General features: G+C 39.8%; 11 protein-coding genes and 1 long non-coding RNA gene across 20 annotated transcripts; 4 read left to right on the top strand and 8 right to left on the bottom strand.

Annotated features, from left to right (window-relative positions):
* Nucleotides 1-4633: 4633 nt before the first annotated feature.
* LOC148425036 (high choriolytic enzyme 1-like) lies at nt 4634-12643 on the bottom strand. The gene is made up of 10 exons (XM_088412514.1): nt 12635-12643; nt 12463-12545; nt 12349-12382; nt 12180-12233; nt 11734-11871; nt 9560-9680; nt 6310-6488; nt 5240-5321; nt 4813-4937; nt 4634-4687 (listed from the first exon to the last, which is right to left on the bottom strand). Coding segments are annotated over exons 2-10 (789 nt in total). The 5' UTR covers nt 12517-12545; nt 12635-12643; the 3' UTR covers nt 4634-4685.
* A 5736-nt stretch (nt 12644-18379) lies between these two features.
* On the top strand, nt 18380-41122 carry c1qtnf4 (C1q and TNF related 4). Its single transcript, XM_088412512.1, has 3 exons — nt 18380-18599; nt 34873-35236; nt 36842-41122. The coding sequence occupies exons 2-3, from the start codon at nt 34880-34882 to the stop codon at nt 37637-37639; spliced, it is 1155 nt and encodes a 384-aa protein (XP_088268638.1). The 5' UTR covers nt 18380-18599; nt 34873-34879; the 3' UTR covers nt 37640-41122.
* A 2831-nt stretch (nt 41123-43953) lies between these two features.
* On the bottom strand, nt 43954-48221 carry hp (haptoglobin). Its single transcript, XM_088412513.1, has 4 exons — nt 48120-48221; nt 47832-47920; nt 47125-47408; nt 43954-44784 (listed from the first exon to the last, which is right to left on the bottom strand). Exons 1-4 carry the CDS (start codon nt 48122-48124, stop codon nt 44233-44235), a joined length of 930 nt encoding a protein of 309 aa, XP_088268639.1. The 5' UTR covers nt 48125-48221; the 3' UTR covers nt 43954-44232.
* Nucleotides 48222-49523: 1302 nt separating this feature from the next.
* Nucleotides 49524-61728, top strand: pkd1l3 (polycystic kidney disease 1-like 3). Its single transcript, XM_088413203.1, has 22 exons — nt 49524-49533; nt 49731-49889; nt 50098-50211; nt 50504-50565; nt 50681-50743; nt 50975-51133; nt 51231-51343; nt 51442-51565; nt 51647-51769; nt 52552-52771; nt 54498-54679; nt 54959-55189; nt 55312-55413; nt 56324-56502; nt 58027-58173; nt 58244-58446; nt 59242-59429; nt 59566-59698; nt 59781-59976; nt 60069-60285; nt 60563-60647; nt 61663-61728. The coding sequence occupies exons 1-22, from the start codon at nt 49524-49526 to the stop codon at nt 61704-61706; spliced, it is 3054 nt and encodes a 1017-aa protein (XP_088269329.1). The 3' UTR covers nt 61707-61728.
* A 463-nt stretch (nt 61729-62191) lies between these two features.
* Nucleotides 62192-71907, bottom strand: ist1 (IST1 factor associated with ESCRT-III). Of its 2 annotated transcripts, XM_088412538.1 has the most exons (11): nt 71695-71907; nt 66232-66335; nt 65953-66133; nt 65764-65851; nt 65589-65672; nt 65380-65490; nt 65115-65303; nt 64872-64973; nt 64384-64423; nt 63423-63586; nt 62192-63057 (listed from the first exon to the last, which is right to left on the bottom strand). In XM_088412538.1, the coding sequence occupies exons 1-10, from the start codon at nt 71727-71729 to the stop codon at nt 63423-63425; spliced, it is 1098 nt and encodes a 365-aa protein (XP_088268664.1). In that variant the 5' UTR covers nt 71730-71907; the 3' UTR covers nt 62192-63057. The 2 variants fall into 2 exon arrangements, with proteins under 2 accessions (XP_088268664.1, XP_088268666.1); XM_088412540.1 differs by lacking the exon at nt 71695-71907 and adding an exon at nt 67574-67689 and having other exon boundaries at nt 62192-63586.
* Nucleotides 67719-70910, top strand: LOC148425032 (uncharacterized). The gene is made up of 3 exons (XR_015865316.1): nt 67719-67813; nt 69618-69712; nt 70780-70910. It is a non-coding gene; the product is annotated as an uncharacterized LOC148425032 (long non-coding RNA).
* A 975-nt stretch (nt 71908-72882) lies between the features above and the next one.
* mphosph10 (M-phase phosphoprotein 10 (U3 small nucleolar ribonucleoprotein)) lies at nt 72883-79034 on the bottom strand. Its single transcript, XM_088412537.1, has 11 exons — nt 78915-79034; nt 77631-78294; nt 77396-77553; nt 77135-77300; nt 76162-76303; nt 75269-75336; nt 75028-75165; nt 74829-74939; nt 73689-73796; nt 73336-73566; nt 72883-73111 (listed from the first exon to the last, which is right to left on the bottom strand). Exons 1-11 carry the CDS (start codon nt 78998-79000, stop codon nt 72965-72967), a joined length of 2019 nt encoding a protein of 672 aa, XP_088268663.1. The 5' UTR covers nt 79001-79034; the 3' UTR covers nt 72883-72964.
* Nucleotide 79035: 1 nt separating this feature from the next.
* mcee (methylmalonyl CoA epimerase) lies at nt 79036-80719 on the top strand. Its single transcript, XM_088412541.1, has 3 exons — nt 79036-79122; nt 79660-80003; nt 80110-80719. Exons 1-3 carry the CDS (start codon nt 79095-79097, stop codon nt 80260-80262), a joined length of 525 nt encoding a protein of 174 aa, XP_088268667.1. The 5' UTR covers nt 79036-79094; the 3' UTR covers nt 80263-80719.
* A 1544-nt stretch (nt 80720-82263) lies between these two features.
* Nucleotides 82264-84842, bottom strand: fth1a (ferritin, heavy polypeptide 1a). 3 transcript variants are annotated; one of them, XM_088413659.1, is made up of 6 exons: nt 84676-84837; nt 84557-84601; nt 83974-84079; nt 83301-83447; nt 82850-82975; nt 82264-82666 (listed from the first exon to the last, which is right to left on the bottom strand). In XM_088413659.1, exons 3-6 carry the CDS (start codon nt 84073-84075, stop codon nt 82508-82510), a joined length of 534 nt encoding a protein of 177 aa, XP_088269785.1. In that variant the 5' UTR covers nt 84076-84079; nt 84557-84601; nt 84676-84837; the 3' UTR covers nt 82264-82507. The 3 variants fall into 3 exon arrangements, with proteins under 3 accessions (XP_088269785.1, XP_088269786.1, XP_088269784.1); XM_088413660.1 differs by lacking the exon at nt 84557-84601 and having other exon boundaries at nt 84676-84842; XM_088413658.1 differs by having other exon boundaries at nt 84557-84838.
* A 4480-nt stretch (nt 84843-89322) lies between these two features.
* On the bottom strand, nt 89323-93286 carry LOC148425027 (large ribosomal subunit protein P2-like). The gene is made up of 5 exons (XM_088413869.1): nt 93202-93286; nt 91972-92095; nt 91832-91880; nt 89634-89729; nt 89323-89459 (listed from the first exon to the last, which is right to left on the bottom strand). The coding sequence occupies exons 2-5, from the start codon at nt 92092-92094 to the stop codon at nt 89383-89385; spliced, it is 345 nt and encodes a 114-aa protein (XP_088269995.1). The 5' UTR covers nt 92095; nt 93202-93286; the 3' UTR covers nt 89323-89382.
* Nucleotides 93287-93450: 164 nt separating this feature from the next.
* Nucleotides 93451-98920, bottom strand: lin7c (lin-7 homolog C (C. elegans)). The gene is made up of 5 exons (XM_088413874.1): nt 98710-98920; nt 97142-97260; nt 96662-96733; nt 96380-96589; nt 93451-95848 (listed from the first exon to the last, which is right to left on the bottom strand). The coding sequence occupies exons 1-5, from the start codon at nt 98744-98746 to the stop codon at nt 95681-95683; spliced, it is 606 nt and encodes a 201-aa protein (XP_088270000.1). The 5' UTR covers nt 98747-98920; the 3' UTR covers nt 93451-95680.
* Nucleotides 98921-102480: 3560 nt separating this feature from the next.
* Nucleotides 102481-116832, bottom strand: bdnf (brain derived neurotrophic factor). 6 transcript variants are annotated; one of them, XM_088414029.1, is made up of 2 exons: nt 116696-116832; nt 102481-104057 (listed from the first exon to the last, which is right to left on the bottom strand). In XM_088414029.1, exon 2 carries the CDS (start codon nt 104034-104036, stop codon nt 103224-103226), a length of 813 nt encoding a protein of 270 aa, XP_088270155.1. In that variant the 5' UTR covers nt 104037-104057; nt 116696-116832; the 3' UTR covers nt 102481-103223. The 6 variants fall into 6 exon arrangements, with proteins under 6 accessions (XP_088270155.1, XP_088270150.1, XP_088270152.1 ...); XM_088414024.1 differs by lacking the exon at nt 116696-116832 and adding an exon at nt 115908-116037; XM_088414026.1 differs by lacking the exon at nt 116696-116832 and adding an exon at nt 116118-116585 and having other exon boundaries at nt 102482-104057.
* Between the last annotated feature and the right edge of the window lie 18168 nt (nt 116833-135000).

Below are 135000 nucleotides of genomic sequence, written 5' to 3'. Positions count from 1 at the left end.
CCAATCATAATTTTTGAAGAAAAATATTTTCAATTTGAGCATCTAGCATACCGCTAGCCTCACACACACATTGAATGGGTTGATCAATGGTGCCCTAAAATTGTCACGTTTGAGCATGGCGACTTGAGGCAGTGTGGGATGTGGCAAAGGTGGAACCAAAAGGACGCAGGACAGACTGGGATGGGGCTCAAAGGAGGATATTTAATAACAAACAAAAGCAGGGTTACAATGGATCAAAAATACAAAGTACAACCAAAAACCCAAAACTCAACTTACTGGGGCAACAAGGAACAGGAGGCAGCACAGGAAAGATATACAACAAGGACCAGGCAGCGCAGAAAATAAACAATGACCCGACAAGAAGCAAATGCAAACTGGGAACTTAAATAGGCTACATACTTAACGAGAAGACACGACACAGCTGGGGGAGAGACAAAAGGCAGGGGAAGCTGATTGGATGAGAAGGAGGGCAGGTAAACAGGCAGGTGGACAAGATCAAACTAATGAGGCAGGGAGGCGAGGCAGACGCGGGGAAGAACTATAGAAACTAAATGGCTAAACAAACAACACAAAATCTACAACAAAAACCCATGGCAGAACATAACCCAGGCAGAACGTGACAAAAATGTGCAGGCTGGCTTAAGGCCATTCTGTTATAAAGCAAAGTACAGTATATTTTTGTTTACGTCATACATAGTTTTGTCAAAACGTATTTAATTCTTGGGTTTGCTTTGTTGAATTTTTTGCTTTTGATCGAAGCATATTACGTTTCCTCTTCCAGCAATAATTGACATGTGTTTGTGTGTGTGTGCGTGTGTGTGTATGTGTATTTTTAATTAAATGAAAACGCCTCTTCTAATGTGCCACCACCCAATCGGAAATTAGGACTGCACCATCTCAGCATCTTACATGGCAAGATTTTCAACTTGTCGGCGAAGTCCCAATGTTGAGAACCGTTGTGTTGGGAGTGGAACCCTTGGGAGTGGCGGTCCAGATCCAAAACTCAGTACCCACCACTGTTGTAAGCCCAAAACAGCATTGTTTTGCCATAATGATACAGGGTAAAGTCATCAACACACTCTGGCATAATGGGGGAAAATACGTGTTTCTAGCATTTAGACTACAAATGATCACAATGAAGCACGCACAGAGAAGTAAGAGGTGTAACTGCCTTTTTATGTATGCACAAGTCAGAACTGCGTGGGGTGCAGAAGGCAGGCAGGCTGAATTGAGCCGGAGCCGGTTGGCTGTCAGGGAAGAATGGCATGTGGGACATGTCTTCACTCTGTGAAGCTCGCGTTAGAGAGGTCGGGGACTAGCTGTGATGAGACACGGGCAGAAACGAATAGGCGGCAGTCAGCCGAGTGGTCAGAGACAAGCCAGATCGAGGCTGGAGCAGGCAAGAAGGCTCGGCATGCAGGCGAGTGGTCAGAGATAGGTTGCGTCGAGGCATGAGCAGGCCGACGAGGGCAGTTGCTGGAAGGCTTGGCTTGGGAAATCAAGACAATCTGGCAACTAACCTGTCAGAGAGAGACAGGGTTTTATGTAGTCCAAGGAATTGGTAGCAGCTGGTTGTAATAAGGGACGATTGTTTGGAATGTGGTTGAGCTGGTTTGTGTCATGTTTCTGTTGTGGGTTCGGGTCAGTTTTTCTGTTTTGGGGAATTTTTGTATATTTCAAGTTGTGGGTTTGTTAGTTCTTGTTAGGTCTTGTTCCTCTTTAGTTTCCCTCTCTTCTGTCCTTGATAGCGTAATTTGTTTCCACCTGTCTGTGTACATGCCCTCCTTGTGCCATCCAATCAGCTTCTTCTGCCTTTTGTCTCTCTCCGGCTGTTTTGTGTTTCCTCGTTAAGTGTGAAGTTTATTTCAGTCCCCAGTTTGCGTTTAGTTAGTTGTCGGGTCATTGTCAATGTCTGGGTCAAGTGTAGTTGCGTGTTTTTGCCTCGAGTCCTTTGTCTCCCTGTTGTTGTCTTGTCCTTGAGCTTTACCGCACCCCAGCACTACCACGCCTAGCGGGCGTGACAGTTTGTGAGCGAAAATGAGGAGACTGGACTGGCAGGCTGTGTCAGAAAAACTGTATGTTTGGACGTATTTACAAGTATGTTTCAACTTAATTTAAAATATGTTTAAATACATACGTTCAAACATACTACTAAAAATGTGTGAATGAAGTTTGCCAGCCACAACTATCCAGTTCACATTAGCAGCTCCAAAAAAACTTTATTTGAGCCTGAAAGGGTTAACCGGGCTTAAACTTTTAAGCTTCTGTGTTCAACTGGTGATTGCCTGGTGACAGACAGTCCAGCTGTCGACTAATGGTGGCAGCTTGGAGGGTTACGGTTTTTCTGACTAAACTCTATACAACAACTGCAGTCATTATAATGGTGGCAATGGTGTATTACATTTTGAAACATTTGTTTTTATTACTTCTATGCCTGCACGTAATAACGCACCAGTACGTGCTGAGGAGAAGTACAGTATTGAAATGCTTCAACAACTTACTATTTTTTACTGATGGAACAGTTTCAAAATTGCATTCACTCAAGGAGCAATTAAATTGTGATGTTATAATTAAATTGCTTTAATTGTATTCATTAAATACACAATTGAAATACTTGTAGATGTGCTCATTAGACTGTCAGATGAGCCATGCATCTATATATCTTCAGGAACTCTTTTGCAAGTTAGTTTCACATTCAAGGCATGACATACCGTATCTCTCGTAGAGTTTTTTTTTTTTCGTTTTCCCCTGCCCCGTGCGTCGGCCTCGCATTCTCCTCCAGCTGTTCCCCCTTGTTGTCATTAGTGTCTTGTCTATATAAGCCATAGGATTGTTCGGCTCGTTGTCGGGTCATTGTGCGTCTTCCCCCCGCTGTCTTGCCGTCGCTCTGCTCTGACACTCATCCTTCTCGTGTAGCCTCCTGTTCCTTGTAGCCCCTAGTCAGTTTGAGTTTGTGTTTAGCGTTTTGGTTGTACTTTGTATTTTCTGGTTCCTTCTCTCCCAGCCTCTGTTTGATATTAAACCAGCATCATTTGAGCCTCATCCCTCTCAGCCCTGCATTTTTCGGTTCCACCTTTCTCACGACCCACACCTCCTCACGCATCCATGCCGAATTGAGACACAACTTTAGTTTCTACAAAATTCTACGCACACATGTGCATTGCCTTATATTGCCGTACATTGTTTATTGTATTGTTTGTTTTAATATTTATCTATTTATTTATTTTTTCCCCTGACATGGAGTGTAGTCTGCTACTCAGGGAGTGAACGGAGTAAGAATTTCATTGTGCGGTATATTACTACTAGACATATGACGATAAAAACTCTTGAATCTGCAGTCTTGTCTCGCTCCTGCCACACCCCCTCCCCCCAAAACTGCAACAGTATATTATTTGATATACGATGTAGAAATGCCTTTTAAAGTACCATAATTTTGTCACTTTAATAGCACATCATGTGTTTTAATTATACAGCCATGATCTATGTACTGTAAAGTCAGCAGTAGACATATATTCGCGTTTTTGTAAAATCCACCCAAACGGAAGTAAAAAAGAGGGGGTCGGTTTATACTTGAAGAAATATAGTGCTTAATTTGCCACGAGTACCTAATGATTGTGTCCACCTGTGATTGTCAACCCTGTCTCTTGTGTCAACCAATCAGCGCTCTCATCTTGTCCGGGCTTTCATCGTTGTCCTGTCATTTTGGCTTGTATTTGGTTCCATATTTCTTTTCAGTGTTTGTCGGATCATTGTCGTGTGTGTGCTTGCGTGCGTGCGTGTGTGTGTGTGTGTGTGTGTGTCCTGAGCCTTGTGCCTGTGTCTTTTTGTTGGAAGTTTATTCAGTTTTTTTTTTTTTTTTTGCTGATACTTTATGTTCTTCAACTTTGCCTGAATAAGTTAATATTTTCGAGCACACCCTATCTCCCTGTTTCCCTACATTTAAATTCACAACTCCCACATCCATACAAATCCCTGACAACTTCATTATTTTATGTTTAATTTTGCATTGACTGTGTTGGTACCGTCCCTCACTTTTTGTTAAACTAGTACAATGGGATTTTATTCTTGTGATGAGATTTCAGCTAACTTATTTGTTACATTTTATTTATGGCACCTATGATTGGCTGGCAACCAATACAGGGTGTCCCCTACCTCCTGCCGGAAGACTGCTGGGATAGACACCAGCTAGCCAGCAACCATTGTGAGGACAAGCGGCAACAGATGATGGATGGATAGATGGATGGATGGATATTTGTTGCACTTTGGTGGAAAACATCCTGTGCTACTGTTTCCCAAATTTTACACCTGCACGGTGTTTAATTTTGGGTTTTTGAAGTCCACCTTGTCCTAGGTGGCCACAAAACATAAAGATGCTGAGCTCCAGCCTGACATGTTTTACTCGTAATAAAAATGTAATATTTTTTTCTTTAAGTAACAAATTTACAGGTCGCACAAAAGCAAGTTGTTGAAAATTTTACATGCACTGTCTCAAATTTTAGAGGCAAAATGTGACCTTTTTAGAGCAATCGGGAACCCTACCTAGCACAAAGGCTTTTGAAGAACTAAGTGTTGAGAAAGAACAACAAATGAATACGTTAAAAAGTACTTAATGTTTATTATATTGTAGTGTGACAAATATGCCAAGGGATCCTCAAGACCTGGACGCCCACTGTTTGTCTTGAAGTTTCTGATTCATGAAAAATGGAGAGAACAATATATCAACATTTTCAATTGAGCCACACAGCAGTATATTTTCTTTGTTTTGTAGAGCAAATGCTGGTTAAGAAGGTATCAAACAAATAGTTTACTCACAGCAATTGTAAAGTTTGTTGACACGCTCAAAGTCATTGGCACTCATTTGTGTCGCAGTTCCAAAAGTTGTGATACTGCTATCTATAGGAGTGATGGTAGGTAGGCCATTTTTGGAGAAGTCAAATCTACAAAAAAAAAAAGATCACCTAAACAAAACCTCAATTTACATCACCTGATATAATCCTGAAATAAAGTAAATTTGAATATCTCATTGATATGACCATTTTTTTTGGGGTGGTCTAGTTCAAAATATATTTTACAGAAAACAGGAAGTGGTATAAAAAGCACTGAAAACACTGAGCATGTGGACATGTACATTTGCAGTCTGCAGAAGACTAAATCAAGTTCACCTGTTGAGGTGAAGAAATGGATGATTTTAAGTTAGAAATGGGATCACATGGGTTCAAGGCTTCACAGATGTACTCACTTGCCGTAATGCATCACAGATTGAAAATCATAGGGGGTACCCAAGTTATTTGTTTGTGAAATCTGAAAGTTACGTTCCACTCCTGCATACAAGAAGAAAGCATAACAAAATTTAGCCAAACTTATGAGGCTTATCTTCCATCTTGTCAAGTCTCAGTGAGATATTGATATGTAAGAAGGAAAAATCCACAATTCTCACTGAAATGACTTGAAACTTACAAAAGTAACAATAAATAAAAAAATGATTGAAAATTAAATAATCAAAATCAGCCATCACTTTTGAATTGCTGATTAACATAATTATTTGTTTGTAAGGTTTCACCATAGGGATGGAGGAGGCTCAGTAATGTTTTGGGGCTGCTTTACTGCATCTGGCACAGGGTGTCTTGAATGTGTGCAAGGTCAAATCAAATCTGTAGACTATCAAGGCATTCTGGAGAGAAATGTGCTGCCTAGTGTCAGAAAGCTTGGTCTCAGTCGCAGGTCATGGGTCTTCCAACAGGACAACGATCCAAAACACGCAGCCAAAAACACCAAGAATGGCTGAGAGAAAAGCGTTGGACTATTCTAAAGTGGCCTTCCATGAGCCCGGATCTGAATCCCATTGAACATCTGTGGAAGGAGCTGAAACACGCCATTTGGAGAAGACACCCATCAAACCTGAGACAACTGGAGCAGTTTGCTCATGAGGAGTGGGCAAAAAATACCTAAAAAAACGCTCATTGACAAATATAGAAATCGCTTAATTGCAGTGATTGCCTCAAAAGGTTGTGCAACAAAATATTAAGTTATGGGTACCATCATTTTTGGCCAGGCCTGTTTCATTAGTTTGTTTTTTTCAAATATTTATGTTAATCAGCAATTCAAAAGTGATGGCTGATTTTGATTATTTAATTTTCAAAAATGTTTTATTTATTGTTACTTTTGTAAGTTTCAAGTGATTTCAGTGAGAATTGTGGGTTTTTCCTTCTTTGACTGAGGGGTACCAACAATTGTGTCCGCGTGTGTATATGTATATACTGTATATGTCCTTTGGAGCTTGTTTGGTTAAAAGTCTGTCGGTAGGCTGACCTGATTGGATGTTCTCAAAATTAATTATGACGTGGTCGTCTCTGTCAGAGCGGACATGTTCATGGTGGAATCCAAGTGCGTGGAGAAACTCGTGTTGCACAATATCTTTGAACACGCAACCGTTTCTCTGCAAAGAGATTTGCTGTCCATTTTCCTGTCGGCCAAGGTACGACCAACACCTGTCACGAAAACATAAAGAAACAAATAATGACACAAGCTCAATGATTAATACGAATTTGTAACATTCAGCAAAAGGATGCAAAAAAAGATGTAAAGAATGTTTCTAATTGTTGAAACAGGCACCTAAAATAACCTGAAAATCTGTGCTTACCCCAGCTCGTCATTTGTATGGAAAAAATAAATAAATAAATAAATACATCTCGTTCAGCAAGGAACAAGAGCAGGTTGAATGAGACGGAAAAGTGGCAAATGCAGCAATGACATCATTCCAGATGTATCAGGTTTACAATATCTGAAAAATTCAGAGGCAGTTTGATCTAAAACAGCATTCAGCTACACTACAACCTTGATCATATTCTCCGACAAATACAATGATTGGACACTCCCATGAGGTTGATGTTTGCTAGTGCAGTGAAGACTTCAAGTTAACTCTGCATGCAGCCTATTTTTGGCTTAACGCAGGGTGACCTAATATCTTGATTTAAACGGGACAGTCCTGCTTTTAAACCTTGCGTCCTTTCCCCATGTTTTTCTGTCCATTTGTAAGTCAATCACGCGTTTGTCACAACGACTTGTATGATAAAGTAATAAAAGAAGTTTAACTTTTAAATTAAATTTACATTCGCATTACTTGTATGAATTTGTTTGTTGTGTCGCATTTTAAGAGAGAGAGAGAGAGAGAGAGAGAGAACTGAATTGTATTCTGGGATTTGTGCATCTGGATATGCATCCAACAGAAGAGGTGGTACAGGAATCTGTTGAGGACACCTCCTGGATGCATTAGGATACTCCAAGACTTTGGCTCGTGTTTTCATAGACACACATCCATTTGCTTGTTTGAGCAAGCCTACTGTCCTATGTTTAGAACCGATTCGTGTCTCACAGGGCGCTCCAGTGTACCAAGTCGCCACACTCCCAGACGCAACAGTAAATTCATTACAAGTTGAAAAAAAATAAACAGGCACAGCATCAGTTTTGTTGCGATCCTGCCTCGAGCCCTGCTCGGAAAGACTTAGGTAAAAACGTTATATATCGGAAAGACATGAGAAACATTGTTATTATTTGTTATTATTATTTGTATATGAGAGATCATGTGTCATGACAGAAAATTTATATAATATCGGAGCATAACACAGGTGACCAGATTTTTAATTGGTTGTTTTAACATCCTCATGTGTGAGGTCTGCGTCAAATAAATGATCTCATGTTACGTTCAGGTCAAAGTCGTGGAAAGTTTTTGAAATAGTGTCAATGTAGTTGGCGGCAACATGGCGTGAAAGCATGTTGGATAAGAATGGAGCGACGCGACTTGGAAAGAGACGCAAAATTGCCCTTGTTTTTGCCTGGTCGCAAGAAGTTAAAAAATTGGAACATTTTTCACGACGGTTAATCATCTTAGGGAACATCCAACGCCTCTCATGGGCCACGAATGAAATATGGTGGCCAGTTTGGGCTATCTGTTATGTACAGTATTTACATCCATTTTTTTAACAGCTGTTGATTGGTAAACGGACTTTTCTACCTTGGGCACTCAAAGCGCTTGACACTAACTGGTCATTTAACTATTGATGACGCAGCATCAGGAGCAAGCGGGTGTTCAGTGTCCTGCTCAAGGACACTTAGACATGGTCTTGTTGATCTGGAGATCGAACCCACGGCCTTTCGGCTCGGAGATGACCACTCTACCACCGAGCCGTGCCCTCCCCAACTGAAGTTACTGTGCTAAAACAATGATAGTGTTGCATTAAAATCACAGTATTTAGCACAATACTGGCCACTTGTTTGCGACTTTGAAACATTTTTTTCTGTCGGATGAGTTATGGCGCAAAGCAAAGGACTCGCGATACCAAAAAAAAAAAAAATGGAAGAAGCAAGGTGTTGTAAGAGAAAAGATTGGCTCCGCTACTTCCCACAAAAAAAGTGAAAGTTCTCGACGGTGCTCTTCTTTCCATATCCACTGTAAACTGCACCACAACCCCATCTTCCACCTCACGCGCGAATATGTGAACAAGCCAAATACCGGCGGTTAACACCCAGTGACCGAAAGCCTGGCAAAAGAGCACAGGAAAATGTTTTTTTGCGTTCGATCCAAACGTAGCATCAGATGTAATGCGTAGTTCAAAACAAATTGAGAGCAATAATCCAGACTTTGGGAGACAACTGAATTCCGCAGGAGTACAATTCTTATTTTAAAAAGACATTATACACCTTGTCAGGAAAACAAAAAGACCTCAATAAATTAGTTTGAGCTGAGCGGCTCAAGATGTCACAAAAACAAAAACTGACTCTGTGCTTAAATGGCCCATATTGTGGAAATTTAACTTTTTCAAAGAATTCCTTTCCTATTCTGCGTTCTCAGCCCATCTGAGCATAGCTTGCAAGAGGCATTATGATGACAGCAAGACCTTGTACCACCACTACTTCGCCCTATACCGCCTGAGCCAGAGTAAATTCCTTATCCGAGGAGACGTTCCTGTTTCTACTTTCATTATCATTCCGGGGTTAGGGAGAGGACATTTTGCACCGAGTAGACCCCGTACAAAGAGCAAGGTTTCATTTATCAATTACAGAGTTTTACTGTTGAAAATGTCCAAGCGAAAAAACTGTGTGTTTGGGAACACAAAGTCGTACAATTCACGTTGTAGTACAAAATCAACCCACAGGCAAAACTGTTGCTGGAGGTCGTGGTTTCCCGAGGGGACTGATTTAATTGCGGGAGCTACTATTACTGGTCGCTGCAAGTTTAGGTTTTGTCATTGTTTCTTTGTGGTCAGCTTAGAAGGACATGAAGGAGATGCGGCAGCCACACGCAGGCCTGATTGATACATGTTCTATATAATTTCCCACTAAGGTTGCAAATAAACTGAAGCCAATCCCAACTGACTTTGGGCAAGGAATTGATGCCACAGCCAGCCAAAATTTAACAACCGGCAAACATCTAGAGTCGGCCCAAGAATGGTGGACTGTTTGCGCACTTTAGTTGAATAGAAGCAACTTAGGAATTGGCAATGATAGAATTGAACACAACAAATATTTACTCACTCATTGTCCATGTTAATGCATTACTTACCCACTTGAAGATATAACATCTATATAGGAAGTGTCAGATCTACTTTTCCTAACAAAGCGAACGCAGGTTCCTGATGATAATTCACTCAGAGCATTTTCTATGACTCTCTTCTGACGGCGACCTGCAGAAAAATACACAAGACATGACCTTAGGTTGGATCAGCCATTACAATTTATAAATTGGATAAGTCACCACCATTACACTCCACTACAGCCGAAATATGAGCTAAAGATCATCAACAATGGCCCATTTGATGATTTCAAAAGATATATCGCAGCAACATTTCCTCCGTATTTTGGTTATGTTGTGGACAGTAGTCGTTGGTCGACAACTACCTACCTCTCAGCTGAGTCACTAATTGATTAACATAAAACAACAAAAATCTAACATTTTAATAATAAAATTATCTACCACTTTGGAACACTTGACTTTTGGGGTTTAAGCCCATTGAAATTTAAATCTGCTTAAAATGACTCTAACCTGGTAGTAATGTTTTTTTGTTGTTGTTGTTGTCGTTATTTTTCAAGGCCTGATGTGTGTCAAGATACATGAGTTTTCATATATATATATATATATATATATATATATATATATATATATATATATATATATATATATATATATATATATATATATATATATTAGACAAACATCTGTGGGCTCTTCTCAAGGTTTCTTATTTAAACCTTAAAAGAGATTTAGAGTTTTTACTTGCTTAGTTTGCAGTTTAAATCAATCAATTTGGGGCCTACATGCTCTTATTCATGAAATTAAAGCAGTACTTGGGTATTTTCTTAAGGGTACAATGTGTAAGATTTAGTAACATCTAGTGGTGAACTAAGAAAATGGAATGATTTTGAATCACAGTGTCTCAGAGAGAGCACATTTCACAAGGCTACATTTTTGATTTCACAAGGGTATCCGTTGTAGAAATGTGGTGGCAAAACATGTCAGCGTCCAGTAGGCACGGTGCGATCTATGTAGTGTAATTACGGATTACGACACCCACGATTATATGAAAAGAAATGTCAGTTGATTCGATAGAATCAGTATACATCGTGCGGTGGTTGAATTTATAGTGTTTTTTAAAACGTTTTTTGTTCACCACTAGATGTCACACATTGTACTTTGGATTTTCAGTTCTCATTTTCACATATGAGCTACATGTTTTTGTCACTCGGTAGCTTGCTTGCATGTTTGTGTAATACTTCTCAATATTTTGGAAAACTCCAAGTAACCCTTGTCCCTCAATGAATTCCCATCGCTTCACTCCTTTGACCTTTTACACTCTCCCTCCTCATCCTTCCATCCATTTTCTATAGCCGCTTATTCTCACTCGGCTCACTGGCTTGCTGATGTCTATCCCAGTTGTCTATGGGCAGTAGGCAGGGGACATCCTGAACTGGTTGCCAGCCACTTGCACAGGATACGGAGACAAATAACTATTCACACTCACAGCCACACCTACGGGCAATTTGGAATGTCCGATACACTCCTCGTGCATGTTTTTGGAAGGTAAAGGGAAGCCCACACGTGCACGGGGAGAGCATGCAAACTCTAGGATACTACGGAAATGAAGAGAATTCCATTCGTGTGTACATTTGGTTCATGCTTTGTCACAGACTTTCACTCTGCATGAAAAAAGGCTACTGTACTAGGCTTTTTAAAAAATGACTGTAGTTTTTGTACATTGTGTTTACTGGGTAAAAAGTATGTGTATGTTTTTTTTTTTCTTTTCAGAGGCCAGTCTTTCATTATTCACACATACTGTATACAAGGTCTGAGGCTGTTCGAATTTTGTATGCGGTAAACACAAAAATCAAAGTACTAAGATATTGATTAATCACATATTTGAAATTGACGTCTTACTTTCGGCTTACTTTTGAATCTTTAACCAAATTGAAATGCCTTTACAGAATCTTTAGTTAAAACTCAACTTTGTTAGCAGTGCACAACAATCGGACAACCTGTATTGCAAAAAGAAAGTGATGTACTGTATTGTGTATAAAACACACAGGACAATAATAAAATTAATTATACATTCATAAGCAACTACATTCAATGTTTTTTTTCACATTAAATATTCAAGAAATCCCTCGATGTTTTTTCCCCCTTCATATCCTGTGCAAGCTTTATATGATTCACAAGTCAAAGGTTGAATTATGATGACTTACTAAAACGGCCGACGATTTTATAGGGAACAATGACGTCATTGCCAACTTTAGGCCATGTACAGCCAGTGCTTGTGCAGGGGACAGCATTCCTCAAAATACCGTCAGCATCACCCATAATGTCACCGTGCGTTAGGGAGCCTGTTGAATGACAGAAAGAGAACATTTAATCAACGGAGTATGTCATGTTCGATAAATCGGTTCTATCAAGCGATTGATTGCTCAAAATGTTCATAACATATATGGACTATTCAATTCTCTAGAGAGGAACAAAATACTACTTACAAAATCTTACTGGATGCATGAACTATCCTTTTTTTAACTTTCAATTGACTGAACTATAAGCTCTCTTAGGTTGTTGGAATTGTGTCATTCAGTTTAATGCAGGATAGAATAACAGTTCATACGAGTTGAGTTCATGAAATGAAAAAATAAATAAAAGCACTTACTTGTAGAAATATTTGCATTTACTTTTGCAATTTTCTCAAAAAGGGAAGAAGAATCTTTTAGGAAGAGAACAAAGACAAGCACCATGATTTATTTCATTATGTCCACTTTGAATGTTTTAAATGATATATTTTCGATTTTGTTCCAATTGTACTATTCAAGTTCACTCACTCGTTTCTTCTCCACGTTTTCGATTTACTGCTTTCTGAAAGAAAACTCAACGTCACATTTTTCATCCACATGCATGCAAAAACAGACACATATACACACGCGTCGAGATCTTACTGGAGAAACAGCTGCAATACACAGATGGAGAACCACGAGAAAAACTGGCGTCATGGTGATGCTCTTGCCCCCCAAAAAATGCACTAATGATAAAAATAAAACAAAAACAAAAAAATCAGATGAAAGAAAGAAAAAACAACAAACAGGTGAGAGTAAGGTAAATTGGTTTTACCGGCGTCAGGTCAATGTGCCGAACAGTGATGGTGATGGTGCACCACCAGTGACTTTTTAAAAGATGCACAAAGGGTGTGTCCCAGGTGTGACTACAGCATTCTACACATTTTTTAATGCCGTGTCATTCAAATTCAAAAGTCAAACGCAACCAAACAGATGTTACAATGTTTTGTACATATTAAGGCGTGTGCATTTGAGGCCGTTGTAGATGGGTTGCATAACCTTTAGTTCATGGAATAGTTCCATCATCTGACTGGTAGTATGGGGTTAGTCCCGTTTCATGGGTGCATACTAATAACATTTTTCTTTGTGATGCAACTGTGTACACTCTACATCGAAGAATACAACTGAAATTATTAATGATTCATGAATCGTGGTTGATCGTAAACCGTAAATTGTTTCATCATTAGTTTGAGTGTGATCTCTTTCTCTTAATTCATCCAATGCCAGAGATGTATTTCCACGTTGTTTTAAGAGTCTAGACAATCAATCCCAGATGCCCTTAAAGTACGACTTAATACTTAAATTATCCGGGATTTAATGTCCGAAGTAAAAAAAAAAACAACTGAATTGAATGAGTTCAATTGAATGGTTCAATTGAATGGTGTTATAGCAATTAGATTTGTAGGTTTGATTGTAAACGTAGCCCGAGTTATCAGACACTGGCATTTTAAACCCCCTCTCTCTCTCTCTTTCTCTCTCTCTCTCTCTCTCTCTCTCCCCCCCACACACACACATTACACACACATTTTATTTATTTATTTTATAAGTATGACAAATCAGTTCGAATCAAATATCGCTTTGATCTAAGATTGTAGAGCATCAAATTGAACCAAATCGTTCCACCAGAGTGATATGGACAAGTTCCATCAAATGTATGCAAAATTACTGAGAAGGGTGTGAAAAGGACCCATAATCACAAGTTTTTTTTTTTTTTTTTAAATGCCATTTGTTGGGTTATTAACAGACTCCTTTTCCCTTCCACATTCCAATTAATGCTGTCCACTAAGCCAGTCTGCGTCGGCTATGCAATATCAATTCTCAACTGGAACAGACACTAATGATTATAACAAATCACCAATAGCATTTAATCAATAAGATCATATAGTATGTAAATTGCAACATTTTGCATCAGCTAACAGTTGCACTTATTGTATCATACCATACATTCAGCCTGATTTCTTAATTGTATGTACAAAACATAAAAAAGACAATCAAGATTTTTTTTTTTTCCTAACAGTCAAATTTGTAGAAGTATATCAAATGGTTGGTTGTCAATTCTGGTCTGGAGTTGGAATTTTCTAAAGTAGTGCAATACAGTTAAAAAAAAAACAAAAAGGGAAAGATATATCAAATACAAAAGCAAAAATAAATTAAACAATTCAAACATTAGTAATCCAATAGTAAAAGCATTAAGCAAGAGCAAAAGCATTAAAGTAAAATATACCACATATGTAATTTTAAAAGAATTTAAAAACCAAAGTAAAACATACCCCATGCTTCAGTATTGCCATAGTATTTCGAGATGAGGCCAGTTTTGTTTTGTTTTGTTTTTCTTCAGCCAAATTCCAGTTTTGGAATTGAACCTCATGGTTTCAGCTTACCTGTGAGGGATGGATTGGAATTTTGTCACATGTTTTGCAGAGTTTCTTTCACCAACTGGAAGGCATAGAAACATTTTCATCAGCTATACTTTTCATGCTATTATTATGTGACCACTCCCCTGTGAAAAGCAGCACAAGGCAGGCTGACAAGGTGTTCCTTGGGGAAATATCAGGATCCAACCTGAAAGAAAATGTGAGAGATTATTACACACCGATGGGGGAGCGTGTGATGGAACGGGGTGTATCTGAAACCAAGGTAGACAGAAAAGGAGAGAAGGCTGAGGGAATGGTGTGAAACAGGATGGAAATGAAGTCGGGGGGTTGACAGGAAGAAATTGAGCTTTGATTAAAAAAAAGCAAAATACGGCCACTCTGCAATGGTGCAGTGGGCATAGATGATCCGGTGATGCCTGCTTCCTCCTATGCACACTATTCGCATAAGGATATTTTTACTCTCAGCAATAATTACACCACCAAACCTTTTTTTTAAGGTGCATTAACGGGAAGCTGCACACCGGATTAAGAAAAAGTAGGACAGCCGGATACCATGACAGTGAACAAAACTATGCAATAGAAACTTCATCATCTGGCACTAACAGGCTTATGGCCTCTTCAGGAAAGTCACATTGAAACGATGTGGAAACTGCACATGCTGAGCTGTGTCTCACATTTTAATTACTCTAATCACAAAGGGGCTATGTGCCTGGCAACATAAGGCACATGAACTAAATCCTTCCACTAATTGTAAAAAAAATAGCTAAAAAAAAATAAGCCAACACATGGAGGTAGGTTTTGTCATTGGCAACAAATTGATTTTGGTACAGAATCTTACTCATGCATGAATTGCTCTTTGCCATCTCTTTTGTCAGCCTGACCTTTTACAGGGTGTGTATCAGTCCGTGGTTGTTGTGCCTAATACGATAATAGTACTGTAATTAAAAAAAGAAAAAACTTGAATTGGCACTCCGAGCGTAACAATTAATGACAAACTTTAAACATGTTTTGGTTATTTCATGGGAAAGTACGGTGACACTCGAATGAAAAATGAAAATATGGGACATCCTGCATCCAGTAGAACCAGGAATGTTACTCAATGCACTGTGATCAAAAATAGATGATCATTCTTTCTATTTTAAAACCTCTTCTTAAGCAATCAGGCAACACCACTCTCACTCACAGTAAGCTCTGTCCATACACTACAAAAGCACCACCAGTGTCCGCTTCCCCAACAACGCTGAGCAACAGCATTTGGTCCGATGCGGAGTTCCGCTTTCTGCGGTGTCACAGGAACGTGCTAGATCAAAGTACAGTTGGACTGCCACTTGATTTGACATGTTGCCATTTTTTTTACTGTTGTAGGATTTACTATATCTATAAGGCTTGACAGTCAATTACGGGACATTTAAGGATACGCTAATTCAGCACAATATAGGCAAATTCGGCTAATAAAGCATAAAGTAAGTGACACCGTTTTTTGTTTTTTTTTGGCGTGACTAGGCGTGTGGAGGTCTTTACCAACAGCAGAGGTGTGATAATTACTGATTTACTGTACTTAGGTAACCACACCACAGCATTATAAGCAATTATAGCGTTGTAGCAGCAGCAGCAGCAGCACTGCGGGATGTTTTCATTTGTCTGCTGTGCCGTTTTACTTCGGCCAATGTACAGCTAGCTATTCTGTATAAAATGTAACCCTTCTGTTATGGGTTTTCTTGTTTGGGGTTTCTTTGTATTTTGTAGTTACGGGTTTATTTTTATGAAGTTTCAATTCAATTCGGTTGTAGTTTCAAATTGTGTTTCCTCCAAGTCTGTCATTAGCGCGATTTGATCTTCCAGTCATCCGCGTGTTCCAGCCCCCGCCTGTCGTCCAATCAGCTTCCCCACGTCTCGTTCCGTCCGGCTGTTTCGTATTTGCCTAATCATTGTCCTGTCTATTTAAGTTCCAGTTTAATTGCAGCTAGCTATCGGGTCATTGTCTAATGTCTATGTCATGCGGCGGTCTTTTTTGGCGGCCACCGTAGTTACACGTTCCTGTGCCCAGAGCCCCTTCGTCTCCCTGTCGCCCTTACCAGTTAGTCTCGAGTTGTGTTGGTTAGGTTACCCTTGGGTTTGCCCTTGTTGGACTTTGCTTCGGAGTGTAATTAAACCATTAATTTTACAGCACATCTCCTCCCAGCTTCCCTGCCTTCTTTTTGGAGCCACCTTTCCTACACACCTCTACAATATGCTGCACCGTCGCGACATAAATTGTGTCTGTTCCAACAGACATGACCACGATAGAAGAGTAACCCTCTATGCCCTTTGTAATGTGAAAATCTTCAATTTAGTTTGAACAATGGATTGAGCTATTGCATTCTGTTTGTTCTGATATATGGGCAGTAGGGTAAGTGTTGGATTAGTAACAAGTTGGCACCTTCATTCTGTGCTTTCGTGTTTGATTTTTACAAGTACTCCAGCTTCTTTCCAGGTTCCACAAACTTGCATGGTGGGTTAATGCAACACTTTAAATTGTTTATAGGTGTGTTCGTGAGTATGAATGATTATCTATATGTGTCCTGCAATTTGCTGCCAACCGGTTTAGGGTGAGAAAGCTTGAATGGGTTCCAGCCCGCCTTTAACCTTTGTGAGGATAAGAGGTTAAAATGATGGATGTATGGATGGATCAAGTATTGAAAAACTGTTAAAAAAAAGTTTTATTCAACAGAAATTCCTTTGTGCAGTATTTTGATCATTTTTGGAATGGATTAAGTAGACCAATGGATTACGTAGACCAATAATATTGTTTTCTGTGCCATTTTTCAGTGACAGCAAGTGACAAGTTTCAATTATACTATTCAGCCAATCATATGCATTGAAAGAGCTTCCATACGTTCCTTGCATATACATTTGATGGAACATTGGTCGTCACCATCTGGGTGAAGTCTCAGCTCCCTAATGCCTTCTTTCAGTGCCTTCCCTTTGATGTGAAATACCTTTGCTGTAAAAATCAGAGGATTGAACAAAACAAGGAAGGGTTAAACTTTGCGCTGTACCCTTTCATGTCACAAGTCAACGCAATACTGCACAAGGTATTTTGTATTTGTGTGTGTGTGTATATATATATATATATATATATATATATATATATATATATATATATATATATATATATACTGTATATGAACTACAAATACGCTTGCCAAGTATTGAAAAAAAGACACATCTGCAGGCATTCCTTTATCAAGATGAATAAAAAAGCAAATGTTCTTTTTCTATGTAACCCAGACACTGCAGCAAGCATCTAAGCCGAGGTCCTTTCCTTTCCTGGCACATTTACAGAAGATGCAGGTTAATTTGCTTATCCTGTGAGGATGTACGACAGGAGGCAGGAGTTGTAAAGTCAAGGTGGTGCTCGGAGAAAAGCCGGGGGAGGGAGGGAATGCATACTGTATTACCAGTTCAAGAGGTTTCATAAACCTCATTTTAATTGAGGGGATTTTATAGTTAATGTTATTTGTATGTACTGCAGAAGACACTCTATGTACATATGTGTATTTTTTTTCAAATGATTTTGCCGTCCCTTATAAAACAGACCAAAAATATTTGTAAATACAGCACAGTGCCAGTGTTTGTGTTGGTTCGCACTTCACTATCTTCCACTGTCAGAGCAGACGCATGTTGGACTTGGTTGGCCTCATTGTGAAGCTTTGCTGCCCACTCTTAAATCTATTTCTGCCCGTTGGCCGAAACATAACAGCACAGCAGTTTGCTGCAAAGGATAAGACGATCAGATGCAATAGAGCCTGCCAAATCCCTTCAAAAAAAAAAAAAAAGAGAGAAAGAAAAAAAGCAAAGCACACATTTTTGTGTGTGGAGAAACAGACTCAAATTTAGATGTAAGGTGTGGTGAATTTTGATTTAAAAAGCATTTATTTATTCAGAGAGCGGTGAGATGTACACTTCGTTCAATGAGCTGGGGGCACACACACAGATTGGGAGTATCTGACTATATCTCAACTGCATCTCTGCAGTATACGCATTGCACCTCTGAAACCAATCAGATTACAAGGCACCATAGCACACGATGAGCATATGAGGGAGGGGGATGGGGGTGTATTGGAGGTGTGTTAACAGAAGATACAAGAGGAGAGATAGAGCAGATGGAACAATGAGGGGTGGATAAAGGAGGAGTAAGAAGATTGAAGGAAAAAAAGAACGGTGAGCAGAGGGCGAGAGAGAGAGAGAGAGAGAGAGAGAGAGAGAGAGAGAGAGGAAAGGAAAAAGGAGGTTTGTCCAAACCAGGGGAGTGGGAAGTTTTGATGCTACTCTCTGCTTCACGCTTACAACCAAGAGTAAAGATTAGCCAAAACATACGTCAAGGTGAGAAGACATCAAACATCATCATCACTGTCATCACCATCCTCATCATTATGTGATGTTTGTGCATGTACGTGTGATATGGAAAGCTGACATGCTGCATGCAACCAGTGAACTTAGCCACAGCCCAAGTTGAGATGTGCAGGCATGCAACGTAAACAGTGACGCACTGCCAGGGGCATAGCAATCGTTCTTGCATCCTTCAAGCTCACAGCAGTGTGCGTTTTCTCGTCTGGAAATGAATAACAAAAGTGAATGCTTTATTAAATGTGGTTTGCGGAACAAGCGATAGTACATCATATGGCAGTAAAGTCTGGTATTGTCTGTTTGTATTCAGCACTTGTGCCATATTTCAGCAGTATGCATTATTTATCTGCTGGAAAATAGCGATATCTCAACTGGGAAAGCAATCTATATGCTTCAATGCAGTCATACCAACCCTGATGTACTATGGAAGAAGAGCCATGGCAGAGCCATGAGACTATTATTTTGGAAAAATCTGCATGGAGGTCTGAGGATTCACTTTTATGTCATTATTTGTGGTGATGGAGGAAATTCCTGAGGCAAACGGAAACTGATGTGAATAAGGCTTCGGTGATGAGCTCTTATCTTAAATGGGCTTCCACAAAAAGGGGGCACCGTTCGTCTGCTGCTCTACTATCCTATCAGTGTGAGACGTGGTTGGTACAAGAAACACAGCGTGGGTATCAAATTTGTAAGCGGACAAAGTTATGTTTGTCACAGGCAATTTGTGTGTATGTGCGTGCATGCATGTGTTACAGTACTATTAGAGCAAAGTGTATCGTGTATTGTGTGTGCGTGTGTGAGTGAATGTGTGCCTTTTCAATGTAACCTATACGGGGGCAAAGCGGTTTTGCTTATATTGAAGCACAGAATATGTCAATTACCTGTGGAGTGGGTACAAAATCCTAATACAAGCATACATTCATACTTTAGAATAGTAAAAGCAGAATAGGAACATTTGCCTTTTAGTTTTCGGGACTAAAACTTTGCATAAATATTATCTAACAAGTGTGGTTATCCTTTGTAATTTTGTAATGACAGCCATTACATAAAAAACAGCAAGCGACAACATTGAAAATTCTCACGAAACCACAGCATGAAGAAACCTGCCAAAAGGAAGCACAAAGCTGATAATTAGTGCTTCTCAGTTTCCTTGTCAAAGGTTAAAAGTGATTGCACAGAAACTGTGCGAGGTTTTTAACCACAGACAACTGCAAAATTGTACCATTAAAAAATGTTCATCCAAGATCAGACAATCAACTCCAAGTGCAGGTATAGAGTGGGCAATCCATTTAACTGCAAATTAAACAATAAATGTATATATTAATATCATTAGTAGTGGGCGGTTGTTTGTCACCTCTGTGGCCTGCGATTGGCTGGCAACCAGTTCAGGGTGTCCTTCGTCTGCTGCTCGACGTCAGAGGGGGATAGGCACCAGCAAGCCCGCGACCCATGTGAGGAGAAGCGGCTATTAAAAAAAAAAAACAACAAATGGATGGATATTACTAGTTTTACAGTTCAAAATTGCAGGTCTACGTTTGTTTTATCAGTTTGGACGGGTCATCTTGCTTAAAGGGCAGATGCCTAGTGGAGCGGTGTCATTTGGGACTGATACATTGAAGTTTAGTTATTATTTAACGCCAATTTTCCCTTAGCAACCAACCATAACTTTTACACAATAGAGCAAATAATAAAGTAGGTAATAAAAACATAGTTACAAGGCAATAAGGGCAGTGATAATGAAGCACTAATAAAGGAATAGACTCACATTCTGAAAGAATTATGGATTAGATGGAGAGGAAGAAATTATATTCTGTACATATGGGGATGATAGTGCAAAACATGATGTAGTGAGCAGCTTTACTGCACTGTGCAGGATTTGTAAAGTGCATGTGTGTATGCGGTAGAGTGACTGGTGATGAGGCAGATTCGTGTGTGAGGGATACATTAATAACTCCTTCTGCTTTTCCCGTGTATGATTTTCTTGAGTTGTACTGTATGAGGGAAAAAAGTTGCATTTGTTGCCATTATTTTCATTGCTGTCAGGTAGTGGCAGTTAGAAGACAAAACAGATTAAAGCTCTAAGAAATACATTTTCTCTTTTGTCCAAGCTTCAGTTAGCAAACCTGGCGTGCAGGTTGAAATGATACTTTCAGTCTTTCGCTCTTCCTATCTCTGACATTCAATCCATCCCAAGGCTACTTCGGTGTCTGTAGCCAAGCAGGCAACTGACAGTTCGCTGACAAGTGTTGAAGATGAGAGGCACAGAGGAGAGAGAGGAAGAGAGTCTAATGAGAGGATTGCTGCAGCAGCAGTCTGTCAGCATACCTCCAGATAACAGCCCCCTGACTCCTTGATATGTCTCATGTGACCGGGTTACTCCATGCATGTGCAGGTTTATTAGACTCCCCTCTTTTCTTCGTGCACTAAAGGAAAGGAGTCATTGAAGAAAGAACACGCTTAATTATGGTTAAAGGGTGACTAATTTAGCAAAGGAGGTGTTATGTGCATCTTTAAATGGCATCCAGTTCAAAAAAATATGTACAGTAATTTTCACAAGAGCATGCTTCTCTGGAAGGCTAAATCTGCCAATAATTTATATTGCTTAAAGTATCATAAAGGCATGCTTGCATTTAGCTTGCACAGGAGTTATTTTATAGAGTGGCTAGACTTGACTACACTTTGATGTCAATGAACATTTGAAGTACCCCCCCGCCTTCACTCAGAGTGCCAATACTTTGATATCGACCCATCTCACCAGGTTAAGGGCAGCATCAAAACATTGCACACCAAACTGCAACAACTACCTCTCCTTCAAAGTGCAAAATGTATTGTCCATTGTGTTCAGTGTTAGATACTGCAGATGCCCCTCAAAAGACTAAGGTCTGGGACAGGATGAGTACAAGTAAAGGTGCATTTATTTCTACCTCATATCATATCACATATCAATGATAATAACCAAACTCACGCAACATCAATAAATAACTATATTTAGGCATTTTGTAAATACAGTCAAACTCCTTTACAATAAAACCTGCATGTGCAAAAAAATCCCCATTGCGAAAGCAAATCCATGCATTGAAGCCTTTCCCTCTTTCTTATGACCTCGTACAAGGAAAAATCCCCGTTACATATATGAAGTGTTTTTGTTTTTTTTTCTGCATTTGCGTTGCGGTGAAATTCATTATGGTGAAAACTAGCCCGCAGCAAAAGTCTAGCTTGGTTTATACTTGATGCACCCGCGCACGTTTTGCAGCACTGTATGCTCAGAGCGACTTTCTCCTGCAGTCAGGCAATATTCTCCCATACTATAGGTGGCAGTAAATTGACTCTACAGCATACAAACAAGACTACTCTATAAAAGAAGTAGAGAATCCTAGTCGATTCAAATGATCTGCAGACAAAAAGGTGTTTTTTAGCAGCAAACTTACAGTACATAAGTAATAGTTTGTCTGCCATGTTGTCAAATCGTAAAAAAATTCCGGAAGATGCGCATCGGGCAAAATCTGTTCCGCATGGACGTCAGTCATTTTGACGCATGCACCCACGTGCAGGTTAAACCAAGTTTTTAACTTCAGTCAGATTGTAGAGTGACACAACAGGTTTTTTATGTTTATGTCCGAGACATAGATCTGCTTCATTGTGGAGTTCTACTGAGAAATGCGATTCTCATTGACTACAAATTACATCGATACAAAAGGTCATTAAATCGATATTCAAATAAAACAGAAATCGATATGCTTCCAGTCTGCCTTTCAGTTGATTTGTTGTAGACAACTCTTGCTATGTTTTTATTTTGCGCAAACCAAAAACTTGGTGAGCTTTCGAGCGTGGCAGTGACATAGTTGGGGACAAGAACGTGATCGAATCTGCGCCGATCGATTCGCGTATTAGAACTCCTACAAAGGCAAAGTCTGTATGCATAATGTTGTTTGTTAAATTGTTAAGGTCATATTTAAAAGCTAAAATGTCATTTAAGGTAATTGCTTTCAAACTGTCAACAAATTTCAGTTTCTCTTTTACACCTGCTGTGATCGTGTGCTCTCGAAAAACAAGTTACAAAGTACCATGAGGATGTCTTGCATCATCACTTCAGAGTTTAGCTTGCTGTCTAGTTCGGACTCAGTTTATACTCATCTCTAGTGACGACAGTTTATTTCACTTTGCTGTTTATTTCACTTTGCTGTTAAGTAATGAACCATTGAAATAAATGAGCTGACCAAGAAAAAATATTGAAAAATATTGATTTGAATGTGAAATATTCCAAAATATTCCTCGTCCGCGAAAAGGTTTCATAAGTCCATCAGTTATGTTTTGCGCGGTTTGCTAATTAGTCCAAGGAAGTCAACAGTAAATTTTCCACAACTTCTCAGTAGAGTGACAACATAAATGATCTCATTCACACCCTTACGAGAATGATACACAGACATGCCCAAGCCGCTTTAGTAAACAGACAAACATCCTCAGAATAGGAAGACACGGGATGTGCATGCTGGCTTTATGAAAGGTGGGGAGAAAACGATTCCCCTGCATTCACCATACTGCGATGCATCTCTGCTCCGCTGCTCTGTGCAGCACTACGCAGCCATGTTAATAAATAAGAGCAGTTCCACATATCCCCAGCACTGCGATGCATCATGGCTGCACCATTGCCCCACGGTTCACCACCTTTACACAGGACTTGAAAGACCTGCTCTGCCACCATGCTTGGCTGTCTTGTTTGTATTCACTAATTGTACATAATGCACACACACACGCACACACTCACGCACACCTACACACACACAGGTAAGCAACAGTAAATCAAGCAAAATTTGGCAGTTTCTTTCCGCAGGAAAGGTAATCTCGCAATGTAATGGTAAAATTGTTTTAGTTGAGGCCAAATCAATATTTCTGACCAACTTCATCCTTTTTTACCTTCAGGTCTAAAGTATCTTTTTCTTAATGTATTGTTTGCTATGACATTTGAAAGATGAACGTGCCAAATCTTTAAACGTGTTTCTCAAGATTTGACATTTCGATCTTGGCACCATTCTAATTGCTGTACCTGTCAATTTTTGGGGACATCTCCTTTTGTTATATCATATTTTGAAAGGGAATTAAGTGCAGAAATAGAATTGATCAAAATTCTCAATTTGCATTTTGGGAGTCATAAACCTGATTTTGTGAAAAAACATCTCATAAAGTACATACAGCACATATATTACATAATGTCCATACATACACACCCTATTGGTTGGCCACAACATTTCAGTAACTGTAGATACAAATGTAAAAATGCAATCTATTTGTTAATATGCTGCATTACATGGCTATTCAGGGTCTATTCATACAACTAGAGCAAAGATTCCACTTTCAAGGTTTTCTAGTTTCTAAGCAACATCTGTCCTCCTGTCAGAAGTGCAGTCCGTATTGACCTTCGAGCATTTTACACTGCAGTGCTTCCAAGGTTATTCAGTGCATGACAAACCTGAAAGTGGCTGTTAGCATACAACGTGTTTGACAATGAAATACTGCTATACCTATCTAACCTAACTAATCAACAATTTATGAATCATAACTTTAAGTTAATTCTTCTCAAAGACAGCTGTAATAGGCTCCAGCGCAGCGTATCATGAGGACATGAGATTGGGAGAATGTGTTAAGTTTGGTCATGGAGTTGATGACCCAAATGTTTGGCAGCAAAAAGGTGAAACAGACGGGATTACAAAACACGATCAATTTAAAGACAAAATGTAAACAACGTACTGAGATTAACCAAAGCAAAAAGAAATTAACAGGGTCCAAAAATGAGATAAAAGTGAACAAACCAAAAGTGTAGTGATGGGTCACGCAAACAGATGCATTGAGCACATATATCATTCCCCGTGTCAGTGTGCAACGCTAAGACACTCAAACGGAAATGAAAGTTGTTTGCAGGGTGGGTGTCAAGGTCTGGGATTGGACTGTTTATTTTTAATGGGGTTTTTTTTTTTTGCCCTGTGTGTCACGTTTTGTCTACATATTCATGTCAACCTGCTCGCTTGTGTTTGTCACGTTTGGGCATGGCGGCTTGAGGAGGTGCGGGACGTGGGAAAGGTGGAACCAATAAGATTCAGGACAGACTGGAATGAGGCTCAAATGAGGTTGATTTAATAAAAAACGAAGGCAGGGTTGGAAAGAACCAAAAAATACAAAGAACAACAAAAAAGCTAAACTTAAACTTACTGGGGCAACGAGGAACGGGAGGCAACACGGGAAGGATGGGTTCAGGGCAGCGCGAGGCAAGACAGCGGAGGGAAGACGTACAATGACCCCGTACAATGACCCGACAAGGGACGGGGCAATATACTGGGGCTTAAATACTAACAGAACTAATTAAGACGCAAGACACCTGGGAACAACAAGGGGCAGAGGAAAACTGACTGGTGGAAACAATAGGCTGTAACACACGGGTGACAGGCGAGGCTAATTACAGTGACGACAGACGCGCCAGAAACACAGAGGACCTATAACTGATACTACACAAACTAAATCCCACAACAAAGACTGACAGAACGTGACAGCGTTAACCGATCAGCTCTATGTTCTGATTGTCTCGTCCAGGTGTTCCTTGTTGCCTCATCAGTTTGGCTTGTATTTAGTACCCTGCTTTCATTCAGTCTATGTTGGATCAGTGTTGTGTTTACCAGCCAGCCTATATTTTGCATTTTCTTGGTGTCCTGTTTTTTATGTGTCCTGATTCCGGTTACTTTTTGGTTAAATTCAATATGGCCTTTTTCATGCACTCCCTGCCTCTGAGCTTGGGTCCACAATCCCCACATCCGGGAAAAAAATGGAATGTTTAAAAGAGTAAATAAATCTAATAATACACTGTTAAAAGAAATAGTTATAATGTAAAATGGTAATAACATTCATTCAGCAATTATATTATGAGAAAGTCTTTGCGTTCTAAGCTTGGTGCCAATTATAATGTGTTATCAAAGATTTATATGATTTTGTTCCATCCATCTTATGGATGGATATGACTTTGTTGGTGGAGTTACTGTAAATATAACAAGATTGACCAGCTGCTCCTCAGCGTTGAGAGAGGAGGCAGTTGAGGCTGCTCGGGCATCTGGTTAGGATGCCTTCCAACTGAGTTGGTCCAGGCATGTCCCACTGAGACCCAGGACACATTGGCAAGACTATGAATGGCCAGGGAACGCCTGTGGATCACCCCGGAGGAGTTGGACATAGTGGCTGGGGAAAGGAAACTCTGAGCTTACTGCGCTGACCTGACCCTGATGGATGAATGGATGGATGGATGGATGGATGGATGGATGGATGGATGGATGGATGGATGGGTGGATGGATGGATGGATGGATGGGTGGATGGATGGATGGATGGATGGATGGATGGATGGATGGATGGATGGATGGATGGATGGACAGAAATTCCTCATGGATGGATATAACTAAGAGATTTGGATGGATAGAGGGACACAAGGATGGATGGATGGATAAGAATATAGAAAAGTCATACTGCGTAAACTGCGTTCCTCTAAATACACCCTACTAACATATATGCTGCTACACCAACACATCTTCTACTGCATGTGTCAACCTCACATGTTGTGGCTTTCAGACATGTGGTATTTATCATTTGCATTTGATTGCAGTTTGCTATTTTATTGCAGTTCTGATGTATCAACCATCTGTAAATTGGTATTTCTAATCAGAAAAGGTTGTTTTGGTAGTCATTTTATTCTTCAGCCCTCTTGATGCGTCCAAACTGTAATTTTGCACCTTTCAGTTTTTTTCTGTTGCTTGCTGGCCTGGGACAGAGCTTAGTCAATAAAACATGCTCCAAATACTACCCGCCACACTCACCCCAGCAAAAAAAAAAATATATAAATAATAATATTTATGACAAAACAGTGACGGTTAGAGTAAAAGCTTCCACAACTGTGCCAAAGTTCTCTGTAATAATTAGTCCGCGATTATTCTGGTCTGGTTCATATACTGCACCTTGCTTTAATGTTTGGAGCTGATACATGTAAACTAAACTAGGCTATTTGCATGCTGTTGCATGTAAGCAATTGGGTCGCACAAGTATTCAGGAAAAACATACGCATAAAAGGTCAAATTAAAAGTATACGAGCATTCAACATAACTCCACTTACTAGTTTTTATTACTTATGGAGACACGCAGCTCACAATAACGACCTGTATTGCTCATCGCCCACCAATCAGAGCACAGAGCGTAAACATAGTGAAGTTGACATGGGTGATCAAAATGATGGGCTCTTTTGCCCTCTTAGGAAATGTTAGGACTTGATTAGGAAGTGTTAGGTCTTTTTTTTTAGGGAGCGTTAGGACTTTGTTAGGACTCGGTTAGGAATGCTCATGCCAAAGGAAAAAAAGATCATGAGAATAATAATAATTACTTAAATCTTCCATGCACTCCAATAATCAAGATAAACATATTTACAATGTAAATTTACACAAAGAAGATTACAATTATTTACACTCACCAGCCATTACATTATTGCCATTTTCACTGTCCAACTTGTATGGGTTTACATTGAAGAAATTACACTTTGCTACAATTTCAAGCTTGTCAGTGAACAGTTTTGTTTGAAATTTTAAAAGCCTGCAAAATAACTCAACATATTACCATTCATGTCCAAACCACACTCAACTAAGGTGGGTACAGGAAAATGTCCAAATTGAGCACAATTGGACATGTGTCATGTGGGCTCGGGCAGTTGTGTTATGAATTGGTTTTGTAGCTCTTTTCATTGGAAGTTCAATATGGCAACACATAACTAAGTGCTCACTGACTATTTGACAAACATATTTTTTATGTTAAACATAAAGATGGCGAGGTTCATACACACCCTGAAACAGTAGCTCAGAACATACGTCACGGTCCAGTAGTTGTCTTTGGATAACAGTTGAAGCTTGTCAGTGCTCAGACCAAAGGAAGCTCTGTTTTGTCGTTGTCTCAGACGATGATGCGCAAAAGGGCCCAGAAACAAGACGAGCAGACGAAGGACATAGGTTACTCCACCCTGCCCTGTGGTCTGATGAGACCATGATAAACTTCCGGCAAGTGTGTGTACTGAAAACCAAGAAGCAGAAGCGCAATGTTGTCTCGCCATGTTCCTAAACAGGTGCTGATGATTTGCAGGGCCATTGATCAACATCTTTGTTTTATCGGTGTTAAGAAGCAGAAAATTGGAATTTAGTCTTTGATCTTGGTAAGGCAGGCTTCCACGATACAACAATTGTGCAGATTTGTTATCTCTAAGGCATATGTATTTGTGTATCATTAGCAAAGCACTGGAAACTAATGTTCTACTTACCTGTGATATCACCTAATGGGTAACCTGACTGAATACACTTGCTTTAATACAACGAGCAAAACCAAATACACGTTTGGATGCAGTTTGTCTTGATAAAATATATATACTGTATGTGTATGTGTAATGGTTATATACTGTATATATAGCCAGCCTTCCTGTACAACTACACTTACCAGATTTCCACCCTCCTCCCACTTGATTTCTTCTACCTCCCCCTGTCTACTTTTCATCCTTGTTTCTACCATCTATTGATCTGTCTCCAGAGCTCTATTTTTAGACGCTTGGTGCATCTCAGGGAGCTACTGAGAGATGGAAGACAGATGCCACTGGCATTGTGAAGTGGGGTTTTATTTGACAGAATCCCATACACACTCGCAATGCCGTGCGTTGCTGTGCTCTCGTGTGTTTCTTTCAGTTTGTATAAAGAGCAGACACAGTTGATAAAGATACTGTGACAATAAATGAACTCACTAAACAAGATATGTTCCGCAGTCGATTGAAGGATTGGCCCAAATCCATAAGGGCAATCAAAATACCAATCTGTTATCACCTGACTATTATCTTGAAAACATATAAGCAGCAATATGAGAGAGAGAGAGAGAGAGAGAGAGAGAGAGAGAGAGAGAGAGAGAGAGCTTGTTGGTAACTTCTCGCTCTTTTCAAGGAACGAGTCTATATTTAAATGATTATCGAGCATAATACTGAAAATGGAAAGGGAAAAAAAATATTATATAATGTGAAAATGAGTTTGTAGATTCAAAATCATATAATCAAATGAGCATTTTTAGGCTTAAACCTGTCTTTGAAATGAAAAAGAATATAGGAACAGGCCCACTTGCAGAATTACATACATAACGAAATCATCAAGTCAAATTGCACTTCACTCACAGCTTTCTTCTGTCATGGCAGCTTGGAGATTTCCCCATTCTAAAAATAGTTGAATAAAATATAACCCAATGATGGGTCGAAAAAAGGACGGTCCCAATATTTGTCATACTTATTATTATTTCGGTTTCTTTGTTGTTTTATGCAAAACATCGCGATCTTTACGTCAATAAAAGCAATTTAGACCTCCTTCATGCCATGACAAAAGTACTGTTCACTAGCTGCAAGTCAAAGATTCATCAGAAGAGTGCCAGGTGATGCCGGGGGGTGTGTGGATGACCCCAGGGAAAAGGCTTTGTTTTGGTCATGTGAAGTGTAATGGCAATAAAATAAGAATTGTCATCTTTTTTTTTCAGGCACTTTGATGCACTTGGTTATTTTTTCTGTTTTAGACTAAGCTGTAACCTGTATAAACCCAATAATAGATAAGTTTTGTTTTTGTCATGTCAAGCATAATTGCAACATAATGAGGATTTTCATCTTTTTCTCTAACACTTTGATGCACTTGGTTATTTTTTCTATTTTAGACTAAGCTGTAACCAGTGTAAACGCTGTAAAAAATAATTAAAAATTGTTGAAAGTTAATTTATGTTGTGTTTTTCTTTTTGTTTATTGTTCATTTTTTAGGTTTTGGTAAGAAACATGCCTTTTTCTACAAAACCAGCTACTCTTTGAAGTTAGATATAAATTGTATAGCTTTTACTATATAAAACTGATTTTTTTTAATGCATTTGTATCATAAATAAAGGTGGGAGAAAATACTTTGACATTTCACAGGAAATTGCAGTACCAAAATATTCTGTGAAAACTTGCCCAAATGAAAACTAGTAATAATTTTCAGTACATTTAGGATGAACAAGATATGAAAATAAACTATTTCTAGGGAGCAGCTAAATTGAGAGTACGAGCGTGGAACGAGTGCCAGGTTGTTAATGGGCACCTTTGAGCATATCTGGTGCTCAGAAAACACAACAAAAATGTTGTTGACAAATCAGGAAATTGTTAAGTAATGAAAGGAAACAAGTAATTAGAGGCTGTGTCCAAACGTTTGACTGTATGTTCAGAATTGGATGGAAGAAATGTGGCCTTTCCAGCCTGAGCAATTAAAGTGAAGTCTTGCAGTGTGGAAAAAAAAATGACATTACTCACTCTGTACATTGTGGCAGTGTACAATCAGCTTGTTCACACATGCTGAAGAACACCCAATGATTACATAAAATTCCCATATTTCTCAGAGTATAAGTCAAGTTTTATTTCCTCATTTTCAACCCGACCCAGGGGGTCGACTTATAAACACATAACTCAAAACAGACCAAGTTTTTTCACATATTTGTGTTTGAATAACATTGATTTGAATGTGAAGTAAGTAATATGTCATTTACCAGGCTGTTTTGGAGCGTTTGCACAGAACATTGTAAAAATGCTTTTTCGTCTAGTGCCGCGTGGCTCATTTTTTTCGACGGACCATGATGCATTATGAAAAGGAAAAGAAAAGTTGATTCGTCTCCTTCAGCCCATGAATGTGTGCATGTCGGCAGATGGGGCGAGAATTGTTTAAGGTCTTGTAAATGGCATGATATTCCTTATATCACATTCAAATTAATGTACCAGAGAAAATTGGTCTGGACAAATACGGTATAAAACAACTAAAGTCAGGGCTAGACTTATAATGGTGTCGTTGTAAAATTCACCCAAATTGAAGTAAAAAAGGAGGGTCGACTTAAAAGTGAAGTACCCAGAGAAATATGGTAACTGTAACTTGTTTACCTTAATGTGCCCTTAATTGACCAAAAAATGTATTCTCTGGAGTGAGCAAAAGTCAATCTAGTAGAAGTTGGCATTTTTTCTATGCATTTGTGTACCACCATTATCACCACCCAGGCCACATTAAATTTGTACAAAAATCTAAATGGCGGAAGCGGGGTGAGAGCTGTGGAAAACACTGACAGTGGGGAAAGAACAGTTTAGCATGTCATTTATGTTTTGAGAAAAACATATACGGTGCCTTGAAGTGTTGCTGACTTGCGTGTGAGAAAATTGAACCCCTGCGGTAAATACTACTGTAAGTCAGTCTGTAGTGAGAGAATGTGGTTTGATAGGTTCAAATACTGAGAGATGTTCGGGGACAAAATGTTCTAATGGGCCTCTAAAAGCCAACACCTTACAAATGCTAATCTGTCTACATATGTTGACAACATTGTTGACGTCTTAATTTCAGTTTTTTTCCGTAACAATGTTGTCACATTTGTTTATCGTGAGATCTTTTCAGTTTTGAGCGTTGCATCTGTCCTAGCTTGTTTTGAAGATGTTTAAGCAGTGTTGGGCAAGTTACTTCAAAACTCAAATACAGTACATTATTATTACTTATAACTGTCATTTTAAAGTAATTAATTACATTACAATATTACTGTATTTGAAATGTAAGGCATTACACTACATTACTGCATTACTTTTATACCAAGATAACCGGAAATATGGATTTGCCATTTAACTCTTGCTAATTACGCTCTTTACACATCCAGTGGAGGTTGACTTGAGCCTAAAAACAGTACAAATCATTGAATCTTTATTGTATTGTAAACCTTTAAAGACAAGACACAAAACCCTTTTTTTGTATTTTAATCTTTGTATTACTTAGCTTGACAGCATAGTGGTCCATAGCCACAATTTCAATGTTATTCTAATTCAAGTTCAGTTGGCTAGGTCAGAAATAGACGTTTCAAAAACAGACGTTTTTTTTTTTTCTTGCGTGACTAACGTTAGCAGCTGGCCTACATCATCGTTATTGTTTTTAACATACTGTTTAACATGAGTTTTTGTATGCTTCATCTTGAAAGCCATTGACCACAACTCTGTATAGACTATTACTAATAGCAATTGTCCAGTGAAACTTAGCTCGATTGCTAGTTGTGACAGGGAGCTCGCTGACAAGATTAAGAAATGCTGGTGAATCCGCAGTGGAAAAGCGCCAGTATACCTTCTATGTACAACATACTCCGCCGCGAGCCTCCTAACCTCATGAGGTCAAACAGGCATCCCTGAGCGAGAGAATGATCATTTTGCCTGCTTTGCTATATCCCTACTCTCAATCTTCCGGTATCAAATTTTCAATGAGAGAATAGTTGTACAGAAGGTCATTATTTTGAACACTCAATATATTACCTTTATAAATATGTATTCAACATACTATAGAATGAAAAGGATTTGCAAGACCTCTTCTGTTGGATTTGTTTTATACTAAGGATGTTCAACTCTGGTCATTGAGGACCACTATGTTTTAGTTGGTGGTATCTGCTCATCAAAAAGCTTTGCAAGAATCGGATTTCGTTCCTGACGAACATCCTGATCGACATCCAGAAAATACAATGTGCCGTAACAGTTACCGTGACAATTGTTAAATTAGAGACTTGCCTCGGTTTCAAATATACAAATGTCATCCTTTCGAGATTCAAACTGTTTATAGACCTGTGCGGTGTGGAAGCAAGATTCTCCATACAATGAAATTCTTACTTTGCTGTCCATACGAATGTCGAACAAAAAAAAGAATACAAATAGAGTAAAAACAACACATAAGTAGCGCTGATATAATCAGGACAATCGATTTAAATAAATGAATCGTGTCTGTTTGGAAGAATGTAAATCTCAATAATACACTCACAATGCAACCCCCAAAATTTACAGCTTCAATTTGTTTTTCTACAGAAATAATAATAATTATTTATATAATAATTATAATAATAAATGCTACACTGTGATTTGTCGAACTATATCATAGCCTGTCTAGTTTTAAACACAAACTAACACCTGCAGCCGTAACTAACTGCATTATGTAATATTAATCTACACTGGGTGCTTTGAATCGCTCCTTTCTGATTTTTTTTTTAAACCAGGTTTTGGTTGCCTGGCAACACATATATCGCAGTCTGTATTTCACAGCTTTCACACATCTTGCATTGTAAACAGCTGCAACCAAGCTATTTTAAGGGTGATATAGCACCAGGATGATGTTCTTTTAACAGATTTTGAAGGTCATTCGGGGTGTAAATGCCTACAGTGCCGTTTCCCAAGCTATTTCAAATGGTTGTAAATGTCTGGCATGTCCGACAGTTGAAATCGTCATTAATATTCAATAGTATGTAAATAAGCTTTGCTCCGGTTTGATGGCTGCTCTCCTTAATTAGGCATGGAAAAAAAATGTTCCTCTGACTGGTAGTTGCCGATACTGTGTCTCTTCGTTGCGTCGATGCCATTAAAATTCAGTAGTAGAAAAAAACTAAAAGTGGTGAATATGAAGTGCACATGAAATATGAACTCACCATTAACGCCAAACTAACGGGCTCCCTCAGCTTGTTCCTCTCTTCACACAGATGGGATGCGGGTGACTCGGAAATAGTTTTGATGTCGCTGCCATTCACAATCTCTTTCTTGGATAAAGTCGCATCCTTCCCACGAGAAATCATTATTTCAAGTAGGACTCCTGGTATTGCCTATTTACAGCGGGGGTTTTTTTCTACACACTTGGAGGCTCGTCACCTGTCTCTTGACTGGGCCTTTGCCCCTTCCCGAAGACGTCTCTTACTCATTTAACTTATTTGTGAGTGAAAATTTGGCGTGACCGAAACGAATCCAAGAGAATCTAGCCAGTTTTCAAAGAGCAAGGTTTTTCCAAACAAAATAGCTTTCAGACTCGGATAATACATAAAACGAAAATAGTTGATTATTTCGGGTTCGGACCACGCAGCCCGGTACCGACCAAATGATCCACGGACTGGTAGAAGGCCGAGGACCGGCAGTTTGGGACCAACGGTCTTGAGGTTGTGTTATTTGGTTGAATTTTGGTAATGTTACTGGGCTACATTTGGTTATACAAGTTTCACTTTTCAAACAAATGTAGGCTTTGAAGGGAATTCTTTTGAATGAATTTTTAACTTTCACTTCTCAACCACATTTACACGTTTTTTTTGGACGGACACAAATGATGTCTTTTCAACATAAAGTATAGTATTTTTCACCAATTTTTGCCAGGAGAGGACTGTTTGGGACCAGAAGCCGTCAGCACACGGAATTGGAAAAGTGGAAATTCTATTCAGAGAAATCTGATATACCCACAACAAGCATTGAAAACGAGAACTGGATACAAAACTCGTAAAACTGTATACTCGGAATGCTACCTCGAATGAGGAAGACTGGCATGAAAGCTTGAGGGCTTTACCTGACATTCTGAGAACTTGTCACTGAAAACCGAAATCTTAAGCGCTGTCAGACATCAATCCTAAATAACCACACAAAGAAAACTAAACAACTACAGCAACTGAATGGTAACTGACGCATCAAGGAGCAAACCAGTCACAGCAGAAAGACAAAGTATGACAAAGGTTATTTAAAAAAAAAAAGGTGACAAGTACATGGCCAGAACTACTGATATCGCAACAACCAGGTCATCATTATTATACTTGGCTTATAAAATAACCTAAACCAGCATTAGGAAAAAGCTGAGAAAAAAACACATTTAGAGAATTGAAAAATTTCTACCTAAAGAAACCCCCACGAAACAATATTAACGTTCCCAGCTCACGTCCTGGGAGCCAAAACTTGGGTTGCTGCCAAACTTAAACCATGTTTCGCAATCGTTTAGACTCACTTGTGTTATGAAGTAGAAAAATTGGATTTTGATGGCAAGAGACCATAAAACCACTTGACCTTTCAAGGGTCTTGGCTTGCTTGTGCCTATACTAGCTGTTTTTGGGCAGTAGCGGGCACCTTGAAACAGCGCTCGTTCAAACATGCGTGGTAGGTATATTGGACACTCCAAATTTCCCTTAGGTATGTTTGTCTGGTTCAAAGTTCTGAGAGAAAATTTCCAATTCAAATAATAATCGTAGTATTCATAATATCAAGCGTTGGTATTCAAATAGATCTTGGTTTTCTTGTCTGTTTTGTTTTGCTGGAACAGTCATTATTATTATAATTACAATCATATTGTCAGTTGACTGTTTTTTTTTGTTGTTGTTTTTTCTTACACGTTTCCATCCGTCTAGAGTAAGGATGCTGCTCCCGGCGAGCATGCTGATTGGCCTGATGTGCCTGAGTCAAGCAGGAGCGGCGATGGGTTTCGCTCGACTGTCGGACAACGCTGAACTACGGTCAGCATTCTCAGTGGCGCGGACCAGCAGCATGGAAGGTGGACCCAAGATGACGGTGACCTTCGACACAGCCTATGTCAACATTGGTGGGGATTTTGACCTAAAGACTGGCCTGTTTCGCTGCCGCATCCCTGGAGCCTACTACTTCTCCTTTACAGTAGGAAAGTTCCCTCATAAAGACTTGTCTGTGATGCTGATGAAGAATAGAAATGAGGTGCAAGCCATTGTGTATGAAGAGAATGCCGGTGAGGAGAGGAAGGTAGGTCGGCGCTCTGTAGATTACAATGTGCCCTATAAAGAACAATGCTGCATTGGGGAGAAATGGCAACTCCTGCCACATGTTGAGATGAAAAGCATAATGGCGTAGGCCTCATTCGACTGGGTGGCTAGCAAACATTTTCCACTGTTGGCAAAGGCAGCAAAATGCGTAAATATGTCCCCGGCAGTTGAGAATACTCTTTTAGATGGCACTGATGTGGCAGCAATACAGAGGTAAAACGTTGCCACGCGTGTCTCTTACTGCGCACCACTTCTTACTCTTCTTTTTCTGTCATTTTTGGTCTTCAAACGAAACAGATCTGTAACATCACTCGCGTTGGTGAGAAAAATTTGACAAAACCCAAAGAGAAATCTACTGTTATTATTTATCAAATGCAGTGAAACCTCATGATACAGTCGCTTCTGTACAAGTTTTTTTTTCTTCATTTTATGAAAATCACTTAGCATATAAAAGAAACTACACAAAAGAAAACAAAACAAAAATTGAAATCTCAAAATTCCTATTTCAATTAAACGCAACATGACATTCTACTGCTCGTTAATATGGCTGCTCGAATATTATTGTATTTCTCGGGAACACATACAGGAGTTTACTACGGATGACTTGAACGCAGTGCAAATGCCCAAGAAATGACTACGGCAGAAATGAAGCAAGTCAAGGGGTTTTGCTCTGTTTTTTCGTTTTTTAGCATAAATGGTTGATGAACACACTTTAAAGGAAAAGGACCATTTTAATTAAACACAACATATTACAAATGTAATTACTTATTTCCAAAGTTCAATACACCATCAAAAGTAAAGTAAGCCTAGAAAGAAATTGCATAGTCCATCTAACCTTGAACATTATCGTTAAAAAGCATCATGATTGATCGATCTATTTATTTTTAACTGGTTTTCAAATTTCTGTTATTTAGGCCCGTGCAACGGCATCGTGTGACCGCACCTCTACTTCAATAGGCCTTCAGTCCTCTCCACTCCAACCAGTTTTAGTCTGGAAACAGTAGATGCATCAGTTGTCACATTTCCGGGGTACCGAAGATTTTAGCAACCTTTCTGCAGCTGTGTAATGCAGTGAAAGGAACTCTACATTTCTCTGTTCAAATTGACAACAAATTGATTGAAACATAAATCAACTTTTTGGTAAATGGTGTTAAAGTGACTCATTTAGAAAATCTAATTTTGTTACGTTTTCTATAGATGCTTGTCATTGCAGACACATTTTCCAGCAGATGAGCGAGAGACACAAATGCATATCCTACTTTTTGGATTTGCTGAATGCAATACACCGAGAGATACTACTACAAATGTAGTTTTGCAGGCACAACTCTGTGTTCTAAGTCTTTGTTTTTTTAAACATGCAAAAATGCTTAGCGCAGGTTAGAGGGTACCTGCCTGAAGAACATTTCACAATGGCACGTCAGTGAAAAAAAAGTCGGGAACTGCCGCGCTCGAGGGCGAAGTTGCTATATGAATAACTTTTAGTATTACTAAACTCTGGTTCTAGAGCCGCCATACAAATGTTAGAACGGTGTAGATTTGTTGATGGGAAGGAGAACTTCCAACAAAATTTGCTTGCGTCCTTTAGGTACAGAGCCAGAGCGTCATGTTGCAGTTGGAGTTTGGCGACACCATCTGGCTGCGCCTCCATGGCGATCCTCGCTATGCACTCTATAGCAACACTGGACACTACACCACTTTCAGCGGTTACCTCATCTATCCAGACACCTACGACTACCAGACAAAGAGCCCGCAGCAGCGTCCTGCCCACAACTCCCAGCAGCTTCAACAGGACAGTGTGCAAACGAGGAGTCGAAATCAGGCAACGGTGGATGTCGGGTCTGATTTGAAGAGCACGGCGGATGAAAAAGAGCTGCAGCAGGATGATGACGAGGAGGAAGAGGAGGATCCGCGTTCCGCTTTTTCAGTAGGTCGCACTCAGAGCATAATTGGAGCGAATCAGGCAGGTATGCCACAGCACCAGCCGGTCAGCTTTGACACAGCATTCGTCAACATAGGGGAGGACTTCAACGTGACAGAGGGGATTTTCATGTGCCGTGTTCCCGGCGCCTACTATTTCTCCTTCAACGTGGGCAAGCTTCCTCAGAAGACTCTCTCTGTCAAGCTGATGAAGAACCACCTGGAAGTGCAGGCCATGATCTATGACGACAGCCAAGGAGAGAAAGCTCTGCAGAGTCAGAGTTTGATGCTCTCGCTGAAAGCAGGCGACACCGTGTGGCTCTACTCCCACCAGAGAGATGGCTTTGGAGCGTACAGCAACCATGCCAAATACATCACCTTCACGGGCTTCCTGGTGTACCCCGACTTGCCCGCCACAACTGTCGCTAATGCCACAAGTCAGCCACACGCCGAAAAGAAGCCCTAGTCTCTGCGTCGTGACCACAAACTCAATTTGGAGGATGGAATTCATGCAAATTAGTGGGCATGGATGATTCTTCGTGGCTCTTCCATACTTCATCTTCCTGTGAATTCCCTTGTTATGCTACAGAGAACTTTGATCGACAGAAGAACTTCAATCATTGAATTTTCCAGGAACCTCCAGCGAAAGGCCTCCCACAATGAGAGTTCGTGTCCCCCCCGTAGTTCAGACCTTCATCGATGGTGGCAGGTTGAATAAAAGTGTCATGAAAATGATCGCTGTCTGTTGACATCATGAACAGAACAAAGCACAGCTAAATACTTCTTGGAACTGTAGTTGAATGTCAAGGAATGGTTGTGCAAATTTCTTTACTCCCGACACGTCACAACAAATGAAACATTGTCGGATGCGTCAGTAAATGACCAAACGAACCGAGACGAATGTAAAAGACCCGGTTAAGGTCACATTTATACTTGCACGGGTGCATTGAGCACTTGTTATTGTCCTCTGGCCTCTCGCAAGGCATTCTTATCTGCTCGGGCTGAGAGAGGGGAAAAGTCTAGGAATGCTTAGAAATGCATCAATGAATGGAATTAACACCGCTGAGTTGTTTACGGTGGAAAATCAACATTGTGACATGGTTAAAATCTGCAAAAAGTTGAACTCCCATAATACGGCCCCTTTAAATAAAGAGCATCATACGGTGGCAGCACAAAGAGCTTTCATAAGCCCCATATACACTTACTTGCGAACTTGCTAACAGCGTTAGCATGCTGGTGGCTGTCTGTGGCCGTTTTAACTAATAAAACTCCAGAAACCGTCACGGTGATTTAACTTCAGACTGAACGCAGGCTTTCACTTTCGAGGTCACTCTCTCCGTGCAGGTCTGGATAGTGCAATGCCCCAATCTCCTATTTACTTCTATTCACCCCAAAAATTAAAATTGAAATTGACAACACCTCACAAGACGTTCTCAGCGACATTCAAAGCTCATTCCTTATCTTTTAGCTCATCAATCGCTAGTATACACAGTATGGTAGTATATAGACTGAGATGGCGGTCAGTATTTGACCCGGTTACTGATAATTACAACGACGGACGAAAATCCAGTTCAATCGGTACTTAGTCCATCATTGATGGACTGACGGAATATCCTGCTGAAATACCAACCTCTGTTAAACGGAAGAAAGGAAGGATCAAGTGTTCGTTCTACATTGAATCTTTCTTTTCTTTTTCGGCTTGTAAGTCTTTCTCATTTTGTTTACTAAATCATCAAGGGAAAAAAAAGAACTTTTTCTGTCGTTGTTGACAAATTGGCCATTTTCATTTAAATCATCACTCACACTTTAAAAGAGCCACAAGGACATCTGAGGAGAAACTCTACTTTTTTTTTGAAAACTTCCAACTCCATATCCATCCCATATGCGCTGTTGACCACATGCCATCCTTGAGCCTGCGGGAGTGGGCAGCATAATTTGATTTCTAATTCTGGCAGAAAGTAATTTATTTCGTAAAGATGGAGACCACTGAGGGGAAAATTAAATTTCCTCTCCAAGGCCACTTTAATATGCGTGTCGGTTTCATTTTGCACTGCAGGGAGAAACACGATGCGGTGGGAAATTATGATTAACCTCGACATTATAAAATTGCATACTGTCTTATGCCTGACGAGCCATGATGTTTTTCTGATCGAAAATGTCCCATTTTAGTAACAAGACGGTGAATTATGACAGACGATGCTTTTATACGAGCTCTGGGTCTGTGTGGTATGTAAAACGGCAGGAGTAGGTCGAGTTGGAATAAAGTATTAAAATGCAGTCCTTTTTTTAAGATACCGAATGAATAAATATTTCATTTGCATCTATTGAAACTTAAAGTAATTCATTAAAACATTAACACAAAAATCACAAACACTCTGCATTAAAGAAGAATATAAGACAAGATTTGACAAAGCAATGTTTTCTGTGAGCATGCGTTTGCATGCCGTGTGTATTTTAAAGTTGCAAAAATATGACTTTCTGTTTATGTTTGTGTGGACACAGATATATAGAACCAAACGAAAGTTTGGAAACACCATATATGTCAGTGTTTTGTTTTGTTTTTCATTATTTAAAAAATTGCTGATTTGTTGAGTAATTATTAAAGTCGTTGACGTTCCAAAGAAGTATTCTTGGAATTATTTGGTAACAAAATTGTTTTTAATCAAAACAGAATGTGTTTTTTAATCATTTACTTTTGTACATCTTTTCTCAGTCAGCAGCACGATGCGGATGATGCATTATGGCTTTCAAATTGTCGCTATGCATTTTCAAGACTTAATTGCTGAAATGTGTTCATTTGAATGTGTTTGACACCATTTGAATTTGAAAGTGTTGCCAGACTTTGAACTGATGGTAAATGGAGTGGTCTAAAATGGGTCCCTGACTCCAAAAAGTATGAGAACCCCTGCTCTAGAAGAATTCATGTTTAAGCTAAGAACATTTAAGTCTAGTAGTCAATCAAAACCATTACTTTCACACCAAAACAACAACATGGATGATAAGTCATTTTTTATTGTGCATTCCGGTCCGGCTTTGGTGAGCACATACAGTATACTAGCCTCCTCATGGTGATTCCTTAAGTATTCTGGGAGATGATCTGACACAGGCCATACAAACTAATGAGCCCACATCACAGTGGGCTCGGGCTCACACTCCCACCAGACCGCCCGACACTTCACTGGTGTTTATGGACATTTTTCTAAAGGTTACGCATTCAAAGCACACTATGAGCTGCAGCTCATTCCATTTGTTTGTTTGTTCTGTTTCGGTGACATTAGCAACTGTTTCCTCTACAGCGTGGGTAGGGAACTCTGGTTCCTCGAGAGCCATATTCTGCCTGTTTTTGATGAGTCTCACATTCAACACACCTGATTGAAATGATCAGGATCGTTATCAGGCTTCCACAGGGCTTGCTGATGATCTGATTATTTGAACCAGGAGTGAAAGGCGAGGGAGACATTGAAAATAGGCAGGATATGACTTTCGAGGAACCGGAGTTCCCTACCCCTGCTCACCTGCAACAATTACATATTCTGGAAAATGCTAAATAATTTGTTGTGTGTGAAGTGACTTGAAACATAGAAAACTTCCAGAAGCATGTGATGCATGCATGTTACTGCTTTATTATTTATTAAACTGTAATTTATCTGTACAGTTCCTACAATGTGTGTGTCACTGTTGAGTGTTTTCTTACGATGGAAGAATTACGTTTTTTTTTTTTTTTTTCATTACCAACATGAATTCAAATTACTGAAAATGAATTTCCAGAAAAGAAATTCCACTTAGCGCCATCTAACTTGTATGGTTTAAAAATAAAACGCAGAAAAAAATTCCATCTTAATTGTCCGATTTTGATGAGTTTGTCTTGTCTTTTAATTGTTGATATTCGTGGAAGTAAATTTTGACTGCTCAGTTTTGACTTTAGAAAATAAAATGATTTAAAAAGGTGTATTGGTTGTATTGTCGTTTCATCGATGGAGAAAGAAAAAAAATAACAGATGGAAGTCATGTTCTTTCCCAAATGATGCTGCACCGCTCTCATGCGGACAGTTGCAGCAACAACAACCTGTAACCGGCTTGTAGGTGTTGAAATATCTAAATTATCTGTTGTCATGCTAAATTCTAACAGCACATTAGTTTTTCTGATACAGTCTGAGTTTCCAGACAGTCGGGGCACTATTAGTTAACTTTATTCAAGTATTTGTTTTGTTTTGCTCGAATTCTATTGATTGTGCAGCATTAATATTGATCAAACAAATCCAGTGTTTACATCGATCAGCACCGATAATGGAAGGCTTTAAGGTCCGATTTGATTTTTTTATCATGCAGGCATAAATCATTCAATCAAACAATTGCATATTTTTTTTTATCTGTTACAGTGTTTTATTGTTTTGTTTCGTTTCGTTTTCCAAACTGCTACCAGAACATCTTTCCGTTAGGCAAAACGTTTTTGGATTCTCAAGACTTTGTATGTTCACGATTTGGACCTTGACAGAGCAGAAAGTAGAGGAAACCATGTTTGCTTGTTAAAAAAAAAAAGTATTATGCTTGTTTTGCGGATCGAGGTAGAAAACCAGAGACCCCAGAAAACCCAAACTGGCAGGGGGAGAACTTGCAAACTGCACACAGGACAATCAGGGAGGGAATCGTACCCTGAACCTCTGAACTATTAGGCGGATGCGCTAAGCAGTCTTCCATCATGCCACCCAGTTCCTAATACATATTTATGAATATAATAAAAATGAGATGTAAAGAATGCCTGCTATGTATCTATTGTAATTCTTCTTTTGATATTTTTCTACAATGACAGTTTGAAATATATATATATATTTCTATAATTTTACTTTACATTGTTTTATTTCTAGAATGACAGTTTAAAATATATAATTATTCATGAAACAAAAAATATGATAGTAAATATCGTATACTGTATACTATTTGTTCTATCATTTTTACCAGACGTGTCAGCAATCAGACCAGACCCTCCTTGGTCCATCACCAACGGACCAACGAATGATTGGAACGCATATAAAAATGATGGATTAAGAACGTCGGAAAGTGTTTTTCATCCATCTATCCATCCATCCATCCATCCATCCATTATCTATCCCTTTATTCGGAGTCAGGTCGCAGTGACAGGAGCTTCAGCAAGGAAGCCTCTAGTCCCTCTCCCCGGACACTTCGCCCAGCTCCTCCGGGGGAATCCCCGGGCGTTCAAATAGTCCATCCAGTGTGTCCTGGGTCGTCCGGGGTCTCCTCCCTGTGGGACCTGCTTGGAACACCTCATCAGAGGGCGTCCGGGAGGCATCCTAACCAGATGCCCGAACCACCTCCTCTGGCTCCTCTCAACACGGAGGAGCAGCGGCTCGACACCGAGTCATTTCGGCATGTTTTTCATGCATAGTTGTAATCGTCGGGATAGACATTATGTCAGATGCCCGCCCACAGATGTTTGCCCACGGAAATACAAAAAACTCTTTTACCTGTTTGTTTGCTGCATTGTTTTCTTTGATTGTAATATTGACTCACTTTGCGGTGCCTGTACAAGTGTGGGAACTGACTCAATTCAGTTGACTTATCACAACAGCAGGTGAGCATGTCCCCTATGCCAGGGGTCCCCAACATTTTGCCACCACGGACCAGTCAACGCTTGAGATTTTTGTGTCTCAGACAGTTACTGCTCTCAAGTGAAAGCACACCGTCTTCCTCGCTAGAGAATGTAATATTAACAGCGGCCAGAGGCAGCGCCAAAAAAAAAGCTCAAGACAAAGCACAAATAAATGAACTGTTAAAAGACAGACTAATCAGTTTGAAATTCAAATTATTTTGGGTGCGGCCCATACGGCCTGGTACCGGTTGATCTACCAACATGAACATGAACACCACATAGTGCGGTACAATTGCTAATTAGAACAAGCCAGAGCCAGACTCACCTTTCCAGTCTCAAAACTTCCAAAAACTTCAAAAGCCATCAAAAAGGTCCGAATACATTGATAAATGTCCAGCAAAAATATTTCAGTAAAATAGTTAGTCTACACCTAGCCATAAATCCATAAAGCCACATTATTTGCATCTGCTGGAATGTAAGGGAATTGAAAGCATTGTAGAAGCCGGCCCTAGCAGCATTCTTAAGAGTTACCTCAAAAGGTAAGAATAATAGTTTTGGATAATCATAATCATAAGCGACAATTGACTCTTACTCGGACAGCTCAGAGGCACAGTGGTTAGCACGTCCGCCTCACGGTTCAGGGACTCAAATTTAAATCCAGTTGGCACCACCCTTCCTGTGTGGAGTTTGTAAGTTCTCCCCAAGCCCGCACGGGTTCCCTCCTTACACCCCAAAAACATGCATGGCAGGTGAATTGGATTTTCAAAATGTTGGTTTGTTTGTCTCTGTGTGCCCTGTGATTGGCTGGCAAACACTTCAGGGTGCCCTCCGCCTTCTGCCCATAGATGATGCCCACCTCTGATTTTTACAATGATTTTATTCCTACCGTTTTATTCAGAAGGCTTGTGAGGTCAGTGTAGATAATTATCTCAACTGCGGTCAAAACCGCTGGCTCGTGCCTTTTCAGGCAATTTGGTAGACCTCCGCTGAAGATGTTCATTGATGGCACAGACATCTCTGACGGGACGCTTAAATAAAAAAAATCATTTAATTAATTGTTATGATCACAGGCCTATTGCCGATTGTTCATATTTATGAATAAAAGGCACCACACGCGCAGGCAGACAGATTCTGTCAAATTGACCCCTCAGCCCTCAGAGAACAGATGGTACTTTTTGAGTAGATAAGTACATTTTTATTCAGCAGCTTGGAAAAAAATATCTTGAATCAAATGCTGTGGGCCAATTGTTTGCAATGATGTTATATGTTTTCAAATTTGATCCAGTGGTTTAAGGAATAACTTTAGCTATGAGAGGGATGAGTCTAAAAAAATCATCATTTATTCAAATTCGGTCCACTCGAGTTATTTCAAAACATTCATAACAGCTCAAGAAATAAACAGGACAACTAGCATTTGCTGCTTCCTTACAATTCCCCCAAATTGTGGCAATTCATGGCTGCCATGTAATCATCTTAGCCATAGCACTCTTGCGCAGAGCAGATGATTCGTTTGTGTCTCCCCTTATGACCCGCTTTATCCAGGGCACAAACTTGGAAAGTGCCATGTAGACACCATACTTGTGCTGCCCACAGGACTTATCATAAGAGAGAATCCCCACTGCAAAAACATCTCCGCTCTGAGGATCTTTGACAGCCAGGGCACCCCCTGCATCACCCATGCACACATTTTCTCCGTACTTGCTGGGTCCTGTGCACAGCATGTTTTCATCCACACTTGGCATGAACTGACTATTCTCATATTCTGCTTTGCAAGCGGAGTGAGGCACCAGAGGGAGCACCAGGTGTTTGAGTGAGGCAGCTGCTGTCAGGTAAATACCGTAGCCCCATCCGGCAATGACACCTGAAGCTCCTGGATCTTGGTCTATCTCTGGCAGAGGGATGGGCGTCACCTTTGGGCCCATAACCACAGGCTGCTTCAGCTGGATCAACGCTAAATCATTGTCCCAGTCAGATTGGTTTTGGAAACCTGGATGGAGAATAACCTGCACAAGAGAACCGTTATGAGCTGGATAAAATATACTGTATATTACATACACAGATTGATTAAAGCAGTAGTCCCCAACCTTTTGATCACCACGGGCCGGTCAACACCTTACATTTACATTGTGGACCGGGGGGTATGTGCTATAAAAGCCACATCATCCTTCTCACTATCTCACTATGTATGTAATATCAACAGCAGCCAGAGGCCAACGGTAATATTGTGGACGGGGGCGTGAGTGCTCTTGCTTGGCTCTGTTTTGTATTGAAAGCTCAGCTGGCCGTGTTGGATCGCTCCCGGTGACCGCAAAGCGGCCGCCATTATTCATTCCTACCCCCTGCGTGAGCCGTTGAATGTTCCCGAAGTTGATTGGCTGTGGCGACACGAAACATGGAAAAAGTAAAAAAATTTAACTTTACGCGAAAGGCGAAATTTCGCTTCTCGGCCATTCGCGTCACTCCAGTCACGCGAACTCTATTGACTACGATACAAAACGCTCCGCTTTTTCGCCTCGTTCGAGTTCGGTGTGCACGTACCATTAAACTAAATCATCTCCAAAACGTTATTTCGGGTGCAGCCCACGCAGCCCGGTACCAGTTGATCCACGGACCGGTACCGGTCCGCGGACCAAGGTTTGGGGACCACTGGATTAAAGCACAAACTCTTTCATGAACGATCTTCCTATTTTCTTTGAGTCTTGTTTTCCATGATGACTGTGGTTACATTGGCTCTTTGTGCTTAACACTTTTGTGTCCTGTCTGCTTCTGTCAGCTGCTCTTGTGACACCACATTCACCGTTGTCACTGTCGCCCTTAAGTATTGTACGTCGTCAACATTTGATTCTCGCAGACATTCTTAGTTTGCTCATTTTTATTCTTCTCCTTTTCTCCTATATGTTGCACCATCTGCTCGCGGTCTGCTGCTCACGTGTCAGCCTATGCATCACGATTGCAAAAAGGAAGCATAGATTTTCAATATTAAAAAGTGAGACACAGCAACTTTGCTGAAAATGAAATATGCAATAAATTCTCACAGAGAACTATTTATACAAAAAAATAATTAAATAACCACTAATCAGTCGAATGAGCAGTGGTTGTGTTAAAACTTTACCTAATGCTAAATGCTACCTTGGGTGACAGTTTAACAGTCCTTTATATGTCAGTGCACTCACGATGAACCAACTTTTTTGCATGGTCCCAAGGTTGAGATAAATTTGTATTCCCTACCCCTGCACGTGCTTGACTGATTTGGGCTTGTCAAATAAATCATAAAATGATTCCACGTACCCTTTGTAATGTTTTCACTGCAGATAGCTCGTGATGTTCTGACTTCATTGTGTGAAGACTTTCGCCTTCCCACATACAGTATGTTATTCCTCTTTCTTACTTATTCCACTTTTTTGACACGTTTCATATCATTCCCTGTTCGTCCGATTCACACCCTTCGAATTTCATATCATTCCACTTATTTGTCTGAAGTGTGCTTCCATTTTTCTCATTCCAATTATTTATCGTTTCCCCACAATTTCCTGTTTTCCACCCCAAAAATCCAATTGACTTAACATTGGTTGATTTTACATTTCATATTTACAGCTTTCAGATGGAATATTTTCAATATTTAGCTCATTCATCTCGCCTTAAGGATCATTCCCTTTATTCCAGCAATTCAGCATTTCCAATATTTTCCCATAATTTCATATTTTTCACCCTTTTAATAATTCACAATTAATTTCCAATGGGAGAGCTTCCCATTAATTCCCAATGGGAGATTTAACACTTCATATTTTGAGCTTATTTCATATTCACATTTAACTCATTCATATCACCTTATGGATCATTCCCATCATACCCACACAATTTTTACTTTTTTTCATGTTTTCCCTTGCACCTTCTACTGTTCATTGTTTAGTCTATTGAAATGATTCCATCTTTATATGTTAAAGATTGTTCTTTCCACTGCCATACACTCCCTTTCACCTATTAATTGATGTTTTTCCATTCAAATACCCACACAATTTCCACTTTTTTCTGTTTTTCCCTTGTCTCTTTTACATTATCTTGCCTTTTCAAACCGTTCCTACTTTATATATTAAAGATTGTTTTTTCCACTGCCATACACTTCATTTCATGGATTAAATTATGTTTTTGCAATTTGAATACTCACACAATGTCCACTTTTTTCAGTTTTTCCCTCATATTCTCTACTTCATTTGGCCTATTCAAACCGTTCAAACTTTGTAATATTCACATTTTTCCAATAATAAAGTATATTTTCTTGTGTGTCAAATGAGTGAAAAATTCAGTCTTCAACTTCCTTTCCAGTAAATATATCTGATGCTCACCCTCTCTACAGCAACCTCATTGGACGTTGTGGCTTCTGCTCGATGTGAAATTCCCAGATACACCTTGGGAAGGATGGGGTCTTTTCCAATAATGTCTTGTCGACTTTTGTTGACAAACAAATTTCTACCTGCTGTCAAAACCCAGAGGTTGGATATGAGTGCACCACCAGCATAGCCTCCGTCCAGCAAACTGTCATTCAAGTAGACCATGGCTTGCCATGGCACCTGAGGAGCCAAGGTTCCTCCAACCATCCGTCTTGATCGCACGGTCAATAGCGAGGAAGCTGGAAAATAAGTGGCAAAATATGCATTTACGTCTGGAAAAAATGTTGTTAAAAAAAAACACATCAGCAAACATAAGCTGTGTGTTCTGCAAAATTACATTTATGTAACTCAGAAACATGTGCTTGAATTGCCATCTGCCATCACTGTAAACACGTTACATATATCCACCCTCATGAACCCATGCAAGGCATGAGGCAATAAATGTGGCAATACACACACACACACACACACACACACACACACACATATATATATATATATATATATATATATATATATATATATATATATATATAGAGAGAGAGAGAGAGAGAGAGAGAGAGAGAGAGAGAGAGAGAGAGAGAGAGAGAGAGCGAGAGAGAGGGCTCTTAACTTGATGCAGCGACACTATTTATGTATTTGTATTGTTTGTTGTGTGTTACCTAATGAAGACGGTTCTATGCTTTCCTCAGTATGTGTCACGTCTGCCAGATAGATACACACAGCAGAAAGGAGCACAGCCAGAGAAAACCTTCAAACAATTACACCGTGAAAAAACATTCAATATCTCTTAAAGCTAAAACAAAAGACTCATGAAGATTGAGAAGCAGAAGCAGATATGTGTTTGTTTTTATACAAAATAACCTTTTTTAATTCACTAGTTGAAATAGAAGTATATCATGAAGATTGTACAAGGTAAAAGATATTAATATGAGTAAATTTCGTCTTACCGCATTTTGTTGAAAATATCAACCTTCGTGTGTGGTGCACGCCAAGTGGCAGAGCTTTATATCAAGTGTGCATTATGCAGTTGCGAAATCACCCATTACATCAGACATAGACCTTTGTTTAACCTCTGGACAGAATATTTGACTTAAATCAATGACACTTTTATTTACACTCAATGTGCAACATGGTACGTCCGGGAAATTAGTTCACAAAGGGTTATCCTTTGTGTCATAAACACACGTTTTTGAGTCACTCTATACAAATACTTGTTAGTCTATGGAGTACAAAAGTAGATTTATTTAATTCAATTTAATTGACCCCCTCGCCCCCCATTCTTCTCAAATGTATTCGCCCAGTGAGGCCCAATCCATGAATTTTAACGTACACTGAAATCATTATCATTTGACATTGAATCCAGCAAGCAACACGTCATTCAAACCAAACATAACTTGTTCAATTTGACAACAAATATATAAACAAATATATGTTACTTTTACCCACACTGAAGGTTAAAAGGAAAATGTGTAAATTACAAGCCTCCTCATAACAAACTGGGTTAATTTCAACAAATATATAAACAAATATATGTTACTTTTAAGCCGTACTTAAGTTTAAAACATAAAATTGCAAAACGCACACCTCATAAAAATCAATTTGACAACAAATACATAAGCAAATATATGTTACTTTTCATCCATATAGAAGTTTACAAATTAAAAATTACAAATTGCACAGCTCCTCATAACAAACTAGGCCGATTTCCCCTTAAACAAGTTTCTGCCAAATACTTAATGACTAAATAATCAAGCACTTTGATGATGACATGGCTTACGTGAGTCTAGTCTATTTGACAAATAACAAAATTATTACATTTTTAAAAATATAATCAACTGTTGAGTTGATCACTTATTGAAGTCATGAATACATTCACATTTTAATAATATAAAGTAAAATAAAGTTAACATATATATATATATATATATATATAAACACTAATTTAATTTATACATTAAGGGTGTACTGTATATGATATGATATATGATATGATCATAACAAGCAATGCCATTACTGTGCCAGGCAAAAGCAAAAAATGCAGTACAGGATAAAATCTCTTTGGGGTCGGGGTAAGAGCAGACAAAACCCATCTTTCCACTAGAATACACCCTGGATTAGAGTCGCGAGTCAATCACAGAGCGCATACATGGAACCCATATACGGACAACCACTCACAGTCACACCAGTCAAACTAACGATAATGCATTTTGCATCTTGTTTGAGTGTCGGTAGTGATTTTCCTAATATATTGAGAACACATGCAGAGTTTTCTTGGAGAAGACTCTGATTTACATGTGTGGACAGAAGTAACCCAGACCAGTTGCTTTTGTGGCTTCTGTTTCTGCACCACAATGCGCCACGGTTAGTAGCATCCAGAAAAAAAAGAAAAAAAACGATAAACATGTTCATCAGATTTGCTGTCTATTTGTGCGTTACTATTGGATATTTTTCTGAAAGTGCTGAACTCTGTCAGTCTGATGGAAGACCCTCACCATGTGACTATGTTTTCAAAAATGTTTGTTATGAGATTTATAGAGACTCTCAATCCTGGACCCAAGCAAGAAGCAGCTGCGCACAGCATGGAGGGGACTTAGTGGAAGATTTCAACGATGCCATCAAAATATTTCTTAATAATATCACCAAACAGCAAAGCCCCAGTAACCTCACCTGGTGGCTGGGGCGGCATGTTTACCAGGACCACCTGGATGCCTTGTTGGGTGAGTGCTGCATTTTGTCCTTGAGTTAGTCATTTCAATTTTAATGCAATATTCTAATTCTCATTTCATTTTCTCCATAAATGTGCAAAGGCAATTTGAAAATCCAGTAATTCAAGCTTCCGCTGCATCTTTGAGGGTTTCATTTAAGAAATGCGCGTACATGTAGCACAAAAGAGGAGTTTTACAGTATCCTAACTATCCTATACAGAAGATGCCGTTCCCTCTAAGGATGCTCCCAGTTGCACGTATGTGAAGCAAAATCCTTTTCAGCTTATCGTATCATCAGACTGCAACCACAAGCGAGGCTTCCTCTGCACCCACTGTAAGTGAGCAGCTCTTTTTTTGATTTCTATGCGCAGACGTCTAATTGGGGAAACGTCCAACCCTTTTTTTTTTCATTATGTGGATAGGTTTGCCCTTGTCGCAAAAAACACAGGTGAGATGTATAGTTGGCCTACATTAGGAAACAAATTCTGACTAAGTAAAGCGCTGTTTTTGTTTCTGATTACAGAAAGAAGAGGCAACTAGATCACGTGAGTGAGACTAGACAAAAAGTCAAACTGTAATGCAAAAATTAAACTGTATATCTCTGTGTAACACATACACTCTCTTAGGGTTTAAAAGGAGTGAACACCCAATGGCTCCCCATATCCACAACATTGAAAACCTCCTTTCGGTGTGTTTTGGTTTGTTTGTTCGTTTAAGGGGGATCAAAGAATATTATACAAGAGGAAAATGGTCTTGTGTACGTTGGGCTCACATTTGTTTTTGTTGGTTTGTTTTTACCTAAGGAAGCTGACAATGAACTCATGCGAATGGAAACTGAGGCAGGAGAGCCAACAGATGAAAGTAGGGTGGGTTGAATAAAGATACTCTGTCATTTTGATGAACTCGTGGAAACCTCTCAAAAAAGTACTGTACTATCAAGATCGCGAGACGCATGTACACATTTCTACCATTGTCACTTCTCTTAATATACATACATTTTTCAAAAACATTTTCTGCAATAAGAACAACGATACAATTCACAACTCACCACCACCCACGGTTCAATTAAAGAGTACATTTCTTCTCATTTCTTCCAGAACAAATTCATCCTGTATTTGCTGAAAGGCACTCAACAGCTGACACCTGAACCAGCCCTTGAAAACACGGACATAATCCGTCACATCATTGGCTGCAGCATTAGCATCCTTGACTTATCTATGAATAAATGTGACATCCAGACAAACCCTAACCCTACTGTAAGTTTAAAATAATACATTTAAGACTTAAGATATAAATATATAAACATTGCTGCTGCTGCTGCTGTAAAAAAAAAAAAAAAGTATGACTTTCCAGGCCCTATTTGAGGATATATTCGAGATTTTCCGGACCATCTCAGTGTTGCTTGGTTCAGCAACTTCAGAGGAAATTGTCATCAAGTACTCAACAGGCACCATCTATCAGAGCAGGTTGGTTCTGATATGGATCATAGACCGCATGTGGGAGAAACTTAACATTTGTTCCACAAATTAAAAAAAAAAAAAGTCATTTCCCTATTTTCACTCAGCCACAAACCTGAAGATCTAAGCAATGTCATTTTGGGCTCAGTGGAAGATGGCGAGTTCATCATAATGCCCCCGTATTCCGTTCTTCAAAGTCATATTGGACAATATGAAAGAATCATTGCTCAGGTGTGTGTGTGCGCCATTGGCATCTTTTTCTATATCTGTTGTTGGAAGCAGCACTGTTTTAGGAGTTTTTCTGCCTTTTAGATGGCTACATTCTCAGTGAATCCGCATCCATCCGATGACAAGATCTCTGGAACAGTTTGCAGCCTTTTACTGAGTGACGGAAACTCAGATGTTGAGTTGGCTAATCTCACTGAGATGATAGAGGTACATTGGTATTAGGAGACCGTTTGTAAGACTGGAGTATGCATGCGTCGTTCAATAGATTTTGGAGAGGAATGAGATTAAATCTGAGAGGTTTGATTTGGCTAAAGGACTGTCTCGTTTCATGACTCAATGGCAATTTCCTCACTGACTTTCATGCTGCAAGGAGTCATTTTAAGAATCACATTTAAATCACAATGAAATTGAAAACATGTGTTGCATCAGGTCATAAAATCCTTATTGTGAAGTCTTGGCATGATGGGTGACGTTGGGAAACTCAAAAGTGCAGGGAAGAAGGTGCTCAAAAATGATCATTTAGGATGACACAAACAAATCCGAAACTTAAAAAAATACTAAACTCATGGGTCTAAGGCAGAGTGAAGAGCGACAGGGAGGCAGCAGATTCAACGATAGTAGGCATAAACAATAACCTGGGATAATAAACTCTCTAAATAAACTAAATAACACTCAACACTAACAAGGTGACACGAAAGAGCTGGACAGGAACAATAGGCAGGGGAAGCTGATTGGTTAACACACAGGGGGGCAGGCGTACACGGACAGATGGACCCCATCACACTAACGAGTGGAACAAAAACATGAACTTTTGAAACATGAACAAAAACACCGGTAACCCACAACAACAAAATAAATCCCAACGGACCATGACACTAATATGATATGTACAGTATGTTCATGTATGCATTTTTCACATATTCTCAGACAGTAAAAGTGAAATTACAACGCAGTTTCCTTGGGAATGATACCTAGTTATGTCTTCACAGATATTTATGCCACACCCAATCATGACTACAATGGAGAACCGTACAGTCATACTTGAAGAAAATGCAAAAGCACTGATCAGGCTCAACATCTCAGATCCCACGATGTCGATTTGTGTCCGAGTGGAGCCCAGTGGGAACATGTCCCTGATTCTTACACTGTCTGAAGGATCACCTCCTAATTCCAGCTACTTTGCCAACGTAACCATCTTAAGCCAAATAGGTAACATATCCTGGCCATGTTGTGATTACATTGCTCTATTTTGCTCTGTGGTTAGCATCCCTAAATCTTGCTGATTTTTATTCTTGGTTTTAGGAGATATTTTTTTTTTCAATACTCTGCATTATATTTAGTGTCGTGCGTCTAGTGCTTATATTAGTTCAATTGATTTCATTTCTATTTCTTAAACGGGGCATATAAGGTGCTGCAAACACAACAATCATTTTCTTCATCTATCTTGAGTAGTGAGGGGCTTCATGGTTGCATATTTGGTCCCATCCTTTTTAAATCTGTACTGTATGCTGTCAGGGTCAGGCAACCTATAACATTTAATAAACAACAAACAAGAAGGAAGACAAGGGCCTTTTACTCGCAAGGTGAGGGGACAGGAACCTGCACCTTCTCAGAGCTCCTTCCGGTCTGGTGATACTTTCTGTCCGCCCTTCTTCTATTCGTGAAGGTTGGCCCTAGTTATAAAACGTGTGTGTGTGTGTGTGTGTGTAAAGTAATAAGGGACAACCTTTATACAATTACTCAAACAAATTTATTTTTAGACTACAGACAACACAATACTAAATTTAATTGTTTTGATGGACTGTCCAATCTTTGAAGTATTGAGAAAATTTCATCAAATAATTTTTTTAAAAATGCCTAAAATGATTTAATTTACATGGTATGCTAATTACAGTATGTGTCAGTGGTCTACTGTCATATTACTTTCGAGTTACAGTGGACCCCCATGTTACAACGTCCCTGATTTACGTTATTTTCATGTTGCGACCTGAAATACTGAGTGTTTTCATCCCATCTTTTTGACATTTTTCCGTATTTGAGACAAAAACAATTGTCATGACCGGGGGGACTTGGCTGTATTTCTGTTGTTTTGCCTTCATCTGCTGGCGTTTTTAGGTAATTTCACTTATTTATTTCACTTATTATGGTCGTTTAACTGCTTCCATGCAACGCGTGACTACAATGCTGGTCTGCTATTGGTCGGCGTCTCCTCACGGAGATGGTGGTCTGTTATTGGTTGGCCTCACTTGTTTCAAAATGGTGGAATGGTAAAGCTTAGTTCGATTTTGAGTGGTTACAAAACTGTATAGTGCATTTTACTGCTTAATTCAAAGTTGAAAGGGTTAGCCATGGGTCCCAAGATTGCTAGTGATGTTAAAGAGAGAAGTAAGAAGATGATTTATATGGAAATGATGCTGGAGATAACCCTTATTAGGGAATATGGGCATAACAAGCGTCCCTCAAAGGTAAATAAATCCTTTCTCTACTTTTTATTTATGATGTTTTCTGATTGTATACACATGTTTATTATATATACGTAGCACTTACTATACTTTTTTGGTACCAATTTTTAATATGTATGTACAATTTTGATGTTTTTACCTGGGGTTCTTAATGCATCAGCTATTTAACATACTGTAGGTTTGGATTGCTTGTCATATGGCGAATTCGGCTTCCGACCCCAACCGCGGAACGGATTAGTCCCGCTGTCTTTGGTAACCAGACTGCATTTGTGGTTAAGACAAACTGCTTCCAGTTGCAGTTGGTTGGTAACCTCAAGGTTTTTAAAAACTGAGTGACTGTTTCATGCTTTTATTACTCTACACATTGAGTTTTACGCAGAAAAACTTGTCCCTTTGGGTGATTGTTTTATTCAGACAAACAACTTAGCTAACCATTTGGTGTTTTCATTTTTTTTCTTTTTTTTTTACTTAAGAGGGCTATCAATGGATTATAACACCAGAGATGTTACAGTACACTCCTGGGACATGGTACATTAGCAGTGAACTCTTCAACTCCACGTGGGAACCAGGCATTGCACTGAGCATCACCACTTTTATGACCAAGTGCATGTACTGGAGCATAGACAGGCAGGCATGGAGCACAGATGGCTGTCAGGTGAGTTTCCACCAGGTAAATCCTTCCAAAACAACATTACCTGCACTCTATACACAGATCCAAAAAAGAGGAATATTCAAATGATATCTTCTTTTGAATGATTTTCCTGGAGGCAGGTGAGCTCAGTTTGTTGTTTTTCCTGTTCATCATTTTCATCCTTGGTCAAAATACCTGAAATATTAAATATTGCAAAATTTGGATTTAGGTTGGAGAGGGAGGCACAAGTCAGAAAATTCACATGGCTAATTAACTTTCACACAAAGTTGTTTTTACCTTCAGGTTGGAAAGAAAAGCACTCCCGGACAAACTCATTGTCTCTGCAACCACCTCACTCTTTTTGGGGGTTCCTTCTTTGTGATGCCCAACTATGTGGACTTGACACGCACAGCTGAGTTGTTTGGCACCATGTCTCAAAACTATGTGGTGCTTTCATTACTCTGTGCCTTCTTTGGCCTCTACCTGTTCACTCTCTTGTGGGCATGCTATGCTGACCGCAAGTCACATTCCAGAGTGAGTCAACACAAAGGACTATCAAAAATATCCAAAGATACCCACCCACTATGTTATAGCCTGTTGGGTCCTAATGTAAACTACTTCTTCTTTCAAACAATTGCTTGTAATCAAATGTCAAGAGGAAGATAACGCTGCTTGAGGACAACCACCCATGTGCACAATACAACTACTTGGTCAGTGTCCAAACAGGACAGCGAAAGAATGCGGGGACGTCTGCCCATGTAAGTCTGTAGAAATGACACACTAACCGTATGGCATTTGTTACTGAATGGTGAATTATTGTACCTTATAACATGCACTTTTGTACGGAGATGCACACACATTACCAGCTTTGATGACGCTGAATAATAATGCAATCACATGAGGGCACATACTGTAGAAGAAGCAGCTCTTGCCGAAAAGGAGGGGCTGCTAATGATTTGTAAGCCTAACTTGGGTAAGTGGCAATTAAACATTAAACATTTGTTTTTCAATGATGGCTGGCTGGCTGGCTGGATGGATGGATGGATGGTAGACAGACAGACAGACAGACAGACAGACAGACAGACAGACAGACAGACAGACAGACAGACAGACAGATAGATAGATAGATAGATAGATAGATAGATAGATAGATAGATAGATAGATAGATAGATAGATAGATAGATAGATAGATAGATAGATAGATAGATAGATAGATAGATATGAAATGATATATTTGTTTTCCAAGTGGGCAGACCTCAAAATTGAGAATAATAGAATAACACGGAGCATTCTAAGTCACAATTGTAACAAGGCAGTATTTTCATTCATTTACATCTATGTGAGTAATATTTGTTTGTATATCTATTTGGAGTTTGCATACATTGTTGTTGTTATTTTTTTATTTGACTTGGTAAGTTAACAATTAGAAATTATTAAATTCATGAATCACTTTTATTTTAAAAACAAGTTTTAATTTCCTTTTTTTCCAAACAGGGAATTATTTCAAATCGAAAATGTATAAATACAAGATAAAATATGTAATGCAATGTATTTTAAACAAACATTTAATTTGAGGATTGTGAAATGCAGGCTTCGTTTTTCTGTCAAGCGTGCTAAATTTAGGTCTGCTGGATTACAAACAGAACTTTAACCGTGTCTCACTCTAGGTCGCAGTGACTCTGGTCGGCACAGCAGGACAAAGTAACACACAGCATCTCACAGATCCCGACAAGCCCGTGTTTGAGAGGGGAGCTGTTGACATATTTATGTTGGCCACACCCTTCCCGCTGGGCGAAATGCGAAACATTAAACTGCAGCATGACAACTCTGGAGGTCATCCTTCATGGTACATGAGACAAACAGTATAAGGCCCTCTTTGCAGGCCTAGTGCAAATATTTCACAAATGCCACAAGAAATCTTGTGGCACTGACGCGAGTGACACAAAGGCTCAAAAAAATGGCAACTTAAAAATGTTGGAATTGCAATTTTCATCCGTCGTAATTGTTGGGATAGGCGTTACATCAGATGTCCCACATATGTCTGTTAGCTCACCAAGTCTCTTTTTGCTTACTGGAATATACGGTAATTCACCAGACGTGCATGTTTACCTGCTATTTTGCTGCATCATTACAATGCAAACAATGATCAGCTTGCAATCAATGTGACAATGGTCATTTCACAGCACCACCACGAAGTGGTGAAATATGTTCTGTTGAGTGAATAGGCTGGGTTGTACAATTCACTACTTATCATTCACAGCTATTTCACAGCTGATTTTATAGGACATTTATTTGTATTTGCTCCCTTTCTTAGTCCTGGTTTCATAAAGCAAAACTCATACTGTACACAATCTCGCCAACCAAAAGTTAAAAGCAATATTTAGAATTAAGTGTCATGAGATTGTTATTTTTTATTATAAATGTGTTTTACATAAAGAAATTGTTTGCTGATAAGAGCCCTCTGGGATGCGTTTCCACTGCCGGGCGGTCACTCTTTCAAGTAACCAACGGGTGCAGAACAAATTTGCATTCTTTCTCTGATTGGCTCTTGGCCAGGAAATGTTAGATTTTTTTTTCATTCCCTAATTAAATATGTTTTTAGCCACTTCAACCTCAACAATACTTTGTTTTACTTGTAGTGTATGTGAAAGAAATATATATATATATATATATATATATATATATATATATATATATATATATATATATATATATGTATATATATATGTAGAGAGAGAGACAGACAGAGATAGATTTAGACAAATTTGAATGAAAGGTTTTGAAAATAATTCAATAATTGTTGGCCAAGCAGTTCTAAATGAGAACTGAAATCCACCATTTGAGTATAATGTAAAGCATGATAATGACATCCAGTGAACATTATTGCTGATTGCCCTCTTATCCCACCAGCATTTTTTCAGATGTTGGTTAACAAACATGATGGTGTATTATAGCCTAGGATTAAACCCCTTACCTGGCTTTTTTTCATGAAACACATACCGGTATGTTACTGTTTTGTGTTTCAATTGCAGTGTAACTAGAACTACAGACATGGTGTTATTTTAAAGATTAAGAACAAAAACAGAAAAATGAATTAGTATGAGTGCAGTGTGTCATGAGTACAGACAGAAGTAGACAAGCGCCTGACAAATGGCGGACCAGAAAAAAAAAAAGAACAGTCAAATGTTGCCCTCTACTGGTGGCGGAAGGTTGTGCAAAAACACACCAATCGACTGTAAAAAAACAATTTTTTTAAATGTAAGTTGCCCACCTCTGTATATGACTCCATCCGGACCTGCTGGCCATCAACTGGATAGCATACGTACACTGTACTGTACACACTGATTCACTAACTTTCTCTTGCATCAAGGTACATAAACAGTGTGAGCGTACAGGATCTCCAAACTCACCATGTTTGGCACTTCTTTTGTGACTGCTGGATAAGCAGTGAGCGTGGAGATGGTATGCCTAACAAAATATTTAATGCTGCAAAGAACCATGAGGTTTCCTCCTTCAGGTGAGAACAGATGACTTGAACGCATGTGACCATGTTATGGGAAACTCATACTTTGCCTCTTTATTGTAAGGAATATATTCCAGAGCCGAACATCGACAGGTTTTAGGGATGAACACATTTGGGTGTCCATTGTGGATCCACCATCGCGGAGTCCTTTTACACGGGTTCAGAGGGTTTCTTGCTGTATGAGCCTGCTCCTCTGCACCATGGCCATCAATATTGCCTTTTGGAACATTCCAGAGAATGAGGATTCACCAGTTATCTTCGCTATTGGTGACTCTTTTTACTTTGCATTGTGCTTGTTTCTTCGCTTGGTTATTGTTTTCTGTTTGAGACGAAGCTGTAAACCGTATAAACGCTGTAAAAAAAATAATTAACAGTTGTTGAAAGTAGATTCATATTGCTTTTTTTGTTCATGTTAAAAAGGATACAGGTTTAGGTATACAGTGGGCCCCCGTATTACGACCTTAATCCATTCAGCGGCTAGGCTCGTAACTCGAATTCGCCGTATGACGGTCAATCCAAACCTATGTTTTTTAGTGAATGCGTGCAACGCATGCAAAAACCTTAGGTAAAGGAAAGTCATGCCCTTAAAAGACTTGCTTGCTCTAATATATATATAATATATATATATATATATACATACGTATATATCGGCCCATAAGCCAGCACTGGCTTGTTGTGCACGGGATATTTGCTCAACGCCACAAGAATCAGTCAACCGGTGTGTAAAGAACCACTGAGATGCCATGTCATCTTATTGCTATCATTCCTATATCCGCTGCCATTTTTTTGAAAAACTGTGGGACGCATTTTCCCAACAGGGGTGAAAGGGTTTAAGTGTGGACTATTTGAATCTAATATTTTGTGGACTCTTTAGTTCCTCTTTAGTTGTGCTTAATGTAGAAATATAAGTTCATTTATCTATCCATTAATTTTCTGAAGCGCTAATCATCGTTAGGGTTGCAGGTGAGCTTGAAGCCATCCATTTTGATGGCACCCCTGAATAACTTGATCATTGGCACATACCTTCTACTACAATGTGGAATGTACATGATCCCTTCTAAGGTTCACTGCACATTACGTGGCAAGACATCATGGTGGGTGTCGAGAGTGGTCTTCTCATGTTCCCAATCAACATCCTGATCATCTCTATATTTCGAAGCATCAAGCCTCGTGTCGTTTTCAAATCTCCAAAAATCAGCTCGGAGGAAACGTTCGGAACCCACTTGGTTACCATACCCACCATTCTAAAGGTGTGTTCACCCAACATGGCTTCTTGGCTGATTGAATAGTGTTACGATTTCAACCGGGACGCGTGAAGTGTTTATTTGTAAGGTGCTAATCCATCGACGTACACCAACATGGCCATTTGTTGTTTCTCCTTCCCAGGAAACTGAGGAGGTCCTTTCTCTGATGAGTGGTAATCTACGGAACAAAATGGCACAGGTGCACCGATTGGGCTCAATTGCTGATTTATTTTCAGCCTTGAGCGTAATACACGAATTAATTCACCTTATGCAAGGTACCTCACTTTTTTTTGCAATAAAAAAAGAGACAGATGTAGAAATGCTGTAACATTCTCCTTTTGTTTTGTGTCCATGAAGGGGAAATTGAGAGTGACTTGCATTGGGTCTATTGCAGCAAGTTCCTCCGAGCCGCTCTTTGTCATCTGCACATGTGTCTGGAAAGGGTAGATGGGAAGAGCTTCCCGAATCCACAAGATTACGCACAAGCACTGGATTTCAGCAACCTGTTGGTTCGCAAAGCCGACATGGTTTTTAGCAGTCATTTAAGCAGCTGGTCAGCGCTCTCACAAATATGAGCATATTAGCGTATACTGAGTCCTTTTGATGAGAATATGGCACGCTTTCTTTTCCTTGTCTGTGGCCCAGCCCACCTCAAGTAAAGAAGAAGAGAGTGTCATCCGGCTGCCGGTTGCCTTGGTGGTGCGTGTTCCTCGGCTGGTTCCTTTTAATTTCCCTCAGCGGCGTGTCCACCTTTTTCACCTTACTTTATGGCTTTTACTATGGCAAAGCAAAGTCCATAAAATGGATGATGTCTCTTGGTCTCTCCCTCTTCCAGAGCATTTTTATATTACAGCCTCTCAAGGTGGGTCCGGATGAAATCTTTCCAAAATTCCACAATTGATTGACTTCACACACACCCAACCCTCTTCCCCATACACAAACGCGTGCACGCACACACACACACACACACTCCACCCGATATTCTACACACAAAACTGCTATTTTTACCTTAAAAAAAACTCGTTTCAGATTATAAACAAACAAAAAAATGTACATGCCTGTGTGTGATTGACTGATTGACTGCAGCTGCCGTTATGCCATAAATGCTGTGGTCAGCATTTTTTGTTTTGATTTTTAAGGTGATTGGAGTTGCAGTCTTTTTCGCCTTGTTGCTTAAACCTGTAGCTGTGGAGGAATCTGAGGAAATTGAACAAGTGCTGTCAGGTAAGACGTCACAATATCAGTTGAGTGTCTATAAACCACGAGGAAATTCAATGAAGTCTGTAAAAACAGATGCCGCCGTGAAGTACAGGAATACTGTCTTGTCTATCGCAGCTCAGGCTCTACTGCATAGGTGTCAAACTCCAGTCCTCGAGGGCCGGCAGCCTGCATGTTTTCCGGTTTTCTTTCCCCAACACACCTGATTCAAATGATGAGCTCATTAGCAAGCGCTGCAGGAGCTTCAAAATGATCCCAATCATTTAAATCAGGTGTTTTTGAGGGAAAAGGTTTGAAAACATGTAGGATATCGGCCCTCGAGGACTGGAGTTCGACACCTGTGCTCTACTGAGTAGTTGCTTGTTCTCCCAAAATAGTGTATTATAAAGGTATATTGTGACGAGAGATACTCTCAAGATGACAAATTACAAGAAGAACAACTTAAGAACTGTTCACACAACAAGCTAGTCTTTTCACCCCTTTAAGAGACCGGAGAAAAGGCAAGACTCTTGAGTCAAAAAACAATCTTTTGCAAAAGAGTGAGAGAGCAACAAGAAATTCCGGTGTTGTTGGGCTCTCCTCTTACAAAGGTGATATAATTGTTTATGTGTACTGTATGTATATATGCATGTGTGTGTGTGTGTGTGTGTGTGTGTATATATATATATATATATATATATATATATATATATATATATATATATATATATATACATACACACACACACACCACACACACACACACACACACACACACACACACAATTATTCCATCAGTCACAGTTGAATTGAATTTTATTATTAAGAAGATAAGCATCGGTATGCGTTCTAGTTCACTAGTCTCATGTTAAATCCAGGATTGTCATTTACATTTTATGAAAATAGAGGTAAATTTTCCACGGCGCCCACTGTTGTGTTTGTGATACTGTCTTCCCTGAACATCTCAGCATTTTTCTATAAATCTTTAATTGGTAATAAGTACCGCGAGACTCATTGATGTATTTTTTTTTTCATTTTACAGAACAAGACGGCAAATGCAGGCGTTATTCAAGGGGTAACCTTTGAGCACCCCGCAAATTCTCTTTGGAGTCACCCCTTTAATTCTATTGAATGAAAAATTCATTCTATTCTGGTATGTACTTCGACAGCCAGCAGCTATCTGACGATTGATTCAGATTATCTCAACAAATTATCCTTAATACTTTGGGTTTATTGCATTTCACGGGTAGGCTGCTTCAAATAACTGGAACAAAAGTTGATCACTTGATCACGATGGCGCAATCGTGACTTTAATGTGCACTATTCTAAATACTGTACTGCGAAGGTCTTCAGCAAAGCGACTATTTGGCATGTGAACAATTCTGGAAACTCTTGTTCTGAGTACATAGATATAGTCTTTTTTTTACCCCAAAAAATTGAAAATATTTGCGAGTTTCCATTCGGGTGACTGGAATTATAGATGAACTTATTCTCTAGATTTGATGATAGTTGATTTTTCAAGGGTTTCTTTTTGGTTAGAGGTGTGAAGTGTGGAATTGAATAAACAGCTCTCATTTAAAATGTTTTATTGAAGTGCAGCGCATTTTGCTTTTGGTAATCACACCATCGTAATAGGATGGAATAGATTTGTTAGTCACAAAATATTTCAACTAGCTCAAAGACTTTAAAAGGCTTTTCTTTTACTGATGGGAAAATGCACACATTCAACATGGAAAACACAAGAATGGGAGTTTATAGTGTCCTTATGCTCAACAACCTTAGTTTTGTCGTATTGGTTCCAAATATTGCTGAATCATTCAAAGCTGCACATTACCCAAAAAAAAGCTAGGTGTGGTTAGGCTGGTGGACTCCTCGTATCTGACATTTTCCACCCTATCGAAAACCATCACCTTTAACCGGATTGTTCTGGGTAACGTGACACCTCAGAGGTAAGTTATCCAATCATACTAGATAGTAAGTGCATGATGTGCAATCCGAGTACAGACTGGCAAGGCCTCTGGTGCAAGATGGGACAATAAGGCAAATGCAGCAGAGCGCAAAGTGTAAAACACGTGGCGTGAAAGGGAACGAGCTCAACCTATCAGTCTGTGGGGGTAAAAATGTACATGTAAAATCAAGTCGCGTGGGGTCATGAGTTTTGATACACTACAGCATTTGGGGAAAACTCATGGGTACTTTATTTGGAGATACATACTTGTCAAAAATCACACCACTCCCAAAATACAATGTAAAATATGTGCACTCAACTGATGAATGAATGCATGATATGGACTGCACACTTGAGGTGGTAACAAAGCAGCCAACAAGAAGCTTCTATGGGTCTTGATGCCTTTTCAAAAGCAGGAACAGAAACCTCGTCTCACACACCCAAATTTCTTGACGGGCCAGGCCGGGCAGTCAGAGTTGTTTGACTGGTCTGATGGGAAAAATTACAGCGTCACAGTCCGTACCAACAATGACGGCACGGGTGGTAGGCAGGTGGCAAATTCCAGAAAACAAACCATATCACACCAATTAAAGGGAAACGTTACAATAGTGGGGGGCCAAGCAAGATGTAGTGAGTATGCAATTAGCTCCAGAACGGCTAATATAAAGCCTCATACCAAGAAATCATGACGTTGCCCAACCTCAATAATGTCCATGTTAAATCTATATTAGGTAAGAGTAAATATCTTTTTGTATGGATAAAAATTCAGAGCCTTGAGCATATTCTATGAACTTTGTGTTCTCATCTGTGCCCACACTACAGTAGAGTCACAGCCCTCATTCTCGTTCAAATACTTATGTCGTCTTCTTGAGTTGTTCAAAGCGTCGTGTCAAGTCATCAAAGTCGATGTCATCCGAGGTGCTGGTATTCCCGCCGATGGAGGAAGTTGTCGGGAGTGTGTCTGGGACCGAAGGAAGTTCTGGGATAGCATTGTTGTCATATATTTGCGACGTGGGACCTGCGGCAAAATGTGACCGGGGTTGTCTCTTGTGATTTTGAATACACCGAGAAAACAAGACTATTAAACTTTCAAGGGTTCGAGGAGTTGAATATCCACCAGTCTCATTTTTTTTTTTTTTTTAAATGTGACTCACCACTGTAGCCAACACTGTACGAGTGAGCAAACACCCTGACAAACAAGATACACAGCCCTGGCGTTCCTTGTTTCAAATATTTCTCCCAAATAATTATGTTAAGTGTATCTGGGGTGCTAAGAAGGAAGAAGACTTTAATATCGCGTGGTACCTTTTTGTCAAGTTGAGACGTGCGGCTGTACTTGCCAGCAGAAGGCCAAAACGCGACAGCACCGATGACAGATGATCTATGCTCCCTTTCAATGCCAGCCAGTCTGATGAATCTGAGTCAGGTTCCTAATTTCCTGTCAAAACTAACTAAAGGTCCTTCAATCAATTGGTACGGACCGGAAAACCCAGCCTGACTAGGATTCGTCGAATGCCGACCGAGGCATTGAAACTTGTTTTAATCCAACCAGCAAAACAAACAAAAAAAGCTGATTTGAATTTGTTAATAACTATTTGCATTTTTTCTTCTTAGCACCACTGATCCGCAAAGTTTATTGTCTTCCACATGCTGTCACCATCTGTGTGAAATTTCAGCTCCCTGTTGTATGTTTTAATAGTTCTAATTATCAATACAATTCAAAGAAAATCAGGAAATATTTGGCCTCATGATTCGCTTTTGAATGGGATTAATGAAGTCAAGTTTATTTAACGAACAATAGTTGATTTGACTTACCTATGGCCTGGGAAGGATGAGAGTTTTTTATGTCATCAATCTGAAACAGAAGAAGGGTCTTTGAGACAGCATCTCCGTATTTTAGCATAAAGGTTGTGTTGTGTTAGTGCTCAAAAACAAAAAAAAAGGCAAAATGCTTGTGGGGCTTGAAGAAACCACCACCTCTGGTGCGCATCAGACTTGAGGCCCGTTTGAATCGCCACTGCAGCACTCTGCTCGGTCCAATCTATTCCCAGGTCGGTTAGTGGGACCACTGAGTTGTTAGTGCTTACAATACGTACAAGCCATTCGTGCTCCCTACTTTTGCGCACACAAAGCAAAAACTTAGCCTACTCAGGGAAAGAGGCAGAAGTGAAGAAGTAATAGCAGAAGCTAAGTGAACAACTCTTCCCTGAGTGATGCCCTGCCCTGTCCGTCTGTCTGTCTGTCTGTCTGTCCATCTGTGGGAACGGGGAGGGGTCATGGACGGTAGGACTTTGGTCACTTACAGACTCGTATGTGGGAGGGGAAGTGGGCAGCTGAGGGGGCTGCCCTCCTCCCGCGGCGTGCGGGAAGCTGTTGTAAGCTCCGACGGCTGGATTGAACGGTTCCTGGAGGAACACATGAACGTTGTTTACTGATGAAACACTAACGTTAGCCTTCCTACCGCCAGACAATAAGCAAAAACAGGAAGCAGTAAGCTACTTCCAACATATCCGAATTTTCTAAACAATCAAAAACAACAATCTTACTCCTTTGGGAGGTGGATAGCTGTAAGGTGTCGGCATGGGCATGGGCATGGGCATGGCCATGGGCATGGCCATGGGCAGGACGGGAGCAGTGAAGCCGCCCCCGCCACCTCCGCCACCTCTGCCACCTCCTCCTCCTGACTTCTTGTCATTGTTCATGTCAATCAGGTCCTCATCAGAACCAACCTCAGGCTGTCATGGGAGAAAAATGTTGTGACGGTAACTTACACATTTCAACACTCTGACTACCACCTTTAGCTATTCTTACCCGGACCATGGCGTCTGGTTCGTACGGCACGTTATAGTTTTTTGCTATCTCGATCAGGTAACGCTCCACCAAAATCTTAGGCGGAGCCTCCACACTTAGTTTGTGCATCAACTGTAAACATAGCAGCCAATTCATCAGACTTGAAATCTTGTCGATTGTCTTGGTTAAACAGAGTTGAAGCAGTCACAGGTGAAAAAAAAAATGCCAACCTTTTCATTGACTTTTCCAATCTGGTTTGTCCTGCAAAGCTTGCCATACTCCTTGCTATATTTTACACACAGCTGTTCCGACACCTGTGAGAATTGATTATTTCAAAGAAAAAAAAAGTCACTCGACAAAACTAGATGTTGGTGCCAAAAAACAATTTCTATAATGAGAACTTACCATTTTCAATTCAACTACATCTACCTGGAGTCGAGGAGCTGCCCAAATAAGAGTGGCCACAGCCTCTTGTAATCCAGGATCCAACTCCCTGAAATTAAGAACAACAAATCAATATAAAACTATCTACTAGTAAAACTTATGAAATAAACATTCGAAATTTTGAAGCTTTTCACCAAATCGAAGCCTTACTTCATAGACTGAATGAGGCCGAAGCGTGTCAGGAGCAAGTCACAATAAAGTTCCAGGATCTCCATGGCTTCAACCAAATAGTCCTCTCGGATGATGTGCTCCACACGAATGCGCGCCCGCTCATCTTTTCCCGATGACAGGTATTCTGAGATTTCCTTCCGGGCCTTCTGAGCGAGCTCCGCTTCATTTTAAATTTTCAAACAAAAGACAAGCAGAAACGTTCCACGGGGTTAAAGATCACAATCAGCTTTTTAGGTGTTTATACCATGTAGGACTCACTTTTCTTTTTCTCAAGGAGCTTGAGTCGATTGATGACAAGCCGGAGGTTGACTCTTAACCTCTCAGATTTGAAGCCCCCGGGCACCATATCGCCAGAGTCTTTCCTGTGATTAAGAGGCCATAAGACTATGTGTGCGTATCTGCTTTTAACCACAAATTACCCAAAATGTATCCAAAAGGCAGTTATGTGTATTAGATGACACAACAGCATAGTCCAATTCAACAAAGCCATGTCAGAAAATGTAGGTGGCCTGTTTTTCCCAAATCCAATGTAACGATACTCATTTTTCTACGTTACTGCCAAGTGTTTTTACACTTCAGCACCACACGTAGCTACATAGGATGTACAACAGGTGTCCTGCGTTTAACCACAACTTTCAAATGTCGTCATTAAAGGACTTGGGCAGTGACCTGTTTTTCAAATCTATATAACAATACGTGTTACACATTTTTCCGTGGTCCTGCCAAATTTCAAGTAATGTGGTCACCACACAGAATTTTTTGGGGACAGTTTACCGTGCGAAAAATATAATGGATGTTTTCTACTACAAGTGCCTCAACGTGTATTTACTTCGTTTACATCGTTGTGCACGTTATCTCCTAAAATAAGCCCTTCAGATTTGTACTTAAAATTCACTGCGGTTTTCATGAAGCCACAATTCGATTGTTATCTGCCGTCTGTTTCTGTGCTTAGCAAGTTTCCCAAACGATTACGTCAATTCGAAAGTATGAAAGTGGAATTCAACACAATTGTTCAGATCTCGTTCCCACAGGCTATGTGGTAAAACGTTGACCTGAAATTGCTAGTGCTTTTGAGAATGGCTTTCTGAAAAATCATCGCAGAATATTTAAGCGTATATCGTTTTAATTGTGTTTCGAGATCGGTCCGATAATGCGGGTCCCATGCAAACCAATATTTTATTTTATCGTTAGCCTCATAGCTCTTCCTCAACTTGTGTGAGTATCATGTGAGCATGACAATGATGGCAGTACAATTGAAAACCCACTCGGTTTCGTAGAACTTCAGTTAGCATCAACATTAGCCTAAATGGTGTTCAAACGACGGCGCGGTTCATGAAACTCATACAACATTGCCCACATTCGAAAGTAAACTTTTTTAATCGAACAATGAAACACTTTTGGGTTCCATCAAAGTTCGCTAAGAGCAAAATTGGCCTTGTTCGAAGTCTTGTTTGGGAGCTGGCTAGCCGAAGTACCCAACTCTCGCTGTCATTAAAAGGAAACAACGAACAGAGAAACGTTGCGCTGGTTGTAATGACATAAATCCGAAAGATGTTAACTATTAAATTAGCCACGGAAAAAATTGGCGTCCATAACGTACCTGTATTGTCGTTTGCAGTCGAATACGGAACTCGATAGTGTTTGTCTATACTTCGTCGCCTCACTTCCGTGATTATTGTTATGACGTCATGGGAGTTTTCTACACCGGGAGGGCAATGCGGAACACAATCTGAGGCGTTGACGATGACGCACCAGGGCAGGAAGAGCAAAATATTCCCCACCTTGACACCATTTAACAGAACTGATGTCGCCGGTTCCAAAAAAGAAATCATTGTTTGAGGTCTGTTGTTCTTATCTTTAAAGGGAAGTCAAGCCCAAAATGTTCTTTACAATAATATTGTAAACGCTGGATTGTAGACAAGTGTCCCGGAGTGATGACGTAGATGTGGGATAAATGGGTTTCGCTCTGAACGTGATATACAGTACAGTAATACAAGGAGGTACCTCCAAAACTGAAAATTTACAGTAATTTGAGGGTTATCTTTAAATCCTCAATTTTGAAGAAAACTGTACATTTTTTAAATTCCATAGCACTGCTTGAGTTTGTCAATATTTTATTATGAAATGAATTTGACCACAGTAATAAAATGAAAAATGTTGTTAGAAGAGAGGCTCTTTTTTGACTTGATAGTCCATGACGGTTCCTTCAAATGTCCTGAGGATCATTAAGATGCTTTGTGGCAAATGAGACAATTTTATTTATCCACAGCCCCAAATCTTGAGTTGCCACATAGCTGTTTTTATTTTGGTTCCTTAAATAACATAATCAGATGTTTTCACATATCGTCTGCGCTGCCCGCAGGACTACCCTTGCTGTTTAGTGTGCTCATTTAGCATTTCTGCAGTTGTTAGATACGTCCTACTGTTTGAGTGGTCATTGAACACGTCCCTGTCAACTAAGTACAGTACTCACTCTGCAAGTGCTTTACTACACTGCTAATGATCACTGAATGCAATTTTTTTTTCAAAACGTTCTTCATGAACCTCAAATCAATGTTTTCAAACCTTGTTCATAAACCTGTAAATTCATTGGCACAACATACCCCATGGTCCCACATTGGAAACGTGCCACCAAAAACGCTCGACTCGCTACCGTCTGACTTCATTTCTCATAACTCTTAAACACAAAAGAAGGAAGTAGTTTTAGTTCCAGTATTCCCTGAATGTTAATGTGAAAGTAAAAAAAAAAAAAAAAAAAATCAAATTTCCTATTTAATTGCATCTGGATCGCTCTAACAACTGTGTGATTTGGCATATACATTTGGCCCAAAGATTAGGTTTGCTGACTGGAATTAAAAATGACCCGAGGAACTAAGTTGTCTGGAACTCGATGCTCCTGGCAGGGTCACCCATGGCAAATGACAAAGTTCTGCTCATAGACCCTTAACGATGAGTGAGAAATTTGAATGGTTTCCCTTGCCTGGACGCGGGTCATCAGGGCTCCCTTCTGGAGCCAGGACTGGGGTGGGGCTCGTTGGTGAGCGTCTGGTGGCTACAACCTGAAAATCAATGTGGCTCCCCCTTCCCCATGGGCTCACCACCTTCAGTAGAGAGGCATAGAGCATTAGTGGGCACAATTATTGGCCCCCGGTTCAGTGAATGTATATTGGGATTCACCCCAATGAATGAGAGGGTAGCCTCCCTCCACCTTTGGATGGGGGAATTGTCCTGATTGTTGCTTTTAACGACGCATCAAACGACAGCTCAAGAGTACCGACCCTTTTTGGAAGTCCCTGGAGATTGTGCCCACCCAATCGGAACCCCAGCTTTGTTTTGTTATTGGACTTATGTGCTAGCCACGGATTGTCCAGAACAAATACCATAAGGTTGTCCATACAAGATGTACGCTTGGCACCTGTGCACCGCATTGATGATCAACTTTGTGGTCGTCTCATCGGATTTGCAGCCACATGTTTTGGACATTCAGGAGAAGAGGGGGGCGGGTCTGTCAACTGATAACCACATGGTGGTGTGTTGGCTACGACGGTGGAGGAGGATGCCGGTCAGACCCAAACATTCTGAGATGTCTACTGGGAATGTCTGGCGTAGTCCCCTGTCTGATGGGAGTTTTAACTCTTTGACAGATTTTCTTCCATGTCCCGAGGGAAGTGAGTGACATTGGACATTGTTCTGCGTATCCATTGTCGAGGCGGCTGACCAGAGTTGTGGCCGTAAGATGGTGAGTGCCTGCCGTGGTGGTAATCCCCGAACCCGCCTGTGTAAATGCCATCAAGCTAAGGAAGGAGTCCTGTTGGGATTTTGTGGCTTTTAACTCCGGCGGCAGGTGACATGCACCGCTGGCCAAATGGAGTGTGGCTTCGGCGGTTGCCGAGGCATAAAACTTGGCTGTGGGAGGAGCTCATTGAAACCAAGGAAAAAACCAATAACTTCTGAATGCTTTTAAGGAAATGCTGGTCCCTCATTCAGCCTCTCGGGAAGGTGAAGCCTTCCACCATTAACACTGTGTACTGTGGAGCTAGGGCTCCTGATGTCCTCAACTCGGGACGTCGTGAACCAGTGGCGAGAATACTTTGGAGACTTCAATTCATACAATATGTCTTCCTCTGAGGAAGGGAAGTCTGGAAATGTCTGGAGATGGACTCTCCCATTTCTGGCACTGAAGTCACATATGTGTCAAAAGAACCTCCTTGGTGGCAAGGACCCTAGGGGTGAATGAGATCTGCCCGGAGTTCTTAAAGGCTTTGGATGTTGTAGGGCTGCCCTGGCTGACACGCCTTTTTAACATTGTGCGCTCATCAGGTATAGTGCCTCTGGATAGACCAGAGTGGTGGTCCTTCTTTATATGAAGGGGTATCAGAGTGTGTTCCAACAATACCGGAATTACACTTCTTAGCCTCCCTGGTTAGATTTATTCAGAGGCGCCGCAGAGGATGGTCTGTCAGTAAGTCAAACTTTGGATTCAGGAGGACCAGTGTGGTTTTCGTCCTAGCTACGGAACAATGAACCAGTTCTACAACCTCGGGAGGATCCTCAAGGGTGCATAATGAGTCCTCCCAACAAGTCTACATGTGTTTTGTGGACTGGGAGAAGGCGTTCAACCGTGTCCCTTGACCAGTTCTTTGGGGGCTGCTGTAAGAGTATGGTCCACATTCCCGCTAGTATGTCAAATTTGTTTTCAGTCAGGGCTTCACCCTACCATGGCTGCCCTTTATCACCATTTTTTTGCATTACGAATATGGACAGAAGTTCATTTTTCAGATGATGTGGTACTCTTTGCTTCTTCAGGCTGTGATCTTTTACTGTCACCGGAGGAGTTCACATCCGAGTGTAAAGGAGGAGGGGGAAGTCTTGCTTTCCTGCTGAAGTTGCTGTCCCAGATGAGCGGACGAAATAAATGAACGAATCATGGATGGATGGATGGATGGATGGATGGATGGATGGATGGATGGATGGATGGACTAATAAAAAGTGCTTTCATTCAGATCTGATGTTGCATTTCAAAACAACAACACAACATTGCTGAAACCAACAAATTCAACCATGACTCGGTCTAATATTAAGATTAAAAAACAACCATTTGTTATCACCAGTCAAATTCAGTTCAGGAAAAGTAGAAATGCCTGAGATTTCAGCCAAAGCGAGCCGATACGGATCTGGTGTTGTTTTTCAAAATAAAACACATCTGAAAACTTCACATTTAACTCTTACTTGTGATGATTTATGCTATCACAATTATCATTATTTTGTTAATAAGTTGTCATCATCAAAATTGAACATTTCATTTTTTTAAAATACACCACCACACTTGTATGAAAGTAATAGAGTTAAGAGTTTAGGGGTAATGTTACATCCTCTAGAATTGGGACTAGCCCCGGAATAACAAACGGTTCATTTTTAAACAAACAAACAACAAAGTCTTGGTAAAGTTGTTCCAATTTAGAGGCGTTTTCTTTTAAAAGGCAACATCACCCTTGAATGGAAAGTATTTGTATCCCACTTTTTTCTTTCTTTTTTTTTTTTTACGTTTTCCTGACTGGACAAGTACCAACTTGTCGATTTTAATGTATCAAGCCGTTTAACCGTATCGCACGTTGTTTACGTTGTCAAGTTTTTAAATCTAAACCTGGATGTGTAGGCTGGTGTATGAACGTTTTGATCCGATTTCTTCCACTCACGGGAGCTCGCGGGACGTAGACCTACCTGCTGGATTTATTTTCGCGAGTGGTTTTATCCATTTCATCCAATATGCCTACTTTTGCTCTTGGAATGTAAAATTCTTGTAGGGGTGGTTGGATCTCGAACTACCAAGCGAACGCAAACTTTGTGAGTTTGAAAGAAAAAGTGAAATAATTACTTATCTCCTGTACTGTAGGCAAATGACTTGTGTTCGAGTATTTCTCTTTATTGTTTATAGCGCGCTCAACCTTTATGGTTCCTCTGTAAAAGGAAGTATATCATAAAGGCAAGTAACGGTTGACGTCAATCAACTACATATATCCAAGCAAATGCGGCTTTTTCACAATTTTTTAAAGCTGACACGTATCGAGGAAGATTATGGAGGTTAAATCGCTTGTTTTTTAGTATTACTATAATTATTACAAGGACCATCTGCGTCACTTAAGTCTTAATAAGTCTACTGTACATGACCAAACCACTAGGCTTTCATCATCCATTCTTCATCCCAATTTAAGTGGTTGGGACGCCAAATCTTCCAATACTGTACACAGTAGGTGATCCGATAATAACCCCGCTTTATTAATTTTTTTGAACATTTTAATTGGCCAACTACTGCCGTTGTTTGAATGGATGTAAATAAAAAGAGCTGTACTGTCTTTTACTGATGCTTTTGCCCATGGTACATTTTCAGCCCTGCTATGGAAGTATGATGCAGATATCCTATCACAGGCAAATTTTTAGTCTGACAATCACTGACAACTGTACAGTAGTTGTACTTGTAAAAATTAGCATTTTTAATTTACTAATTAAGTTCCTGGTCACCATACAATTTGAACACAAGAGCTACCACTTGGGTACTGACCATGCACAGCATGAGCAATTTTACACGCTTCCATGCCCTTCTGAATGAACAATTGTTTTGGATTATACAGGGGTGCTATCGTTTAATTGCGGTCGGACTCCGCAAGCTTTTCTCAACAATACAGAGGTAAAACACAGTTTTAAAATATGTTCGTTTCCAAATGAACGACACTGCAAATGGGATTAACCCCAATAGCAAAAAATTGATACAGCTCACTGCTGAGTGGGCTACTTACCCGCAGGCCGCCACGTAGGTGCCCCCCGCATACGATTTTACAAAGACGTTTATCAAAACTTATGGCGCAACTTCCTCCAGAATTACCCGGGGCAGACAATATACCAAACCAAGCATTACAACATAGTGTCACTTTAATAAAAACACATTCGGAAGGACTGTACAATATAACATTCTGCCAAGACAAAGCATGAATCACTATAGCTTGAGTTTGCTTGCAGAAACCTCTTTTCGTTTCTTTTTTGTTGGCTGCTCCTTTGCACTTTTGATCTGACTTTTCACTTGATCCTGCAGCTGAGAGAAGAAGGCTTGAGAAGAGCGCAGTGCTTTATCCTTTCCTTCATCCTAAAACAAGAGCCAAAATATTAGCCATGTTAGTCACATTTAAGTACTGTCCAACAATTCAAAGTCCAAATTTACCAGATACACCACACACACACACACACACACACACACACTTGATCCAGATTACAAAACAAATGTATGAAGTGCATTTTAACAAGTGATTTCAGAGTTTATTTGGTCACTGGCAGCACTATTGAGTTTTAGGTAACCTAAAGTCCACTCACCTTGAGTATAGTGGCTTTGCCTCCCTTGGTGAGTTTCTTCAGGTCTTCTTTTGCTTGAGCCTTGGAGGGCTTTTTGTTCTCACCAGCTTGACTGGCTTCTTTGAGCTTCCTTTTCTTTTCTTTTTCCTTGATTTTGAAATGTTTCACCTTTTTCTTGTGGCGTCTCTCACGTTTCTTGTCAGTTGATGTCTTCTCAGTGTCGCCCACAATATCACCAGCTTTATTCTTCTCCTTTGATCGGTAGATTGTATATTTATACATTTTGTAACAGCTGCTTTTTTTGCTGAATTAATGAATTTTTGCAAAAAAAAAAAAAAAAAAAAACCACTAACAAAAAAAAAAAAAACACTCACCTTAATTTCCTCTGGTGCAAGCAGTGTGGCATCACTTGCAGTGACTGGAGCCACCTCTTCCATTGTGATTGATGGCAGGTTAGAAACCACTTTCACCTCAGGCGCAGACTGGAGGAGGAACAAAGAAAACATGTGGAAAAAAAGCTAATTAATATGCAAAACTTACATGTTCAAAACCAACTGAACCATTATGCCTTGTGTGAGGGTCATACCAATTAATACAGTGTCAAGAAAAGCTAAGAAAATCTGCATCACTTTTTCCTTGAGCTGTCTGTTATTTTGCGGGCTTTATGTCAATCTGCGTTTTCCATGACAAATGTGCCATGTTTTTCTATGTTTCTGTTACAGCATAGTGTTCTTAAGTGAATAGTGAATCTCAAAACTTGTTGCAGGGTTGCATTTTTTCTGTTGCAGTGTGTAGGTCGATGTGTGATGCTCTATTACTTGGTGTGATGTGAAAAGTCAACAATTCTATATTTTTGGGGGGCGGGGGATTATACACTTCTGTAATGTTTAGCTAGCTGTGTGGTGGGCCTAAGAGCTACTGTATATTCCTATTACTCTGCTTGTATCAATCAGGGCTCTACACCAGTGATTCTCAAATAGTGGGGCGGGCCCCCCCTGGGGGGGTCATGGATGATCCCAGGAAAAAGGCTTTGTTTTTGTCATGTGGAATGTAATTGCAATTAAGTAATAATTTTCATCATTTTCTTTTAGTTTCAGGCACTTTGGTGCACTTGCTTCTTTTTTTTCTGTTTTAGACTAAGCTATTACCCGTATAAACACGATAAAAATAATTAACAGTTGTTGAAAGTTGATTTATATTGTGTTTTTCTGTTGTTAATGTTAAAAAGGATACAAGTGTAGGTATACTTAAACAATTTTCATCAATAATAATCTTATTTATATTCAGTGCATCGACTGGGGGGCGCGAAAAGTTTTCTCTTTTCTAGGGGGTGGCTGGCAAAATATAGTTGAGAAACACTGCTCTACACTAACCTTTGCAGTGGTGCAACCAACCTTTGCATTTGTATTGGTTGCAATGGTGCATGTACTATATAATCACCTATACCCTTGAGCTACTACATTCAAAATTACTTCACCTGTTATCTAGCATGTTAAAAAAAAAAAAACACTTACAGGTTTAGGTGTGAAGTGGAAATTGGAAAGCGCATCCAGCTTTAAGAAGAGTGCATCCATCGATTTTTGTATTTCTACGTGGGCTGGGTTCTCTTCTTCCTCAGTCTTCGCCTGTTATAATTATGAAGAAATCAGCAAATAAAATATATAGTATTTATGTAATAGTTGCAAAAATAAGGAAATGAGACCAAAGTTCAACCTGCGTCTGCTTGAGGTATTCCTGCTCATAAATTTCTGCTAGACTTTGCTTGCTCTTCTCATGATCCAACGTTAATCTCTTTTTGTATTCAAACACCTCCTCTTTGGGCTTCTCCTTTCGGACCACATCATCAAAAGCCTGAGAAAGAAGTCAAAAAGTACTGCATTTTTTAAGCAGGCCAAAAACTAAACTTAAAATGGTAACCAATTATAGAACAACCTATTGACATGTGTACACAAACCTGGTCTTTAATTCTCTGTTTAATGATGTCTTCAAGATGCAATGTGGTTTCTTCTGTAATAGCAGGAGCTGAAAGAGAACAGACCAAAGCTTTCAAAGGCTTCAGAGGCTTTCCAATGATTTATCAAGACAGTTTAGTACAATTGTCTTCTTTTTGCTGCAAGAAAAGGTTAGCATAGGTTAAGCATAGTGTAGGTTTACCTTAGCAAAAATAGACCCGTTTGATTAAAAAAAAAACAAAAAAACAATTTCTGTCTGGAAAAGCTACCCAAAAAAACTGAACACGTTTTACAAGCTAACTAAATAGGCTACAATAATGAGCTTTCATGATTTAATGTTTATTTTCACTGCAGCACATTCACAGAGAATAACACAGCATGTGACTATTCTGCTGTACAATGATGCTTGAACTTGAACTTCCATTACCACTTTAGAAAAACAGACAATGTGTTACTAAATAATTGCCTATGACAGAATTGTGTTCTAATCCATTTACTGTGACTTACATTTTCGGACATCACTGAAAAGCTTCTCAACATCGGACACATCAAGATGTTTTTTGTTATTTGAGAACTTCTCATGACAAATCAAACATGCAGGCAATCCGTCCGCATTGGCAATGAAAGCAAATGATTGAATCCTCTGTCCTTCTCACATATCTTTCTCTTTTCTCTTGTGATCCATGGCCCATATCAAAAACCCAACTTTTTTTTTTGGTTGTGGTTTCTGGTGGGACCACTCCGATGGCAAGCAGATGAGATCATAAAACACTACTCCGCATTTGTTTTTAGTTACCCCGTACGCGTATGGAACACCGCTTTTTAGGGTTACTGTTAACACAGTCAGTTATCGCCATTTCACACTCATGCAGCCACGTCCCAATTTAATACCTACCCTTCCTTGATCCCTGCTCGAAGTCCAAATCTTCCTCAAGCATACTGTTCTCGGGGCGGCTCTGCGCCGTCACCTCTCCAGACAGCTGCCATGACTTCGGAGCAAGGGAGGCTTTCTCCAAGTCTTCGATCTTCCGTGACATCTGCAGACAGAAGCGAAGAAATCATATACAGTGGGCCCCCGGGTTACAGCGTCCCTGGCTTACTGTTTTTCACGTTACGATAAACATCAACAGCTGTCATGACCGGAGGGTTTGGTTGTGTTTGTTGTTTTGCCTCCCTCTTGAGGCGTTTTTAGGTAATTGCTCAAATTTTCTGTTTGCGTCAAACTTCCTCCCCTGCAACGCGTCACTACAATACTGGCCTGCTATTGGTTGGTGATGGAATAACTGTATATATGTAATCATATAAAAACACACTGTTTGCACACCTCTTAACCCACTCACTCACATACGCACACACGAACACACAAATATACACATACACAAACACACACTACAGACATAAACTATTCCTTATATGGTATTATTTTCGTCTCGACTCCCTAAGATACTGGTCTACTATTGGTCAGCGCGCGGGGTCACAAAGGTGATGGTTGCCAAAAGACTTGACCTCTCGTGAGAGTTCTCTCAATATCGTACTTATGCATTTTAGTGCTTAATTCAAACTTGAATTGGTTATCTATGAGTCCCAAGATTGCTAGTAATGTTAGAGAGGAGTCAGAAGAGGATTTATATGGAAAAAAAAAGATGGAGATAATCAAAAAATATGAAGAAAGCTAAGCTAGCCTAGCTGGGTAACGGGCTTTGCTTTTCCCATGTGAAGTGCAATAGCACATCCACAACACCAGGTGGTGAATTGTATTGTCATGGTCTCATTGTCAAGGTCTGCGCATGAATTTTAAACCATCGACAAGCTCCTCCAGAGACACAATATTTATCATGTTAAATCTAAAAATAAGATACTGCAATTACCTTTTCTTGAATTTTCTCATGCGTTGACTTGGGTTGAAATTTTTTGGCGCTCTGGTTTTTCCCTCCCAAAATATCCTCAAGGTCCTCCCCTTCACTGTCTTCATCTCCAGAAAGGTTGAAAGTCACCTTTTTATGCGAGACGTTTGCCTGGCTCATGTCTCCATTCCTTGCAAAAGGCAAATAAATATATATTATGGCAAAGTGCTATGACATTTTGAAAGTCCCAAAAAAAAAAAAAAAAAAATCAAATTTAACTCTTACTCATTATCGAAGTCTTCGCCAGAATCATCCGCATCATCCTCTCCATCTTCCTCCTCGTGTATGTTGTCATCTTCACTATCCAACTGCTCATCTGCACCAGAAGCGGCCCCTTCAGCAACACTAAAGTAGTCCTTGTACTTGAGGTCTCTGGAGCTCTTCTATTAACAGTAAAGAACAATTAAAAAAAAAAGTCACCAGATCATAAATCATCGTGCACAGGTGCGACAATACTTACAGTGTTTTTCATTGGCTTTTTGCTGGTGATCATTTCAAGGTCAAATTCATCATCCTCATCTGAGGGCAGGTCCTGAAAGTAATCTACAGTTTCATCATCGTTTTCCTTCACTTCTCGTTTGTCCATGTCATCAAGAAAGGACTCCATCTCGGACAACTTGAAGAACTTATCATCAACTTCCGAGGGAAAGTTCGTCATTTTGGAATGTTCATCTGTCGGTTTTTTCTTTTGTTTCTCTCGCTTCTCCAGAGCATCCACATCAAAATCCAAATCTGAGTCCTCATCTGTGTAATTTTCTGTATCACGGTCAGCCATTTTCGTAAACCTACTAGATGACTTTTCGTCTGGTTCTGGCTCCATATTTTCGCTGGACTCTACTTGTTCTTCCTCATCCCCAGTTTCTTCATCCATCTCTTCTTCCTCCTCCTCCTCCAGTACTGCTAACGTCTCATCTGAAAAAGCCTCGTCAACTGCCTTTGTAAAGTGTTTTAACGCAGCGGAGTTCTGCAGCTCCAGCTCCTGCCAAATTTGCTCTTCATCAAAGTTTTCAACGACCAGCTGGACCAGTGGGCTGCCCTTGTATTCTGCCGGTTCCTGGGCTTTGTGGAGGTCATAAAGTGTTTTGGTAAGTGATGTAAATTCTGCTGCCACAGCATCTTGAAGGCTGCCCAATAAAATCACATTTTTTGCTGTTAATTGTCATTCTAATTACTTCCATGGTGTAAATTCTGTAGCACATGAAAGGAAAATTCACAAACACAACCATTTCTACCATCACATAAGATAATGTAGTTAAGACTGATGGATCTTATAATTTCGTGTAAATTTTCACTTAAATACATAAATACAGACTTATCAATGATCATTTTAAGTTGTTAAAAAAACACACTTGCAAAACTGTTGTGTAACAGTCGTATTTTTGAAGTATTACAAGATATTTTATGACATTTATATCTTGTGCTGAAATAAATCTAATAGAACGCGTTCCATCCTGTAGCGCTACTTCGAATCTTAATGGCATCAGATCTCATTTGTTAATATGTGCCACAACATTGTAAGCGCATCAGTAGATAATATCCGTAAACTGGTAAAACCTCAACTACGGTTACTCACAGTATTATTGTATGATATACTTATTTCATTCTTGCATCAACACTTGACCACAAGATCCACTGTGAAACTATTTGTATACTAAGCTAAAGCTAACAGCTATCTAGCTCGCTCGACTACCAAAACGCAAGATTGAAACAAGTTTTCTATCCATACATGGAGGGAATCACTTGCCTTAGAAAATTATCGAGATGCTGAGTGTTGACGTTGAGTTTATTCAAACAGTCTTCCAATGTGACCCATTCGTCCGTTTTAGCCATCGTTGCTAAAACATGTGAGAATCTGTGTGTCGCATATAAACACGACCCGTGAAAAACTTTACGCTTCTTTTGGTTCCGCCACTGACGTTCAAAAATGGCGACTACTTTTTTGAAGGTTGCAGGTACTGTACATGTTTTTATTCTTTTTACACAATTAAATGATTAGGTTACTCGTACTAATACGGCAGGCTACATTCGAATGCAATGTGCGCTGTAGTCAATGTAACAACTACTACTTGTACACGTTTACGCAAATCATATAAAAGTTTTTTTTAGTTGATTGTCGGTCCTCCTCAAAAACTATTAAAACCCTTGATTATTTTCTTTTTGTTGACGCATATGTCTACAGTTTATTGAACATTTTCACCACGCAATCAGTAATCGTAGTTATTTACTGCTAATTTACTACTTAATCTGTTGTCATGACAAGTCAACAATACACACATAAAATGTAATAATTTCTTTTTAAACCATAGATTGTCGGAGAAATGCAGGAATACTTTAAAATCTAAATAGTCGGTGTCGGTTCCTTTTCGTTGGCAGTGTCAATAGTGTCTCATGCAACATTCAATGCCTTTTTTACGTAATAAAAAAATGGTTGGCTTGTTAATTTAATAGTCACACTAAAACGGTATTCACCTCAGCCTCTTGTGTTTAAGTTTCCAGTTTTCTTTCAAGATGTTCTCATCTCACTCTCCCGAGAGTACATTCAACTTCGTCATCGCTTCATCAGGGCATCCCTGGGTCACTCTGGAATCTGGGCAAGCTGAACCATATTGCCATTGCTGTCCCAGACATAGACAAAGCCACAGCCTTGTATCGAGATGTCCTTGGGGCCACAGTGAGTGACAAAGTGCCTCTACCAGAGCATGGCGTCTATACAGTGTTTGTGGAGTTGGGCAACACAAAGTTGGAGCTTCTCTTTCCACTTGGAGAGAAGAGCCCAATTTCTGGATTCTTGCAGAAGAACAAAAATGGCGGAATGCACCACATTTGTATTGAGGTGAGCATATATAAATATATATAATATATATATATATATAGATATAGATAGATAGATAGATAGATAGATAGAGAGATCATTTATACAAGTTGAAAATGTGTTGCAGGTTGACAACATCAACGCTGCAATCAAAGACCTGAAATTAAAGAACATCAGAACTCTTTCAGCAGAGCCTCGAATAGGAGCTCATGGAAAACCAGTCATGTTTCTTCATCCAAAAGACTGCGACGGTGTACTTGTGGAACTGGAAGAAGCATGAATTAAATCAATCGCTTTATCCCAGGGATAAAAAAAAAATGCATTGACCATGAAATGTATTGTGATTTATTTTGACACTTTCTGTGAATGAACTTCCTGTTGTGTGTATAAGTGATGATGGCCTTAAAATGGGAAGTACCTTGATGTTTATTATTGTGCATGCGGCTGGTTCATAAATTCAAGCATTGTTCTCCATTTGCAAAATTAAATTCCCAAAGTTGCAGCATTATAATTTTCATGTAATTATTGAGGTGTCTATGATGTTCAGTTTGCGTGCATGTAAACATGAACCGTTTAAGCGCCAAAGTAGTAAAAATGCACCAAGCAACGTTTACACTGTACTCTATGCCTAACCATTATCGAGCTTTTCAAATAGTGATAGAAAGATATGGAGTAAAACACTCACTTGGAAAAAACGATTTGGTGATAAGATTATACAATAAATAGTCAAACCTTAAGGGTCTTGTAATCTTTTTTTATCCCAACAATGTAAAAAAAACATCATGGCTAATCCTATGCTGCAACATAATAGTAAATTGACCATTTAATTATCACCACTGAGTGTGTCATTGAAACTGGTCACTATTATATTTGTGTACTATTTTAAGGCATTTTTGTACCGTGTAATATGCTATGCGTATGCTTACCACTAGGGGAGGGCATACAACCAAATCGCTGCTTCTTAATTAATTACGGGTTGAAATTAATACATAAACATCCCCACGTCAAGGCTAAATGGGCATGTTTTGGTTTTTGCTGTGCACTGCAAAGTATACTTATGGGACTTAACATTTTAGTTGAGCTCAAAGCGCATCTATATGAACATGCAAACACCCCGGATTTACAGTACCAGTCATGTTTGGAAGCACCTCTATTTTGAAATCGTCTGAAAACACCTAAAAGGCCACGAAATCCAAGGTCAACCCATAACCCACAGCAGAAACAACGCATCACTATGCTGTGAAGCTAAATTTTAATGGGATTAAAATACTTTCAAAAAAAGTTTTGTGTCTTGTCTTTAGAGGTTTACAGTTGAATACAGATGAAAATAATTTGTACTGGTTTCATGCTTAAGCCGACCTTTCAATGGATGTGTAATGAGCTACAGTTAGAATGGCAAATCCATATTTGCAGTCATGGTGGTGAGAGTAATGTAAACTTAATGCAATAGTAGTGTAATGCATTACATTTCAAATACCGTAGTATTGTAATGTCACTAATTACTTTGAAATGACAGTAATACTGTATTTGAGTTTTATAAAGACCCCTTTGTTGCTGTGGTTATGCAACGTTTGCAAGCTGAGCCGTGATTGATCGTTACCTGAGGCCTGAATAACTGTCATTTTCCGTCAGCAGCAAGTGGGAAAATGAGAACCGGATGAGAGAAAGATTTTGCTCATATTCCACAGACTGGAGAGGCCATATTACGATAAAGAACATTTTTGTTTTGAGCTGGAATTGGAAAGGACAAAACCTTCAGCTTCTAATAGAACGCAACAATAAGAATACAGGTAAAGCTTATGAGAACTGAAAAGAATCTGGTTTCTATAGCTAACTTTTAAGGTTAATAGTGCAATACAACTACAGTAATTAGGTAATTGTTAAATTACAGTTCATTAGGATAGTTTTGCCTATGTTTCAGGAGCAGTACTGCGTGATTCACTGCACAACTAAGTCAAAAGGACTGGTTAGCACATCTACCTTGCCTGATTATCCTTACTTTAAACGGCAACACTTTAACCGTGATAAGAGTTTAATAATGGTCAACTTGTTTAAATTATATAACACTCTACTGCACTACAGCAGGATGCAACCAGTATATAAAAAAAAAAAAAGTCACGGTTCTAAAATCAAGTTATATGTAAAATTAGCTCTGGTTTAGATTTCTATAAGGAAGTGAAACATGAAACTTGCACACCTGGCATCGCGATTTAGTGACCAACATCAAGCTTAGTTGAGAACTATTGTTTTCTTTAACAGACAACACTCAAAATGAGACAAATCATCTTTTGGGTAGTTTATTTGGTCTGGTTTGCTCAGGGTTATACACTTGGTGAGAATACAACAATGGGCAGGCGGTGCACAAACCATGTCATAGCTCGTTGTTCTGAAAGCACAAGTTCATTCAAGCAAGTCTAATGTACGAGGATAAGTTACCAAACTACTACCAAACTGGCCTGTAGCATAATGATGGATTTCACATTTTCAAACACAAAGCAAAGATATAAATGAAGCAACGGAGGGATTTAGCTGCTTTCCTTGCCCAAAGTGTGTTTGTCAAATAAGTACTCTGCCATGCCATTCTGTGGGGCACCCATGCGGCGCAGGTTGGTCACCCAGTCCGCCAGCTCTTTGATGGACTTCACCTGTTCATCCAGGTAGTGGGACTCGATAAAATCACACATCTGAAACATGAAATCATAGTTCATTGTTGATAAATACACCTGCTACCCAAGCTGCCTTCATTTCAACTCTGAAATGTTCACATCTTTAGAAACAACGTGGCATAGTTTTAACCTCCTAGAGAGAGAAACGCATCAAATGTGCATTTTTTTTTTTTAAGCTCCTTTGCCATGGTCAGAACTCACATGTGGGTCATTGTGATCAGTGCACAGTTTGTGCAAGTCCAGAAGCGACTGGTTGACACTTTTTTCAAGTTGCAGGGCACATTCAAGAGCCTCCACGCCACTGCCCCACTCGTCCCGTTCAGGCTTCTGTAACAAGGCGTGACAAGAAAACAATGACATTCGATATTCAAACGGGAGGCTTCTAGTACACAGCAAGTACATTTTCAGTCAAGTGGATTAATCAGAGGTTTGCAGTTTAACGGTTTACTTCAGCCATGGGACTTGTTTTGAGTCTGCAAAAGATAAGCGGCAGTAAACTCAAACCCACACCCTCTGTTATCTCCATTCACACCACGCTGCCCTCCCAACTTGCTTCTTGTGATAAGTGTTGAAATAAGTGGATCACCGAATTAGGTGGGAGAAAAAAAAAAAAAAAAAAAAAGATAAATTAAAATGAAACATGAGTCAATACCCTGACATCTTGAAGGAAGATCCTCCCACCCCGCTGGTTCTGAAATTTCATGAGCTTCTCTGCATGCTCTCGCTCCTCGTGTGACTGGTTACGGAAGAACTTGGCAAAATTGTGTAAAGCCTGGTCATCCCGGTCAAAGTAGTAACCCTATGAATAGGAAAAAAGACAACTGTTAAATGCTGAGCTACTTATTAACTTAAAGTGAAATGGTTTGCCTGAACAGCACTAAAATGAACACACCCTTTTCTGTCAGTATTAAGGTTGGGTTATAAGAAAGAAAAAAAAAGGTGTGCAAAAGCCAATTTATTCATTACATCACATTGTATAGTAATTGGGGGGAAAAGTGGTCTTGCATTCATGAAGCATCGACACTCGCCAGCTGGATATTGACTTTGAATGTCAAGGTCAGCTGTCAGACGCACTAACCTTATCTCAAATGCACTTCAACCTTTTGGAAATTACGTGACCAACAAAGAAAAAGCGCTCCGTTTGTAGATTTGATATGCTGGCAGTGTGTTTGGAAAAAAAAAAAAAAAGTTGCATAGTTGACTGGAATCGTTCTGATTGATTATGCAATACCTCATTCAAAACTTTTCAAGCACATGAGCTGAGCTCTCAAGAGGGTGCTTGAGGACAGCTGGAAACATGTACGCGTGCACGCACACAGGCTCACCATGGACAAGTAGACATAGGAGGCATAAAGCTCCAGGTTGATCTGCCTGTTGATTGCAGCCTCGCAGTCCTGGTGGAAGTTCTGTCTCACCTGGGAACTCATTTTTCTACAATAAACAAAATGTATTCTTTGAGCATATGACATCGTGCATTAAATTATCACCAGAGATTACAATCGGTGAACCTCAACCGTATAATGAAATACAACCTGTTTTTGCAGGTGTAGCCAATTATTTGGCCATCTCAATTTTCTAACCGCTACAGAACTTCGTTTGTTAATTTTACAATCCCCGCGCTAGATTTAATAAAACGTAGCTGTGCAAAACATTCAAAAACTCAATCAAAACCACTTAATTTTGACCAGCAAAAAAGATTACAACTGTATCCTATTGCGATTTTAATAATGCATCAAAAATAGTCGTCAACAGACGGAAGCTGTTGAAATAAACAAGTTAGCTAGTAGCACCAAGGCCAGACTGCGCCAAGGCCTCAGTGACGACATATATTACACACCTTTGGCACAGACGTAGGTCAAAAGTAGGAATAGAAACACATAGCTCGGAATTAAGTGATCCGGTTCCTACCTTTGTACTGAGTGGTCTTTGTGAGCAAAAAAAGGTCGAAACGATCTTCAAATGACGTGTGTAGTTAGCAAAACAAACAAGGCTAGCTTGCTAAAGAAAGCGATGCGGCTAACGTTTACCACGGCTGTTGAATTATTTTCTTGGCTCAAATCTTGATCTTTTGGTCTTGGTGATGAAACGAAGACAGTTGAAAGGTTGCCGTTCAAGCACTGTTGAAGCAGGTAACCTTAACTGTCCGCTGTCGAAACGTAACTAAAGTGTGTGTGGGTTTTCTACTTAAGCGTCACTGGGGGTGACGTCACAGACCCGCCCCGTTCGATATAGGCGCTGCGGCGACAACACATTGTCAGCCTATGAAATCTGTTGTTATTAATTTTACCACTGCGAGTTTGTTGACGTTTGTCTCTTAAGACACGTAAATGGCAGAGGTGCCAAACGTAGTAATTTACTATATAAAAAAATCCAGCCAATTGTGTTAAAAAAGCAGATAATGGTATATGTCCAAATCATAATTCATCACCGCCATCTTGAGTACGTAAAACAGTAAATTTGGCCAGTGTCCACGAATTGCAATCAGTAATTACCAATGTTTATCTTAACATCTCGCAGTATGCTCATACAAGCCCCTTAAAGTTAAAATTTAGATTTTTTTTTTTTTTTTAAATATATCTTCATCGAGAAAATGCTTCATTTGTTAAATACAATACCATTAGGGCAATCAATCTGATGCATGTGGGCATGATGTAGAGATGTCCACATACATGTTAGTGGTGGCTTGGTTTAAATGTTTTAGTCTGTTATGTGGAACCTACTGTAGTGTCCTTGACGACCGCTACTACAAATACATACTTTTTTTTTTTTTTAATAGACATGTTATCTCGCTTGTAGATTCACGGAAATGTCTGCATGCCAACATTGACATATAGTGTACCTGCATGATGGGCTGTTGCAGATCAGACAGAACATCGCCATTGTTTCTTTATATTTTGATTTTATTAGTAATAAGGAACGTAACTTTATTATTAAACAACACACAATTAGGAACTATGAAATGAAATAGAAATTGAATTGAAAAAAAGTGTTTTTATGGAAACATGTTAAGTGGCGGGGATAGCATGTCTTCAACAATTTCCATCTCTGTGTAGAGTGCTACTAAATGCATCCATTGAAAGGACTCCAAACTGACACTCACTGATGCTTACTACCGATGTAAGGTCACAGAGGGTCATGTAGATGATTGTGACCCGGTCTGATAAAAAGGTCTGCATGCTGGTGGATAAAGTTTCTTGTCAATGACAAATTAAGATCAAGTGTACAAAAATATCTACTTTCTAAAAATACTCTCCTTGAGGTGTCTATTTTCATTTCAAAGCAGCAAAAAGCCTACAATTGTGGTGAAACTGCATGAAAATAAGAGATTAGTATATGTTAAGGTAGTGCAGCGTCTGGGAAACCTCTCTGCAGTTCTTCGCCTCTAATGTCATTTCCCAAATGATTTGGCCATAAAAATGAACACAAGTAAAAGCATTTGAAAATACCGTACATGATAATGTTAGCATCCATCACAAAATCAGACAACTGCCTCACGTTCGGTCATGTTGTTCACAATGTTGTCGCTGTGGCTGTCAGATCGGCAAATGCTTGTAATCTACCTTTTATCTGAATCCCTTATCCTGACAAAGTATACCTAATTTTTCCTGGGGATTTCTTTCTGTATTAAATCTGTTTACCTTTACTAAAAGACGTTTTGTCACTGTAGGCGTTAGCTCTTCTTTTGTTTATACGCGAGCACCTTCTCCTACAGAGATAGACGTAATTGCGAGCCGGGGTTCAGTGAAAACGTTTTGAAATGCATTGTATGTACTACCGTCATGTAGTAATGTATACAAATATGCCATATAAATAACGTATAGTTTTGATCACTTCTCAATGTAGTCATTTCATTCAGCGTTTTCTAATGATGACACGACCACGTACATCAATGACAAATGAACCCTCCATGGCAGTGACGTCCACTTTGTGTTGTATTTTAGTCAATCTAATCCAACATGTATACCATTAACCTTGAAGGTCAAAAGATCATCGCAATTGGTCCAACCTCTGTCCCGTAATGCACACAAGTCATATTTGGGGAGATTTGTAAATACTGGACTGTACTGTATGTGTAAAGCGTCCATGTTCACTCTGTATTTTGTTGGATGAAAAAACAGTGTTGAACTATCAAAGCAGTTCATTTCTCTTAGTGGCTACATCCATCCATATTTTCTACTGTACAGCCGCTTATAGGGTTGATATAATATCACTGATAAAATATCAATAAACACTCTTGTCATGGCTGATTCAGTGCAAAAATCTTGCGCGCGCACACACACACTCAATTTTCATTTTTGACACACCCATGACTTTTGCCAGAGCCAAAAGACTTTGCTGAGGAGGATTTTCCCAACATGTATCATCATTTATTCACGACATGCTTCCTTTTCTCGTGATGTCACAGTGCATTTTGGCATGAAGCAACAGTTATGACTCAGTGCCAGGACATGACTACTTGTCACTTATACCTATTAAGAAATATGTTAAGTTTCTGTAAACAAAGTTCATGTGTGTTGTCCTAATAGTGGGGTTGCATGATCAGTCAGAAGAAAAAATGTACTGAATTGAGTTTAGTGAGTTTCAACTGAACTGGGCATTGAAAATTCAGTATTCAGGCCTCCACGGTCTTTGAAACTTTCCGCAACACAAAAGTAAGACACCCGACTCGTGCCCTGAAGTGTAAAACTTCACTCCACAGGCATGTTTTCCAAGATTTTCTTTGCAACGCAGCTGATTCAAACGATTAGCTCATCAGCAGGCGCCTCATAATGATCCTTGCTGCAGTAACTCTTTCTCAAATCGAGTGAATTAGATTGAATGAGACTAGTGTGACCTGTTTTCACTCAAGGCCCATGGTTGACATGTCTTGTTATGGGATTTACTGAATTGACATGTTTTTCAACAAGTTGTTTTATGTTTTCACGGACTAATATGGCCGGAATTTCACTTAGGGGTGACAATGTCTTGCTGTGTGGCAGCTTGCAGCAGGGCAGTGAACACGTCAATGGTTTAATTGAGGACACTTGTCAGTGAACAAGGACACCTCGAAATATGACCCTGATGTCCTGATCTTTCGTGATAAAATAGTTGCAAATATGAGTCAAAGTTGAAATGACGCACACCGAACTCCCGATTGTTTTTTTTTTTTTTTTTTTTTATGACGGTACTAAAAATTCAGGGACGTTTTACTACCACCTTCTGGACAAAAGTAGAGGACCATGAAGTTAATAAATTCACGATGCATTTCAAAGCGCAGCCATTTCTCCGTAAAAATAATAAATAATTTAGTCATTAGTAAATTAAATCTATAAGTAAAGCGGAAAATGGAAATGAAAGCAATCTTACAAATAAACCAAGTGCAAAATAAAACCCAAAACGTTCTTATATTGAAACAGAATAGGAGAACACATTAAAAGAGAACCTTGCAAAAAAAAAAAAAAAAGATGCACGCAAACAAAAACAACAACAGCAAAAACAGCACCAAAATGAAGACAGCTGCAATGACAAAATATGCTGCAAGTTGACACAACGCAAATGAAATAAGCCCCTTAGAGTGGGATATTGAACAATCACCACGGGGCTTATAAACAACAAGAAAGGAAAAGTGATTATTGACATTTATTCAAATTTGTTTAAATGAAGTTTAGCACTGAATTGTATGGCCTATTTATTAAGTTATTTTAAATTATGGTGACGTTTTAGCTCTGGAATCTTTTTTTTTTTTTAATGAGTTTTAGTTGTTAATTGTTCATTTATAAACACTAGCAGTGCATAAGTACCCCGTTACTCATACCTTTACTGACACCTCGTGGTAGACTTTGTGTACAGCATATCTGGACTGGAGTTTAAAAGTACCCAATCACGTCGCTGAAAAAATAGAATTGGATGGATGGATGAAATAAAGCAATTCAGAAACATTTGAAGGGAAAGACTAAACCCAACCCCATTCTCTCTCTCTCTCTTTTTTTAAGAAATACTATTATATTTCCATCTGTTGTGTGAACGTTAAACGTCAAGTCACTTCCGTTGTTTGGTGTCAAGTTGCAGATGATTTAATCTCGGTGTGGTTTTTTTTTTTCTCCATGTCTTTTTTTTAATGGATGCACCCGTTCTTTTTGCTGCATTTGAATTTTAATGTTATTTTTTTTGTACGCAGCTGTTTTGATCTCAATATTTTGAGTTTTCTTTTGCATTCGTTATATTTTTGTTTGCTTCCATTCCTTTTGACATATTTTTGTTGTTACGTTTGCATTTTTTTTTTCCGTGTTTGCCTCATTTCTGTGCTTGTACATCTACCCCCTTTGGCCACCTTATTAATACCTTTAAAAACACCTTTTTTCACACATACTTAAGGCTTAGATTATGACCAATCAAGGCCCACTTATTTATGAGTTTGGTCATGTTACATTCAAAAGCTGCGCTGATTGGTTATTACCTGAACCCTGAGTAAATGTGATGTCATTTTGTCTACAATTGGCAAATATTGCTTTTAAAAGGTATCATTTGTACATTAAAAATACTTGAGGTATCAAATTTGGTATGGAGAAAATATTAACTTTTCACTTTAAATGGCTAGATAAGTTTGAAACATAAATCCACATACCACTGCTTGCTTTATACTGTAGTCATAAAACAGAAACCTATTACATGTAAAGGAAAAGAGAACCAAAATCTTTTGACTTAAATTATTGGAGATTTTTTTTTCCCCACAAATTTTATTCCATACAGAGCAATTAGTCAAAAAGGCCGAATCCCATGTCGTCATCAGATTCTTCAGACTCCTCCTTTTTCTCTTCCTTCTTTGCTTCAGCTGGAAATGAAAATCAAACAAAAAAATGTAAGTCTTCTCAAAATTCTGATAGAGTTGTAAATGTAGAAACTACATGCTGCTTTATGTTGTGATTAATGGGACCGCCTACATCTATGTAAACTGCACATATAGCAAACAGAAGGGCCAAGTAAGTTAGTAATCTTTGATGCTCACCTGCAGCGGGGGCAGCGGCTCCCCCTGAAGCAGCAGCTGCCGAGGGGGCGACTGCTACAGCACCTCCCGCTGGCATGCTGGCCAGTTTGCCCATGCCTGAGGAAATAAGACAAAAATTGTATGACGTAGTAAAACTGGTTGCCAGCCAGTCTAGGTACGCAAAGACAAACAAGCATACACTTTCACAAAACACACCAAAAGACAGTTTAGAGTGTCCAATGTACCTATCCTACATACTTTTGGAATGTGACGGGAAAAACAATGCAGGCATTTTTTTTTCCTTTCTCATTTCAGATCGGCAAACATTAATGTTGTTTTCCAAAAGAATGCAGATCCAGCCAGATGACTGCAAAAAGAAAAGTCCATCCCAAAAACATGTATTTCCGTCGTTAAATGTGCAAGCCACATCAATTTTAAATGACTTTAGCAATTAGCATGACCGCCATCTTTCCTCGCCATCCCTTGGCAAAAAAAAATTGTCAGATGGCATCCAGTTCATTATCATGCGTCTCAGATCATGGATGATGGATAATGGAAAACCGACAAGTTCAGACAGACAACATAACTGACGTTCAATTTCACGAGGAACAACACGTTGCTTGAATGCTCTTTGTTAAATAAGGACACGCCCTCTAATGTCTAATGCCAACACTGTGGCGGGCATTAGGACCTGGCCGGCTCCAGGCTGGTGACAATGCGCTTCAATGGACGCAATTTCCAGTGGGATTTCCTAGTTGCCGCCGTCACAATACTGATACAACAAAGTCCAAAACAGCAAAGACAAAGCCAACAGGTTCAACGCATCAAAGGATCATAGCGACATGCCTACTGGGTGAGAGACATGGTCCTAGTGTCCGCCACAACACACACAAACATAAATGATCTAATCTTTAAAAGGGAAAAAAAAAAAAAAAAAAAAAAACAGATTTTCCGAGTAAGGACAACGCTACATTTTTTGTGTGTGTAAACTGACTTCACAACAGACTATTTCGCCTACTTCTTAATATTGTGACGCATTTGCTGGTAGTTGTTCCCTAAAAAAATATTTAGCGTAGAGTATACTACACATTTTAGCTTATTGTTGGTGGGTCAGAAATTTATTTACTGCATTAAGAGGTTTAATGTGCACTGACTGCATTCAGTTTGTGAAATACAGACGAAGATCAACTTACTCACAGGAAAGATTATGAGAAGATGTTTTAAGTTGGATATTTCCTAAGTTATTATTAATTGCGATTTGAGGCTATTTAAATGCGATTATTTATCTAATGCACAGGTGTCGAACTCCAGTCCTCGAGGGCCGATATCCTACATGTTTTCAAACCTTTTCCCACAAAAACACCCCATTCAAATGATTGGGATCATTTTGAAGCTCCTGCAGAGCTTGCTAATGAGCTAATCATTTGAATCAGGTGTGTTGGGGAAAGAAAACCGGAAAACATGCAGAATGCCGGCCCTCGAGGACTGGAGTTCAACACGGAAAGCACTGTTCCCCATGTCTTACCAGAAACAACCAGAGAACGGAAAAACAACAAATGAAAATATGACTCTACAGCAGGGGTGTTTGACTACGCCGAGGTCGTAACAAGCTACGCATTTGAATTGCAGTCAATGAAGTTTGTGTGATTGGGCGACATCTATAAGCCGTGTTTGGTGGTCATGTTAACGGCCCCGTGCGTGAGCAAGGATGGATTCAGACGTTGGGTCAGTCTGACAGTTTTCTCGACACCAAGACGGTAACGACCTTGGCTAAAACAAACACCGCTAAAAGCTAAATGACGAACGGAGAACTTAAACAGGATATACAGCACGGCCTTCCAGATTAAAAGCAGATATTTCAGGATAAGATGACAATGCTAAGTAAACAATACACACTGGAGCGCTTGAAGAATTCTTAACACTCTCATCTTAATGCCCCTGTTTGTGATCGATTCAGACGCTGGTTCGGTCTGCTTGCTTCTTTTAATAAGTCATGTGGTACAAGCTTTTGGATGTAATAAAGTGTTTGCGGCTCGCGGCAGTGTTAGAGTATCTTATCTGTGGAAACCGGGACAAAACTGCTCTTTGAGCGATAAAGGTTGTCGACCCCTAAATAAGACGTTCGTATCTCGAGGACTGCTGTATAGGCCATTGTTGCGAGATGTTTTGTGTTCAACAAGTTTTGACTTGCCATAATGACATGAAAATGTAACACCTACCAGCAGCAATCACATCATTGACTTTCTTGCCTTTGAGTTCAGAGAGGACCTGGCAAATGACATGTGAATGCCACACAAGTGTTAAAAAAAAATAATTGTTTATATTCAATAATAAAATTCCAAAACAAAAGAACATGTACCTTTTCCAAACGGGTATCGTCAGCTTCAATGCCGACACTTTCCAGGATCTTCTTAATGTGTTTGGCGTCTGGATTATCATTGCCACCAAGGGCAGATAACAGGTAGGCAGCAACGTAACGCATTCTATGACAAGCAATTAAAACAAACATTAGGCTCACTGCACATGCAGTTAGGGTCATTGATGCTTGGCCTGTAAATAATCTCATTTTAGCTTTCGATTATAACCACGGGGACAAGCATCGAAATAGTTATTGGTTTACCTGCAGTTTCGGGTGATTATTTAAAAGGCAAGTTAATGAGCTAACCTTAGCAATTTTCAGCATTAAGAAGTGAATATTTTGTCTCTAAATAACCACACAGTTCTAAGTGAATATTTCATAAACCATTAAAACCCTAAAAATTAAATGTTGCCCATTGCTATTGACTGGGAGGCACGGTGCAAGACTGGTTAGTACGTCTGCCTCACAATTCGGAGTCCAGAGATCAATTCCAGCTCGCTCCGGCCTTCCTTTTTGGAGTTTGCATGATCTCCCTGTGCTTGTGTGGGTTCGCACCGGCTTCCTCCCATTTTCCATAAACATGCATTTTAGGTGTATCGTACGTTCTATTGTCCTTAGGTGTGATTGGGTGTGTGACTGGCTGCCTGTCCCTGCTCAAGACTCAGGCAACGACCAACCATGGCTCACCTGTTTACTTGGCTTGATCATGTGACATTTGCAAGCTGTGGTCGTTACCTAAGCCTCGAGCTAACAAAAAAAATCGTTTTAAGCGGTAACAATGGTGTATAAAAAAGTAATTTTGTTATTAAGGAAAGCAAAAACCAATATATTAACTTTTACCGCTGAAAATTGTGAATTAAGTATAACGCTAATAGCGACAATGCTTTTTTGAAATTTCCGCAGTTACAAATCCAAAAACACTCGTCAAATACCAACGTAATTATTTGTCCAATAGTTAATTTTCCGGTAAGCATGACGGAACCAGTATTGAGCCACTTTGTTAACTGAGTATAAAACACTGGCGAATCGCAATGCAAATTTCTGGCAGCAGGGTACCATGTGGCAGCTCTCTTCGGTAACGCGAATACTCCCGGCTAACAATTTTTCAAGTTTCATTTCATCAAAATATGCTGTAATCAACCATATTTTTTTGTTCATTTATTTACTGTGCCTCGTTGTTTACTATACAACTTTGTAAACAAAAAAAACAGGCTTTTGAAGGCGACTCACTTTAGCAAGAAAGGCGAACGCGTGTCCACTGGTGGGTTAGCGCAGACAGAAAGGATGTTACGTCACGCAACCAAAACGGACGCGCACTTATTTCTTCTTCGTTTCGTTTAGCCAGACGTCGAGCGCCGCCTGCTGTATCATTTTAACGTGTATGATGTATTTTCGTGTCTTTCCCTGTGTGTGAAACCTAGTGGCAAATCATGTCTAAACAGTGTCGGACACTAAAAACAAAAAATATGGAACTCAATATTACATCAGTCTTTTATTTATTTATTTAGCTTTCACCTTTATTACTACATTTTACATTAGACACGAACACAACATCGTAAATAAGAAAAAGAACACAAACATTACACGATCTACAGGTAAACAAGCAGAACAAGCACAACTAAAATATTTCAAAACATTATCAAAAGCTTGACAAACTGCAAGTTTGCTTTTGGAAACTGAGAGAGCACAGAGAACAGTTGAGATCCCAACAGGGAGCAGTGATGTACTGTAGGCCAGTTTGTCCTCAAGAGTACTGACATCCAAATTGCTGCCAGAATATGGCCCTACTACACACCCAGCATAGACCAAATCACGCAGACCCTAGATAATTTATTTTCTTAGCAAAAACACTTACAAAAATTGAGAAAAATATCAAAAGAAAGCTATTATAAAAAATACTCTATTGACCGTCCCAAGAGAAAGATTGCGTAATGGCTAGAGTTCAGTTGATTCACAACATTTTACAATAACGTCAGATAACAGACAGTGACATTCAGTGTGTTAAAATGTGTGAGCAGGAAATCTAACATGCTGAAGAATAAAACCATACAAGCCAAAGTAGTCTAACATTCCAACAACTAAAGTGAGGACATGCAAGGAATGGTGTAACACTAGAACAAAACAAGGGGGGTAGTTAAAAACATAAAATAAATAAATGGAAGGGGTTTAGCCCCTGAAATTCTCAGAAAATGTGTTGTTACTCAAATATATTTCATTGTGTTAGTTGAACGAATGCTTCAAATTCAACTCGGCACAGCATGTGACACATTCTCGATTTGAAATTCTCCATTAAAACAAACTATTTTGCAGCAATTGAGGATAATCATCCCCTGTCTTTTAAAACACTTTGCATAGATTGCTGTGAATATTTTCATTGTGTTCTTGCGAGCCAGACTTCCATACTTATTTGAACAGTTTAGCAAACTAGCGTCATTATTATTTGCGCTACACGTGGACATCAAAATCACACACCATCCAAGTCGTTACAATCATTTTCCTTCACTGAAAAAAAACAAACCATGGCGCTTCAAAATAACTACCTTGTGTTTAATATTCCGCTAGAAAATATGAAAACTTGTTTGGTTGAAAGGGCACACTAACTCATCACGGTAGCACGGAGACTTCTTTTGAAAACAATCAATAGTTACTAACATTACAGGACATGACGAAATTACCGTCTCTGTGATTTATGGAAAAACTACCGATGTTGCATTCGTACACATTACAGTGTATTAGAGGCAAGGATTATTCATCCGATGGCAAAAATGCTAAAGGTGAGTCATAAATAATTCTCAGCGAGACTGTGTTGTAATGCAAAGCTGTTTAGTGGTCTGATGCTGTGCGTTACGGACTACATAAATGAGCTCAAATCCTGGAGTGTTGTATGTGCGTTATCACAAGCCTGTTTGTTGCGTGATCAAGAGCTTGCCGTTTTGGCTTGAAAATAGCAAACATATTGTTCAGATGAATAGGGAGACATTCATTACACCAAACCTCAAGACCATGCTGTAAAACATATTTACTCTTTCCTCATAAATATCCGCTTCTTTTATTTTGCACAGTTACAAGAGCAAACAGGCTTATTGTATCATTAAAAGTACAATGAACAATCAATGAATCCCCTTGTAACAATGTTGGAAACTTTCATTGTTAAACGTGTGTCGTAAAAAATACCATTCAAACTGCCACATCTAAAGTAAGGAAGATGTGAGTGAGCTGTCCTGACAATTATCAGCTGTATCAAAAACAAAACAGCAGAGCATTCGCAATACGAGGACTATGAGTGTTTGCACTGCACGAGCAGCTGTTAGACTGGACAAGCCAGTTGGTGGGAAGGAAATCATTCTGAAACCTTAAATAGGACAAAATCTGACATTTTGAATAGGCAATCTTCTATCCATGCAGATTTTCAATGACACGGCCATTGTAATATAAAATATGAGCCTGAATCTGTTGCCCTGGTGACAGAAATGGCTGACAAGAGGCAACATGTGCTGATGCGTTAGCTGTGGCATCCATGACCGTAGCCGCGGGTGAATATTTAAGTGCATAAACACAGTAAAACACATAATTCTGTGCGGACCAACTAAATCTCTGTTTGTGTGTATAGGTTAGAATGTATTTCAGTTGAAATATAAGAAAGAGACCAGAACAGATGGCCTGAAGGCTGGAGGAGTGCCGTAAGAACTGGCGTCGACATGAAACAACCCTACTGGGGATAGTTGTTCTGCTGCCGACGCTTCGCTGACCTCATTTTCTCAAAACGTGACTCCATCTCTTCCAGGACTTTTGGGGTGTACCTCACTACCAACTTCACAGTGCCCTGAGCTGCTTTAAGTAGTTCCACAGCTTTCTCGTGGTGCTCACCTTCCACGCTCTGGGAGGGAAAAAAAAAAAAAAAAAAAAAGAGCTGTTGAACTTTATAAACATACACTGTCCAGTGCGCTCCATTTTGGGGTTTTGGCAAAGTAATAAAGGTGCACAAATGTTTGCTCCAACAAGCATTTGTGCCTCCGTCAATGTCCCCGCACATTTGCGCAAGAGGATCGAGTTCTCTGCAGGACAGTGTTTACCAGATACACTTGTGGTCATCACAAAGGCTACTGTAGGGAGATGGGAGAAATTTCAACAAAGTCAAGTATCATTGAAGCCCTCCACCAGTCAGGTCTTTATGGCAGTGGCCCAACGGAAAACTCTCCTCTTAATGAAAAGACAATAATGTGGCCAAGTACAAAGATATTCTAGAAAGAAAGTTTTTACAGGTTGCGCGCGACCTCAGACTTTGCTGATTATTTACCTTTCGACAGGACAACGACCATAAAAAAATCTGTGGCTGTATTACCATCGTAGGACAAAATGAATGCTACAGCTGAGACAATGAGACTGACTTTAAAAAGAAAGAACTTACCACCCCGTTGACTGACAAAAGTTGATCACCTCTCTTTAGGCCACCATGTCGGTCGGCGATGCCTCCTGGTATGATACGTGATATGTAAATTGGAGAGTTTTGCTCCTTTCCACCCATTATGTTGAACCCCAGGCCTTCTTCTGTTTTGGGAAGTTCCACCACACGTGGGTGCGAGTGTCCCTCACTTGCCGCAAAAGCTGCCACGGTCGCCTATACATTCAGAGTTTCTTTGTTAATACTTGGATTGCATTCTAACACACAGTGACTACTGTATGTTTGCACCTTTGCAGTAGCATTTGCTCTGACTTCAGGACTGCTGTTAATGTCCACTGTCTCGTACACGTGCTCATACACCTGTAAAAACAAATTAGCCAAAGGTCAAAACTGAAACTGTATTGACTAACGTCCTTTTGTAAAACGTATTTAAACATTGCCCTTATCATCAATAAAGGTTTTATGATTACAACAGTTTGAACCTCGAAAACATTTACATTACTTCCAATGGGAACATTTGTTCTATTTAGAGTGTACCCTGCCTATTGCCTGTAGTCTCCAGTATATCCACCGCTACCCTCAGGAGGACAAGTGGCTAAGAAAATGTACAGTTCCCATGGGAGTATTTGTTAACTACTGCTACCAGACATACAGTATATGTTCGATTGAGGTGATGCCACTGAAATCAACAAACGGAGACGAAGACTAAGTGAACTGAAACCAAAGCAACTGAATTATTCAAAACAATCATAGTGCAAAGTATCTTACTTCTCTGACAGCATTGCAGAATTCACTCTGTAAAACCCTTTGCAGGGCCTGTAGCTTTTGAGGAGGAACCTCCCCTGTTCTCTGAAGCTTGTCAAGCAATTCAATGGCACGGTTAATATCTGTGAAAAAAGCACACATACCAAATCAAAACTAAAGATGATCGTTTTAAAATGCTGACACAAGGACCCTACCAGTTTTGAGAGTATATGGTCACAGGGACAAACTTCATTTACTTGAAAACTCAAGAGTTTTTTGAGTAAAGTAAATTAATAATAACAATGCAGGGTGGCAAGATGGAAGAGTGGTTAGCATGTCTGCCTCACAGTTCAGAGTCCCAAGATGAATTCCGGCGCTCTTCGGTCCCCCTGTGTGGGGTTTGCATGTTCTCCCAGTGCCCGCACGGGCTCTCTCAGGGCACTCGCGCTTCCTCCCACATTCCAAAAACATGCATGGTAGGTGTATTGGACACTTTAAATTGTCCTTAGGTGTGATTGGGTGCATGAATGGTTGTTTGTCCCAGTGTGCCCTGCAATTGGCTGGCAAGCAGCTCAGCGTGCCCCCCACCACCACCTATCACAATTTCCTGTTAGTTATAATAATTATCTCTTTTTCTAGTTATTGAATTTTAGAAAAATGAATCAGAATAATGAAGAAAAAGTCAAAACATTACTAAATAAACCACTTTCCGAAGAAAAAAAAAAGATGGGAGATCATTTTCTACTGTGACTGCCATACACTTAGGGTCATTTGTTTAGGAGGTCGGAACAAAGGAATACACGACATATTAGTATGTGCGCTTGCTATTGCCATCAGAAGAAAAACATACTCTCAATAAAACAAAATATTTCAAATTAGATATATATGTGTGTATGTTCAAGAATCTGAAGAAAACATTTTGGACTTTTTCCCCCATAGACAAATAATATATTCTGATGACCAGAAAAAAGACATACATTTACAAAAAAAAAAAAAAACAACCTAGAAATTAGTTGAGTTGATACACGACCACCCCAGCAAATACACTAAACACCCAAATGCTAAGACACGCATTTATTTGGCAAAGTTGAACTAACCTTTAAGCGAATTGTGTAAAAAAAAAAATGTATTTACTACAATTGCATAGCTGTCTATGCGGTTACAATACTGGAGGGGTTGCTAACGTTATGCCGGCTTTTTGTGGCTAACAAGGTCCAGGGGGTGATTGCACAATCTCCGTGTAGAAATCCAACCATCGTTTATTTATAATTACACAGGTTGCATTCCGAATGGAACATTCTTAGTCTTTACAATGAAACTGGGCCGGCAGCTCCGTCATCACCAAATTAACTGCGATACAATGCAATTAGAAGGACGACGTTTATCTTAAAACCGAAGCACACTTCTTTTTTTTCCAAATCAGATGCAACGAAATGCTAACTACGAAGCCCTTTGCGAAGTACAGTTTCATATCTTCAATCTCGGAGTGCAGTTAGCAATAGCATTTGTATTTGGCTAATGTGACTTTTAGATCAGATGTTTCCATGGACACAAACATTTCGAAGCTACGCTAGCTAGCCAATTAACTTTACCTCTCTCCAGACGTACAGGCTCCCCAAGTGACGCCATTTTCCTATCGAGACGCTGTTTGTTGTTACGCGGATATTACGTTGAATGGCGGCGAAGGGGAACGAAAATGAGTAATCCTTGCTGACGTTACGTGCTCTGGCTGCTCTCAAGACGATAAATCAGATTAGCTAAATTAGCAGGCTAGGCTAGCGGCCAGTGTCAAGGTGCGTTCAAAAGCACCGGAAAAAAAAGCGCTATTCCCCAAAACGATTAACTCTTTTAAAGGGGCCGTTTTATGGAAGTTCAACTTCTTGGAAAGTTTAACCATGTTACTATGTTGATATTTCACCCCAAACACCCACCAATGTTGTTCTTGATTGATACATATACAAGCATTTCTTGCTTATCCTGCGCTCTCTGCACCACCGCGCCTGAGTAGCTTAAACATCACATGCCTCTATGCAAACGTAAATACACAGAACCTACCCATTCCTTTGGTTCCAGAGATGAGGAGAGATTTTGCACCGAGTCAGTCAAGTAAACAGCAGCGCTTCTTACTTGCGGGCAGAACTGGTGTTATTAATACGGTTTCCCCCGTAACTGATTTGAAAGGAGGAACGGGTGTCAGTGTGGCAGTCTCTTGACACTTTTTTGCATTTTTATTTCAGTATAAGTGGATGATGGATGGATGGATGTTTTGTCGCTGGCCGGCATTGAACAATGTTATGAAGGGGGTGAGGCAGCTACACCGTGCAGCATCAGCCAACAAGACGTTTCAATTCTTGGTTAAAAATATCGGTAACTTAAAACTCATAGTTAATAAGAAATCACCAATGTGCCAAATGTAATTTACTGTTTAGTCATATATCAACTATGGAGAGCAATTCATCGCTATAACTATTGAAAGTTTAAAATATGATATGGGCCTTGGCCTTTCTTCTGAATGTCATGTGCCACTTTAACCTTATACGAGGTTTTGAAAGAACATTATCATTGGTTTTCTCTTTCTGCCTAAAACAGTCACGACTATTACAGAAACATGGATCTGACAAATGTGGAGTAAACGTTTGACTGGCAAAGATGTTTGAAACTGACTTGGAAGTAAGTTTGAACATACAAACACGTTTAAACTCACTTGCACCCGCGCAACTACATTAATCCATCCGGTGAATTGACACGCCACTTCCTCACCATAGGCAAAAGTGATTGCCACTCACTAAACGCTTCATATGAACGAATGTATTTCTCTGTTATTTTTTTCGTGTCGTTTACTTACTTTGTGAACGGCACTAAGTGTGGCATAAGGTTTTACCGACAGGCAAAAGAGAAGGGATTTCATCACATAGGAAATGAAAATGCTCATCAATTTCTATCTTTATCTTTGAGTACGACTCAAATACTCTCCTGTTGCTGGAACCATCAGCTTTGAAATGAAAGGTATAAAAATGAAATACTTAAAGGTTACAGAGAAGAGGAAGGGTCTCTTGGACTAGCATAGGATCATATATTTCTTCGGCAAAGTCTTATATCTTCATTCCATATAGTTCTTGTTTTTTGTCTGAGCGCCATGTGGGTAGTTGGAATCCCTTGGGGCTCATCGGGAGTGCTGAGTGTGTCTTGTTGTGGGGGTAGCTGTGCGTTATGTTGTGGGATTTGACGGTCTGCTATCCTTTTCCTTTTGCCTTGTTTTATTTGTTCTAGTCAGATGGACTGAATATTATTAAATAAATAGGGGGTAGGAGTATATAAGTTTTTTACTTCTCCCTACTGCTCTTCTGAACCTATGGGAAGATCACTGCTCATGTTGCTATTGTCTTTTTTGTTGCTGTTTTTTGTTAAATTATGATTATTGTTTCTTTATGCAAAAAAGGCATTGTATACTGTTTTTTTTTAAATTGTTTGTTCAAAAATGAAGTTTTGTCATCATCATCATCATCAAAAAAAAGCAAAAGTAAAAAAAAACCCTTAAAACAAATCATAACCACTATACAGTATTAACATTTACTAATCTACCCATCGATATGTATAATACTGATATTTATAATTACACAGGTTGCCATATATATAAATATATATATATATATATATATATATATATATATATATATATATATATATATATATATATATATATATATATATATATATATATATATATATATATTTTTTTTTTTTTTTTTTTTTTTTTTTTTTTTTCAATGTCGTGAGGCAGCTCCTAGTGTCCTCTAATGGCCGGCCGTCACAACAATGTCATGATTGATCAATTTAACTCCATTGATTAAATTCAAAACGCACCAACAATTTCATTAAAAAAATAAATAAAAAAAACTCAAATAGTATAGTACAGTAGACTATTTTGTTACCTCCTCAAAATGGCGCATGCCTAACCCTGCAAATTACCTGATGGATTTTTTTGAAACAGTTTTTATTATTGAGCAAAACTGCCTATTATTTGGTAAACCCCTGTGTTTTTGTGTGTTCTTCTTAAACCTGAAACATATTCCCCGCTTGAATATAATTAACCACCAAGCTCTTATAGGAAATTTGGATTCTTTTCTAAGCCTTGCTCAGTTATTCAAAGGATCACTGGAGCACATTTGTAGGTGGGGATCTCACACTTCCAAGGCTTTGGCTGACGAACCTGAACCGTCCCTCTGGGATTCATACCATGAAACTTTTGCATTGTGTTGGTATTGGCAATATCATTCACAGCATGTCAGTAACTGCGCCTGTTGTGAGACATTTGCGTAAGAATGTAAAAAGTTGAATTGGTCATTACCTTTTGAGCGGCGGTACGAATCCTTCTTCGAATTTGTTGGATGAAAGGAAATCAAAGTGAATTGTCAGCACATTTTATGTAGTTTGTGGGGTGAAAAACTGACATTTTCTTCAGCAGCGTCCCAAATTTCAAAGGGCAAGTTGCAATCCTCTTCGGCGTTTCCACTTACCTTTAAACGGGCGCGGATGAAGCAAAATGAGGTGGGAGTGTTGCGTGCAACACACACAAGCAACCTGGGTTATTTTTGCTCAGTTTATGGGGAATCCCTAGTCTAAATTGTGAACAATGTGTCATCTTGAATGTACCGGTAGCGTTGAAAAGAGGTGAGAGCAAATCGGGTTTCAAAAGCTGTTGAAGGGAACGAAGCCGTGGCAACCTTTCACCTCAGAAAGCCGACGAGTCGGTTTCTTTCAGATCTTTGTGATTGTACGACTCATTGAATGCCCTGATGACTGATCTTTTGTTGAAAACGTCATGATGGGATTCACGAACATTGAACTGTTGGCTTTAATGTGTGCAGATGTGCGGGTGGGCGAAGCCTTCAAGTATGCGTCAAGAGCACCCCGAGCCACTTTCCACAAGTCGAAACTTGAACGTGCAGACACTTTTCTTGTGAAAGTGAGGATTATTTCTGATTGTGGGATTGTGGTGTATGTCATGTGACTAAAAAGACTGTTCGTGTGAACATTTGCGAATGTGTGCGCCAGTGCTGTTTTGTATCTCCTCCGTTTGCCCCTCTCAAATACTGACTAAACCAAAGGTGCAAGTAGCCTTCGGTTCCTGACATGTTTCATCAGTACACTTGTACGCCTTGTGAGTCCCGACTTGAAATACCGCACTCAAAATATAATCTGTATGCTTGGTTATTGCGCAACTCCTTGGTCAATTTGACAGTTGACTGATGTGATTTATGTGCTTCGGGATTTGTGCATATAACGAAAAGTGGAGGATTTGAAACGTTATCAACATTGGTTTTGTTTTTCAGTTGCCTATAGTCATTTTTATTTCTTGAAATATTTCAGTTTAATATTGCAAACAACTTCACAACATACAAAATGAATAATATTAACTCGGAAACATGTCTCATTAATATATATATATATATATATATATATATATATATATATATATACACACTTTTTTCTAATATATATCTTTCTCTGGTGGGAATAAAAAAATAAACAGCAAAGCTTTGACAACAGCACCTTGACAAAGTATGTAATCCCAACATTATACCTTGAGAAGTTTAGAACAGTAAACAGATAAATTACTTGAGAGGAAAGTTGTTGTCCGTCGAGTACGTCGGCGGAAAATTTTTTTGGTCAGCCTCTTATGATTTTTTTTTTTTTTGTAAGTGGAGAATTTCTCGATTCACAATTGAAGCAATGCATGCATGCAAGCTTTTGAAGATGGAACTGTCCTCTCTCATTCCTTGCCCGTTGTTTTTTTTTCCACTTCATTTTGTCAAGCTTGGCAACATAAACAAATCACAATGTCTGGAGGAACGTGACATAGTAATTTAAAGTGGGAGCAAATGACTGATCAGATTTTTTTTAATCGTTTACAAGGTCATGAATATGTTCAATAAATAGACTGTTATATCACTTTTACTGTATAAACTTCATCTTTTTTTTACATGCAGTCCATAAAATTCTCATTTGAGTGAATAATTTACCCTGTTATGTATATATACAAATAGATATTTTCTCTGTATTCTCTTTTTTTAAACTCTTCAATAAAATCTATACATTTTATACACTATCTCCCTCTTTTAATGGTCAATGTGCATACACAGGAAGTGTCTATCCTTATAAACCGCCAGCCAATCTTCTTTTTGCTATCCATAGTGAGAGCTCGCACGTAGGACTGGGTTGTCCTGCATTGGGAATTATAATGTCGCTTGTCTATTCCTCTGCAGCCGTCCTTGGTGTAGCCCATGGGGTTACATTTGGTCTCGTAAAAGTATTGCTTCAGTTGGCCATTGGGGACGGGAACCTTTTCCATGACGGTAACCGTCTGCCCCGACATGTCTATCGCCGTCTTTTTATCCACCGCTGTCACCCACTGGCTAATACTGTCACACACGCTGAGCTCTCCGCGTCGCGAGGGGTCGGAGTGTCGCCGCACCCTCATGGACATGTTGGCGGCATCCAGATAGTTTTTGTATTCCTCCAGGAGAAAGAGCAACGGCGGCTCCAAAGGCACTTGGTTGCTGATGACCACCCGCGAGTCGTACACGTCGACATCCTTGCTCTCTGTGGCCACCGCCGAAGCGAGACCCCCACCCGCCTGGCTCTTATCCGCCCCCTGTCCCACGTGTGCCGCCTCTGCCTCCCCCTCCACTTCCAGCAGCTCCTCAATCACTTGCTCAAAGGTGTCTGTGAGCGAGGACATCTCACGCTGGCCTGGCCCGCCACCGCTCTGTGGAGTCCCCCGGCCTCTGGCGACCGTTGCGGCGGCGCCCAGGAAGCCTTCCGTCCGATGGCCCTGCATGCCTGGGGCGTCTCTCAGGGGCGCAGCTCTCATGCAACTGAAGTATGAAATAACCATAGTAAGGAACAGGATGGTCATCACTCTTCTAACCTGGTGGAACTGAAAGGACAAAGAAAGACAAGAGGGGAAGACGGGGACACCCGGCTAGTTAGTGGAGAGCCTTTGCAATACACTTAGATCATCCTTGTGAGTCATAATGCGCCACGTAAGGCTCCCCTGATATTTGGAGGCTCATTAAATGCTTGCCGTCGCACCGATATCAGCCGTCTCCTGTCGGCGCTTTCCTAACGTTTGTAAACTGGGATCGTCCGTTTGATATGCGAGGCTCGCCTTTGATTCTCATTTGTTGCCATCGTTTCGCTGAAGCTGTGCTCCACATCACAGCGCGCCGTTATCCCAAAGATGGCGAGTGACTGCAGATAAGCTCTTTGTGCGTGCTACTTTTACTGTACTATTTAGAACTCTCTGAGGCAGCAACGAACCCCGCTGCTTTTCTTTTTCTTTTTCCGGGAGGCGGGATTACCCAAAAAGAGATACGACTTTTTGGAGGTGTGGCGCGTGAAAGGATAATCATATTTAGACGACATTTTGTATGCGCTTAAGTGTACAGCTAGTGGAAGATGCCTTTTTAAAAGTGTTCATTGCAGATGAAAAATACTGTAGTTATCAAAATAATCATAAACAAATTCTCACTTTTTTACGGTCGAAATGGATCGATACGTTTAGTATCCATTTAAATTAAGTTGCGAATCCGGAAGCTGTCTTTTGAACCACGCGGTGGCCAGCAAAGTAACACAGAGCTCCAAAAACAAAACTAAGGTGCGTTGGCTGAAGTTTTTTCTCCTTTTATTTGTTTGAGTCATGCCGGATGTGTTCCTTTTTCTTGTGTCAAAAGCACACAAACGTGTCACATCATCCTAAATCAGGGATGTCCAAATCGGGCCCTCGTGGCCCGTTATTCTGCATGTTCTTGACGTTTTCCTCCGACGACACACCCGATTCAAATGCCGATGTTGATCGTTTGAGGTGTGTTTTCACCACTTTGACTGAGTTTTCCCCATTTTACAGCGAACCCGTTTCATTCCGATGGACGCAAAGCGTATGTTTTGTGTACGTTTTCGTGTTTAATTCCTTCACTGCCAGCCCAGCGAAAATGGATTTGATGTCAATAGGTGCCCGGTAGAAATAGCGCCGTCGACGGTCGTGCGTGAATGAATCAGACCTAATAATGAAGGCAGAATTTGGGATTATCTAACATGGGAACGCTGAAATCTCGGGAGGGACGCATTTGGCCAGCTCCGGAAAGCAGATTTTGTTCCTAAGTGAGGAGAACTTTGCTGAGAGCAGGTGGATGACTCCAGACGTCTCCAGGCTGAACCCAGCAGGATATGAATGAGTCAAAAATGTGTCATCTTCGCTACCCTGGGAGGTGCCAATCTTTACACTGACATGATGATTAAACCCTGCTAGGTGTCACTCCAACACTGCGCATAAGCCAATGATGTAAGTCCTGAATAATTATGACACTTTTAATAAGAAGAGAGAAACAACGGTGTACCCAACAACCTGCATTCCAAAGGGGCCGATGTAGAAACAAAATAGGGTTAGACTTAGTGCACGTCCCAACCTTATAGGAGAACACATAGGGACCAAAGACACAGCCTCCTCCCAGAGTGGACCTTTACCATATAGAAGAAGCAAGCCCTGCTTTAAACGCATTTGTTTCCTTCTTAATTGGTGTCTGGGGCTGCAATTAAACAACAGCGACGACTGCCATAGAAAAATCTGCTCTAAAAATAGATGTGCTGGGAGTCTCCCAGTCTATTCAGAATATCACATCCTTCTTCTTAATGAGCCACTCATTCCCCAAGCTCAGGGACGCGCTCCTCCACAATGTGCGTGTGCTCCAAGGAGGATGTATAGGGAGGGGCCGGCTTGGAAGGAGATTGAGGGTGTTCTTTCCCCTCGCCAATTAAAACGACAATGAGGACGAAGATGGGCGCGAAGAGTAAATCCCTACTCAAGAAATGTAATGATATGCTGAAGCACACAGATTAACCCCTGATTATTGCTTGGCTTCCATTCCGAAGATGAACGTGGGCCTTCCCAGCACAGTAAAAAAAAAAAAAAAAAAAATCCTGTCTGTTTACGGGATGGATGCCCGTCACAAGCTTTACGTGTAGGATGCATTTAGGCTGATATTATTATCAGCACTGCACACAAATTGTTCCACTTCCACATCAAGGAAATGAAGGCGGAGGGCTGATTACTGTTAGGCGTCAAACTTCATGCTGGAAATGGTGCAGACAAAGTGCTGCATCTTCCGTAACCGACCACAGGGGTAATATTGCAGCAGCAGGGGGTGGAGAGAGTGGCAGCGTCATTTCGCAGCATAACAACCACAGATGACGTCTCTTCCAGGTCTCCACAGGGGGGAGAATGGAGAGGAGGAGGTTGCTGGGGGTAATGCCACTCAACAGCGTGCAATTGCATGCAATTCCCCCAGGTACCCTCACACCGGGAACAACAAATGATTGTATTTATATCTCTGTGATTTCCTGTTTCCATCAGCTTGATCAATATGGCTTATGTTCTCAATCAACATCCTGTTAAAATGCAATAAAGCCAATGAATCTTTTAATTGCTGAGGGACCGGCTCAAAATTATACAACCGGCGAAGGAAAATGTTATGTGCACTGCAGGATTTTCACGCCGTTTGTGCGTTAGACACAATGAGCGTGATGAACATCTTATGAAATGTTTTTGAGCCTTGTACCTCCTGACCAGCAAAACACCTTTGGATGAAAAACAAACAACCAAAATATCAAAATGACTTCAAGCGGTGCTGTGCTAGCCGTGTCTGATTTTTTAAAACTTTGGATCTACATTTAAAGCAATATCTCAAGGAGTACTTTATTCAGTAACTTTAGAAGATAGAGTCATGTAACATCATCTGTTTTATTTCTGGCTCATCTGTGGGAGAAATGTGTGACTGATGTAACCCCCCCCCCCCCCCCCCCCCCCCCCAATCCACACACACAAACACACTTACACACACACACACACAAATGACATACAACATTTTGCAGAGGAATCACTATCACAAATTTACCAATGAGACGCTTCTAGTTCCAATTAATTTGTTTGTAATTTAAAAAGAAAAAAAGATACCATTTCTTTCACTGCACCAAACAACTGTAAAAACATGCAGAGGGCGTGTTGAAATGCCACAGACGTTTGAGGTGCCTTCACGTAACCCCCGCGGTATTTGAGAACTACTGTTCTAGAGGCTTCACTGATCCATGGACGCTTGTTATTCATGTTTCACCCTAAAATTCAAATCCAGACCCTCCTTAAAGGTGAAGAGATTGTTTTGTTTTTCTAAGTATGCAATCAAATAAGATAAGAGACATATGGCTAAGGTTAGCATCTAAATGGATAGTTAGCTGGCAGGATTATAAATACCTAGATTAAACGTTTCTGGATTAAACCATAACTATTATTATCACCACGTCTCATTGTTGTTGAATTACATTTTACCTCAATGTTCATGTTGTGAAGTAGGCTGTTAGCTGACTTTTTTTTTCTTGCTCGGAAAGGTTTCGAGTGGTCAGAGACAGCGTCAGTGTCCTCTTATTGAATAGGAATGAGAGAAGGTAGCTGTTAAATAATAAAGCAGTGCTTCGGACAAGCTGAAGAGTCGTGACCAAAAAGTGCATGAATGTAAAAACAAAATGAATGAGACGGTACTCGACCTATAGGTCGAAATATATTTCACCTGGCCAGGAGACGAGTGCCCCTGAGCATCTGACCCTAGAATTGCCCCTGGATTGTCCTCTATTTTATCTTATGGGTATTGATTTGGGCTCAGTAATTAAGTCTGGCTATAAGGCATCAATTCCTTTCATCCATTCACCCGTCCCTCCATCCAGACAGATGACATGCAGCGGAGGGACACAAAGGCCTTAATAACCACTGCTCAAACATGCTTTTATTGGTGGTGACACACCTCGAGCATGAAGCACACACACAGAACAATGCGAGCAGGTGAGCGCGTGGCCTCCTGGACATCCACACGCACCCAACGACCACCTGTTGGTCTGCTTTGAGGGCACGGCCTGTAAGGCAGCCATATGTAACTTGGTCTCATATTTATTCTTTGTGCCAGGTGGGGATTACAGGGCTCAATAACTCTTACCACAGATGACGAAAAGTTTCTAAAGCTCATGAAAGGCCTCACGTTCTTTGTGATTATTAAGCAGATGCTAATGTACCCTCAGTGTACATAATGGCAGAATCTATCCCCCTTACGAAAACTTCAATGAGAAAAAAACATTGAGTTGGACTGTATAGCAACATTTGTTATCTGTCAAAGTGTTTTGCACACTGTACAACTCCTCAACAACCTCGCCAAGTGGAAGTGTTTACCAAGCAGCGTGTTTGGTCACGTCCAATGCGCACAGAACTCAATGCCAAATGTTCGGCTATAATAACAGTGGAAAACAAACATGCGCACCTGATATTACATTTAGGAAACTCCTTGTGTTCCGTAATACGGCTCGGTAAAACGCTAATCAAGCCGTCTATAGTAATGACTGACACGTGGAAGATTGCAGCCCGGAGATATGGTATTAATCTGAAAACATTTCAGAGCATATTTAGCAATATACTTTATGAGCACTGACGGGGAATTACGCCTGGCCTCAGAGACAATCCTTTTCAACTGCCGCATTGAAGCCATGCATTCGAACAGCAGTTGTCTGAGATGTGCTGGCATAAGTAGTGGGGTTCCCTCCCAACAACAACAAAACAGACTGTATGCTGACCAACGCTAGATCTGCTTCAAATTCAATGCCACGGAGATTGCTGCACAATCGTTGAAATTGGAGCAGTGCAGTTTACAACGTTTTACACTAGAGAGCGCCCGAGACCGTAAAATCTTAGCGAGTTTGCGCTTTACCGTCATAGACAGATAGACAGATAGACAGATAGACAGATAGACAGACAGACAGATAGACAGATAGACAGATAGATAGATAGATAGATAGATAGATAGATAGATAGATAGATAGATAGATAGATAGATAGATAGATAGATAGATAGATAGATAGTCAGTCAGTCAGTAATTTGAAGACACCCAATGTAAACACAACACCAAGAAGTGGACCAAAGTGGCCGATGTTGCTTTGGTCTCGGGTTTCCCATTAAGACTTCATGAGAGATGAGTCCATCAAATGTTTTTTCTTTCTTTCTGTGAACTAAATGTTTTTGTCCTTTTTACAAATATTGGTTAGTAAAAGGCTACCTTGTTAGGGGCGGGGGTATGTGTCTGATTCATCCGAAAACGTGAAAAAGTTGCACATTCCGTGGTTTTCAATGCAGCTGTTTTCAAAATGTACAAAAGTGCGTTGGATTGTACCACTCAAGAAGATAATTAGGTGGGCTGCTTAATACTGTATAGTGTACATGCGTCTAATGTTCTACTGAGCCATCGCTCTCCTTCGGAAACCCAATCAACATAATAAGTCCGTTTTTTAATTAATGAACGGCAGGATAAGATTACACATGCCCCCTCTGGGGCCGCAGCGTAGCCTGTCCACAGGATAACGAGACTTGATGAGGCTAATTTAGACCTACAACACACAAACCACAACTTTTTTTTCCCAGCTAAAACACACTGGGTAGGGTAAATAACAGCATCATCCAGGAAAGCTACCAAAAAAAAAAAAGTTGCGAATGAAACGTACCTTGTGCTGCCCAGTCGTAAAACAGACCATTCAACAGGACAGTATCATCTGGGCTGTCCTGGCCAACTCCCAGAGTAATTTAGACTTTCGCGATACTTTTCCTCTGCGTGCCCTCCTGACAAGATTAGGGCTATCTCTTCAGGTTTGGAGCAAATACATTAAATTATTGATGGTGGAAATTGCATGGATGAGGTCATGCACTCCCATGGCTGGACGGCTCCGGTGGAGATGGTGTGAGATAGCCAAGTTGTCGCCTGCATGCCGCCGCAGCAGCAGCAGCGGCGGCGGCTTACGAAGAGGTAGTGGAAGAGGAGGAGAAGGAGGAGCAAGCCGGTGGCGGGGTGAAGCCAAGACAAGAGAGCAGCGGAGCTTGGAATGGGGAGCCTATGTGGAAGTCGAGCAACTTTACTACACGATGACGCTGCAACATGTGACCAGCGACTGGCAGGCTGGCTGGCTCACTGCTCGCCTCCGACTCCTGTTTAAACAGCCCTGAGGCGGAACTATTAGTGCGCCCTCACTGCGCATCTCGTCTTTTTTGTTCACGCGCATTTCGTACACATCACACCCACACCATTATGCCTGACTATATATAATTCTACAGTGCATATATAGAGAGCAAACACGCGCTTCCGTGTTTTGCCCACCAAACATGGTGGCAGATTTCTTGCGAGGCTGTGCGTCAGCGTGCAAGTCGTGACCCAACGCGGAGACGTGCTAGAGTCAACGTGAAGTCTGCATTATTTTATGAGCAACTCGATCCTTAGTCATATTTGCGTGGAAAAGAGGAACATGCTTTTTTTTTCTTCCCACTGCATCTCCGTCGGGAATCGAGAACAAGTCATCTCCACCACAAACAAGCGCGTCTTCTTGACCATATTAACAAAGCTAGCTCCCATTTGCTAACAATATACTGAGCGGATGTTGACGGGTTTCAAACTGGATAGCTGAAAAGGGGTTACAGCATCCGTGCGATTTGTTCGTTCTAGGACCAGCAGGTTTCTCCCCTGCATTGGTTTATGTGCTGGGGAGCTCCTGTTTGGCATGCAGCAATATTGGAGTGGATGCTCACACCTGCCTAATGAGTCGGCCCCACCTCCAACACCCCCGGGGGCATGCAAAGATAGATGTAGGCTTCCCCCAAGGCCCGCAGGTGAGGGCGAGCTCTGGATGACAAAGACTTGCACCAGCAATCACTGAGGGAGTTGACTCCAGCGAGGACTCAAAAATGCACAATGTTCCGAACAAGTAATTCATAAATAAATAACTTGCCATCTCATTAGGAGCCGTCATAACAACATCGTTTTTTTTCCCCTCTCATCTTGTGCAAATGCAGCAAAAACCTAAACCGGTGTAGCAAGTGGAATCTTTTTGGCTTGTAAGCATGCAGCGTCAGAGACTTAAGGGACGAGTTTTCTGAATGGATTAAAAATAATGTGTGATGAATGGAGGCAACAGAGCTCCAAGCTCAGAGGCCTAATGCATGTGTAAAAGCAACCTGGAGACCTGAAAACCAAGCCACTACTTCATCCGTACCGTGGTGTTGGATTTCGGTTTAAGATTTCTCAGGAACAATGACTTCAAACTGTCCGAGGCATATGGATGAACATCTTTTGTCTTTGGGGGAGCAGGGGCTGTACATGCATGGCTCAGGTTTTAATCGAGCCATGTTACAAACATGTGATTTGCATTTACACTTCTCTCTTGCTTAACGTCTTTGCAGAAAAGAAACACGCGTGTTACCTTTCTTATCCAGTTTCTGTGAACAAAAGCAGAGGGACTGACAGTATGCACTGCTGATGGCTTAATCCAGTCAGCAGCCTGCCAGCTTTTGCAAGACAGGAACTGTGTAACATGGGCAAGAGGGAAATGGCATTTGAGAAATTGCTATTTTCACCGGGGATGAAGGAAGGAGATGAGGGCACTTGGATCAAAGTAGTACACACCCCTCGAGCCGGGCTGAGACAACACTTTGTATAAGGTTAGATGACGTCAAATAGGGAGGGTGCGAATGCAGACCACTCGGGACGCCTTTTAAACAGGTAAACGCTGGTTCTTTAATAAAACCAGGCACTGGAATCGGGAGGTAATGCAATCTCTCCAGTGATGAGAATACCTTTATTAAAGTAATGAGCAAGAGGCACCGGTCATTTATACTACTTCCTTGTATCTTTAATGACACTGACTGCAATGCACACTGAACCCTATAAGGCTCTCTGTCTCTCTTTGCATGGCGTATGCCCCCCCTCCCCCACCCCAGCCAATCCAATAACCTTTGCATTCACTGCAATGAAAGTGCATGTATTATGCCATGAAATTGACTAACAACTATCTATCTATCTATCTATCTATCTATCTATCTATCTATCTATCTATCTATCTATCTATCTATCTATCTATCTATCTATCTATCTATCTATCTATCTATCTGTCTGTCTGTCTGTCTGTCTGTCTGTCTACCTGCGCGTGTGTAGCTCAAATGTAACGAAAATCTGCAGGAAATCTAAAAATCAGAAAAGACAGCATGAGAATATGGAGTTGAGAGAATTCGGTGATGCTGTGGGGGCTTGACTGGAATCGAGCACGCGCACGCTGCACCGTGGATCCTCTTCGTCCCACAGTGTCAGACACGTTACATTGCATTATATTTTCTTCTTTTTAAAATATTTATTTTAAAAAATGTAGCCGCGTTGAAGAACCACGGAGCATCCAACGCCTCGCCTCTTGACAGAACTTGTTTAAACAAGCCTGTTAATTGGATGGAGGTGATGGTGATGAAGGTGATGACGGTGATGACTAAAAGCGGCAGCGGTGGCGGGGCGATGGAGCCTTCATTGCCATCATGATTAAGATGATTATTCCTTGCTCTAAATATATCGTGACGTGCGTCTGCTGCTGCGCGGAGATTTCCGCCATCAATAGCCGAAAATAATAGATAGCCCATTTTTATTTATATTATGTGAAGGAAAGAGCCATGAAGCAAGGAGCCGTCGTTTTTTTTAAATTATTTTATTTCTTGTTTTTAATAATTAACAAGAAACGGGCCGGAAAAGAAGCAATGGGGTGGGGGTGGGGGGGGGGGGGGGGGGGGGGCTTTGTCATTACAAATATAAAACCACAAAAACAAGTGATTTGAACAAATCTATTGGATGAGCACGAACTGATGGAAAAGAAAAAGGCCACGCGCAAGCCAGCTGGAGAAATTAAACTAAAATGTTGCGTCTTGGTTAAATGTAAAGGCAATCGAAACAATTTGATGTGAATTTTGACGCCCACCACAACTCTGCAGCTAGAGAGAGGGACAGCGAGAGGAGATTCTCAGTAAAGATAACGCGTGCGTCCGCGCGCGTACGTAGACGCACGCCCGCACACACTCGCGCGCAGCCCCATTTATGGACTGATCCGCTGACGTACATTGCAGAAAAGTGCTATAAAAAAACCTTCATACATACAAAGTGTGTCGTGCCACCCCACAGACCCCTCCTAACCCGCCTCCGCTCATCCCTCCTCCTCCACCCAACACGCCCACGCCCACACCATAATCCCAGGTCTCAGTCGGAAAAAAAAGTATTTTGCAACACGTCCAGAAATGCACGCATTTTTGTTTATATATGTATATATATTTTTATTAAAGCAATTAAATCACAGCCATATACGCCGCATGCAAAAATACAAGTCGCATAATGGCCAAAAAGACATTCAAACGTCACAATTTGTTACGCTGAAAAACAGTAAAATCAGTTTCGTATTTTATTTGTATTTATTTATTTATTGCAGTCAATGTTTGCTTTATAATGAATCCGAAACGTGACTGTCGCGATGCCGCATTTATTGACGACGTTTTACTAATCTTATTTTACTAATCTTAATGTGCGATTTTCCGATCGTTTAAAATGAGGATTAATGACCACAATATGATCTGCACGCTTTGCACCGGCAACTAACATGCGCGAGGACGCCCGCGGACAACTTCCGCCCTATTCAAAGACAAACCGACAAAACGTGAGGGCAAATTCATTTATTTCTTGGAGCACAAGCCGCGTGAAAGATGACTGTTGATTAAAACAGGACTGACTGTGGGCGTTGGGGCTTTTCTCTACTCGCTTTGCAATTGCTTCGTCTTGGATCAGAACATCTTAAATCTTTGACCGGAGGAGGAGGAAGGAAAAAAAGAAAAGAGATGCAGACGAGGGAGTGAGATTGAGATGGGGAGTGGAAATAGACAATATCCAACGCTTCTCGAGCAATTTTCACGAGGGAACGAAACACTTTAAAGTAGCGATAGTATTAATCAATCGGGCTCGTTGGAATGTCCGATGATATGAATTCCTTATTTTTGAAGCAAGACATGCAGACGGAGACATGTTATCTCTCCATCACATCTGTCAGTGACGTACGCGGGCCACGCCCACAATTATAACAATTTCACACGAAACAAATCATTTGCAATAATCTAAAGAAGTTCGACAAAAGGGAATGTTCACGCGTTTGATATATTTTTAGAGTGTTATTCCTGTGCAGCCTGTGGTTGTGGCATGCCCCCCCCCCCCCCAAAAAAAAAAAAAAGAAAAAAACGAGGAGGGTAGTAGGGGGAGCAGGTGAAGCGAAAAGCACCTTATGAATGAAACCGTGGAGCGGTCGTAGTAAAAACACAAGTGACTTGATGGCAATGACGGGAGGGGTAGGGTGGGGGCCGGGGGGGGGGGGGGGGGGCGTGGGGCTATATTTGGACCGATAACAGAATCCACAGACATCAAGCCAAAACATGAATGTAGCAGCGCAAGCATGGATAAATAAGCACGAAGAAGGGGGGTGGTGGCAGCGTTTGTATCCCACACATGTGTTATCACGACTACTAAAGACGCATACTCGTAAGGATCAGTCCTCCGGTTACGGAGCAGGATGACTGGATCACTGCAGCGTCTTAGTTCCCATATTGGGAGCATGATTAGGCATAACGCAACCATTACGCACATTGTCTTGCAGCAAGGCAGCTTCGGAAACTCCACAGCTCCCCTCCAAAAAAAAAAGATACAGCCCGTTTTAAATAAATATATCGAAGTCAATAAAGGCATTTCACAAGATTTGCAGGCTGACACGCGAGCCTTCATTTTCGTTCCTAAAGTGCAGGCATTTGATTAGCTGGAGTTCTTTCGGTGACTAATGCCGACAATGCAGGCGAGGATGCAGGAGGCATGCTGTGCTTAAAGCCCAAGTTTGTTGGAGATAAGCCCGCAAAGACGACGGCAACAAAAAAGTGATATGAAAACAATGGATTGGGCTCTTACCTTTACAAGGGCTGACAACCACTATGTGCGTGGTTATATCTCCGCGACCAACGCTTGCATGTCCCAAAGTTTAAACGCAGTGTGGAGGGCTTAAAGGTATTGAAAATGTGCAGTGCAAAAAATAAAAAATAAAAAAAACCCACCAGCCTAACGTTTCAACTTTGATAAAGCTCTACAAAAAAATTACATGCGCTTGCTTTCCCTTTCCCCTCCCAGCCCTCCCGTTTGCATTCTTTTTTCCCTCTTAATGTTGTTCAAAAGGCATCAGGCTCCCTGAGAATAAGCTTACCAAAAGTTGAAAAAACAATCCCAGGTTTGGCAAAAGGGGGGAAAGAGAGTTGGCGTCCACCGTGTGCGTTTAGTCCATGCACGGCTCCTGTGCCTCTGTCCAATGTGCTGAAAGCATCACGCAGCTTGGGGAACTACAGTGTGAGGGGGGCACGGAAATATCTGGATACTTTTGTTGAGTGCCCACTTACCAAAAACCAAAAACAACAACACCGAAAAAAAAACATCTGCCGCTGCTCGTGTCACGTGTATTTCCCCTCTCTTGCAAAACCGACCGTCTTAATATTTGATCACATGTCGGGTGGACATTTCCTTCCAGATAGCGGCTCCAATGAATAAAAACAAACCAACCAACAAAACACACACACACATAAACACACACGCGCGCGCACGCACACACACAAACGCCGGTCCAAGCGCCTTGTTTAAATCCGCCTCATAAAAGATAGTAGGCTCTACCCAACGAGCCGAGCTCCAAGTGTCTCACTTAAGTGGCACGTGTTGCTTTAAAAGACCGTACATGCATGTATAATAAAGCCCCGGCATGGCAGCATGCACGACCCTCCTGGAAGTCTTTGCATAAGCGCACGCACAGCCGTTGTCATGTATTCCATGGTTGCCTTACCTGCCTCGGTGTAGCCCCAAAACGCCACACAATCTTTTTTTTCCCCCTCACAAGCTTTGTCAACATGAGTCTTCAACACAAAACCGAGTCTCGCTGTACTGTCGCGACTTTGTCAAGTAGAAGCCATCCAAGCCCTGGCGGCAATGCAGCTTTACACACCAAACACGACTATTTACCCATAGAATGCTGTGTTCCCATACGCTTACTTACCATGTTCCCCCCCTACGCTGTCCTGGAGATAGAAGTGTCTTAATATCCACTCACTCCAACAGATGCTGGTAGGTAATGTGTCTTGTTTGAAGTCATCATATGAGAAGTTCTGCTGTGCTCAGTAGATCGCCCACCACTTCGCTGACTTATGAATCTAATAACCCTTCGCAATATCGCCGTGCTTAAACTCTCTTAGGCAGAAAAAAAAAATCCGACAACCTTGGTGGCTCTACGGGAAAAGGCAAATAATCAACAAGACCGACTTGTCAGAGAGAAGCTTGCACACACAGACGTAACACCCTCGCCCGGACAACGCCATTATAGGGGCTCTTACGTGATTGAAATAAGCCCCGGCAAGCATGCAGCAACTTTATGACGGGGACAATTTCCTGAATGGGGGGGATCCTTGACTGGCTCGCGGCTTTCAACACGCAATCGAGCGGCGAGCTCAGCCAACTTGTGGAACAAATGTCCCCCGTAGGCCTATTGCGCTTGCACAATTAACGTCAACATTCCGTCTGTTAGCCCCCTTGCTTCCCGTGTAACTTGTTGCTTGCTCAGAGCCAAATCATACTTACGTTGCCTCTCTCACAGATATGAACGAAATTTCCCCCAATTCTCTGCGGAAGAGTTCTACTCAGTTTGAAACCTCGGAACAATACTTTTGGATGGGGATTATGGGGAAGTTCAAAGGCGATATGTGTTTGGAGTAAAATTCCATCAGTTGCGGTGCCAACAGCGAGCCATCTGATTGTTATGCAGTGACGAGGCGCTGTGCTTGCAAGCCATGCCCCAAATGTACTAAGCAACATGAGTAATAGGTGAGATTCGCTTGAGTCGATGCCAGCATGCAAAACTTTCTTAAAGTGTCTGTGTCATTCGTGTGGTTTAAATGGCTTTTGACTCTTTTTTTTTTTTTTTTATCAATTTATTTTTTTCGTGGGTGGGTTGGTTGGGGGGGGGGGGGGTATCCTCTTTGGAGGAAATCCCACTGCATGGGTGGTGCATGACAACTGGAACCTGTGGGCGTCTAGAAGATACAATAGCGGTAGTGTGTCAACTTGGACACTTGTGTCACAAACATAAAAGCTGTTAATAAAGCAGGATGCAATTCTGTTCATGATATGATAAGAAACTTTTTTTTTTCAACATAATATTTGGGAAGCCTATTTATGAAAATAAAACACGAATCATCTAAAGGGGAAATTCAGTAAAAAAAAAAACCAACAACAACAAAATCTTTACTAAATGTTTTATAAGACCCTACTGGTCTGAACACGGAATTTTGATTCTGAATATTACTTAGGCAGCAAAATCCACCCGTTTTTCTTCATCTCAGGGGACGTACGCTTTGCCTCTTTCAGCCGACTGGAAATGACATCACAGTTGCTCAGGCCTCAGGTAACAACCAATCATGGCTCAGCTTGTGCACGTCACATAATCAAACTCATAAAAACAGGTCCGCAGTGATTGGTGAACAACTGTGATGTAATTTTCAGTCAACAGTCGTAGGCCACATGGATGCCTCCACATTCACATTCCACTAGCGCAATATTGAACTGAATTCTGCATTTAGACTAGTTAGGATGCATTTAACATTATTGTATGGATCGTTTTTTTTTTTTTTACTGGAGGTCCCTTCTAATTGTAATGAAAGAAAAGCCTATCGATCTAGCTGTCTATCTGTCTGTCTGTCTGTCCGTCGACAGGTATTCCTGTCACTGGATAATGTACTATTGTAACCTAGCATTTCGATACACTCTTCTCCAAAACCACATCATGTAGGCCAGCGGTTCTTCAATGGGTGTATGAATACCTTTGGGGATACGTCACAGTACTTCAGGGGCTACGTGGGATTTTAAAAGTGTTTTCCAGGTGTCAGCATATCTATTTTAATGTAATGTGAGGAACAGTCTGCCTTTTTTTTTCAAATTAAGAGCAAATTAATTGTAACTGTGTTTTGTGTTGAAGTAACTTTTATTTTGTTTTTACAAAATGCTGAATATCTTTATTTTGATCAATTTTATATCGAAACATATTGCCGTTGGTGATGCCCTTTCCTGGCAGATGAGCCTGAAATAAAACTGATGATCCGGAGTTTCTGAATAAAATATGGCTACAAATTTAGTTTGGAAGTTTGATCAGACACAGATGGAACAGCTCTCAGACAAAATACTTTGTGCCTGTTTTAGGGCTACTTGGTAGAAAATAAAAATCACATTTCATTGAAAAAAGGTTGAGAAGCACTGATGGTAAATGGTAAAAGGAGTTGACTTATGTGGACGGCCGCCACACAAATTGCAAACACTGTATCTGAACAGACGATAGAGGACACAACAGACATTTTATGTGGCAAATCATACGATGAAAAATCAAAGAAGCTTGATGATCCAATGCAAGCCTTATGTCTTTTTGGTTGGGCTCCCCAATTGGGGAAAGGCATATGAGCGAAGTTTGAGTTGACACAAGCAACAAGTGCTCTCCTTGAGCCCAGTGAGCGTATATTGCTAATTCCTATCTTATTTCTTACTCCAGTATGCTAAATGCGGAGGCTTCACACGTTCGGGCAACAGGTTATTAAAACGAGGGTGTGACGCAAAGAGGGGGAAGGCAACACATCAATTCACCTTGTTGGCTGCACATGATTTAATGATAAAGACGTATGTGCCCCATCACCTCCAAACGCTCTCGCCACCACCACCAGCACCCCCCTCCTCCTCCTCCTCCTCCTCCTCCTCCTCCTCCTCCTCCTCTCAGTCCTCTCCGCTTCCTGACGTGGTAACTTGAATGGCTCCTACTTGTGATGTTGTTAACACTTCCTCTGCTCCCACAGCTCCTCGCAGACTCACTGCCTGACTCATGCTTGTCCCTTTTCCCACTAGCCGAGCTTTCGTCGCCGCTCTTCACCACCATATATCTAACGGCTTGGCCTGAGGTCACGGATGAAACACTCACGCACCCTGCCCGGTGTTCCGTTGCTCTGTGGTCAGCCGAGACGCTAACTCTTTCATCTTTGAAGTGCTCATGTGAAATATACTCATACTTGAAGCCAGCAGGCAGCACACTTTGACAGATGTGGAGATTGCGTGCACAATTATTCATTTTTGTTATCCGTAAAGAAAGGCTTCGCAGTCAAGGTGTTTAGACCGAAGTACCGTCACACACTGACCATTTCACCACGACTTTGCTTCCCTTCCAACGCGGCATTCTCCCTTAAAGGCGTCAATTCATTCTTTTTAATCCAATATTTGGTGAGGCATGCTGGCAGCCGGAGACAATATGAGTTTGAAAAGCGATCCCAGCAACGCCTTCCGCGAATGATACGAAATTAATCGCCAGAAAGGTATTGTTGAAGCGCCACATTAACATGGCAAGTCATCAAACGTCCCTGTTTACATCCGCAAATTGCTTTTGGACCTCGTCTGGTCTCCGGAATCATTATGAAAATGTAAAGTGCAAGCCTAAAATTTTGTGTCGATCAGCACTTTCTTATCCTTCGCCGCAATGACAATTTCATCTGCGGGTCTGACAACCATTTCACTCTTGGCCACGTCAGTATGAAGAACAAGTAACCCCTGTCTTTTTAATTTAATATTTAGACTTTAGGTTATAAATGGAAGCTCTGTCCCTCAAGCTGGACAGTTGCATCAAACTCATATTTGTCATAGATGTTGATTTGCAACATTGTGGTTACGGTGTTAAGTTTGTAAAAATGATACGAACCTAGAAATCTCATATCATTGCATTTTCACATGTACAACACAGCCTATCCATCCATCCATCCATCCATCTATCTATCTATCTATCTATCCATCTATCTATCTATCTATCTATCTATCTATCTATCTATCTATCTATCTATCTATCTATCTATCTATCTATCTATCTATCTATCTATCTAGAATATATATATATATATATATATATATATATATATATATATATATATATATATATATATATATATATATATATATATATATATATATATATATATATATATATATATATATATATATATATATATATATATATATATACTGTATATATATATATGTACACACACAAAACCTTTCAAGACCCGCCCCACTCGACACACTTATAAATATATAATTATAAATAAGAATAGTATCTATTAAAATTGTATAAGTATACCTATACCTTTTTGACATTAACAAAAGAAAAAAAGCAATATAAATGAACTTTCAACAACTGTAAATTATTTTTTGAGGCATTTATACAGGTTAGAGTTTACTGAAAAAAAAAACACGTGCATCAAAGTCACAGAAATAAAAAAAAGAACAAAATAAAAAAAAACATGAACATTCTTATTTTATTTTAGTTACACTTCATATGACAAAAAGAAAACCTTTTCGCTTGCGGTTATCCCCTGCACCACCCACTATTTTAGAAGCACTGCCCTACAGAAACAAGCCTAACTTCTTCAAGTACAGTATCAGCTAAAGATAATGTAGCAATTAGTTGGAATAATGGCAACTCTTGATCGTCTAAGCGTCAACTTGAGCAAGCCCTGCTTTAAATTTCCCCCGCCATTTTTGCACTTGAACAAGCGATCTCGAAACCTCGTAACATGCCACTAGCTGTTACACACATAACACACACACACACACACACACACACACACACACACACACACACACACACGATTTGTTTCTCTCCGCTGATTTTCTGCCAAGAAAAGAATTGAGCAAGAAACATGAAATGGACACACTTTTGCTTAAAAAAAACTGACATGGTAGGTCAGATCAGGCCCCGAGTTGACACTTGGGCCTTTGGAAAATCAGATCTGGGACCCACCCAAAAATCAGAGGAAAACAAATACACTGATAAACTACTCAAGACTCGATTAGAAAACAAATACTAGGTCTTAATAGCTTTAAAAGTAGTTGGGCCCAAATCACAGTGAAAGCCTGTTGCTAATGTGCTTCACATCGCTGTAAAGTATCTCTGAAAAGGGTTGAAATTAATTACCAAGCTTGGCCAGTGACTCAGAGCTCAGGTTGTGTGGAAGTAATGCGGCCTGTAAATGATCGCCCTGCTGCCACCATACTTCAAGCTGGTGCCAAGTGCTGCATTTGTGCTAATTTGGCTGTTCTGTGTACAGTGTGACAGACAATGTCAGGATGGATGGTTGTTTGGCTTGCCCTGGTGTCTCCACAGGCTAAAATAGAACCATAGGAGAAGGTCCCTACATGGAGTAAGATCGCTGTCAAAAAGACGCATGCGCGTTTAATGATTCGTAGGAGTACGACTCGAAATTGCCTCGACTTTGAATTGTTTTCGTATGAGTACGACTCGAAATTGTGTCCAGTTTACGAATCGAAAAATTGCGAGCGCGAGGTATTTTGAATACGACTCGTTTGCGCGACTGTAACCGTCACTTCACGTCTTTGCACGAATCTCTCCTTTGGATTGGTACATCTGATCCTTTGGATTTTAGTTGAATATGAAAACTGAGATGACGTCACACCAAACTAACAGGTCAAAGTTAGTTGATCCTCAAATCATCCGCGTCGCCATCAGTCAACATGCATACATATTTTTGACAGCGATCGTATTCCATATATCAACAGCTGATCGTTTGCAATGTGAATGTCCAATTTATTCATGAATTATTTTATGAAATTGGACTGACGGGCTTATGACCTGTGACTCCAAATCAATACATTGTTTGAAAATCATGAAATTATAAATTGGTCCGTCGCAATGTTTTTTTTTAAGAGGTTAAACTGCCACATAACCACCACGGTAAAATAAGTAAGTAACAACTAACATACAAATCTTTGCCTGTAGTTTACGCAATTTTGTTTTAGGATTCCACTTCGACGGTCGTGTGTCCAATTCAGAGGCAAGGGTTTTTCCTAATTAACTGCAGTGTTTGTTTCTGCCAGCAGAGGTCACTTGCTGTTATAGAAGCTTCCCCAAATGATGCCATTTTCCAAAAAAAAAAAAAAAAGGCACTAAATAGCCACCAAAGCTTCATTTGAGCTACACTAAAAATGTACATACATTGTCCTTAAAATTGTAGCGGGATGAGCTATTGAAAGCTTCTGTTTGGCATTCAGTTCGCATTCAATTTGGCCTTTTTTTCTGCCTTATGCACGCGCGGAATGACTCACAGATCGACTGACTTTGCCTGGTAGCTTGGTGTGACGTCATCTCATTTTGCATATTCAACTCAAACCCAAAGGCTCAGTCCACGAATCCAAAGGAGAGATTCATAGAAAGACATGGAGTCTTGTCTCGCGAGAACATAGTGGTGCCAACGAGGGTTGTATTCAAAATATTTTTGCTCTCTCAAGTTCTTAATTCGTAAACTCAACAAAATTTAAGTAGTACTCTTATGAATTGTCAATTATTGTTTTATTTTTTTTACATCACGTTAGGTTTAAAGAAGCACTTTAAATGAAAATGAGGGCCTGCTTAGTTTTTTTTTTTTTAACCCCCAGATGGAGGCCGGTGTGAACTTAGCCTAACCCACATCTGCTGGAGTGGAAGATGCTGCTCGTCTGCCAGTGGCTTTATGGCCACCCTGCTCAAATAAGTAATCTCAACCTGTCACCAGACTGAAGGGTTGCCAAACCCGATGAGATCCGAAGATTGTCTTTGCCCGGTCTAATTTTGCAGGTGACGACCGGAGTCACAGAGACGAATCCAAATCCACCTAAAACAATAACTCAGCTCAGGCTGGTGACACTTTAATGCCGCATGTGAACAGGAGTATTCATCGTGCGGCTTTGGTGCTCTGTGAGTGTTTTTTTTTTTTTTGTTTTTTTTTTAAGCTTGAACATGCATTGGGTCGTGGACATTTGACTACAAGTATTTGCATCAAAGCCACTGTTGGCTGTGAGTGGAAGAGCCATTTGAAATTTTGCATTCATGGCAACTTTGAATGACAGCCACTTTATATGTTGCAAGAATGACACACTGACCTTTAATGCAGCACATAAGCGGAACATCTGTTGACAAAGATGGCCACATTTCATGATTCGGTCCCTCCTGGTTTTCTGCTGAACTCTATAAAGAAATATTACTTCATTACTACCTGTAGGTTAAACTGCATGCGAACGGGAATACAGTTAGTCACATTGAACATCAACATATAGAAGCAAGTGACTGAGTTCACATGAAGTCATTTTTCACAAGCCAGTGACAACATCATGATCGTTTGAAAAATATGGTTGCGATTGGAAATAATGCATTTTCCCAAATTAAAATGTTGACTATTGACTAGAACTTTCACAGAGATTTTAATTTAACAGCGTTTATTATAATGCCTGTGGTTTGCGGTACTTTAGTAATTAATACCAGAATTGCTAATTTAAACTGGGTGGTCTGACACATATGTTATTACACATGACTAGAAGTTATATATAAAGTACAACTAAGGAAAAGCTGATGAGCCGCTATCAAAAGACTAATCAAAAGCATAAATACATCCATCTATCTATCTATCTATCTATCTATCTATCTATCTATCTATCTATCTATCTATCTATCTATCTATCTATCTATCTATCTATCTATCTATCCATCCATCCATCCATCCATCCATCCATCCATCCATCCATCCATCCATCCATCCATCCATCCATCCATCCATCTATCTATCTATCTATCTATCTATCTATCTATCTATCTATCTATCTATCTACACTTTTTTTCCAATATATATCTTTCTCTGGTGGGAATGAAAAAATAAACAGCAAAGCTTTGACAGCAGCACCTTGACAAAGTATGTAATCCCAACATTATACCTTGAGAAGTTTAGATCGGGAGATGTTGAATAGACTGATCGATTGTGACCGCCGTTTGTTTTGGTGAGTGCAAGCCTTGTCTTTATTCATTGCTTCATTTTTAAAATGTTTGCGTTATTTTTTTTTTGTTCATATTCAATTGATAGTACAGAAATAAAATTATGTTCCTCTTATATTAAACTGCGATTTGTAAATTGGACTTCATAACATTTCGTGGGTATTTATTTTAAATGATTATTTTTTTAAAGTTTTAATGGCTGATGTGGGTTTATTGACGTTTAAAAGCTCCAGAAAATAGCCTGTGTAGCCCAGTAATGCATACGTGTGCGCATGGGGCCTATTTATTTAAAAGTCTGACATCACAGAAGGCGTACGTGTGAAAGTCATGTGCCGCCACTGAGGTTTAGCATACTTGGAAAATTACCGTATTTTTCGGACTATAAGCCGCGACTTTTTCCTCATGTTTTGAGCCCTGCAGTTTATAGTCCAGTGCAGCTTATCTGTGTTTATTTTTTTTTTGGGGGGGGGGGGGGGCAAATGTGTGTATCTGTTCGAGGAGTCAATCTATGGAACAACTATCAAATAGAACTGAAAAGATGTGAATCAATGAAAAAAAAAAAAGTCTAAATGTAATAAGAGAATGTATACAATTTTGGGTAAATTTGTGATGTGTACATTTTATATACAGTACACAATATATGTGATTTTATTTATGTATTTATGATTGTATATGAATTATGTGGAATGTGTTATGTTCACTAAAATAAACTATCAAACAAAGGGAGACAAAAAAGATCCTATCGAAGTATTGATTTTGAACTGCTATTTAATGAACAGATATCCATCCGTCCATCCATTTTCTATAACTATGTTGGGACTAAAATTGCATGTTCAGTCTGTTAAAGAGAGGATGTTGCTGTTGGCAGACGATTAAAAAAAATTAAATAACAAAAAAAAATAAAAATAAAACTTCATATACCATCTTTTTGCGGAAAGATCTGATGTTATTAGCTACGGCTGAAAGTCCAGTGCGGGTTATTCTTGACAAACATATTTTTTTTGCTCATATTTGGCTGCTGTTGCTTATATACCAGTGCGCTTTATAGTCTGGAAAATACGATACTTAAAAAAATCCCACTTCCATTGATTAGGTTACAAACCATGGGATTTTTTTTGTCCCACCTGTATTTTATAAAAATAATAACAACAACAATAATAATCATAACAACAACGATGATAATAATAACAACACAAACATGACCAAACGTCTGCAACACAAAGCAATCAGTGTCATCTATAGTAACACACATATATAGCACACATTATCATTTCCACAGTACTAGATGTTTAATTCACGAGAAATTGTACAATGCAGCCTACCTCTATGACATTGCCAGTGGCTTGTTGTGTATGGAAAAGTTGGTAAATGCAACTAGAATTTGTAAATAGGTGTGTAATGAACCGCTGGGATGTCATTCCATCTTTTTGCTACGATTCCTATAACCATTGCCATTTTTTGTAAAGTTGTGGAAAGCATTGTCACAACAAGGGTGAACGGGTTAAAACTAGGTAGAAAAGTTTCAGTTTTTTCCCTTTTCTAATTTCAAATTTTCTAATTTATGTGACTTTCCTGTCTTCAAGTAAGTTTAGAAAACACATTGTTTTTTTTAATTCTATTTCTTTCCTTTTTTAGACTATCAAAGTTAAAGATTGTCAAAGATTAATTTGCATTTTAGAGTTCATTTGGTAGTTTGGTTCAATAGTTACATTTTACAGGAAAATAATCCTATTAAAGGAAAGGTATTACAACACTTTGAAATGAAATACTTTGTTGAATTTAAATATAAAATATAAGTACATGTCTGTTACAAATTTCAAACAAAATAGGTGTTTGAAAGATACGATTATGTGCGATTAATTTTGGATATTGCTGTGATTAATCAGTTAAAAAATACTTGACAGCACCTAAGACAATGTTTTAAAATGATTAAAATTAAAAGGATTTTTAAAAATTATTACTTTTGTTTTTTCTGCGCTTGTATTTGTGCCTGTTTGTTGTAAACCACAGTGAGAGTTGCTTATGTATGATATGTGTACTTTTTGGCAGAAATAAACAGTTCCCTGCCCATAGAAGTTCATTTATATCTAAAATGTGCCAATGTTTTAATTGAATTTTTCAATTAATAGGTAAAACAATAACATTAAAAAAATGTAGTGTTATCCTCATTTTAGATGTTGAATGTGTTCACATCACCTGTTGGTGATGTGGTTTTTTTTTCTGTGAAATGGATTTTTGCATATTTAAGGTTGCTGAACCTTGTTGAAATGTAAAAGGGTTCAATATAAGCAGGAAAAAACCAACTCAATGTTTTTTTTTTTTTAACGTCAACATAGACTGAGGACTGCGTTGTACTGTGGGACATTTAATTAAATTAGGTCCTTGATATATCATAAAAAGCTACTCGAAGTATTATCAGTCATGGAAAACAAGTGACAGTTTACTGCCCTAAAAAACTGGAAAGCCACAAAATAAGATGCTTTTTTTTCTGAGAGAGTTCAAGTTCAGAACGGCGTCAAGAATCTGGAATCTTTACACATCAACGGCATCATTACAAGATCTGCACTTCTCAGCCCTCCATGATAAAAACAGGCTAAATGAATTTGCCAGCTGTAGTTGACAGACAGATAGCGGACACACACTTTGAAATAAAGGAAATGAAATCTTTCCAGTCAATGGCAGGGGGATTGTTAAGGCAAATACAAAGGAGTGGGATTTCTTGTGCGAGGGATATCCCCGCCAAAGTTTCTCTATACGTCAAAGGGCTGCGGCGAATAAAAGCAAGAGCGGAGAAACCGCCTGCTTTGTGGTGTGGAGCGGCCAAACTCATTCACACAAAGCCATTGGATGCACAGCACTACACCGTGGGGATGACATGCTTTGCTCTCTGGTGGTTTGCTGTCTGCTTTTGTCTGACCTGACCAGGACAGACAATATCACTGGATCAGAATCCTTTCAAGCCTTTTTTACACTCTGTTAAACGACTCCCATTACACCCCCGACTAAAGTAAACTTGAGGCAAGAAATTAAAGCTGCCCCTCGGCCTCATGCCCCAAAACGAGTCTCGAGTTCATTCGATCTTTTTGAGCTAAGAGCCCTGTAGAATGGGGTGTGGGGGGGGGGGGGGGGGGGGGGGGGGTGACTGCCGCCTCAGGCTGTAAGCCATCAAGCCAGTTCCGCACACTTCCAAGAAATGTCACCCGCATCTTTTACATGCGGGTGAAATAAATTACCAGAAGCCCTAAACATAAGTCATGCAAGGCACCTGGGACACCCAGATGCAGGTAACAGTTTCAGTTTTTGCACTGCTAAAGGTATAACGTAGGGCATCAATTATTTACAGAACCTCTTAAACATGCAACGCGGCTTTTTTTCTTTCATTTCCTTTATGAAGAACCTGTTGCACATTCCAATCTGTGGACACAAAAGGCTTAATGAATAAGACAAAATGCCCCCTGCCAAAAAACAAGAACCAACACACATTTAGTCTTTAAGGCAGTCCTAACTCGGCAATCACGGTAAAAAACACAACAACAAAAAGACTAATAATAACATAAACCTCAGCTTTACACTGACTGGAAAAGTGAAATGCAAAGAAGTGAACCTCATCACTCTTCTCACCCTCTCTCCCACGTTGGAACAATGCGACACACAGCTTTTCAAAAAAATGGCAGTGGGTATAGGAATTGTAGCAATAAGATGAAATGGTATTGCAGCGGTGCTACAGATTCTAATGGCATTTAGCAACTTTTCCATTCACAACAAGCCAGTGCTGGGCCCACTGTGAACAAGGTAGCTTGCGTTGTACAATTGCTCCTCAATTAACCATGTAGTTACTGTGGAAATATATGATACTATGCGCTATATATGTATGTTACTATAGATTACACTGATTGCGATGTCTTGTAGGCGTTTGGTGAATTTTCACTTCTCTGGCACATTTATATTATTATTATTAATGCAGTATCATTAAATAACAATGGGACACAAAATCCCAATCTATGGAAGTGATTTTTTAACAAATTTTCCAAGTATCCTCGACTTATAAACAAGTAATATATGCAATAAGTTTTATGAAAAAATAAATAAATAAATCGGTAGTCAAAGGGTTAACTGAGGTCATCTGACTTTCATTGACACAGTTTTACATCTATGCACACACACACACCACGCGCACACACACACACACACACACACACACACATATATACTGTATATATATATATATATATATATATATATATATATATATATATATATATATATATATATATATATATATATATATATATATATATATATATATATATGAATAAAAATAACTGCTTATGTCACATAAATAAATTATATAGCATCAATAAATTTGCAATATTTGTTCAACTGAGGATGTAGGCAAGTTTGGCAGAGTTAGCCAGAACCCTGAGGGGATGATTAAGGTAAAATGAACAAGACGCCTCTTCTCAGGAGTATTGCAGATGTGAAACCAAGTTTTTTTTCTTGTATTATCACCGTAGCATTTCACATATGAAATCCCCTTCAAGCAACTGTCTCAAAAAATATTTTACCTCACACCAACAACTCCCTACAGAAGACCATTTATCATTCTACTAATTTTATTGAGTAGTAATTCACATAGCCTGCTTAGTGCTCATCAAAGGCCATTTTGGAATATGCCACTGTATTGGTCTTGTGGCAAGCACTGTGACTGTGAAGGTTTTTGTTAGCTATTTAACATGGGTTTTGATTGCCTGCTATACGGTGAATTATATATATATATATATATATATATATATATATATATATATATATATATATATATATATATATATATATATATATATATATATATATATATATATATATATATAGAGCTTTTTAGCAACAGTACATGTGTTTGCATACACATAACTCTGTGGGAGCGTCACTCCAAAGAGGGGGAAGACAAGGTGAGTAGGCCTGATGGCTCACACTTTGTTGGAGTTGGTTAATTTTTTTCACTCTCACTTTAGGAGCATATGTTTGCATTTTTTAAATGAAAATTAAGGTGGGTGGAGGAAAAGCGGTCTGCAGTGAACCGGCCCACATATGCCAACTTTAAATTCAGTTATACCACTATTAGAGGCAGTGTGTGTACAGCTAGTATTACATGAAATCAACTGAATGTGATGGCAGTTTTATCAATTAAGTTAATAATTTAAAAGATAATTCTGTCAGGCATCAAGGTTAAATGGCTGAAAAGTTACTTTTTGATTGTGTAAATGTGTGTGACGAAGGGAGGGATTGTAAGAGAGAACAAGAGAGAGCAAGAGAGAGAGTGTGAGAGAGAGAGAGAGAGAGAGAGAGAGAGAAAGAGAGAGAGAACGAGAGAGCGAGGCAACATGCCAATGACCCGCAGACACCTACATTAGCAGGAAGTATCACAGAGGCAGTTCTGAGCATTTGGCAGGCTTTTGTTTGTCTGTGGCCACATGTTGCCAAAACTGGGTGCGGTCCAAACAAGGACAGAACGGAAAGAGTAGGTAGGACCATGTTACCAAGCCTTTTGAATAAAAAAAGGACTATACCGCGGGCCCCCGTGTTAAGAGATTAATCCGTTCCGTGGTTGGTATCGTAAGGCAAATTCACCGGATGGTGGGCAATCCAAACCTTTGTTTAATAGCAAATGCGTTTTGAACCCCAGATAAAAACATTACAATTAGTCATAAATATTAAAAATTGATATCAAAATAGTATAGTAAGTGGTATGTATATATAACATACATGTATACAATCAGAAAACATCGTAAAAAAATATAGAAAGTATTTATTTACCTTTGAGTACCTTTGATTGTTATTCCCATATTCCCTAGTAAGGGTAGCCTAGGCTAAGCTAGCTTCGTATTTCTTGATTCATCTCCAGCTTTGTTTCCATATAAATCATCTTCTTACTTCTCTCTTTAGCATCACTAGCAAGCTATATATATATATATATATATATATATATATATATATATATATATATATATATATAGAGAGAGAGAGAGAGAGAGAGAGAGAGAGAGAGAGAGAGAGAGAGACGGCCAATCGCGGCTCTACGTGATCACGACTACAGCCAATGGATGGAAACGGGAAGGGATAACAGTACACTTCCCGTATAAGGTTTAACAATTTAAGATTTAAGTAAATGTGTGTACTTAAGTAATATTTATCTTAAATATGTAAACTATACTTTTTAAAAAATGTACGCATGCATGAAAACTCTGGGAAGGTGGGGGTGTCACACTTCTTTGCGGTTTTTAACTTTTCATGGGTTTTTAGTTTGGTCCCCAATAACTGGGAAAAATAAGGGATTTCTGTATATGAGGGCATGTTGGTGCGGGTAACAGGTGAAAGAGATGATGGGCAGGTTTTGCATTCAATAGAGATCAGATAGTGGTTGAATTAGCTGAAAGGATGGAAATGGCTGTAGTGAATAGTTCCTACCGGAAGAGGCATGAACATAGTAGGCAAGAGCAGAGATGGGAGTACACAGGTAGACTACCTCTTGTTTAGATCGTGTCATGTTCAGGAGATCAGTGACTGCAAAGTAGTGACAGATGAAAGTGTAGCCAGGCACCATAGGATGGTGGGGTGTATGATGACTCTGATGGTGAATAAGGTGAAGACAGAGAAGAGGACAAACTGTTGGAAGCTAAAGAAAAAAAAAAGAAGCGTATTATATGACATTTAGGAAGGAGTTGAGACAGGCTCTGGGTGGCTAGGAGGTGCTTCCTATTTACTGGAGAACTACAGCTAATGTAATCAGAGACAGGGAGGAAACTACTCGGGGTGTCATCTGGAAGGAAAATACATAAGACTTAGTGGTTGAATGAGGATGTGCAGGAGTGTATAAAAAGAGGTTGGCGAAGATGAGGTGGGATACTTAGAGGACCCAAGACTGTAGAATGTACATGGACATTCGACACATGGTGAAAGTAAGGTTGGCAAAGGCCCAACAAAGGGGTTATGATGACTTGTATGCAAATTTGGACAGTAAGGAGGAAGGAGGGAAGGTTGACTTGAGGTGGGCATTGAAGAGAATAAGGAGTGTGGAAAGGCAATGCCTCCTGATGATATAACTGCGGAGGTATGGGTGTCTTGGAGAGGTAACAGTAGAGTTTCTGACTGGGCTATTTAACAGGCTCTACGATAGGGAGAAGATGCCTAAGGAATAGAGGAGAAGCATGCTGGTGCCCACTTTTAAGAACAAGGGGGATGTGTAGGAACTATAGAGGAGGAAAGTAGATGAGCCATACATTGAAGCTATGAGAAAGAGTAGTTGAAGCTAAACTAAGGGCAGACGTGAGCATTTGTGAGCTGCAGTATGGTTTCGTGCCAAAAAAAGAGCACTACGGATGGAGTATTTGCTTTGCGGATGTTGATAGAAAAGTACAGAGAAAGTCAAAGGGAGCTGCACTGTGACTTTGTAGCTTCTTCTTGTTCACTATGGTGATGGACAAGCTGAAAGATGACCACAGGGAAAATGCTTTGTTCTTGTCGTGTGAAGTGTAATATCAATAAAATAAGAACTTTGGTTATTTTTGGCTATTTTTGTCATTTTAGACCAAGCTGTAACCCGTATAAACGCTGTAAGAAATAATTAACATTTGTTGAAAGTTGATTTATATTGCTTTTTCTTAAGTTAACATTAAAAGGATACATGTTTAGATATACAATTTTAATGGATAATCATCTTATTTGTAGTCGACGCATCGTGTGTGTGACTGTGTGTGTGTGAGGGGGAGGGTTCTCTTTCCTAGGGGCGGCTTGGCAAAATACAATTGAGAAGCACTGCATCGAAGAAAAATGGCGTCACTCTTTTTGCAGTGGCTACCTTAAACCAACCACTTTAGTGATTTAGTGCTCGTATTAGTGCTAGTAACAGTGATAATATCTTATTACTAACCCTTAGAAATATGGTCAGAAAAGATTTGATATGAATTTATATTTTACCATTTAAACAGTTATAGTAATAAAAACAAATAACCAGCAACAATAAATGATAAAACGTGATTTCAGTGGAGTGAAGAGTTATTAAATTATTTAATATTTTGTTCATTTTCATATATATTCTGTTGCTATGACATTTACACTACTGTTAATAAAAATACAAATAACAACAATAATAATGACCACAAATGCACTGAAACCATAATGCGTTTGTGTTTCGCACATCATAATGTGTGACCCGAGTGATGAAAAGGCATAAAGAAAATGGACTGGTCGAAATGCACAATGCACACATTAACTGCAACAGCATATCATGCGTACGATACCAATACGTATATTTTAAACAGCAGTAACAAGAGTAAAATACGGCAGATGCAAATGGGTAAGCGTCGGCCGACACCCACGCAGTCCTGAGAGAAGGTTTCATCAGACTGAGTTAATACACCTGCAAAATGGATGTGAACTTGATTTCAATATGGACTGCATTCATATTCATTCATATACAAGTATAGCATAGAGAATTTTATTTAGCGAACTACATAAATGACTAATCTGTGAAATGAACATGAAGAGCTGGTTTACTTTTTTATATAAATATTAAACAAATAAAAAAAATGATTTAAGCTTAAGTGTATTAGACAAATTACATGTGAAGTACTTTATGTCCAAGCCTAATGTGATATGTCGCTCCGCTTGTCAAAAAACAAAAAAAACCTTTGTAGACCCTGCACCCACCAACCTGTAACATATTATGATAATACATCTCTATATCTCAACTACATTGTGTAACCAAATATAACCAAATCTTAATTAATTCAGATATGATTTTTCTGTTTGTTTGTTGAAATCATCAGAGAAGCTGGATAAATGAGATGGGGTTCTCGGTCAGGATCTGATCTGTTGCGTCACACCCGATTGATTTCTGCTTGGTATTGTTAAGGGCAGCATGGTTGCTAAGCATTTTAACATCGCCGCCTACACAAAAAGGATACGGAGGTCAAGAAATAGGCTTGACGTTCTTGTGTGGTGTCTCTCCCTCCTTTGATTCCCGATCACACTTGGGGAGGACCGAATTTGACTTGGAGAGGAAAAGATGAATTCACGCCTTTCACCCACACAAAACACATTTCTTTAGTAACATTGATGATGTCCTGTACATAAACATTTCTTTTTGAGAAAATGAAGGGAAGATTTCTGCCAGACCCCCCCCCCCCCCTTTTTTTTTTTTTACTTCAATTTGAGTGAATTTGACAAAAAACGTCATTATAAGTTTACCTCTGACTTTAGTGGTTACATAGACCTGTGGTTCTCAAATGGGGGCCCGTGGCCTGACTGCATGAAGTCCGGGAAATCATTTGTTTTTAATTAGGGTTGTGTGTGTGTATATATATATATATATATATATATATATATATATATACATATATATATATATACATATATATATACATATATATATATATATATATATATATACATATATATATATATATATATACATATATATATATATATATATATATATATATATATATATATATATATATATATATATATATATATATATATATAAAATGTAATCAACACAAATTTTATATATATATATATATGTATAAAATTTGTGTTGATTACATTTTATTTGATGTTATTATGAGAATATTCATGACTCTTCAATAAAGCAATCAATTCAACCAGTTAGGTATATTTTTAAAAATATTGTAATTTAGAAATTTTTCAAAAGGCGTTATGTGTCTGGGATTGCTCGCTAGCAAGGCGATCAAGCAAAAGCAGCATTATTATTGTTATTTTGTTTCCGCAAACATTTGCAAATAGGATCCTTGGAAAAGTAACTTTTTAAAAGGGGTCCCTGACGCCGTAAAGTTTGAGAACCCCCGACAAAGCTCACGACCATCCAATTAAAACACTTCGTGTGTGGTATTAAAATTGACAAAATTACGGTACTTTTAATAACTTATTGTTGTGGTTTGGGGGCGTGGGGGGTGGGGGGGCGAGACAAATGCGCGGGCAATTGCTGAAACTAATGTTGCAACAATAAAATGAATATTAATTTGTCAAAAAGCCCCAAAGATCATCTGAGAGGCCAAATAGCTCCGACCGTTGACCTCATGGACGTTTGTTTAAACATCCTCATTACTCTTCTACGGGTTGTCATCTTCGGACCCGTCCAATTTGTTTGAAATGGACGCCTTCGGATATGATTTGCTGACCATCTTACTTGGGATGTTCTTTACCAAGATGACGACTGTTGCAAGATCAGATCGGGAAGGTTGCCCTCAACTGTTTCTCACCCTACCTGCCGACTTTAACGTCGGGTTTTTTAAGCAGACGTCTACAAGCTGAAGGAGACAAGTTAAGCCGTCTTTTCCTTTTCTCAATGCATCAAAGTCCGTTGAAAAAATGAGCCCTGCAGCCTCGTTGTTGACAATATAGAGGAAATTAGGCGGCGTTTGATGATTGAGCATTATGTGACGTTGTGTACAAACACTATGACGGATGCACAGAGTATCAAATTAGAGGTACTGTATATACAACCATTTTAAGCCGTGTAAATGACATGATGGTACTTATTTCACATTCAAAAGAACGCTAATCAAAGTTATGCGGTTGTCAGTTGAATCCCCTGGTCAATTTTCATTTACAATTCAGAGTACATTATCTCTGTATCATGAATTCTGACTTAGCGAGGTTTATTGATTTGATCTTGTAGTTGGTGGTTCCGACAACATGATGCAGATGGAATTTTGAGAAAGGCTGAGCTGTATACAAGAGAAATGATTTAGCCTTATTCTTCCCAATGAAACGTGCATAAAGTGCTTCTCCCAAACTAATTGGTTCAACTGTATACCACTCATATGGCATTTTTGCCATGGAGACAGAAAACAACATGAAAATGCTGCAGAGAGATAACCGCGTTCAAGTTTAAGTGGGCTTAGCGAGTGTGTGTAAGATGGCCGACGATAACTTCACTTGTCCCAAGCAATTAAAACTTTAGTCCGTTCATTCCGTATATAAGTTCATGCACCGTCATCATCATCAGACTTAATTATTCTGTTTTATC

The sequence above is a fragment of the Hippichthys cyanospilos genome, chromosome 4 (genome assembly GCF_059441005.1).
Source record: "Hippichthys cyanospilos isolate Australia breed blue-spotted pipefish chromosome 4, RoL_Hcya_1.0, whole genome shotgun sequence".
NCBI lineage: Eukaryota > Metazoa > Chordata > Actinopteri > Syngnathiformes > Syngnathidae > Hippichthys > Hippichthys cyanospilos.
This window is presented reverse-complemented; position numbering and strand designations above follow the sequence as displayed.

Bases quoted from the DNA above. Each gene is read 5' to 3' on its own strand.
- mphosph10 (XM_088412537.1), bottom strand. From the start codon at position 79,000: ATGGCTAAAACGGACGAATGGGTCACATTGGAAGACTGTTTGAATAAA. The intron at 77,554-77,630 runs GTAAGTATTGTC...TACTGTTAATAG, and splicing joins AAAAGCCAATGAAAAACACT to AAGAGCTCCAGAGACCTCAA. The intron at 73,797-74,828 runs GTAAGTGTTTTT...TTCCTCCTCCAG, and splicing joins TCCACTTCACACCTAAACCT to TCTGCGCCTGAGGTGAAAGT.
- c1qtnf4 (XM_088412512.1), top strand. From the start codon at position 34,880: ATGCTGCTCCCGGCGAGCATGCTGATTGGCCTGATGTGCCTGAGTCAA. The intron at 35,237-36,841 runs GTAGGTCGGCGC...TGCGTCCTTTAG, and splicing joins ATGCCGGTGAGGAGAGGAAG to GTACAGAGCCAGAGCGTCAT.
- LOC148425036 (XM_088412514.1), bottom strand. From the start codon at position 12,516: ATGACGCCAGTTTTTCTCGTGGTTCTCCATCTGTGTATTGCAGCTGTT. The intron at 12,383-12,462 runs GTAAGATCTCGA...GTTTTCTTTCAG, and splicing joins GTATTGCAGCTGTTTCTCCA to AAAGCAGTAAATCGAAAACG. The intron at 9,681-11,733 runs GTAAGTCATCAT...ATTTTTCTGCAG, and splicing joins TAAAATCGTCGGCCGTTTTA to GTCGCCGTCAGAAGAGAGTC.
- fth1a (XM_088413660.1), bottom strand. From the start codon at position 84,075: ATGAGTTCCCAGGTGAGACAGAACTTCCACCAGGACTGCGAGGCTGCA. The intron at 83,448-83,973 runs GTGAGCCTGTGT...TCCTATTCATAG, and splicing joins CCTATGTCTACTTGTCCATG to GGTTACTACTTTGACCGGGA. The intron at 82,667-82,849 runs GTGAGTTCTGAC...TTCATGTTTCAG, and splicing joins CTGATCACAATGACCCACAT to ATGTGTGATTTTATCGAGTC.
- bdnf (XM_088414024.1), bottom strand. From the start codon at position 115,973: ATGTTGACAAAGCTTGTGAGGGGGAAAAAAAAGATTGTGTGGCGTTTT. The intron at 104,058-115,907 runs GTAAGGCAACCA...TTGTCCTTTCAG, and splicing joins TTGGGGCTACACCGAGGCAG to TTCCACCAGGTTAGAAGAGT.
- mcee (XM_088412541.1), top strand. From the start codon at position 79,095: ATGGCGACTACTTTTTTGAAGGTTGCAG. The intron at 79,123-79,659 runs GTACTGTACATG...CTTGTGTTTAAG, and splicing joins TACTTTTTTGAAGGTTGCAG to TTTCCAGTTTTCTTTCAAGA. The intron at 80,004-80,109 runs GTGAGCATATAT...AATGTGTTGCAG, and splicing joins TGCACCACATTTGTATTGAG to GTTGACAACATCAACGCTGC.
- hp (XM_088412513.1), bottom strand. The intron at 47,409-47,831 runs GTAACACACAAC...CTTATTTTCCAG, and splicing joins CATAGAACCGTCTTCATTAG to CTTCCTCGCTATTGACCGTG. The intron at 44,785-47,124 runs GTGAGCATCAGA...TCTCTTGTGCAG, and splicing joins ATGAGGTTGCTGTAGAGAGG to GTTATTCTCCATCCAGGTTT.
- lin7c (XM_088413874.1), bottom strand. From the start codon at position 98,746: ATGGCGTCACTTGGGGAGCCTGTACGTCTGGAGAGAG. The intron at 96,734-97,141 runs GTAAGATACTTT...TTGTTTTTACAG, and splicing joins TCTGCAATGCTGTCAGAGAA to GTGTATGAGCACGTGTACGA. The intron at 95,849-96,379 runs GTAAGTTCTTTC...TTTCCCTCCCAG, and splicing joins TTTTGTCAGTCAACGGGGTG to AGCGTGGAAGGTGAGCACCA.
- ist1 (XM_088412538.1), bottom strand. From the start codon at position 71,729: ATGGATAAAACCACTCGCGAAAATAAATCCAGCAG. The intron at 65,673-65,763 runs GTAAGTTCTCAT...CAATTCTCACAG, and splicing joins ATGTAGTTGAATTGAAAATG to GTGTCGGAACAGCTGTGTGT. The intron at 63,587-64,383 runs GTAAGTCAAATC...ATTTTGCCGCAG, and splicing joins TCATCCTTCCCAGGCCATAG to GTCCCACGTCGCAAATATAT.
- pkd1l3 (XM_088413203.1), top strand. The intron at 51,566-51,646 runs GTGTGTGTGTGC...TCTGCCTTTTAG, and splicing joins ATGAAAGAATCATTGCTCAG to ATGGCTACATTCTCAGTGAA. The intron at 59,977-60,068 runs GTCAGCGCTCTC...TCTGTGGCCCAG, and splicing joins AGCAGTCATTTAAGCAGCTG to CCCACCTCAAGTAAAGAAGA.
- LOC148425027 (XM_088413869.1), bottom strand. From the start codon at position 92,094: ATGCGTTACGTTGCTGCCTACCTGTTATCTGCCCTTGGTGGCAATGAT. The intron at 91,881-91,971 runs GTACATGTTCTT...GTCATTTGCCAG, and splicing joins ACGATACCCGTTTGGAAAAG to GTCCTCTCTGAACTCAAAGG. The intron at 89,460-89,633 runs GTGAGCATCAAA...TTTCATTTCCAG, and splicing joins AGCCGCTGCCCCCGCTGCAG to CTGAAGCAAAGAAGGAAGAG.